This window comes from Lepidothrix coronata, unplaced genomic scaffold (assembly GCF_001604755.1).
Source record: "Lepidothrix coronata isolate B3197 unplaced genomic scaffold, Lepidothrix_coronata-1.0 Scaffold65, whole genome shotgun sequence".
NCBI classification, from domain to species: Eukaryota; Metazoa; Chordata; class Aves; order Passeriformes; family Pipridae; genus Lepidothrix; species Lepidothrix coronata.
In genome coordinates, this window is record NW_016690245.1 from 2,606,519 (window position 1) to 2,728,946 (window position 122,428).

Genomic DNA, 122,428 nt, shown 5'->3' on the forward strand with positions numbered 1-122,428 from the left:
AAGCAAGCTTGGACAGTGGCAGTGAGGTCTCAGGACGCAGGTTTGTTTAGAGTGACCTTCTCTTAGATGGATTGCCACACAGGGCTGACGAGCTCCATCTGCCCGGGGGGCTGGGAATCGAACCCGAGTCGCAGCGGTGAGAGTCCTGCACCCTAACCACTAGACCACCAGAGGAAAGGTCTCCTTAGCTTGATGGCAAATGACATATGGTGCAGCTTTTGTCAGCAGAGATGCAGAGCTTTTCAAGTAATTCTTCCAAGCTCGTACATCACCAGTTTTATACTATCCAAAAACATGCACTGCTTTGAAATCTGTGCCTATACACAAGTGCCAAGTGTAAAGAAGCTGCTGCTGGGTGCTGAAATAACTTAAACTTTAAAACCCCTGCTCTGACGACACTGTATCACTATCAGAGCCTCGCTAAAACTCAGAGGACTGCTTTTCCTGCCGTCTTACATCCAAATAAATTAATCTGGACTGACATTAATGGTTCTTGACAAACTCCATGCTACTCCCTCTTATCAGCTCCCAAGTGTTTAAAGCAAGTAGATGGTATTAATCAAAGTGCAGTCCCCAAAGCTCAGGCCAGAAACTGCTCAGGGAAGCCTCTGTCCCTTGGCCACAGAGCAGCTGAGACAATCATTTTCCTCTGACTCTTCCAAGGAAAGAGCTGCTCATCCCTGGAACGTGCAGCAGAAGGAAAAACCACCCCAGAACACATCCCAAGTGGTCTCATCTTTATTCTCCCACAGACTAAGAGAAGGTGACACAGAAGAACATTGATGGGGCCTCCCCCGTACACCGTTCCCTGAGGACACAGTTTGCAGGACACTGCTGGATAACAGGCTGGCTGTGTCTGGCGTGGCTGCCTTAGCTCCTCACTGCAGGGGATCTCACAGCAGACTGGCCTCGGGGTTTGTGTGGTCCACGTCACGCCAGTAAGGAAGCAGGGAAGGAAGTGCAGACACTTTGTTTTCCAGGCGTGACCAAAGCTGAGCTGCCAGAAAGCTGTTGCCTTTTGGTGATAAATGAAGACCATCAGACAAATAGGAAGAGAAATCCTACAAGGGAGGTCAAAGACATGTATTAGTGTATTTGCTAGTTGCAAAGAGAAGGTTTGGAGTAATTCTTCAAAGCCAGTTGGTGTATATATATATATACTGGTTTTATTTTTCACCATTTGTGCTAAAATAGTAAGAGAATGTTCTGATGGCTGAAGTCCCTGCTACCCATCAGGAAAAGACTGAGTGATGCTCAATCTATTCCATGATTCCAGTCCAAGGAAAAGCTTATTTACAGGGGACATCTGCTAACCAAGTATCATGGCCAGGCCATATTAAGCTTTATTTCTCATTGCCCACTATGAAGCACTGTGGTTTACTCTTTTCCTTCCCCAAAGTGTAACTTGGATATATTTTGTATCATGTCAGTGTTAATGCAGCACCACCAGTTCCTCTATGCTAAATAATGCATTTCACAATTCATGACAGTGTCGAATCTTTTCTCATTACATCATACCTGATTCTTTTGCATCAGTGTCCAGAGGTCGAGCACGTCTGTCCCGCAGTCCTTGGCGACCTGGACACAGGCCTGGGCGTACTGCCCAGTGGTGGCATTGCAGCGGTTTAGTTTGTCACCTACCAACCAGAAACAAAGAGAACATCTCGCAACCGCGACTGATACAGTTTGATTTCAGCCTTCTGTGCCACTATTTGTTAAACCAGCAGACATAACCAATTACAAACTAAATCCAAAGCACTGCAAGTAAGTGGCCAGAAGTAAAGCCTGGGTGGTGCCTTTCAGGGCACCTTTTGGTTTTGAGTAATTTCAAAAAGACTCTTGTTAAGAAAAGTGCAACAGGTGTGAGGCAACTGCATGACAAGCACACAGCATGACTCTTACATCTGTACTGTTCACAGATTTCACCTACTGGCACTCTAGGTGAAATCAGTGCATAGATTTAAAACTCTTCATATACCTGCTAAAAGCAGGCAGAAGAGTAAACTAAATGTAAATCTATTTAAAAGTTCAGCTCCTACTTTTTGGCTGACTTCCCACATTTAACAGCTCCTTGCAGCAGCTGCAATATGCTGGTGAGAGCGGGGCACGTTTGGGTCCAAAGCTTCACCAGCACTCACAGCTGCTGCATCTGTGCACTCAGTGACACCAGAGCTGGACCTTCAGTATGTCCTCAGTGCCAGCTGCTCTAAGCCAGCAGTTCTGCACGGACCACAGGGAAGCTCTGGGGCAGGGTATCACCAAGTTATGTTGGGGAGTTTCTTAATGGGACCTGAAGTGCAATTCATCAACTCCGACTCTACTCTCTCCTTGCGTCTGATGAATCAGGCATTGGAATGGGCTGCCCAGGGAAGTGGTGGATTCTCCATCCCTGGAGGTTTTTAAGATGAGACTGGATGTGGCACTCAGTGCCATGGTCTGGTAACCACGGTGGTACAGGATCAAGGGTTGGACCTGACGATCTCAGAGGTCCCTTCCAACCTGGCTGATTCTGATTCTATGATTTTCACTTCTTCATACTGACACCTCTTTCTTCCCATCATTTCTTTTCATGGTAAAAATATCTCTAGCAGCCTCACTGGTCCTTTGGTTCCTAACTCTGGCATTGCTCAGCTTTCTTCCTGGCTCACCTTTCCAACAGACTGAGAGGCCTTTCAGCTCATTCAGCCTCCACCACAGAGAGCTCCCTTTGCTGCCAAATTGTATTGCTCACAACCTCACCTCCCAGGTGAGGCCTTGCAGTCCCACCTCTCTCTCTCTCTCTCTCTCTCTGACTTGTAATCTAACAGAGTTGATAATTTCTTATTCTCCCTTTGCCTTTTCTTTCATCATTAGGATTATTTCTCAACAGTTTCATCTTCTCTTTCCTTCTGGAAGCACACAAATGCACACCTGCTCTCAATGTGCAGCTCTGCAGGAGCACATGTTGGGTCTATAAGCAAAGAGCAGCAGCCAAAGAAAACTCAGGGAATATGGGCATCTCCTGAGGGACCAAGGAGGCAACCCAGTGGTCTACCCTGACCTGCACTACTCACCCAGCTTGGAAAGGAGGACTGTCAGCAATGGGAAGCAATGATACCCAGAGGCAATGGGATACCCAGAGACACCAGATCCATCTGGGTGTGTGGGACTGACCTGAGGGAGCTGCTTGTTGTACTGGTGAGGTCACTGTGTACCACCTACAAAAATTCATGGCTAACAGGAGACCCATGGTGATTGGATGAAGGTTAACACTTCACCCATTTTTAAGAAAGGCAAGAAAAAATACATGGGAAATTGTTAATCACTCAGCCTCACCCCAGTGCTGGGAAGGATGTTGGGGTTACCTCCTCTTGGAATTAATTTCCAAGCACATAAAGGACAAGAAGGAACAATCAACACAAATTTAGCAAAGCTAGACCAACCCACTTGCCTTCTGCAATGAAATGATGGCTACACAGCTGACAAAGAGCAGCCCTGACTTCAGCAGGGGCTCTGACTCTGTCTCCCACAGCACTCACGTTTGGAAGCCGAGTTTCCTTCCGTGCTTCTTCTTACACAAGGACGAATGCTCCTGTGTACATCACCATCCTCCTCCTTCCCATCTCTCCTTTGCTCTGATATCTATCTGACAAAACTAGAAACAGGCAGAACATTTCTCCTGGATACTGGAGGGCAGGTGGTCTGCTACTGCTGCTCACTGTGCCCACAATAGTCCACCTGTGGTCCACAGGCTGAGATCACCCTGTCTTCTGTTCATCCCTAGACAGCAATCTCCTTTAGACAGATGCTGGGAGATTCAATGCTGTAAATGAGTTTCCTCCCTCCCTACCCCATAAAAAGAACAGCTTTAAGATAAAAATGGATTAACATTTTACAAGTGCTCCTTGATAGTTGGGAGCCAGAGAAGCAGCATTTGAGGTGTGCTCACATGATATCACATCAAAGCCTTCTAGCACAAAGTCAGACAAGTATATTGTCTAAGTTAATGCAGTTTAAACATGAGGTCATCTTCAGTGTTACTGCTTTGACTGAAAGCACAACTCAGGATATGCAACACTACCTAAATTAGAGAAAATCCTGCCACTAAGGTGACAGCTCTGTATTTGCCTGACCTAACTCAAAAGTCTTTTATAAATGTGCAAGAACTGGAAGAGCTGTCCCAACAGAGCAGACAACACTGTCAGTGAGCCAGTGGGATTATGGCAATTTCCTCCAGCTCAGTAACACAAAGTAAGCAATGCTGTTATGTCTCTAATTTTAGAGTTAGCTTGAACAATGCAACAGGAAATCATTGAAGCACCTTTTTCTTCTTTTTCAGGTACTTTTATTAGCATCCTTAGAATTATCTGGTTTTGGTTTTTAGCAATTCAAAATAAACCTGGCTAGGATATTACTGCTTATCCAAATAGATATGAAATCTGCTGTGACTAGTATAAAACTTTCTAAGGCATAAAATGCCAAAATATCTTCCATTATTTATATTATTTTGGAAGCTGCTGGGACACAATGTAATGTGCCTAGGACATCCTGTCAAAACTCATGTTCTTAGAGGACAGCCACCTCTGTCAGTTCTATGCATGAACAGATCAATCGACACTTCAGAAAGGATGCTAATAATTAGCTGGTAGTTACTCCACAAGCTTATCCAAAAGTTGTTTAGCAGAACAGCCAGCAGTCCTTTCCATCACTGCTGAGAACATGGCTGCAATCTGGCACAAGCACAAAGGAAATCATCTGCTAACCTGGGATCAGTAACTGACACTGTGCTGGTAAAAAGCAGAAATTCTGCCCATCCACATCATTCATTTACCTTTGGCAAGACACGCCTTTTCCCAAGCTGATTCCTGAAGAGGTGGTGGTGTTATCAAAATAATCCTGTCTTCAGTAATGTCTACTGACTTCAGAAACTGTATCATGCTCTTTAGGTTGGCAGCATATTCCTCCAAAGGAACGTGTTGCTTAGGGTTCAGATCTGTGAGGGTGGAGCACGTGCATGAGTGATGTTGAGATGGTTACAGGTTTATTTATTATGTGTAACAGGTTCGTTACACAACACAACAGGATTTTTACACAGCATATGACTGTGGACACTCATTCCCAGTATGCAGCCCATCTCAGCCATGGATTCAGGAGGTGTGGTAGGAAAATGCTGTTTCTCAATATCCAAAGGAGACAAAACAAAACTTTAAACACAGAACTCCAACTAACAAAATAAGGCAAAGGGGAAAAAACCCACCGGTTTTTTTCCAAGATGCTTTTTCTTACAACTCCATAACTTAGATCACATAATCACCTCAAACCTCATCTGAACCAAGACCTAAAATTTTTAACTCTTTTGAACACAGAGAAAATTTTGGAACGTCCCACAGACATGCAGCCAGTCCTCTGTGCACTGATGTTATCATTTTGATTAGACTAGCTGTGCATGCTGCTATGCTTATCTGAAAGAGAATCCAGATGCTACTTTCCCTCATTTCCTCAGCTCATCTACCAAGGACTCAAACTCCTTTAAAGACAGAAAAAACAGCTAAACACCCAACTCCTGTTTTAGGTGATCACTATACTACTAATTCTTGAGCACCTTGAAATTTACTTTTTTAATACTAAAAGTTGGAAAAAAAAAAAAAGGACTGAAAATCATCCACTGTATAAATGAAAAGAGAGAAACCAGTTCCCAGAGAAGTGGTAGGAAAAGCCTATGAAATGTTCTGCCTTTTCTGCTAAACTGTAAAACTGTCTTAAGAGACCAGGTGATGGAAAAAAAAGGACAAAAAGCAAGCTACCCTACCTTTCAAAGCACTGTCATTAGCTCCAAAGAAAATAGTAATGGCAATAATACTTTCAGCACCAGTACTTTCAGTGATCAATCTTGGAAGAATCAATTTAGCCCATCTGGTGTTGTACCCTGAGATCCCACGGTTCACAACATCACATTTTCTGAAATAGAGAAACATATAAAAAAAAACACCTCTCCTCTGTCCACCAGAACAAAACTTGGGAAGTTCTGAACCATTCTTTCAGGATATCTGCCTCCATCCCTCTCAGGAAAAATGAAATGTCACAGGAATTTTCAATGGGATCATGTATTGAAAGTGCATGCACAGACTGCACATTTAGTATTTACCTGTCACACTATGGTACCAGAAAAACAATCCTGATAATCACTAAGGAGTTTTTTCTTTCCACTTAAGCTTTGAGTAGAAACACCCAATGATTATTTCCACCAGTACTTGGTATGCTGCCACCAAAGCAGTTCCACTTTGCTGAATAAATAAATGTTAATGAATAAATAAATGTTAATAAATAAATATACATTAAATATTAACTTGTGTTGGTTTTCATTTAGAAAAGTCACATGACTCTCTGCATACTAGAAATTACTTTTGAAATTTAAGCTCTCACCTGACCAGTCTGTCAGCAAGGTATGTCCCCCAGCCGTTTTCCTGGAAGGAGTACTGAAAGCAAGGAAAATGGTTAGAACTTGCTCCCCCAGAGGTCAGCCCCACCACTGGCACCTTCCCTCCTCAAAAGCCTTTTTTGTGCATGTCCTCTGGCACTGCTGCAGCAGCGCTCACTCCTTCCCTGCCCGGTCCCTCCGAGGTGACACAGCGCCGGTCTCACCCACACACATCACTGGCATCCGAGGCAACACGGGGCTGTACCTACAGACCCCGCAGACTCTTCAAAATCAAAAATCAAAACTGACCGCTGCCAGACTGTAGTTTCATTTTGGCCACTGAGGGTTGGTTTTGTTTTGTTTGTAATATTTCTCTACTTTATTTCTAAGATCCTTTCACTGCGCTTTCATTCAAAAGAGCATCTCTCAAAACTCCTCTCTCTGCATGCTGCTTCAGAGTGCAGTGTGATGCCTACCTCTTACAGCAGTGGAAAAATGAACCCCTTCTCCTTTTTCCCACTGCTGCACCACCCTCCCTCCTACAATTCTGCACAGTGAGTCGGTTTAGACACCGATCTCCCATTAAAGACAACTTTTGCCGCTGGCCAAGTCTTTTTTCAGAGCAGGCCAGTGAACCACTCCACCATGCAGAAGGCAGGGACCCAAAATCCAACACTAAAAAGCTGGTGTTGCCTCAAAGGAGATGTTCACCAGGCCGTCGTTCAGTCACATCAGCACAGAACATGTCTCCGTGCTGGGCGAGCTGGACACAGAGAGCCGCAGAGCCGGGATGCACCGGGAGCCTGGGCAGGGCGGGCAGCGGCTGTACAGACACCACGCGGGGCTCCCGGTCTGGAAAACGCCCCTGGCACCGAGATGCCACAAGCTACACCTTCACCACATCTCTCTTCTAACGCAGGGACCTCGAGAATGTCTGCGTATTGGCTCTAAATCTCATAAACGCCCACCAGGCGTGACGACTCCCCGAACACCCTCACGGCAGGTCTAACAGGGATGTGACCGCAGTCCCAAGGGACCATGTCCCGCTTTCCCTTACAAACGAATCCAAGCCCCGCGCTTGGCACCGGCGCTCCGGGTAATGCCGGGACGCTTCCGGGCTGCCGGCCCCGGTACGAGGAACAGGGATGGCCACGGAACTCCACCCGGGAATTGCGGAGCCAGGCCCAGGGGGAGCCGCTACCTCAGTGATGGAGTCTCCGAAGAGGAGGACGCGGGGCCAGCGCAGGAGCCGCCCGCGGGCTCCCGCCTCCGCCAGCGCCATGGCCGCGCCCGGACATCCGCCGGGAGCGGGGAAGGGGAGGCGGCCTCGCCGCTTCCTGAGGCGGGAAATGGGGCGGCAGCGCCGGGGGGAGGCCTCGGTTCAGCTTCAAAACCGGGTTCAGCTCCAAAACCGGGTTCAGCTCCCAGCTCCCCCTCGAAGGTTTCCTCGCCCCCCTCCCCACGTCAAAAGGCTCATCCATGGAGGTGCGCGAAGAGGGGCAGCCGGAGACAGATCCCTCGCCCTTTGTGCTGGCTGAAAGCGCGTTCAGAACATCTGTAATTTTAAGATTTTTATCTGCTCCAAAGAGACACTTCCTTTTAAAGAAAATGCAATTATCTCATTTAAAAGACTTCATAGTCTTAGTTACCCAAGGACACAAATGAAGGGGGGGAAAAGCTGCTGATAATTCTGCTAGTACTAATACACTAATTCTGGGAATACTAGTACTGCTATGAAGATTATTAGGTGCCATTTTAATAAACTGAGAAAAGGAGGGGGAAAAAAAGCTGTGTGTACAAGAGAAACATTTAATCTCTTTTGACTCAAAAGTTACTTTCTTTGGGCATTTTTCAGTATGACTTACTGTTTGTCCACAACCCCAGCTACCTCAGGAATATCACACTGTATTTGGAATTCTCCTCTCCATCCTGCAGTTTCTGATACCCCATGTCACTCTTCCCAGGAACACCGTTTCTGATTGTCACAGACAGAGGGATAGGAGCACTTGGGGCACGAGAGGCTGTCACAGCTCATGAGCACCCACTTCACTTGAGGCTGGTTCTGTTCCTCTTGTCCACTTAATGGCAATGCCAGCACACAAAGTTTTAGATCTCCAGTTAACCCCAATATGCAAATATGGATTCCATTTTAAATGTGTTCAAGACCCCTTTGACTTCAAGCAGATACAAGCATGCAGGCAATTGCTTCCTTGATAGGAACAAAATTATATACAAGCTTGATTCTGAGCATATGGAAACCCAATACATCCAATTTATCTTCCAGCTGGTTGTTAATATTCAGAAATATAAAACTCCATTTGATTTTTTTTCTAGTTTCTTGTATGTGCACATAAGAAAAAAGAACATAAGCACACTTTGCCTGATTTAATTAGATCTATATGCACAAATACAGTTGGTAGGAGTTGCTGATCCATTATTTGAAATAACTCAGCCATTTCATATTCACAGAGCTGATACGTTTGACTAAACGAAGAAAAAAATTTTTTATTTACTCTTAAAAAATAGTCCAATTAAATTGAACACTTAAAAGATTTTTTTTTAGGCATCCTAGGTATCTACAGAGGTCAGCACACTGGGCTGAGGGCATCATAAAGCCTCTGTGCAGCCAGTTCCACCATTTCACGAAGAGATTCATCATCTTCACTTCCTGGCTCACAGTCAACTGTCTAGGAGCAAAAAAAGAACAATGTTAGAACAATGGGCACTTCATGCTCCTTTGCAGCACTTGAAGAGTGCTCACAAGGAGAAAGGAAAAAGTAGTCATGAAAATTATCAAAAGCGGCACTGTATGTTTTTCAATGGTCTGCCAGTATGTAAAGCAGTCCAGAGAAGGCAAATTCTGCTGAGGAACAAGAAGCTTAATCTTGAGTCTTATGTCTGATTAATAATTTGTTTCAAAACCACTATGTAAAATGCATTAAGTTCTGCAGATTACATTAATTCAAAGTTAAATAAAATCACACAAGATTCAGTCCATGGAGATTTCATTTTATCTGGGAATTCACTCACACCGTATGAGGTTGATACTGCAAAACACACACATTGCTTGCAGAGGTACAGGCACCTGTACTCAGGAGTCTCCACACTGATGTTCACACACCCATGATGACACTTAACAACAAAGTAAAACTCCGAACGCCTTAACTTATTACTAAAACAAATCTTCCTCGAGAAAGAGGCTCACCCCAAACATGCAAGTTAATCAACATTCAAAATGAGAAAAAAAATTTATTAACATCATTTCTACTCTGTGATTGTTCAATTATTCAGACCAGAGCCTATGCTTTAAAAGCATTTTCTAAAAAATTGTGAGTTAACTCAGTTTCTCCTCTACAATCTTTCTTTATTCATTTATTCATACAATTAGAGAGCTGCTCAGAAATACTGGGTTTTCTTCCAAATTTACTGCATTTGCTGCATAAACATTGCTAGCATTTTTTTAATTAAGAACACTCTGTTTTGATACCAAATACAAAAACATCTCCTTACCGAATGGGTGCGTGATATTCTGGGCAGCACTGTGTGCTAGGCAGGAGGCTCATCTCTGCCAAACACAGTGCACACAAAAGCAAGTGCTTTGCTCTACATACCCGAGTCTCCAGTGAAATGTTTGCAGTCTTTCCATCAACTGTGATGCACAGGACAGAGCCATCTTTGGAACTCACACAATCCTCTCCAAACATATCCCTAAAGCAAAGATCCACGAGTGTAAGATGTGGCCAAACAGCAAACTTAGGTTTTTCCATTAACCCTGGGGTTCCAAAGGCACTTTATCAGCTGAGTTCCTTTCAGCAACTATTATTTAATGCACTCAGATGTAATTAACAAATACCAATCTAAATTATGACAGTGGGTGTCATGTAACAGTAAGTATTTTAGCAAAACAATCTTGTCATAAAGAAAGGAAGGATTCCTTTGACTTCAAAAGAGGCAGAATTTCTACATAAATAATAGAATACACATCAGAGTAAGTTTTACAAGAGAGTTTAAAAGTTATTTTTCTTAACCATTTGTAGCATAGTTTTGGGAGACAGCTTAAAAATCTGCTTCTGGAGGAAATAACTGGGCCCTGTATTCAAAATTTTAATGGTGCCGTGTTTTTACTGTACTTCTTTTTTCACTTAATTCCTGGCCTTCGTGTAAATTAAGCTGAAGTAAATTTGCATAAAGTATTTTAAAATAACTATCTTTAAATGCTATTATACTAAAATTATCTTATTTATGTGATTAACACTTATGATTGTCCTTTAGAAAAGTATATATCAACTTACTGAAGCATGATCTCCATTCTCTTCCTATACACATCCATATCTATTTTTTTGGAAATTTTGTTTACTGCAGCTGAAAAGAAAAAATAATTTTACTTTCACAGAGATTTGCTGGGAGGGAAAAACGACTAATTGATGCATTCTGGTTCCTAACTGACTTACATGAAAAGCAATCCAAAGGCTATCTAAAATATGTATGCTTAAACATTTATAAAGAAAACATATTAAAAAAAGATGAATCAAATAAATGCACATATTTTAATTATGTTCCCTGTACTTATCACATTTTAAAATAGAAAACTTTGCAAGTCACATTCTCACTTTTTAATTCTGCTTTTTGTTGTAAACACTCACTACTTCTCGCATTTCCCTTACTTTAAAGAGAAAGTAATCCACTTTCACCATTTGTTTATAAACACTGCATTTTCTCTCATTACAGGAAAACACCACATCGTGGAGGCGAGGAGCATGCAGAGAATACATAAAATAAAACTGGACAGCGAATGTGAGCAGTCATAAGCACAGACATTCCTGGAAGATGTTTCAGCATAGAGAGGTTGAAATAAAAATTATGAGGTAGCTCAAAACAAGTAATTTGCTTTTGAACATAATTATTTACCTATCTGATTGTTAAAGGAGTCAGAAGTCTGTAGAAAGAGCTAATTGTGAAAATTAGTACCTTTTTCACTGATGGATACAAAAAACTTTAGATTTAAAGTTCTTCTGAAAAACTAGTTTTCAGTACTTCTAAATCAGCTGAAGAATTCAGGGAACTGAACACAGTGATAGTTAGAATTTCTTAGAAATTCTTTGAAGAACTTTATAATTGCAAAAGATCAAGCAAGTATATCTTAAAAATTTACTATTCCTTAGATAAGATGCAGTAACTGAATGTACTATGCAAGATATAACTTTATACTGGAAATGAGGTAAAAGCAGGCACATGGTCAGCTCAGCAACAATAACTTAAGATATTCTGATTCAGTCTCTTGTGATTCTGTGAACACACTCTAAAATACACAAGCTCAAGAACTCTTTGGAATGCTTTTACCCTAAATAAGGACTATCCAATATTATTACTGATTAAAGGGTCTGTGTAAGTGTAACTGTGAAGTTAGTCTCACTTTTTTCAGCATTGTTTACCTTACTCTGAAGTAAAGTAGTCACAGAAATACCACTCATGAATGGCAATCACTATTTTCAAACAAGAAATGGAAATATTTAAATATCATAGATTGCTTATACACAGAAGTCTAAAGTGATTAAGAATTAACTTATTTTAAATAAGGTCATGTTTTCCACAGTCAGCTAGCAGTTGTTCTGTAAGAGAAGATTTCGACAAATGAACATGTCATAATAAAGACCAAGTTGTAATTCTGTTTTTAAGTAGCAAATCTTACTCCCTAATAAGTTTCATAAGGAGATGAGTACAATAAGGGGATTGCAGTCTATTGCTAGGCATTATATCCCTCTAAGCTTGATGCAAAAATAAAAAGAAGAAATGCCTCAGTGAAATAGGCATACACTAAACTTAGTACCTTTCTGTATTTTGGGATTTGACTGAACTTCCAATATCACTGTTGTCACGGTGTCTGCATACATATCATTTGCAGGATTTGCCACCCACTGGAAGAGGGAAAAAAATAATTTGGACTGAATGAATAATGCAGCATAAAGACAATGTAACATTCATTGCATTCTCCTATTTGCCTTTCTCTGAATTCCAGCTTCAAATGACTGTCATACATTTTACACCAAATTATTAATTACTTTTAACTTGGTATATTCCAATGAAAAAATTCCAACTGTTGAATGTTTCTGAGCACATTTACAAAACGATTATTAATTACCGTAACTATTTTGGGGAGGAAGGAACACCATTTGACATTATTTCCAATTACTATTTGCCAAATAAAAAAAGGGCACTGACTCTGCCATTATACTCATGAGTTATGGCAAGAAAAGAAACTGGCAGTGGCTAAACCAGAAGACATACACCCACACAGGACCACAGCTCAAAGGGACTTCATTCTAGCTGTGACTCTACTTAACACATTTCATTCTGCATGGCATCTATGTGGTATTATTTTGCAGAAACTAGAGAACAAAATACTTCTTTCTCCTTCACAAATGCCCACCTCAAGGACTACCATGCCTGGTTCCTGGATCACAGTAATACTTTTGAAAACCTTCAGGGCTGGTTTTTGTTGGATTTCTATTTCTTCTACATCACCTAAGAAGTGACAACAAATGTTAGCAATAATAAAACTGTACTAAAATCAAAATTAACATTAAATAGGTAATTTTAAGAATAAGAGGTGTTGTCTGTTATTACCACAACTGCTCAGAGCAGCTCACATAATGGAAGCACATACTCTCTTTCCTTACCTGACAATATTATTTTCTTTGTTCTGGATTGTTGGGGGTTTTTGAGTAGCTAATATTGGCCATTTTACTTGTTTTGAATTCTCACATTTGACTAGCTTAGTACACTGATGTGAGCACACCAATGAAAGAGAAAACAAATGAGAAATTTAGTGCTCCATTTGCAGAATTAACCAGCTCTTCTTACCACCCCCCCAAAAAGATAACCCATTGCTCACATAAGCATAGAACTTAAACCAAAAGCATTTGTGTGCCAGGTAGCACTTGGGTTATGAGACCTGAACACCAACTGAATATGGGTTTTCTCTTCACCAGTGACATGAACTAGGTTCTGACACTAGAGAAAAAAAAAATAGAATTCTAAGCTTTAAATCTGGGAAGGGAACCTGCAAAGTGCCTGTGGCTTTAATGGACCAGGACATGAGCTGCCCCTAACTTTTAAGAAAGCTGGACAGGGGCATGAGGGATCATCCTAGTGGCAGGTTTCAATGGCTTTTGTTTTTTTTAATCGGATGGCATTACCCATTCTAGTTGTGGCTAGAGAGAAAAAAATCAATTAATAAAGTTTCCATCAGAGCACTCACTTGGGGGCTGACAGGAGACAAAAACAAGCCTATGCTCTATCCTGCCATATGCTCATCGTTTTGCAGTATGATTACAGTAGAATCCCCAAAAAGATGTGTCATACTTATGTACTGGATCTGGCAGAAGCTGGATGATCTAATGAAAGTTGTAAAATATGAGACAGTTACTGGCAAAGAAACTTCTGCCCAGAAGACCTCTGAAGACTGGAAGTTGTTTCAAAAGTTGCCAACTATAAATCATGACCATGTCTTTCCAAACACATACCAGTAAGTTTTTGTAGCTGGTAATAAAGCAGATTAAAAGGGCCCGTGTATGGAATGGCTTGTGTCTGTGTTACAGTGCTCATGGCCAAGTCTGTATAATCTGAAAGAAATTTTAAAAGTACGTATTAAAAATCATCCCTTTGAATTTACTTCCTAAAAAAAATAAATTGCCACTATAGATAAATAATGGCATTGATATATTTAAGGCAAGACAGTTGAAAAGGATAATTGCAGCATTTACTATAAGATAAATAATACATTTGTGGTTAGGAAAACAGCAAGAGCTTGTTATATTAGAGGCAAACAATGAACTAGGACAGCAGAACTGCTTCTCCCAGAGCTCTTCTGACCTTACATTTAATTCTTCTTCTATTCTGAGAATAGATCAATTTTTTGAGTAATAAACAGCACAGGAGGACTACACAAATATTTTCACTGTTCTGTAGCTTTTTACACTAAAAACTAATGACATTTTAGAAACTGGCAGGACTATTGATTGAGGTGCTCTTTGGTTCTCACTGGCATGTTTTATGCATATTCTTGCAGAGGAAGAAGTTTTAAGTAACCAGAAGGCAAATGGAATTTTGCTTCTTTTCTATTACGGAAAAAATAGAAAAGATTTCAACCTTGAGTGAAAAATGAGTTGAATGCCTTTCTACTCACTACAACAGTTCAGAACTTCAGGCAAAACTAAAATGAAATAAAATCAAAATGTTCACTAATGGCTTATCAAATACAAAATTACAGAAAAAAAACCCTCAGAATTTTAAGAGTTTTAATGACAAAGGAAGGACACAGTAAGTTTCAATTATCTACTGATCACATCACTGTCTTTACTTACTGGAGAGGTCACATGGAGAAAGGATGTGATAGTTAAAATTCCTTTTAACTAGGATTCCAGAAATTCTCTGTCCTTGCTCTGGTTTCTTATCTGCTAAAGATCCCATTACCTGGACAGAAAAAACACATACAGTCCAACAAGGTAGTCTGAAGTATTCACAGCTTAAATGTAACTATGGAGATGAAAGATGGTCTTCTCAGAAAAATCAGAGTATAAAATTAACTCTGAAAATAAGAGAAGGTCAGAGTAACCTACAAACATTCCACGATGTAACACAAGAAAAGTTTGAAGAACCAAAAAAAAATCCCAACCAAAACCAAAACCCCCAAACCAAAGCCCAAATACAACTAAACAAAACATTCATATACTTTGAGTCCCTGGAAAACATACATAATTTGACATCAATTAAAAACAGAGGCTTAGAAAATACATGTAGTTTTTATCTCAGAAGAAAATACTGTTGTACAGATAAGAAAACATTGATTTCATACCTTGGCAAGTTTTTCTCCTCTGAAGTTTAATGTCACAGCTTCAGTATTCCTAGGATTATGAACTTCTATATGAACTTCATCATTATCCTCATATTCCCGTATCAATGCTGCTTTCAATCTGGCCATTTCATTCTGCTCACCATGAACTAAAATCTACAGAAAAAACAGTTTTCCTTTTAGCAGAAGTTATTTGTTCAAACAGACATGTTTAGTAAAGAAATTATCCAAGAAAACTGCCATATTCTGTCTCATCTTTATAAAAATGCAATTTCATGAGGTCACAGTGTACGAAACATGGGCTCAATTATAGTTCTGTGTGTCTCTGAATTCTCTGCATTATTCAAAGGCTAAGATTTCATGACCTTGAGTATTAGTTGAATTTTTGAAGAATACAAGCAAACAAGCAGAGTGCATTACAGAGATCCCATTTAAGTTTTCATACATTGTTATATTATCAAAGGGAAGTATTAAGTTCACCAATAAAAGTTAGTTAGCTTTACATTTTTGTGTCTGAGTGTAGATAATATTAATAAACATGCAATTTAGAGAGGATGCTTCATAGTTCACAAGTCACACTTTTCATTGCCTAGTTAAATCCTCTTTTCTTCTGTTATGATTTGTTTTCTTTCTTATCTGTACTTGCATACTGTTTCTCCTCCAGTTGCAGATCAGATCCCAGTCCCCATTTCCACATTCTGGTCCTTCACACCTCCAGCTATCCATGATTTGCTCCCTGCAAGTGCTGCCTTTGTCTTTCACTTTCTGCTATATACCTTCAATCAATGTTTTCTTATTTATTTTGGGCCAAATTCCACTGAACTATTCCAATACCAGCGGCCCCAACTTAACATTGTCCTATACTGTATCTTACTTGCATAAAACACTGCTGAAACAGATTATGGACTATAGCACTGTCTGGAAAGTCATCCCCAGCTATCTCACAAGCAGACACTCAAGAACAAGTTCATTTTTACTTTGGTATGGTAACAGGAGGAAAAATGGTTAAAATCTCCACCTTTTATTATCCAAAGCACAGAAATGCTGGCTACTGCTACACACCAATCCCTGCCTTGACTCAAGGCTGTAAATTGGTTTGGTGAATCCCACCCTGGAGAAATGGGCAGCATGTATACTTAACCACATGTGGAGGCTTCAGGGCCCGGATAAATTCACTAGTTTGTTGATAATCTGTGTGAGCAGAGAAAGAAATGTAATCCACAGACATCTTCAGTGGGAGTTTTTGTCCTGACATAGTTGTGATCTCTTCAGGTTCAGACATGATGTGCTAGGGGAAAATAAAGTACTTTAAATAAAAAAATGAAAACCTTCTATAGTCGCCATATAACATTTCAAAAATCAATGAAATAATACTGGCAGCCATGTTAAATGTGAGAAAGTGAAAAAAATTTTCTTTGTGAAAAGAATTTCACAAACGAGAAAAGCATGCACAATACATGCCATTTCATCCTGTGCATTCTCAGCAGATCTGAGAGTTCATCCTTCTTCCAGATACGTCTCTCTCTAATTTTACATCTAAATGATAACAAGTGTGTGACTTCTACCTCTAAAGGCAAAACTAGATGCTGTGGTTCCCCTTAGCTGCTGGAATTTGGAAGGAAGGATTTCATTCTCTGCAACCAGATAGTGCCACAACATGAGCCTGATCTCTGACACACAAATAGTGTTTTAATATTGACTTAGTGATTTAATATTGACTCCTAGAATTAGGATTAGGGCTTGCCTCTCAGAAATTCAAATGGTGGGGTGGTCTAAAGATGGAGAAATTGTTCTTTCTGATGACAAGATAACTGCTCCTAGAAAAGGTTATTCTGTAGAACATACCTGGAAATGACCATATGCAGATTTTCTGTACTTTTCATTAATAGTAGCCAAAAGCAATCAATTTTGACTACGTAATTATGTGTACCTGACAACAATCTTCTCAGCAAATCCAAGTAAAGACACTTGCTATTGACCAGTTCTTTTTAAACATAACATGAAAACTGCCTCTTATTAAGAAGTGGCGCATTAGCAACTCACCTTGGCGAGCGTTCCTTCAACGCAGTACCCTGCAATAATGACTCCATTTCTCTTGTCTGTGCACCAGCTCTCAAACAACTCCCTGGATAAGCCACTTTGCATCATACCTGGGGAAGCCATCACAACACTTGGGCCAATATCATCGAAGTGATCCATACTCTGAGTGGACACACAGTGAGAACATCAGTTACCACAGCTCAAATGAAGGATGGCCCAGCTGCACCCAACATACAAGAAGGGCCCTGTGTTCACATATTATACCCCATCCTCATAAAAAGTCCCTTTTGCAGGAAAGTTCCTCTTGCTGATGCCCATAAGGAGTAAAATGCAAGCACAGGGGCCTATAGTGAAAGAAATGTTGGGGCATAAGCTCCTCTCAACCAGCCCCTGGGATAGCAGATAACTCAGATATCAACCTGTACCTAATCAATCTATTAGGATATTAAACATGCAAACTGTATAGCAAATATGAACTCTTCTATCACCCTTCTTCTTCTTCTTCTGTAAGACAACCTTATCTCAAGCTTACCTTCAAATTACTAATATGCTTGAAAACAAATGGATTGTTGATGTTAATTTGCTTGCGGATTTTGTCATTCATGGCATTGACGTACGTCTGATAAACAGCCATACACTTCTTTGCCAAGGAGGAGGCATAGTAGATAGGGATATCATGGAGTTCAGGATGATTCTGCCAGTATTCATCTAGAAAAAACAAAAACAATGAAAAAGAACAACAACAAAAAAATCCCCAAACAAAAAAACCCACACAATCCCATCCACAGTATTATCTCCAAAATCTGTGCTTCTATTTTAATAATTCTTGTAAAACAGATTTAGCAATGTGGTTTTTTTTTTTCATTTTTATTACAGAAAATCACAATCACAGACTTTTTTTTTCCCACCTGCTCTTCTAAAGAAGAAAAAGCAGTCACCAGCTAAAACTGTATACAACTAGTTTAAACAAACAGGCAAACATGCATGACAAAAATGAACTTCAGATGTTTTTGGCAGCTCAAAAGCCAACCAAACACCAATTTCGGCTACAAGGTATAAAGTATACATGATATTACAGAGCAATAAATCTACATTTATGACAATGGAAGTTTTACCACACCACTGAAATGAAGCTAAAATGTCCCTGTCAAATGTAATTACACATCTAAGAGCCAGGGACATCTACACAGAGACATGTTGGTGAGAATTCACAATATCAGTGTCCTGTAAAACAAAACCATGGAGTTCAAGGTAAGAAGGAATCACCCAATTATCAAGCCTGTCTTCCTGTATATCCCCAACATTTATATTTTAGAAGCCTAACTGGAACTAAAACAAGAAAAGAGCCTCCACCGACCACAACTTGTTTTTTCTTTGATGACAGTAGACATGACCTTTCCTAAACACAAAGAACAGATCTGAATGCAGCTATACAAACATAACTTACCTATTTTTCCATTTAGATGCAGTCTGCTAGTCTAAAAGATATTTACATTGCATGATTGAGGCCAAATCACGCAAAAACAGAGGCTTTTACACAACATTTTTGATTTGCAGGCAAAGCTTTTCAAAACCTGTCAGAGAGGCTCACTGCCATGAATATCTTAATAAGCTCAGGTGTAAGGTGGAAACAGCCAGTAAAAGATAACCAATTGCAGGACCTCTGAGTGACATTATAAGACTGCCACAGCATCACAATTGGATGTGATACACTTATGGAAAGAAGAAAAACAAATACAGAAGCCTGCAGGCTCAACTGTGTAGGCATGTGAGATGCAATTGCATTTTCTAGCTAATTAAGCATCCAATTGCATGTCTAGCTTTACTAGATGCATTTTCAAGCTTAATCTTTAGAAACTCATTTTGATATCTGCACACAGCAAAGAGAGGCCAACAAATTACAACATAATGGCTACGCTGAAAATGTAATGGCTAAGATTGAAAATGTTCAGGTTTTATGTTCTCTGTAAAACAAAATAAAAAAATCCCTCAATCAATGAGAAGTACTAAATAATCCTACAGCATCAAATACTACCCTATGCCTAGATCCAAATTTCTTGTTAACATTCTAAAAACCAGTAACACATTTTGAAAACAAACTAGTTTCTAATATTAAGCTAAACTGAAATGGAAAGTGAAAAGACTTTCAAGTATTTTTAGGTAACTCTTTAGATTCAACACCCTTAAATGTAAGTATTTTAAGTTTGAGGTAGTTATGCTTTATCTTGCCAGCATTTGCATGACCAAAAAGACTAGTGAAAAAATAATGTGGCATAGTACGAATAAATGTGCTAAAAGGAAGCAAAGAAGCCTGGAAATAATTTATTTTAAAACTGTTTTATCTGAAGTACCTTGTAACAACTATCTTTACATTTTAAGTGAAATACCTTGTTATGTTCATGTATGATTCTCACCCATTTTTGCTCAAAAGCCTAATTTGTTTTCCTATTATCATTAGGACTTCAGAAGTGTTAGAAGTGTCCCTTATGGTCTTTCCAGCTTTTCCTATAAAGATTTTTTCATATAGGTTTGTGAATTAAAGGGCAAAGATAGTGGAACTTTGGAAGAAAACACACTCCTTTTTTTGACAGTACAGTTTAAACAGAACAGCTGTCATCAGCTGTCATTGTGACTGATAACTTTTCAATCTGTAATAATAGTCCTTGATTGCTGAAATCCTGGTTCAATGAAATTCAAAAGTCAACTACATAGTACCACACCATCACCCTTTCATTTCTAGGTCTCCATCCTACCTCACAAAGCAGAACTGCTGGTTGGTTTACTGGATTTTTTGCATTTGAACAGACATGCATTATACATTCTCAGATAATTAACATGCTGGAAAACGGCTGAAGAGTTGTTGAAGGAATTACATATCTGAAAGACTGCACATGAAAACATTCTCATTTAACTTTATATGCTTTTCATGAAGAGGAGCTGAGAAGGCACATACCTAAAATTAGAAGTAGTTCTTGAGCTCGACCCAGGGCAAACACAGGAATAAGACCTCTGCCTCCTCTGTTCACAATGTCGTGAACGGTGTTACAGAATCGCGCCTCTCGCTCCTCCCTTTTCTCGTGGATGTGAGTGCCATATGTGGACTCCTACATACAGAAAAACAGAATGTTCAAAGTACTGACACAAAAAGTAATTTTTGATCTTCTCTGAATCCATCAAGAAAATGCAGAAAAACATACTGGTGTTAACATGTTGGGGAGGGGAGGGAGAGGGGTGAGGTGAAGGGCAAAGTCGAAACCACTCCCAAATTCCCATAACCACTCCCATCAAGGTAAATAAACAAAATTTCCCCTCTCCCAAACCCTTCCAAGCAATTTAGACAGGCAGATCCTGTTGGCACAAAGAAATTAGAGTTATTAATTTTGATGCTTGAGAGGTTTCAAATTTAACATACTTATTTTCCTAAGTGGAAATATTGCCCTGCTTGGATGGAGGGGTGATCACCAGTGATTGACATGGCTCACCAGTGGTACATGTTTAACCACTAGCTTAAAACACAGGATTTACACAAAATACACAATTTTGATGTGACTTAAAATGAAATTATCAGTTACAGAGAGCAGCTAGAAGGGACACAATAAATGAAAGAATTTTAAGTCTTACTCTGAAAGATCCCAATGTTTGTTCCAGTTAAAACTGTTACTTTTAAAGATTCCCCTGAGCCACTGACTTTCCAAACATAGATTCAGAATAAAATCATTTCACACAGAAAACAAAATAAAACAAAAGTATAGGGGGCATCTCCATCCAGGACCAATTCTTAACATAGTTGGAAGAAGGTTAGGATCTACTAAAGAAAGATACCTGGCTAAACTGGGCTTTGTACCATGCAAGACAAAACCTAATAAATCTCCCATTCAGAAAAGGTTTGTCTAGAGGCTTAAGGAACTTCATCAGAAGAATTAGAAAATGAAAATTAGGCTTTTTAATACAGTGAAAAGCAATGTCAGAGCGTTCCGAACACCCAAGTGTTTGGATATTTAACACAAGTCACATACTACCATTAAATCTCCACTGTCTTTGTCATTCCAGTTTAGCTTTAATTAAGACATATCTCTATACATATTTAATTACTAATATAAAGAAATAATTCTGTAAAACTTACAATTATAAGAATATCAGGTTTAATATTGGGAATCTCAGCTGCCATCAGATGTCTGTCTTCCTGCCTTGAGAAATCACCTGTATATAAAAGCTGTTGGAGACAAAGAGGAGCAGGTATTCTGATTACAGGTTCTTCCAGGACAACAGCCTTTAAAAAGCTGTTCTAGAGGACAATTTTTTTAAGCAAAGATGGTTTTAAGGAATTTATGATAAAAAAGATCAGCTGTCTTTAAATAAGACTCTTCTGATGTGCTTACAAAATTAGATCAAGAGTACTACAATACAAATATTTAAACTCCAGTAGTAAAGGTATTTCAAGTAGAACCGTAATTCCAACATTTGGAATATAAAGATGCAATTTCCACCCTTTCCATACATGCACTGACTCTTAAGAAGTAAAAATTGACATAAGATACAATACAGCAGGTCCTAAGTGGAAGTAAAAAGAAAACTACACTTACATATAGAAGACAAATATAATGAATAATCTAATAAAATTACTTATTAAAAATTCTTCTAAGATTTTCTGATACTAAAAAAATCTAGATTTTTTCCAAATGGAACAATCATGTACCCTGTTACACCAAGAAGAAATTTTCAGTGTTATTTTTAATGGATAACATTAAAAATAATGGATTCCACCATGCAACTCTCTGTGGAATGCAACTCTCTGTGCCCAAACTGATGGTTTAAAAACTCTCTGTGCCTAAAATTAGTAATAATCTTATTTCTTTAGGTACTTTAGCATAAGAGTGTTATGAGAAAAACAAAACTCACATACTTTGACAAATGCCATTTTAGGCACTTGAGACAGGCAGACAAGGCAAATCAGAATTACAGAAACAAACATCTGCTCATAGATTTTACTAAAATGCAGTCTTAGTAAAGACTGACTCAGCTAACAACTACCTCTGAGCAGACCAGCAAGGAAAACTACATGTTTACTGATTCCAAGTCTGAGTCATATCTCAGACTCCCATACAATCCAAACATCTCACCTGATTCAATGTGTGTCATTTGCTAGTTCTAATCAAAGAGAAAATCAAGGCTTCTCACCCTGACTTGAGTCCAAGTCTATTTGACAGCTCCAGCCACAGTGGTGGGACTTAGCAGACAATAATAAATAATTAACAACTACATTAGAATTGAGGCTTAATATCAACCTTTGTAATGAAAAGAAAATACCTTCACACCAGCTATTTCAATCATAAACATGGCTGCTCCCAGGACGTGGCCTGCGTGGTAACACCAGAATTTGATTCCTGCCACCTCTTTCACTTCATGGAAGTTGATGGTCTCGATCTTGTCCATGCTCTCTTCGAGGTCTGTTTCTGTGTACAGCATGTCATCCGCTGATATGTTACTGGACAGAAGTGAAGGGGCTGAATATCAGCTCATCCTAACAGCTGGAAAAAACACTTCCTGGATTTTTCCCCACTGACAGTAAGACTTCCATTCCAATAACCACATCTCCTATGTTAGAAATCAAGTCCAGATACTCTGATGTAGCTCACCTAAGGAGAGTTAAAGCTGCTTTCTTTTGAAAGGCCATGCTAGGATAGCATGCTCAGTTCAGAATCTGCTCTGCGTTTCTCTAAAAGTACCAAGAGATCCCCAGTCCTGACCAGAGATCTGCCATTTAGCTTGTAACAGTCCTGAAAAACCAAACTGATCCACACTTTTCCCATCGGCCCAGAGCAAGCAAGCTAAAAAAGGACTGTTTATCAGGTTTCTCACTCGGGCTCGAATCTGCTGAGTTGAGACATACCCTGAACCATTGCAGTCACATAGAAATGATGTGTCAAGAGATGTAACACAAGGGAAAAAGAGCTAAAAAAAAAAAAGGAAGAGAAAAATTCCCAACATGTAAGTGACACTTTTTCATATTTAATCTGCCCTTGTCCTGAAGAGTTACTTGTATCTTTAGAGGCTTAAAATTAACTACTTCTGTGAAGCTTTAGAAAAAACATATATTAAAAAGCATGAGAACAAAAGTGTGTCTTAAGAGAGATGGGGGGGAAAAAAGGGATACCATTAAAGGTGCAAATAAGGCAAATGAAAAGAATAAGAGGAAAGAAGGGAATATTTTTTTTTAATTGATAGGAAATTACTTGAGAGACACATGAGGCAATAATATGATTCATTACCTCTAACCTGGTTATATATAATATTGCTACTTGTGACAACATCTACATTGATCCAGCCACCTTTGGTGGCTTCATCTTAAATTTCCTATTGGATATATAGGTAAAATAATCCAGGAACTGAAGAGACAACCCACAGCTTAGCTTACCTGACTTTAACATAGTCTGAAAGAAGCCATCTGTAAATAGCTTTTGTGGCATGAGTCATAAACGTCCTTCCTTTAAAACTTGTTTTCTGCAAAAACCATGGTAAAGCCCCACAGTGATCTAAATGGAAACTTAAAATAGACACACACATCCAATTAATACATTCATATCACACAGCACTAATATATATCATATATAATTAACTACTTCACTGAATTAACGCAGTGTCATGAAAATCCAGAAACAGAATTTTCAACCTTGCTGCTAACTGTGCTGGTCTATATTCTGCACAACAGTGACTACAAACACAACTAAGAAAAGGGCAGAATAATACAGGAAATTCTCCACTAATTGCCAAAGTTTTACCTGCATAATATCAAAATTAACTTTTTCTTGTAATTGACATATAAATTTAGAGGGAGAAAAATAAGAGGAACCAGCAACACAAATCAACATCAACGATATAAGATAGCTGACAAATATGATCCTAATTTTCCATGTTGCACGCTAAAAACATGATCTACTAAAATTAAATTATTTGTTCACAATTCTAGTTTGACATATCTTAGGAAAGTACTTTTGAAATACAGATAGAACAAGCACATACCACAAAAACTCAGGATTTTACAGAGACCTGTTTATGACTGGTTAAATCTCCTCATCTCTCAGTCACTAGGCAATACTTAAACCACATTCAAGACTCGTGTAAGTCTCCAAGAAACTTTTTCATTCAAAGCCAATAGAGCAAAACCACATCCAATGCTTTTCAGCAGCCTTTGTGTAGAAAACTCACTCTAGAAGCCATCACAATGATGTTAAAGCAGGTCAGGTTATTAAAAAGAGGCAAAAATCCAAGCAAACTCAGAAGAGAGTTGTAATGTTAAAAGTGAATGAACATCCTCAACGTTCAGTCCTTAATCCTAAGTGAAGATCCTTCAGACTTTTTTTAAAATAAGCTGGAAACTAACATTTTGCAATACCATCTATACAACACCTATTTTCAGCCTCTCTTAATAACCTAGAAGTGAACACAGCTCAGACCATGACCTCAGTTATTTGGTTTTCTAGGTGCAACTTACTGACTAATGAGGAGCAGATCGATCTCAGCAGGATCTATCAAATCAATGTAAGGAAGAGCATCCATTCCTTCCAGCCCAGGATGGATTCCACAATCAAGCTGAAAAATGAAAGTAAGTTATAGCTTCTAACAGAACATATAAAAAGCCCTCTTCCATTTTGGTCTAAGATATATTTATTAGGGACTGGTAACTTTTAGCATCATGCAAAAAAGAGTGTTTTTTTTTAATTAAACACTGCTTTTAGCATTGAATTTCATATAGAATGGTTTGGCTTGTGAGGGACCTCAAAGATCATCTCATTCCAACCTCCCTGCCATGGACAGGGATACCCTCCACCAGACCAGGTTGCTCCATCCAACCTGGCCTTGAACACTTCCAGGGATGGCGCATCCACAGCTTTTCTGGACAACCTGTTCCCATGCCTCACCACCCTCACAGTGAAGAACTTCTTCCCAACATCGAGTCTAAATCTCTCCTCTTTTACATTAAAACCACCCCCCCTTACCCTGTCACTACACGCCCTTGTAATAAGTCTCTCCCCAGCTTTCTGTAGGCTCCTCTAAGGTCTCCCCAGAGCGCTCCCTTCTCCAGGAGAACAGTCCCAACTCCCAGCGTTCCCCCCAAAGGAGAGGTGCTCCAGCCCTCTGACCATCTTCATGGCCTACTCTGGACTGGCTCAGCAGGTCCACATCATCACGCTGGGCTTCTGTCTAAATGACTTCTCTCCACCGGGAAGCTTTGTTCACAATTTTGTACCCATGCAAACCTTCATCCACACTTCAACAGCATCTGACTACACGGAACTTATTTCAGTCACCACCTGAGAATATCACTGGAAATGGTGAAGAGAAACACCTATGTGTTTATATGTGAGTGTTTACACATAACTGTTGGTAAACATTATGTTCCACTAATCCCTGGAATGTGAAAACTTTAGAATCTCACTTCAGACATATAGGTTCTGTTTGGGGATATGGATTTATTTTACAGGACAGCCTCTGTGATCTGATTTCAGTGTGGAGAATTAAACCTGTAACATCTTTTTGTGATCTGAAGTACCGTAATGAGAAGTCATACAAATACATTCATGCAATAATTACCATTATTTTTCTTCCTTTAAACTCCAGAATAATGCATGACCTTCCTACTTCTTGGCCAGCACCTCTGCAAAAGGATATCAAAGTCAATGAGGATTAAAACAACCCACAGCAGATATACGTAACTTGCACACCGGATGCCTTCACTGGGATTATTTTTCTGTTTAGAAATAACAACTGCACAGTCCTTTTAAGCTCAGATATTTAAAGTAACTGAAATTACATTTATCTTATAGTCATATTCTGGATATGAGACCCTATTGTTGTATTTATGGGTATGAAACACTGTGCAACGCAGCAGAAATAAAAAGAATCTGTTTGAGGAAATTATTTTGGTCTCTTCGGGGTCTTTACCGCAGGTCTGAGCACTCGGGTCTCAAACTACTGACACGTACAACGCATGGAAAGCTTATCTGAATAACAAACCACCTCGGGCTGAATAAGCCTGAAGTAGCATCTTAGCTGTTCAGAAGACAACAGAAACACCCTCAGACTGCAGTGACATTTTACCGGGGAAAGAAAAGCAACTTCCAACGCTACTGCATCCCCAGACCCCCCGGCCTCCGGTCCCCCCCGGCCCCCCGGTCCCAGGCGCGGGTCCCGGCGCTCACAGGGGCCGGATGAGCAGCTGGTCGCTCTCCTCGGCCGGGATCAGCGCCTCGGCTTTGCGCTTGGCCGACATGGTGCCGATCCCCGCCCGCCTTCCGCTTCCCGCTTCCCCGCCCGCGCCTGCGCCCGCCCCGCGCGACCCGGAACGGGATCGGGAGCGGGCGGTGAGCGGGGCCCGGCGCTCCCGGGGAGCAGCGGCGTCGGGACGGGGGCTGAGGGAGCGGGGTGAGCGCTCCGTCGGTATCGGGGGATCGCCAGGAACAGAGGGAGAAGCGGGGGGAACAGCAGGGGCGGGATGCGGTGCTGCCCTGCCCGGATGCTCCGGGCTGCTTCCTGCACCCGCAGTGGCGAAGATGCACCGCGGGAGACCCGCGTGCTCAGCCGGGAGCTGCTGAGAGATCCCTCATCGCCTGATGCCTTAACACCGCTTGTGAAGAAGGGCATGTTAAGCTTTTGTGCCTTTGAGTTGTGTCTTTCGCGGGGAGTGCAGACAGAGTCGGCAGATGTGCTTTTGTGGCGGCAGCAGCTGCTGTGAAGGAGGGGCTACCACATCCTCGCTGGAGGCTGGAGCAGCCCGGGGGGATGCGGGCGTGCCGGGTACCGCGGGGAATTGCGCGCCACTTGTTGCTGAGAGCGGCTTTTAGTCTGCCAGGGACGAAATGTTCGCTTAAAGAGGGACACAGGAGCGGTCTGGGGACTGTAATCCATCACTGCACCGCACATCTAAGCTCTCCCTCTTGTGCGTCTTTCATTATTTTCCGCAGTGTGAGCTGTCTTCCTTTGTCCTCTTCCGCCTGCTCAAAGTTTTTGAAGTTTTGTAATTAAAATATTCGTCCCTGAAGCTGAGAAATAGGGTTTCAGCAGTCCCTGACTGGGAGCAACCATCCTGCTGCTTGACCCTGGTCGGCCGAATGTTAAGTGGAGCAGTTGAAGTAGTAGAGCAGATACAGGGAAAATGCTTCTGGAATGCTCACAGAACGCCCAGCAACTCATTTCGAAGGCAGTAAATGTAATATGCATTTTGCTTTAATTTTCAGGAATATGTTAAGTAGTAATGGCAGCTCCTACAAGTATTCAATCAGTAGTTCTTCGGAAATAGGTTTGGGTTGCGGTTTTTTAGGAGCTTTCTGGGGAGGGTTGTTTTTTGTTTGGCTGGTTTTGGAGGGTTTTTGTTTCTTTATTTTAGATGAAAGCACTCATTGGATACACTTTGTAGGGCACTTAGATGGTAGTCACAAAATCATCTAATGCATTTAGGTGGGAATATAAATTTTAAATTTTGTCTTGTTTCTCAGACTAAATCTATATATGCATTAGAAACTGACCTTTGCAACAGTCTTTAAACTAGGTAGTAGCATTTTCTTGATGATTGAAAAGGTTAGGGAAGTTTAGCAGAGAGCTTGAGGAATTTTCTCCAGCCACACATGAAGAGTACCAGAGGAACATTCCTACACCCGTTCCAAGAGTCCTTTACAAGTGTCCATTTTTTGTCCCTTTGGACACAGCCACTGGTGTTTGCCAGGAACTCCTTCCCTAGATGATATGACAATCTTAATTTTTATTTTTCCTACCTAGAAGATCTTCCTTGATCCAGTTATGAAAAGATGTTTAGAAAAGGAAAAAAGCGACACAGCAGCAGCAGCTCACAAAGCAGTGAAATCAGCACCAAAAGCAAGGTGAGCTGAATGTGGTGTATTCTCTCTTTGTGAAGCACCTTTGTTTGTTACAAGTTGACAGTTCAATGGTTCACACGGATGGTAGGATGTGATTTCCATAAAATGCCAGGTTCCACAAGGAGAACTTTCTACTTCTGGTCCTCAGATTGTGTTATGAGAGTTAAAAATACCTGTCCATTATAAAGCCCGTATATTCTGAGATGAACGCTCAGTTGCTTCCATGGTGAAACACACAAGCACAAGATTATCTGGCAGCACATAGTAAGGTTTGGAGGAAAATTTTCTTCTTAAATCTTTAAAGTCTTTAAAGAAGGTGCATGGTGCTAGGTACTAAGAATGAGTTTATTCTTCAATACTAGTTGGTTTCTTAGTAACTCTAAAAAGGATTATTTTTGAATAATGTGTCTATTTTGTCTGGTATGTTTTGCAATGATCAGTAGAATATTCTGGATTTTCCAAGGTGCTGTTTTACTTCCCTTGCACTGCAATGTTATTTCAAACGTTGTAACAAACATGTAATTGTTAATTTCTTAAAGTTAAGATGCAGTACCAGAAAACTGTGGACATAACCTTTTCCTCCTCCTTTCAAAATATCTGTGGACTTTTTAAGGGTTCCTGCTGAATTTATATCAGTCTAATCTGCATTGAGGGAGAAAGGTAACTTCAGGAAAGAAACAGGTGGTATTGTTTTTTCCTCCCCATTTTACAGTGCTTCTGAAGTAATTAGAGCATAAACACAAGTTTATTTTAAAAAAAAAGAGTTTAGGAAGGACATCTAGAAGTGAATTGCTAATACATTCTCAGTAACTTTCTAATGATGATGGTTATTTTTCTTAGTCTGTAGATTCCAGTCTCGGGGGACTTTCCAGGTCTAGTACTGTGGCCAGTCTAGATACAGACTCCACAAAAAGTTCAGGTATGTTATCAGAGCTTGAGCAGATATGGATGGAGCGGGATTAACTTTATGTGCGTTCATATAAAACAGCAGAAAACGGAAAAGGTGAAAAATAGGTATTTTCAGTAATAGTAAGTGAATCTGTTAGATAGCCTGGTGACTAATGCATGTGTAGCCCTAGGCCTCTAAAGTATTATTAATGATTCATCTAGGATTAAGTCACTGTTTTTGAAATAAAGAGTCTGAGTGAGAAAAACTTAATCGTGTTACTGGTCTATTACCAGCATAAATCGGGTATAGCTTTTTGGATGCTGTTCCCTGCCTTTCCAAGTTTACATTTGCACTGAGATAATGGAAATAAGATTTCGTTTTACTTATTCTTGCTCACCAGATCACAGTGTATCACTGTTGGGCCACACAGTTAATTTAAAACAAATAGATATAGAAAAATAGAACCATCTTTTCTATGTTTTCTGATTCAAGGTTGTTAACTCCAAATTTGAATTGGTATAAACAATGATGTATCTTGGATTCATATGAAACTGCTGCTTTTACCAGGGGCTGTTCTGAATCAGCCTAAGGCAGTTTATTAAAGAGGAGTGATAAGTGTTTGATGAAAGTCTGAAAAATTAGGGAGTATAATAAGATAGCTCTGTTAACACCACTTAAAACAGCATTATGATTCTGGAAGTCTCCAGAATGTCTTTGTTTTATTTTGTTGCAGGACAAAGCAATAGTAATTCTGATACGTGTGCAGAATTCAGAGTTAAATATGTTGGTGCCATTGAAAAATTGAAATATAATGAGAGCAAAAGTCTTGAGGGGCCACTGGACTTGATAAATTACATAGATGTTGCACAGGTGAGTTACAATGACATCAGAACATCTTAAGCTTAGGTGTGTTCCTTTCATATTATCACATAGTCTGTCTTTCTTTGTAAATTTTAGACTTATTGAATAAAGTAGCACATTTTAAAAAAAAGCATTAAGCTACAAATCTCAAAAGCCATCACACTTAGTTCCGTCGTGTTGAGTAACTGGAAAGATGCACCCAAAAAAATCATGAGTCCTTACTGAAAAGTATCCCAGCTGAAAGTTGTTACATTGCCTCCAGCACTGTGAGAATTAGTATCCGGGAAAAAATATCTCCTCCAGATTTCCTCAGAACTGTATAAGTTTTCCCACAGAGGAAAACATCAAGTTTCTGCTTAGAATCACTCAAAAACCTGTGACCAAAGAACCTGAATAATATTTGGGTCATCCTTGCCAAACTGTGGTTGCTTGCACTTACTTTTTGTGCTAAAAGCCATAACTGGTTGTTCTCATTAGGTAGCTGATTGTTTGTGTCTTTAAAAGCACAGAATATCTGTTCATCATACAGCAACTTGACATTTCAAGAATCTGAATACATGCTAAAACTATTTTTACAGCCAAGTAGTGAAAGTGCTGCCAGTGTGGAACATGGATCACCTCGGGTCACTGCAGCGTGACAGATTGTGCATGATTTTTCAGCCGATCTGATTTGACCACAGGGCCAAACTCTCCCCTGAGATGATAAATTACTTTCTTGAAGCATGTAATATTTAGAGTAGAACAGAACAGAACAGAATAGAGTCTTTCAGTTGGAAGGGACCCACAGTGATCATCAGCCCAACTGCCTGACCACTTCAGGGCTGACCAACAGTTAAACATATTGTTAAGAGCATTGTCCAAATGCCTCTTAAACACTGACAGGCTTGGGGCATCAACCACCTCTCTAGGCCTGTTCCAGTGTTTGGTCACCCTCTCAATAAAGAAATGCTTCCTAATGTTCAGTCTCCCCTGAATATATTTCACGTGCTGTTAAGAGACCGAATGAGGCCGTGAGTGGCAGGCAGACCCCACACAGCAGAATCTGAGCAGGGTTCGTGGTGTTGCTGTCTCAGTGGACCCAAGTACACATAAACACATTTTCTGTTATGTATCTTCATTGTTCATGTTCTTCTGTCTGCACTAAAGGCTTTTGTTTGTTTCCCTCCAAAGCAAGATGGAAAGTTACCTTTTGTTCCAGGTGAAGAGGAGTTTATTATGGGAGTTTCCAAATACGGCATTAAAGTTTCAACATCTGATCAGTATGTAAGTGCTTCGCACTAACTTGTCTTTCTGATGAGAGTTGAAAAGTGCTTTCATTTATTTCTCTGATGGATGATCTGTGTGGTTAAAATGTCATTTCTGGCTTTAAGCAAAAGTCAGACAAACAAGCTCTCACGGCAGCACTGCTTCATGTCATATCTCCACAGGGCTCTGTGTTTTCCTGGTTGGATTTATGACAAAAAGCCATTCCTTTTGAGATAGAGCACCAGAAGAAAGGCAAGCAAGCCTATACACACTTTGGGCACATCTTCCTTTTCCTGTGGCTTTCTTGCCATTCTCTAATGGGGAAAAGTAGTGTGACCGTGGTGGCCAAGACCAATGGTTCCTCAGCCTGCAGTTCCTGTTGGTGTTACTGTGGAGATGGGGTTTTTTTAATTGAATTGCTCACCTTTTCAAAGTTCCAGCCTTGCATTCCTGATCCAAGAGTGTGAGTTCACTCCAGCATTAAAGCCTCATGATTCCACTTTATTGATCAAGCCTACTTTTTGTTTGCATCATTTTCTACTTCTAGTGCACTTCAAGTAGCTTTTTGCTAAAAATAAAAATCCGGTCTCTTCCCCAGGGCCCTCCAGTTGCCTTTGTGTAGCTTTGTATTGCAGCCATGTGGTTTCCTTCTGGTTGCCCTCAGAGCCCCAGATACCATAAATACTTGGCTTTATGAAGTCATGACCCATCAACAACCCAGCAGTGCCTGTTCATAAAAGCCTCGAGTATGAGGACAGAGAATAGCATTGCTCAAAGCTGAATGCTCTGAAGGGAGCCAAAAAGTTTACTCTGGTCCCTTCAGAAAAAAGCACTTGTTTCTAATGCCTGGGAGGAAGGGTAGTAGTTGTTACTCAGACTTTGAATTTTTTTGTGTTGCTGTCCTTCTAAAATCTTAATTCTCATTAAAACATAGGTTACACTATTGCTTAAATTCCTTTGTGCTTTGATAAAGATCAAGTAGGTAATTTTAAGACTGTGATCCATCATTTTTCTGTCTTCAGGCTGAAAGCATGGACATGCTGATAAAGCCTGTGATTAAGCTAGCTTGCACTGGAGTTTTAGTGCATTGCATTCTGTGTCCCAAATTCTGGCTTTTTGCATCTGTGTCACTGTTGACATTTAATTTGTCCTTTACTTTAAGAGCTCTGGTAGAGGGCTCTCCCTGGAAGGTTTCGTGGCAGGCAGCAGCTCACTATCCATTTTTACAGCTTCTGTATCAAGGACCCTTCAGCTACTGACAGGGCCAAGGTGTCCAATGCCTTGAACATGGAAACAGAGCTGTCTTGAATTCCTAAGGCCCTGGAGATGGTATGACTGGAATAAACCAGATGAGTATGATCAGAGGGTAGGATGGCTGGAGAAGAAAGGCTTGGTGTAGGGTAGGTCTGCAGAGACCTTGTACTGGATGACTTAAACCAACCCCTTTTTGAAAGGGCCAAAATAAGAAGTGTTGGGACTATAGTGAAACCCTGCAGCTATGGTGGAGAGTGGAATTGTCCCAGACAAGGTCTGTGGAACAATCAGGACATACCCTGTGGCTCAGGCCACAAACAGCCTGGCTACAGCCACATGGCTACTACCTCCCAAAGCAACTGGCCTTGTCTATACCCTCTTCTGGGAAAAGTTTCTTGTGTGTACGGAACTGAGACAAGGGATTGTCTGGAAAAATACTGAAAAAGAAAGAAGTTGTTTTAATTTACATCTGTGCCAGAGGTACAGAGTGTCCCCCCTGTCCCAGAGGGCAAATGAGGGTAGGTGGGAAGTGAATGTGTGCTTTCATAGTATGGACAGGAACGTAGTCATAGAATCATAGGATCATAGGATGGGTTGGGTTGGGAGGGGTCTTTAAGATCATGTAGTACCAACTCCCTGCTATGGGCAGGGACACCTCCCACTAAACCAAGCTGCCATCCAACCTGACTTTGAAAAGCCCCATCCAACCTGACTTTGAACGCTCCAGGGATAGGGTATCCACCACTTCTCTCAGCAACCTGTGCCAGTTCAATCTAAACCTACACTCTTTCAGCTTAAAGCCATTCCCTTTTGTTCTGTCACTCCATGCCCTGTAAAAAGACCCTCTCCAGCTTTCTTGTAGCTCTTTTGGGTACTGGAAGGTGCTTTAAGGTCTTCCCAAGAGCCTTCTCTTCTCTAGGCTGAACAACTGAAACTCTCTTAGCTTGTCTTCACAGTCCATATAGGAATGCAATTCTAAAACAGAAGCAAAAATATAAGCTAAAGTTATGTTAAGCTGCCACTTTTTAAAATCTTTAAACTCTCAATTTAAAAAAAAAAAATTACTAAGGAATATTTTTCTCCTGTAAGTAAATCTGAAGTATTCTTTTGGAAGGAAGATAAAAAGAGGTGGAAAACTGAAATAGCTGTTGCATTCTTCCAGAGTAACTTTTATTTGCTACGTGGTTTCAGGACGTGTTACACAGGCATGCTCTCTATCTAATTGTACGGATGGTCTGCTATGATGATGGTCTGGGAGCAGGAAAAAGTTTACTGGCTTTGAAGACAACAGATGCAGCCTCTGAAGAATGTAGCCTCTGGGTATATCAGTGCAATAGTCTGGTAAGAGTTTATGCTTACAGTTTTTAATTTTGATTGTAAAGGGAGATTCTAAAACGTAAGGCCTTTGTGAAGGCTTTTAGCAGAAGGAGGATTGCTCAATTGAAAAAAAAAAGAGTATAAATGCACTGGCTGAGGAGGGAGAACAGCCCTGCATTTGATCAGCTTTGAGGAAAACACCTACATTCCCTAAAATTGCCAATGAATGTACACACCCGAGAAAGCTCTTTTCAGTCTAAATTTGCAATGTAAAGAGTGCTATGGTAGCTGCTGAGGACAGTCCTCCACTTGTATTTTCAAAGAGAAATATCTCTTAAGATGGGACAGAGCAGGGAGGGATCAAGCAATAATTTTGGTAGTAGAGCATGCAGTCATATTTGTAAGCAAGGGAGGTGATCCCTTCTTAAGAGCAGGAGAACCCATTGTCAGGATGCTCCAATGACACAGACCCTTAGCTGGTAGCACTAGGGGAACACAAGAAGTGATGTTCTGAACGCTGGTTGGTGCTGTGCTCTGATGACAGCCAAAAACTTTGTTTCAAAGGAGCTCGTTTAAAGCAGCTTTCCCGTGTCAGTGCAGGCCACAGAAATGCAATCAGGTCTCACTTGTGCTACTCCATTTTGCATGTCTGCCAAAAGAAGGGTAAAGGTCACATTCTGCTTTAAATGAGTTCTGAGAAGTTCTTCAGAAAGCATTAACACGTGTGTTTGGGTGTTTTAGGAACAAGCACAAGCCATTTGCAAAGTGTTATCTACAGCCTTCGATTCAGTTTTAATGTCGGAGAAGTCCTGATTTTCTGGGGCAGCACGTGAGTGTGTAGTACAAGAGGCCTTTGTGATACCACAGACTGGCTGCAGCCACACAATCCTAAGACAGACTTGCTGTGCAAAGAGCCACACAACCTTGCACATGGTACTCTGTCATTCCTCAAACATGACTTGAAGAAATTATTCCATCTTCAGGTTTCAGGACAAGAATTTTATATTTAACATGATTTTTTTTTTCCTAAACTGTATTTTGTATATTAATGTCAATATTGTAGAAATGTAAAATAAAACTGACACTTACTTCTGTCTCCTTGTCCGAGAAACAATTTATTAATACAGGCTTGGGTTCTGCTTAACCCAGATATTAGAACAAAACAAAAGCGAAGTGTAAAAGGGAGTCATCTGGTGCTTTACACCTTTAATCAGAGGTGAGTCATCTACACAGTTTCTATGTTCAGCTAAAGTCCACAAGATGTACTTTTTTTTTCCTCATGTGCTAGTTATTAGTATTTATCATTTTTACACATTAAAAAGAACAGTATTGCCTAAGCAATGCAAAGGAACAGAAGAGAAGCAGACAAAGATTTTAAAAGTAGTTTTATTTTTCCAGACATTTGACTGGTTGACAAGAGTAAAATTTATTAATCATGCTCTAATTATAAATCACTGCATCCAGGACATTGAAAATAAGAGTTGATTTTAGGTTATACAATATATACAGTTGCTCTGCAACTAAACAAAATAAAAACAACAGAATTGAATATTATACATCTCGTAGCATTCTAAGCTGCATTTTAAGTGTCACTTGCTCCTTTTTAAACAGTTAACACAGCAACCTAATAGTCTGTCTATTAACAGGTTTTTTGAGTCATTATTTTAATCAGATTTGAAAAGTTGTATGAAATATGCCAAAATTTTGGACTTAAAATTCTTGATTTTATATTATAAATAGATATCTACAGGCTCTAGAATTTCTTTTTTCTCTGCCAGAGGAGAAAACTTTGAGAAACGTGGGAAATCAAGGGATAAATTTTGCTTAGCTGCTCTTTATTGGTCCTCAGGATTTTATCTGTCTGCACTGGTAGTGCTATTAAGTTTAGTCTAAAAGTTTCCTAGTTTCTAAGTGACCAGCTGTGACATTTTCGTGTATTCCTCTTCTAGCAGAACTCAAGGAAAATTTGCATAATTTTTTAACTTTACGAATTGTTACATACACTATAAGATTCTGTGTTAAAAATACTGTACATTAGGAGATCTGTGCAAAATAATATGCCCATTTACTCTCTAGACTCTATCAGGGATAGAAACATACAAAATAGTGTTGCAAACTGAACATATCAGTAAGTGAATAAAACTGTAGTGCTAAACTATTACTCTATCATTTTACTGGGAACTTTGAAAATACGGACTAATTTGCTTTGACTTGCAATAAAAATATCTTGAAACATTCCAGTTTGTTCCCCATTTATACTGCAGCAACAGCATCTAGGAAGTGAAAGTTAAACATCTACGTGGCTGTACCCACACGCCTGAGAGGCATCAAGCCACGGTACCATTCAGGAAGGGTGGCACAAGGTGAGATCAGTGTTGCTCTTCCAGCACCTTTGCAATGTGATTTTTCTCCAAATAAGCATATATGGTGGTGGTGGCCTGTTTTCCATTGCATATGAAGGGGCCAATTTAAGCACCATTTGCCAGAAATTCAAAGTTCTCTTGATAAATCTAGAGATACAATATTCACGAAACGTGATCAAAGCCAATGTGACCTAGACATTGATTTTTTGTATCCTATGCCTCAGTTTCCTGTAGCATAAGCAAAACCTGGTACAATTTCACAATATACAAACATCAAAATGACGTCAGATTTGCATTGGTGTTTTATATTCCATCAACCAACTGGGAACTATCCATGGCCTAGCCTTTGTTCACGAATCAGTAAAACAAATTTAACAACAGTGTAGCTACCATATATGTGGGTATACTATATAAATACAGAGTGAGTTGCAAACTATCATTGTTTGCAAGGTAGTGGCACACAAATTTTATAAACCAGAACATAACGTAGTGTACTTGTGAGGTGTCAGATACCTCATTGACCAAGGATAATTACCTAATTGTTCCACCAAATCTGTTCTCCCTGTGAACACATTGCTGGATGACTTAAGGAAAATTCAAGAATTTAAAAACAAAGTCTAGACGCTACAACGAGACAAGTGTAAGAAATGCTCTGCAATCCATCATCATAGTTAAGTACATTTCAGGAAATGCAGTTTTCAAATCCTTGAGTTAATGTAGTAACTCATTAATATTGCCATAGTTTAGTTAACCAGCAGTAGTCACATTAAATGACCAAAAAGGATGAAACATACATAAAGAACATTCAAAAAACAGGTTCTACACACGTGCAGCATAGAAAAACGAAACAGTCTCAAGCTCACAAAATTAGAACTAGAAAGTTCAACGACTAACAGATTTCAGATAACTTTAAGCAAATATCTACATCCATTCTGAAAGAAAGAAGTTTCTCCTGTGGTAAACTGAAATACTTTTTCACTTTTACCTGGCCAAAGACACACGATTAAAATAATTTCTTCTGCAACTGTTGACATCCTGGATGACAGCCAGTATGGCAAGATGCTGAATGAGTCCAATTCAGAACTACACAGCAGCTTGCATGTTTTGATTCCAAACACTTCAAATGGTGTTTGAAGAATTGGATAAATTCACTGCCCTGTTAGATGCACACACAATTTCTTTGACTGGGGAAGCAACACTGAACTGTAGTACTGTCATGTTACAAAAGGTAGAATAAAATTACAGTAATTGATTGATAAGAACATTCATAATGTTGTGATATTCAGACACGTGGACTTTGATTGTTAAAGCTTTTCAGTTCACCTTGAAAAATACAGGAAGAGTTGGTTTTTTTTTTAAAAGTGTAAACTGCTTATGAGAAGTTTTCACATAGAAAAAAGTTTTAAAAGTCCCCAAATCAGAATGATGGCAATAAAAAAGTAAACTACAGTACCTAGAACTTGGGCAGTGCTCTGGCAAGGTGTCTGCAGATAGGTAGGTGAAATGAAATAGAACAAAACTTATTTCTGTGACTGCTGGAAATGAGAAATGTCTCCGCTTATCAGTAGCAATTTAGTCAACAATAAAGTGCACAAATGATACAGGGAAAGCTCCTTTCCGACTGGGATCTCCATCAATATGACCAATCTGAAAGAGTCCAGATATTTTTCAAGTTAAATCTCAAAATGATATTTCAGTATTATCAAAATAAGTATCAGTGAACTTCCTGCCTGTAACACAACAAGCCTCTCCCTACGTCTTTTCTGTACTAGTGGTATTTTTGAGAATAGGAAAATTCAGTCCTCCACTGCTGCATCATTTCAGTGCAATCTGTAATGCCTGGCAGCTCATATTCAGCCTCTGTTAAGCTGCTTCTTTAATCACTGTGAGGTAAAGGGATGTATCAAACTTCGGCAGTTTTGGGTCTCACATGAATCTATTTTTGTTTTTACAGCATTATTGTCAATCTAGATGCAATTTGAAGCTCTGTTCTTTGCTAGCTAACAGATATGGGCAAGTGTTTTCATGCACAATAATTTTCCAAGATTTTGCTTTAGCCGATGAGACTCTGGAATGTAAACAGCTGAGATTGTTTCCCTGCTCAAATAGACTCAGTCTCATTCAGCTGAAGAATTAGGACAATACAAAGCTCTCTTCTGAGGCCCACCATACAGCATCTGTAATAGCAGCAGATTCTTAAATTGCTGACACCACTCCAAAAATTTTCTAGATCACGCAGACCATGTCCCCCATATATTGTGTACCCTATTAATTAGATTTTTTTTTTTTCTGAATGAGGAAAGCTAGAAGCTTGTCTGAAGTTTGACTTTTTTGAACTAAATTACTTTCTGCAATCAGGTTTCCATGAGATGAAGCGTTTCTTTCTATTTTGAAACCCAGCATGTGGTCTTCTGAAGTCACTGTCAACCTCTAGATTTCATTTCTTTCTTTCAAAGTGTGTTGACATAAAATGCAAAATACTCACCCACCACTCCTGATCTTCTTCACCATCAACTACAATAATATCTCCCTCTGAAAAAGTTAGCTCATCTGGGTTATCTGCTACACAGTTGTAAATTGCTTTTACTCTCTTGGGTTTAGTTTTTGACTGAAATGAAAAAAATAAATTTAAATAATACAGCAGAGAAGAGACATAGCAGACGTGGAGTTGATTTAAAGTTTCACAACTGCTTCCAACCATTATTTTTCACAGCTTAGAGTTCAGCTACATCTTTTATGCTGAGTGCTCATGCTTCAGGCTGAATTTAGCAACCCAAAGCTTTTTGAAACCACTGTGCCAACAACATGGGCCAGGTTTCCCTTAGAAATCTTCCATTTTGGCTCACCCAAACCTGTCTTCAGAGCTCTACATCACTGCAGTGAGCACAGTTTTGTTCAGAAGATGGGGTGATCAGGACTGAGTTCTGTGCAGCAAGGGTAGCAGCAGCAGCATTATCAGGGGGAGGCCTCAGCCACCTGCCAATACACCCCTTCTTTATTTGCTAAACCCACTTCAGTAGTGTACAAACCCTCCAAAACATCCTCTGCCTCTCAGCAGTGCTCTGAAGACTGCCAGCCACAAGAGTCGTTTGGCAACTCTTTCAAAGGGAAAGTTTAGTAAGGAGTTGCAATTCCAGTGTGGCAGTGGGACTCCAAGCCTAGCTTGGTGTTCTGTGTTAAATGATACCAAAATTGTTTTGCTCTGGTTTCACGGAATCCACCATCCTAATCTCACACCTCTCCCAGTGTAACCCAGTTGGCTGTTGTGTTTGTTTTCAGCCTCCTCATCCTTTGTTGCAGACCAACAATAATGCTGCCCACACAGTGTTTCCATGCAAAACAACCCAGCACAGGTGAAGAGACACAGGACCTGGAAGCAGGCCGTAAGCTTTCTACCACGAGCCTACCCTTTTCCCAGGCATAGGGAGAAAAAATTGCTCCTTTCCACTCTAAGATGCCAGAGCAGAGCTGTAAGTGCCATTTAGGTCACAGATGGCTGTTAATACAGTGAGTGTTTGGGACAGGAACTCCAGATGGGATAAGGAGAAGATGGTTTCATCACCATCGTGGAGCCCCCCAGGGACTGGTCCCACACTCTAGTTAGGTCAGCCATGGAGCAGGAAGCTTGTAGAGGGAGAAGAGATTCCATTCACAATTCTCTACCAGCAAAATTCTCTGCTGTGGACAGTACTGCCCAACAGGCTCTTAATGTGCTACTTTGTTAGAGCTGAGCACCATGCAAAAAAAAAAATGGGGAATGTGGATGGGGAAGGAGGGAGGCAGAATGATGGTTATGCTGTTCTGTAAGTATCCATTTGTATTCTAAAGCCTGGCCTGCCCAGGGCAGGCACACCCTGAGGCTCTCTCACCCCTGCGAACTGTCAGTCTGGCACGGCAGCACAGCAATTTTGGAGACATTCCCTCTCAGACAAGCGACAGTCTGAGCCACAACCACCTTTTAAGTCAAAAGGAAAAAGCTTCACATCAGTACAAGGGTGATAAAATGGCAACTTCAAAGTGCAGTAACTACAGGTATTTCTTGTTCTTTAGAAGGCAAGGAAATGAAAACAGATCTCATTCCCAGAGGAATAAAATCTTTCAGGGAAGTTTCCCATGTATCTACAGTCTGATTTCAAAAATCTAAATAACATATTGGGAAAAAAAAGAAACAAAAAAGATGAATCAAAAATTTCCATCTGTTAAACAGGTTATTGGGTAAATGCACTATATAGCAGATAAGCCACTGGTTACATCTGCATAAACAGCTAGACTCGTCTTTTCTTTACTCACGTTTCCACAACCATTTTTTAAATCTGGGCTGACCTCTGGATTTTCTGGCAGGGTAAAGACTTAGCAAAAAGTGCTGGAGTATAAGGCTAAATGGAGCAATTTAACCAAAGAACTTTAGCTAGGCTGATCTAGCTAAAGCTCTTTAGCTGAGGGGCCCTTGACTAAATCTCAGCTAAGATGCTTTAGCTACATTGATTAAGCTAAAGCACCTTAACTAGCACACGCTCCCTGAGCCAGGTTTTCCCTTACTTCTCTGTCCTGTGACAGAAGAAAGTCACCCAGGTGATTTTCTCAGTCACAAAATTCACCCCACTGAAGCTCTAGAGACATCTGGAAAGTCATATTTGTTCTTCATACTATGTAATTAATATTAAACAGTGAAGATGCTGACCCTAGAAACTAGTCAGAACAGCCCATTCACTCATAATTAAAGCATTTTGTCCCATAAAATAAAAAAAAATAAAAAGGAAAGAACAATACAGAAACTACAACAACATCAATTTATACAGAAAATCAGGTAAGCAGCTGTTTCAGAACCAACAGATGTGTACACACTGCTCACACCTGAATCCCAGCACACGTGGGAGAAATTGTGATTAGGATACAACAGCTTCACAAAGTAAATAAGATAATGTAAGCAAAAGGGATAGATTTTCCACTTTACACTACTTAGACCATTTAATTTTGTTATGGCCTAAAACATGAAAGTTATTTTAATGCATGACAGACAGTAACTTGGTTGAACAAGTGGGGGAGGCAAGAAACCAGAAAATTTTGTACTCCCAACTAATGCAAGATTAAGAATGAAGTTAAATGTTACTTACAAGTGACTCATTCACCAAGCTCACCTACGAGTGACTAACTCATAAAGCTTATTTATCTTCAGTAAGTCAAACCATACATTCGGTGGATTGGACACATTTGAACACCACAAGGAATCCATACTTCTTTTCTTTGGTTTCTCTTTGTTTTTTGGGGGTTTGGTTTGGTTTTTTAAATTTAAAAATCATATACTATCTTAGAGGAAGTTCAAGAAAAACAAAATTTTCATAAATACTTAGTACAAGTCACACATATACTTAAACACAGGATACAGGCTCTGTATGTTTCATGATTCTCACACTTTCTCCATAATAGGATACATAATCACGTCCAGTGTGTTTAACAGAATGCAGATTTAATTAAATCAAATGCCAGATTTTGTACTTACTATTTGTGATTTCCTTGGCATTGGTGCTGGTGGCTGGATTTGTGCCAAAGTATTTGTTGTAGAACCAGCCTGTGTTCCTGGAATGTCACATACAGAAGAAGATTCTCCTGCTAAGGTAAGTAAACCAAGTAAATATTAGGCATGCTTCAAAAAAAAAAGTAACAGTATCATTTGAAGCCAAATGAATTATTCTTTAAAGGACACAAAAATTTTTATATTCCATAAGTATTTAATTTTTAATGGTTCTTTCTAAGTAACTGAATAGAATTTTCTATTCTTTTCCTTACCAAAAAGATAAACCTATATAATAGATGAGGGCAAAACCAAATATATCATCTCCCCATTCCTTCAGTACAGACTGTGTACTGTTAGAACCTTTCTTTCTGACTAAAGACCATAATTATCAAGATGCTGTATTCTTTACAGGAGACTCCTGACACAGATGACAAGCATTAGCAAATTCCCCTTAGACATGTCAAGAGGGAATAAAAAAGAATCACAGTAAAAATAAATGAACATAAAATATATAGTGGGAAGGAAAACTGGGCAGGAGGAATTCCACTACAACCACCACAGAATCTACACAAGCTTTACCGTAGAGATTTTATGGAGATTACATTGCTGTAAAGTCCCAAAGTAGTAGTTACTTTGGACAATGAAAAGCACAGAATGAATAAGGAACTCTGAATAACAAACTCTGTTTATTACCATGAAAAGAGCAATATCGATTTGCAATTTAATTAAAAGTGAAACTTGTATAAGCTTTAAATTTTCAAACCAGAAACACATCTTTCTGTTCTAAAATGTGTATCTGATACCTTGTTTATGACACATGTAAACCACAGGGCAAACTAAATTTTTTATAATGTTACTGTGAGAGTGACCCAGTACTGGCACAGGTTGCCTGGAGAGGTTGTGGAGTCTCTATCCTTGGAGACACACAAAAGCTCTCTGGGCATGGTCCTGAGTGATCCACTCTTGCCGTCCTGCTTGAGGAGAGGGATTAGACCAGATAACCTGTGGAGGTCCCTCCCAGCCTCAACCATTCTGTGATTCTGCTTATTACATGGCCCCATTATTTACATTAACTGGCCCATAACTCTGTTCATGAAGAAGAACTTGTGTATCAAGAACTTGTGTAGGCATCAGGGCCGACATCAAGAAGAATGTTGGTACTGACTGTAGTTAAACGTGCAAGGTAAATTAGAAAAACAAACACCACAAACCCACACTCTCCCTTAGATTGTTATAATGATAGTTTAATTACAATAGAACTAATTTCTAAACCACAATTACCAGGTTGTTGTAGAGACCCAGGTCCTCTGGTCTGCCCTTTGTTAGTTAAGCCAGATGACTTCTCAGTCCTGTGCAGAAAGTGAGAAATTGATCCATTTCAGAAAAGCAACAATACAAAGTTCTTTCCAAATTATAAAAGTCTTGGCACGTCTTCAGTATATTCTGGTGACAGCTATTTTGCTTTTAAAAATACTACTTTTCTTCTGTATTTTTGATTATGCCAATTGAAAGTTGCACTTAATTTAAAAAAGGGAGAAGAATAATATAGGTGCAATTAATGCAATTTGTGGCTTTTCCCAAGTTTTGAAGTTGCTTTCACTGGTTTTTTCAATTTGTTTTTGGTTAAAATTATGTATCCATATTAGCCTGTGCATTATAGCAAGCCTCAACAAGTTGTGTCTTCCTTCTACTTAGTATGGTATATGCAATAAAAAGGCTAGAAAAGGAACTTAAAGGCCCAAGATTGCTAACGTCTTTCAGTCCCATTTTGTGAATGAAACATTATTTCTTCCACACTTTTCTCAAAGATCCTATTTTCTAGACTTCTCATTACCTTATTGATGTCCCCTGGTTTCTGCCTCACTATTCTGTATCTTTCTTTTGCTGTAATGCCCCAAACTGAACACAGCAGTCCCACTGAGGCACTACTGAAGTTGAGTCAATTGGGAGGATTAATTCCTATAGTTTTCAGGCTATAGTGAAATAATACCATTTCTCTTTAACTCTTCCACAACAGCACAAGTTGTCTGACTTGCTTTTATTTATGATTCACTGTGTCCTTATAGATCCTTCTTCTAAGGACTTTTGCTTACCCATACTCTGCTGCTCTCCATGCTTCATTTCTGTAGTTGATTGTTCTTAATTACTAAGTGTTGCTTAATGAATGACACCCCTCTTCTCCCTTGACTACCACTCCAGTTTGTCAAGGATGCTTTGGATATGATCCTGTTTTCCAGTACACTTCTCCTTCCTAACTTAGTTTTTTGCAAATTTAAAAATTACTTTTTCTGTTCCAGGTCTCTCTACTTCTCTACTTTCACTCTACAAGTGAAAAGATTGAAAGCAACAGAACTTACATAAAGCATGTGAGCAAAAAATAGCTTACAGATGAGAATTAGGAATCGATTATTCTTTGTGGCTTGTTATTTCCATCGCAGCTAAGCATTCTAGAGATATTCTGCAAGTCATACAATCTTAAATCACTAGGCTGTCTTGTTTTTACCATAGAAATCCCTGTCATCTGCTTCCTTAGAGTCTGCCTTTATTCATTCTCATACTCTAGAACATGACTGGCAGAAGTATGCATGCTTTATAGATGACTTGTATGCTATATATCATACAATTGATAAGTTGCTAACAATGATGAAGCATATTAAATACTAAAAGGACATCAGTTACCCAGGAATAGGCTTTCTTTGAGAGATTCTACTCGGAGGTTGTGGGGGCAATGGTGGTGGGGTTGGCTTAGTTTGTGGAGGAGCTGGTTGCTGCTTTGATTGCTGGTTCAGAGCTTCTATAATGCTGGCTGTCTTTGCCACTGGAGGTGGTGGTGCTGGAGAAAGTACATCTATAGAGGAAAGTTCAACAACAAAATGGAATTAAACTTCTATTTACCATTTTGTTTCTCGGGTTCTCATCACAGGTTCTCCCTGTTCCAGGACTTACCCCCATTCAAGAAAAATGCTTTACAACATGCAGTCAATACCTTTAACAGAATGCAATCCTTCCATTGGAAGGAGGACCTCTTTGGAAAGAGGTTTACCTTTTTTTTCCACCTAGTCAAACTCAGAGAGCTCACAAGAACTTAAATTCAATCACCATTAAAGTACAAGCAAAGAAAATTCTTACCAAAGTCAGTCATATTCTTGAAAACAGCAGATCAGAATATATTTAAAGTGCTAATATTATTTGCTCAGTCAAGGCTTCAGTTTGTGTTTTATGAAAAAGTAACTGAATGAATAATATCAGAGAAATTTTATTTAGGGGAACATCTTTTCTTAAAATCCTGTTAACAACTAACTTCACATTAGGTTTAGCAATTAATTAAAATTTCTATTGAAACCACCACAACAGCAGCTGGCAATGCATTAAAACAACTTTTTGCACTCCAACAGTCTGCAAGAATCAAGCACAACGTGGAGACATAGCCCCAGGTCTACATGTAACACTCACCTTTACAACTAGTGAGAAATGCAACACTGAAACTATAAAGTGATGAGTTCTTTAGATCTAGTAATAGATGGTATTTCCTGCTGACCCTGCACTACACCATACAGTCCTCACTGGAACATCAGAGAAGACAGTTTGTTACTGGATGGGAATGACAGGCCAAAGCTACAGTCACCAAAAGAGGAAGTATGAGTTGTGGAAATGGAAAAATAAGCCAACTATGATTAGATACAGCAGAAGGGAAAACAGGGGAAAGTGGAAACATACTTGTAGATGTTACACGCAATGGCGGCACAGGGGGATGAATAGCTGGTGGATCAGATGAAGACCTCTGCCTGCTTATACTTTCCACTCCTAAAGAATTTGTCTTCCACATTGCATTAGATGAAGAAATTGTCTGAATACCACTGCCAAGAACTGAAGGCTGAACTAAAAAGAGAGGAAAATACTGTATTATTATTATTGCTTACCCTAAGCACACAGTGTTAATATTCACACCCGTGCTTTTAGAAATGGTGCAGCCAGACCACTATAATCAGCAATAGGAACCACTGCATCCTGCTGGAAAGCCAGAGCAGAAATCAGTCTGGTGTAAAATTTACTCAGCAAGACTTCAACCAGAAACTTCTAACATTTTACCTAAGTGACATTTGTCTCCAGTCATTATTTTAGAATATGTCAACACTTAAAAAAAGCAGAGGTTTCTCAACAAGAAGACACAAGGCAAGTCTTGCTACCTTCTTTAATCTCTGACTGATACCTGTAATTTTCTCAGGTACTGCAAGAAAAGGACCTCACGCCCGCACGAGCATTAGTACACATTGCTCACTCAAAGCAAAACATCAGTTTTGACTTGGAAACAATGTAAAACTGTAATTCTGAATTTCACCCAAGCAAGAAGCTATAGTAACTAGTTGTGAAACAGTTACAAAGTATGACTTCTTCAGGGCCTTCTTAATGACTCCATTCTTAGGCTGAAGAGCTGCCTCCTCATTTCATAAAAACACGCTACAGGTTTTCTTCATAAGGCCAATATTTTGCACATAAAGGCCAATATTTTGCACATATTATGCCACTTCTCCCTACTCTGCACATGAGCATCATATTAAGAAAAGATGAAACAGAGTAAGGTATGAATAAATATTAGGTTGCAGGGAAAAGCATAAAAGGCTCAGAAGACTTGGAGAACTGCCTAAAGCTATGAGGATAAAAGGAGTAATAATACACCGTAAGTATAATATAAACAACATCACCAATCAACAACAAGCTGAGATTGATGATACTAGTATAGCTTTTAACTAAGAATATAAATTAATAGGCTAATACATCGCTAGAGTAAAGAATATGAGTTAATAATCTAAGGCAGGCAGCATGTCTTCCTGGCATGAGTTGTATTATAGCGGTGCCAAGAAGTCTGGGGTTGGGAATGAAATTAAAACGACACTCTTTGAAAAGTGCCATTTAATCAAGGGCAAACAGTGGGTAAAATAGTATGGTTGGCCATGATTAAAACAATATCAAAAGGTAAAAGTCTTTTTAACTATCCAATTGTATTACTAATTCAGAAATAGACTCTAACAGTTAAACAAAGTGTTTGTTTAACAGCTCCTTCTGTTAATTTTCCTGTTTGGTGGGGGAAACATTGCTTTCCATCAAATAAAAAAAACGTTATTGAGATGTTAAGTTTAGAGTTCATGTGAAAGTGCTAGAGGAAAGGAATCCCACCTTGTTAAAGTTTTATATGCTACTAAACTTCCCCCAGTCTCATGCTATCCTTTTAAAGTAACCCATGCTGTTCTGTTGTTCTCTGTTTTTCTACTCCCAAAATAATATATTTTAATCCAACTTCTATGCTGAAGCCATTCCTGTGAGAGCAGTAACTGACTTTTCATACTACACAGATGATCAATCTGCCATCTTAAACACAATCACTGGTGTATGGAGACTTGCATTCTGACTTCTGCACAGTGCTCCCAAAGGCAGAAGCCCATGTGTGCCCGGAACATTCCCTGATCATATCTCCTCTTATGGATTCTGATTTACAGCACCATAGAAAACCATGTGTTTGATGGTAATTTTTCTTTAATTGAACTTTACATAAATTTAGCATCCATGAAACCTGGTGGATTAATAAAGGTATTAAAACAATGGAACACCAAGCATGACCTGTACAAAGAGGACCAGTAGACATTTCTCTATGCTTCTTTACTATGGTCAAACAGATTACATACGAAGATAAGAATGAAATTCACAGCATCAGCATTAATGGTAGATTTTGCAAGCACACAATCCTTTTGAATCAGGACAAGACACGTACATTTTACATTGTTCTAATGATCTGAGTGTCACCAGTAATTGGTAGTTAAATTTTCAGCCATCCAGTTAGGGCTGTCTCCACATCATGACACTTATACTTCTATTTCAACAACCTTGAAGCATATATTAAGAGAAGACTTTGCAATGTTATAATCTCATGTTCTGTATACATTCTTCATTCTTCGAGGTCTTAAGCAAATTTTCACAGCAGACAAATGCTATTGAAATTGTATCTTTAAACTGAACTCTGACAACAACATCTTCAAGCATGAAAAAATGAAATATAACAAAAAAAACTGTTGAACTAAATTAATTGCAGGCCTCCATTTAACAAATGACTTAGCTCTAGTGAGATTATTTAGGTATTGTTGTCTCAAACACTGTTGTGCACTTTCTCATAGGTACACTAAAATCACTCAGAACGGGTTGAGCAAATTTCACTTCAAGTACATAAAATGAAGTCATCGGTAAACTGTTCCAATACTTACCTGTGCAAAACAACTGTAAAAGAAAGCCTAAAAATATAAACTTTTTTAAAAAAAGTTATGATCCCATTCCTCTAATATACAATGGTATTTTCCGCTGTTAGTACCTTTGCCAATATTCCTTGGAGGTAGAGGAGGTGCACTACTTGTAACAGGTACTGCAGGCTGAACGGGAGGTGGACTGCCACTCAGTATTGCTCCATATGTTTCATTCTGTAATATACTTGGCATAAACCCTCTTTGCTTATCCTTAGCAATATTCGCTGCATCTCTTGCCAAGGATGCTACATTAGGCTGAAGTTGGTTTGACCCAAGTTGGTAGAAGCTTACAGGCCTGTCCTCTCTCCGATTGGGACTGGGTTGCTTAAACACAATAACAAAAGAATTCATAATTACCACATTAGTAGTACTCACTTTATTTATTAGTTGATAGAAAGTTATTAGTTTCTATAAAGAAAAAATGCCTTCTAAAATGCATTTTCGTTGCTTTTAATACGTAATCTAAAACCTACTTTCTGTCCTCTTCAAGACAAAGTAACTGTGCACATAAACAGAAGAAGATTAAATGTGAACTGCATTTCAAAACAATTAACATATTCTCATTTCTCCTCTAGTATACTCCTGTAGGATAATATTGTATCCTTATATGCACAGGACTATACTTCTATAGATAATCAAATCGGATGAAATAAAGATTCTCTGCATCAAAATGCCTGGCAATATTTTCAAAACCAAATAAACAACTGAAGATCATAAGCTTCATCTGAAATTCAGCAGTGCTAAATCCCAAATAGATGATCATGATCTCAAAACCCAGACTCAGCTGCATCCAGGTATTATACCTGTAGCTCAGCCTAGAGCAAATTAAGAGCAAAAAGTTCTCATGAACTCTTTTTAGCTCACTAGTATTGCTGGACAAGTTCAGGAGATTACTTCAATTGGCAGCTTGGATGGATCATTGCTCATCCCATGTACATTATTAAATGAGATCTAATTAGTTGTCTTTGAGATTTACAGCAATCATCTGCACTTAGCATTATTCTTCCTGTTTCAAGAGCAAGCATAGTAATTATTGCTATCAAATCATAATTAAAATAACTGGAGTTACAAATTCATGTAGCTACAACAGGAATGGGCTGTAACAATCCACAGCCCAGAGAACATAAATGTGCTTTCAGAAATAGTACTAGATAAACACATCGCTAACGTGCCGTCCGTATGAAATTAAAATAACCATTTATAGTAATAGCATTTAGGCAGAATAGATTTACACCAAGAGTATCACTAACAAGCAATCAATTTTCCTCTGAATATATTCAATGCTTACTCTGGGTTGATCATGCAGGGCCTTTAGACATGCTACAGCACAGCATTATAGTTCAAAGATTTATCAGAATGCTGTATGTGACAGCCAGACACATTAATCCCTACCCTTTACTTTGGCTTAGCAGCCTCACTCACTGGCTGACACTCTCCATTCCCTGACCTCTCCATTGTCCTGTCCTTGTTTAAGCCCACACTTCTGCTTTCTAAACCACTAGAAAATTCTGGTTTTGCGTTGTTGATTCAGCTTTTCACTGGTTCACCAGACCGAAGCAGTTCAATACAGGGACAAACGTGTGTCAGAGTGGAGGCAAAACTGAGGTAGGACCAGGCAGCCAGGTTGTGCAACAGCAGCAGAAACCAGTTGAATTGTCTTAACCTTCTTTTAGGTTAAACTTTCTTTTACATTAAATACTCTGAACTAAACCAACTCAAATTTCAGACAGGATCTTTTCTGGCAAAGATTACAAAATCTATTCAATTGCTTTACCAGCAAGACAAGCCCAACAGCTTGACAGTTATAAACAAAACTCTAATGTGATCCTAAGCAACAGCAGTATTCACCCATGCATTCAATGTAGTCACAGACTACAGTCTGTGATTAATGGCCCTTAATCTCCTTTCAGAAGTCCCTGCAGTATAAACCTATTAATAATGGGCAGCGAAGTAGGATCTTCATTACTTTAGCCTCACTGCTGAGTAGCAGATACCTTCCTATATCAGATGGAGCTCAGTGATTCAAAAAGAGGACACTCAACTGCAGAAGGCAACTGGCAACAATGAAGGAAGTGAAGAAAAAGAAGGAAGTGAAGGAAAAGAATAGATCAAATATACAAATTTACAGCATGCCAGAAAGGGATTTCTAATTGTAAATTACTAAAAATTTTTACAGCTGGAAAAAAATTGAATCTCTAAAAGTTTCAAGCTGCCTTATCAAAAAGGTCATCATCAGTGCTGTTATTATCTGAATGGTGATACAATATATAGGAATACATAAATACTGTGATAGAAATATAAAACATCGTGCAGAAGTAAAAAGCACCATAGTAAAAAGCAACGTTACTGAAATAATTATGAGCGTCATACTTACACATGTACATGTTCAGAAAAATAATGCTGATACAAACCTGCAGCTTTTCATCCACATCGTCATCACTTTCATCCAGATCTTCATGGAGTAACCGCCACTCGTATTCTACATGAACATGAGAATTAAATCTTCCAGACAGTGCTTGAGTAAGCTAAGGAAAAACGAGATGACTGTTAACACCTATGTTATGTGCAGTACTTCTTTTTAAACAGCATGTTTAAAAACAAAAAGCCCACATATAGAAGGAATCTTGATTTCAGTAATGTGGAAAGTTACTGCACTCAGGTAAATTTGAAGAATTAAGCTGTGGTACCAAATACAACACAAATAAATACAGCCTGTCCAGATCCCCCTGCAGAGCCTTCTTACCCTCCAGCAGATCAACACCGGTGTCATCTGAAAACTTACTGAGGCAATCTTACTTGTGGATCTCTGACTAATAGCTCAAACAGAATCGTCCCCTGGCCCCAAGAATTTTAGCATTTCTGATGCATTTAAAGAGAAATATAGTTTTCTTCTTAAAAGCCTATAACTACTTCTAAGGATATAACTATTTCTAGCATTGCATATTATTGCGTCTAGAATATATTAACTGATTATTCAATTGTAAACTGTTAAATGTTCAGACATGATTTTGCTTATAAATGCAGACATGGAAAGACAATACTCACCAACTCTTCACAGTGAGTATGTTTTAAACGTTTAGCTATATCTAGTGGTGTCTCTCCTGCTTCATTTGCTATATTACAGTAAGAAAAGAAATATATGATGAGCAGTGTCACTATTAACATGTACATTACTAAAGACAAACCTGCAGATACATAGTGAAGGACTAGATCAACACTCTAAAACTCATCTCTTTCCTTCATATGTAGGTTCAAATCATATCAACCCTCTGACCATGACAAGCAGTAGTAATTCAACCTGCCATATGTATATATGAATGATAGCCATGAAATGGCAGTATATAACTAGACATAAAAGACAGCAATTAAAAATCTAAATCTGTTTAAATATAAGAGCAATGTATAAGTGAATTTTAAACTTGAAATAAACAGTGAATGTTGATTCTTCTTATAATGAAGATTATGTTTACAGATTGATGATAAACAATTGAGGAGAAAATGCACTTATTCTGACTTCACTGTTTCTTATCTGAAGCAGCGACAAAAAGGAAATCGAAGTACACATTACCCTTTTACCTATTTCAATAGAAGCCTTCCCTCTCAGCAGCAGTTTGAGGCACTCAACGTTGTCTGTTAGACAGCAGTAATGCAGGGCTGTGCTACCTTTACAGGTTTGCTTATCTAGATTGCCACTGTTGGAGAACAAGAAAGAAGAAGAAAGCTGATTAAACTTAAGTTTCCTACCCTATATTATTAAATTGCTCTCATTCGAAGATTTTTAAAGAATAAAATTACGTTTGCAAATACAGTTTTAGTGTTTGTATTCATTCAGTATTTGTACTACTTGACATAAAAGCAATGTCAATATATAGTTTCCATACACTAACCTGTTCTGCACTAAAAAGTCAACTATATGAAGTGATGTTCGATCGACTGACCTAACAGCAAGGTGCAGTGCTGTTTCATCTTGCTCCTAAGAATAAAATGAAAAAGCACATTTATTTCTTCTGATCAACAGAGAAGCAGAAATTCTATTAAGACATAAATTAGATCAACTAAAATGTGTAATTTCAAAATATGCAGACATGCTACCATTAAAAACACCTCTGAAGACTTACTGTATCCCTTCTGTTCCTTTAAAGCAAACAAACAAATGGGTTGAAAACAGATTATTGAATGATTTTATGTTTAGCATTTTAATACATTTAAAATACAAGAGTATTTGGAACCAATCTTAGCTTAAACTATTTAGTATCTTCTTTTGTTATTGCTAAAGTAAATCATGAAAAGGACAAGCATTTAGAACAGTGTTTCACATGTTATTTTCAAATAATTTTTAATTAAAGAATGCATATTGCATTTAAAACAATTTGACTAATAAAATTTACAACACTTACATGGCCATTGGCCAGTGGTATTTTTTCTGTGAGATCCACGCCGTCAGCATATACTTGAACTAAACCAAGAATGTCTCTTGATTTGACTGCTTCACAAAGAGCATGCAATTTAGCTGCATTGTCAGCGTGCTTTTTCCTTGCATATTTTCTCTCAATATACTTGGCAGTAATATAATCTTTCCTTGCATTCCTGAAATGGAATATGAATTACTTCTATAACTTTCATCAGAAGATACACATTAGCATTTCCATAAATACATGCAAGTCATTTGAAATAAGATCTGGGAAAGACTAGTTCTCATTCATTATGATAATTTTCTTTTTAAATATGCATGTAACCATGCAGTCTCATATATCAAGTATGAAATATAGTTATAGAAGATGAATCAAATATCCAATACAAAGCCAGACCACGAATTTTCCCCTCCAAACTCTAGTGTGTGGTTGAGGTCAAGACTACCCAGTTCTATGTACAGAAGATACATCAGAGCTTCACAATGCTGGTTTTATGTTGTCTTGCAGGTTTACGTTTACCTGACTTGTACTGCTGTACACATGCTGGAAAGAGATGGAAAGCATGAGATACAAAAAAAAAAAAAAATCTTTCTTATACCTCTGTACAGACTATCCAGGCCTTGAATTTGAATTTGCAGTAGTGAAAGTACATCCTTTAAAGCAAGTTTTCACCGCAACCGTAAAAGGGAGGATGTAGTAGAGCTCTTAGTTACATTTCTAAAAAAGGTGAAAACTTAGCACACCTGAATCCATAAGAGTTATCACTTTTGCTGTTGATACCAATAACACATATCTACTCCTCTTCCCATCACAGCTGGACAGGAGTTTGCATGCCTCCCAAAGGCATAACTCCTTACCAGCTCTTGGAATGTACACAATATTACAAAGAAGACATTTAACAACGTCATACCTTATCACCTAGATACTATGCAATAGGCAGAAAGAAAAGAACCTAACAAATAATAACAAATTTAATCAATGTTCTTGTTCATAAAGCATTTGATAGTATTCCTTTGGAGTTTTTAAAAAGTGTGTCTTCAGATTCTCATTTCAATAAAAAAGCCCCAAATTTTATATGTAGAGGTATCTAACTCAATGATTTTTAAATGTAAATTTTAGAAGTGTTCTTATTTTATTGCTTTACTAATCAGAAAAATTATAAGTAATTTTATTTATTAATATTAATAATCTGCACTATTCTTGATAGCGGTAGTCAAAAATTATTTAAACTGCACTGTTTAACAGTGGTTTTGTCAGAATGCTTAAAAGTCCACATAATGTAAAATCAGCTTCATCCAAAGCCAATTCTTCTGCATTTGTTTCTGCATTGTTTCCTAGCTCTTTTATGATGGAGTAGTATCCAGCCAAGCAGGCAGCTGTCCTTGCTGTATCTCTGCCATCGCTGTTCAGTGTTTTCGAGGAATTCAGTTAAATGTTCTGTCTTTATCCCACACAGTTACAGACTTCAGTCCTAGGTGTGGCTCCTAAACACTACGTGTTCAGTATCTTACAGGTAAATGTGCAACTTATTACAATTTCTATTTTGTGTTTAAATAGGATAAAATTATTTGCTTTGGTTTTTTTAATCCCTATCCTTGTGTGTCTTTAAAGTTCCCAACAAGTCATGGCTAATTTGTTTCTGTCCCACAAACCATGATTCAGAGAGTTGGTAAAATAATCCTTACTATTAGGGAAGGTACAGTCAGACAAAACTCAATAAAACAGACAAGCATCACAAAAAAGGTTTCCTCCTTGGCTATAAGACAATAAATAAGACATTACACATCTTCCATGGCCTCCCAGTCCAGACCATAATGGCACAACCTCTTAGCAATATTAAATTAAACGTTTGCCTTTCTCAGAAGTAGTGGCTCTTTACTTACATATCACTGCTTGGGTTAGGTTTGACCGTCTCATCAACTGGCAGACAGAACTCCATAATCTCATTAAACCCAGCATTACCAATATTCTTTGCAAGCTGTAAAAAAAAAAAAATAAATCCACAGCTCACTTAATAAATATGTTCAGCTACTGACCACACACATATTAGCCACATCAAGGGGAGGACAAGGGAAAACGAGAGTTGGGATCTCTTATTTCTGATTCCTTGTTCTGCTACTATGTCAGTAATAATGAATAGACTAGGTACCTTCTTGGATGTTAATTTTCAGCTGGGATTTAGTACCTGAACCAGTAACTGCAGAATAATCCATGAAGACACCAGTTCATATGATAAAGGCAAATACTTTGTGCTGGGTAAGAACACACATATGAACTGTCACACAGAGCAGCTGATAAGTGGTAACTTCTTTGTGTAGCAAAGCTGAATACATTTTCTTTCTTTGGGGATTAAAGTTCTCTTCTAAAAATAATGCTAAATAATTAATGGGATAAGTATTTGCAAGTCCTTCAATTTTTAATCTTAGGCACATTTATATGTCAAACAGCTGTGTTCTTATAAAGAGCAACCAAGGGTAAAAAGACCTGAAAACACAAAAAATATGAAGCCTCTACTAATTTGAATTCTAAGATAAGCAAATTTTACTGTAGGACACTATGTTCCAGGAGGATCCATTAAACTTGAATTAAGCTTTCTTAAATTATGTTTATCCAGAGGCAACTTTCAGGATTGGAATGACATATTGTTAAAGTGTTAAAAATATACTTGTGTTAGAAGTATTTTACAGTACTATTTTTAAGTTAATAAAAGCAATTTGATTACCAAAAGTTCAGATGTTCCCAGCACATCTAATGTAAGTGATTGCATCCTGGAATAGTGAACACCGAGTTCTCTATGGATTCCTGAGCATTCAATGCAAGTTAGAATTCCCAAATTTGTTGAAAGCCAGGTAGGATCTGAAACAGAAAACACCCACACAATTAAAATTTATTCAGACGATTATTTCACTCTAGAAAATGTAGCATACAGAAGTGAAATAGTTTTGGGATTGGACAGACCATATTATAAAATTGTAGAATCACTGTCTGGGGTGCACGTCGTGTGTATTCCCCTGGGCCTGAGGGCCTCATGAAACGACCTGCTCTTTTTATCTCATCTTATACACTAAATTGGCCTGGAGTTTCTTTTCTCCACAATCTCTTTAGGTTACAGTTTGGCTTACTTACAGTTTTGAACATACTATTAAGTAAAATAAGATTTTTGCACATTAATTATATATTTTATAATTTATGTCTTTACCTTTACTTTACTGGGAAACAAAAACAGTGGGTTTTTTAATGATAAAAGAAGATTAAAATATTTATTTTATTTTTGTGAAGGACATCTCTCTCCGAGGGAGCTACTCAACCAGTCTAGTTTGTCATTCTTCACACACCTTTCAAAAATTGCATTTTTCTACCACTAATATAAGAGTGTCACATTCTCAACTGTGACTACAGGTGCAGTTTAAAGTGAAATAACAATGCTTACGGGGTTGGAGTTTTTTTGTACTTCAAGTATGGATTTCAGACTAAGTGAAGCAGAAGAGATTCTGAAGTACACAAACAGCACACACTACAATGGATTCTCACTCAATTATTTCAAAGATACTAAAGCTCATCCCTCTCCTTTAGTAACCCTTGCTTGTCTCTTCTCCTGGTATTTTGAATTTTATTATAACATTCCCTCATCTTCCAGATAAATAATTAATTTCTGAAGTTTCAGGCAGCTTAGTAACTTATTTATTTGATAAAGGTTTGGTAGTTGTTATTTAGACTCTTCTCCTTTTAAGAGAGCAGGATTGACTCTTCCCATAGTCTTCTACAATATCTATTGCTGGAAGTAACTATCGATTTATAAAGTGCAGACAGCATCAGATCTGATATTTTCAGCTACAGTTTCGCATCAAAAAACCCTAAACCCCGCAGTGCCTCTCTAACATAAAAGAACACAGGAAACAGCAGGATTTAAAAAATAAATTAAAGAGGATTAAAGTAGAAATTCATTGATCAACAAAACCAACACTGCAAACCATAGTCAGTGCAGGTGTATTTTCTTCCAAATGAGCACAGCCTTAGACATATTCCCTGGCTCACTTAGTCAAACATTACTAAAAAAACCCAAGAAAAAAGGTGTATTAAGAAAATGCTTCATGATTCTGATGGCTGCTCAGTTTTACCTATTATTAGGTAAATTAGGTAAATAATAAAATAATCTTATATTATTAAACCATATTTTATGTAAGTTCACTTATTTTTGTAACCAAAAGCTACAATTAGCAAAATATATGGGACAAAAATAAGCTTCTTAGTAACTTTTCTCCCCACTGACAATAAGCATAGAGCAAATCAATCTTACTAAAGTAGTTCCATTAAACTGTAGCATATTCTACTATGTGTATAATTTTTGTGAAATAAGGAGTAAAAGTGAAAGCATAAAACATAAGCTTAAATATTCTCATGAGACAAAGAATTTTTACCAATTAGAAATATGCTTAATTGAGTCACCTTGTGCTCCACAGTCACAACAAACATCATTTCCAGTCATCCTCTGGACTTCAGATATAATTTCTTTTGTCAGTTCCTGGACAATATTATTTTCTCCTGTGTTATCATCTCCTTTGAATGCATTATTTAAAGCTTCCTCTTTGCTGTTTTGTAGCACAGATGTCCATCTAAAATGGTAGTAATATTTTGCTATTAAATGTTTTGGCACTTCTAAAATTCAAGGTAAGTCTCAGCAGAACACGAGTATCAAGAATAAAATCAGCAAAGAAACTCACATTTGACATTCCTGTTCATCCTCTGCTTGAAAATGGTATGTTCTGTCATCTGCACAATAAATAATTCACATACTGATTAAAAAAAGTTATTGAAAAACTGATTTTGCAGAAATCTCTTCAAAAAATCTAAAATTAATTGATGTATGACTCCTAAGCTCTCTAGTCTCATCACTGCAGTGCTGACAGACAAAAAGTCTATTTAGCAAGTTACACTCTTATTACCTACATTTCATCTATCATTAGACCCATGTTTACACAAGGTGGCTTGTTGCATTTTAAACAGAAGCTTTTTTCTTCACTGCTGTGCTTCTATCACATAAGCAGCAGGAGAGCATAGGAAATTTTCCATGTTCTAGATATAACCTTAGTAATCACAAGTCTAATGTTCTGATGAGAGGGAGAGAAGTAAAACATAGTTTATCTGTGTATATAAGATAGAAAGATTTAAAGAGTCCAAGTGAGCTCTTAAAACCACAGTAAACAAATATGGAAAAATAAATTTGCCAGACGTAAAGTCCAAACTACAACCAGCATAAGCTGCAAGCTGTTTCAATTAAATCAAGCTCACAGTTTTCAATTTACTACTACTTTTGTAATTCTAAGCATTGCTATCATAGTGTACTACTAAAGAAAAAAGCATAATACATTTTAAGTCTATAAAGCAAATGAGATATGACACAGTTTAATGGCTAAGCTGGAGTTAAAATTAGAATTGTCAATGAGAAGAACAGAGGTAAAGCTACTGGCAAAAAGATATTCTAAAATTAATATTTCTTAAGTTTGAAAAATATTCAGGCAAAAATGTATTAAAAGATAGCTTCAAACGTGGAAAATATTAAGACAGTGAAGCTATATGAAAGAATAGAAAGGAAAGTGCTACACAAAGAGGTTTTATCTTGCCATGATACAGCAGTTTGCATTTTGTAAAAAACAAGGAATATTTTTAAACTCTACAGTAAAACGAAGAGAAACACTCATCTGGAGAGGGACAAGAGGCCTGTTGTGCCTCTTCAAGTGTGTGATAACGTTGTGACAAGCTGCTATTGGGCAAAACATGACATGGTCATCAACAAAGAAAGAAAGGGTAGAAGTAAACAGGGAAGCCCAGTTACTTGTGCAAAAATGAAGAAACTGTATTGCACACATGCATTCTAGTCTACTAACATAAGCAGCACAGTTTACATTTACAAATGCGAAAGAGCTTTATGCATTGTTAAAGGAACAAATGAGGAACACATTTATATTCTTCTCCCCAAATAATTTGAGATATATATTTCAGTAAAATGTCCTAGTGAGAAAACAAAGGAAACATTCTACTACATAATTTTGCATCATCCCATTCCGATCCCAAAATTATTCAGTTTTGGTGGGTTTAACACATAGACTCTTTATCTCACCTTTTTATCTCTAATGAGATCACAAAACCAAAAAATGCTTTCATTGTTTTCTTCACTGTTACATTGCAATCACCAGAATTAAATTTTTTAAAGTTTTAAAAACATCTTTTGATCTTGTGCAAAAATCATAACTTTGCAAGATGATCAGCTATGACATTTTCAAAATAAAGAGGGATGTCACGGCAAAAATAGTCACTCTATTGTAAGACAGCACAAAAGGATATATAAAAAAGGAATTAAGACATCTTTTAAAACAAGCGGTTTTCCAAAGAAACGGGTACAGTTAGTTGCATTATGCTAAAATAAGTGAAATGTCAAAGTGTCGTAGGAAGGGCATTTTATAAAGTGAAGAATTCTACAACTGTAAAAATGTTCAAGTGGATTATTGACACATCTACAGAAATAATGCAAAACTCTCCTATGAGCTGCAAGTAGAAAGACCTAAACAACAAACCTACGTGATATGAGGTCAAAACATTTTTTCTCCTCTGGGTTTGTTTTCACTTGGCAGGTTAAGAGATTGAGCTTTGCTGGAGGTCGGTTAGCCTATTTGAAGATAAAACGCACACATTTTAGTACATTGATACTGACTGAGCCCTGCAGTTTGAAAACATAGGACAACATCCCACTGGCCAAGAAGACTTGACAAATGGCTCTTTAATTTTTAAGGTACCCAGGTTTTGATTCATGTTTTCATCTGCATCATGGTTTTTAAACTACTTATATTTGAACATTTTATTCACTAGTAACTGGATAGACACTAGAATTTTGAAAGGGGAAGAGGGTAAAATCACTTCAATTATCATTAACCGGTAACACTTGTCTGAAGGAATCAGGCATGGAAAAGAGACAGGTTCATCCTACATTTAATCCCTTAACACTCAGACATTTACTTTAAAAAACTCAGTTGTTTAGTTTTCAGTAATGAAATAGTTTGACTCCTGCTAATGTCTTTGAAGGGTCCTAGGTAACCAGTTTAGAACAAATGCTCAATTTTAAAATCAGTAAAGGTACCCATTGAAGAAACAGGAAGCTTGCACAGAGAAGTCTTGAAGCAAGAATATGTAAAACTAAACTGAGCTAGCCGATTACTAAAAAATCTAGTAAAACAAAATGTATTTTATAATGATATATGTTTTCTAGTCAAGTTTCTAGTCAAGTTCCTCTCAGTGATCTTGTTAATAGAAAGTGGCAATATTTTCCTAAAACACAGCAAACTGCATAAGCAACCTGCATTTTGAAATAGACTCATAAAGTCTACAAAGACTTTTCAAATAGCACCTCTGCACTAACCTCTTCTTTCCCTTAACCCACCTGCTCGGTGGTCCCACCGAGGGTAGAACCTAGAAAGACATGTTTGTAAACTTGACTTGAGGAATGGTTTGCACTTCCTACAATGGATAACCAGTTTCACTCTTCTTTTAGAGTAATTAAATCATGAAAACAGATTTAACTAGTGAGCCTTTGCTCTAGGCAATCATGGCTAGGCTTCGCGAACGACAATTTGGGGATAGGCAATAATATCTGAAAAACAGTCATTTAAACGATTAGGAAAGTACTATCATAAAGAGAGCAATATTCATAAACACATTATCAAATGAAGCTGAACTATCACATAATGTAATTAACTCGCAATGAATCATAACAAACATAGATATTCTCATAATCTCTTCTAAATTTACTGATGAAAACATTTAATTCAAAAAAAGAAGGGACAACAAGTCCAAAGAGTACAGATTCCCCTGAAACAATCTGATAAAACAACGTAGCTGGCCAAAAAAGAACAACATAATTTTATCTGAACACCAGTTTAAAAAAAATCAAACCCACAGAGAAACATAAGAAGGGAAAAAATTATGGGTTTTTTTCCTGTTTGAAAAAAAAAAAAAAGAAGCATGGTGTCCTTGAAAAACAGCAGGCTCATGCTTTGCCCAGCATAAGCAGCAGACAAAACAAAGTCATGCAAGCTTTGAAACAATAAACCTGCAGGTCACTTGCTGGTCAATGTAAAATGAATTATACCCAAGAGAGGTTTCAGAGGCAGCAAGACGACAATTGATTGACAACCACATTGTATTCTCTGCCTAATAAATAGTTTTTTGAATTCCAGACATTCCTTTTAGTAGTAAAAGTGCATACAGATTTAATTATTTAGTTATAAATTATACAGAAATATACAATTACATATATTTACATACAAATATTTATAAATTATTAATTAGATAGACACTGGGCAACTCATATATACTTTTCTCACAGCCTCTGTGAGAATGTAAAAATGCAAGTACATTTAGATTAAGAGAGAATCCCCTTGTCCCAGGACTTTGGATCTGAAGCACATTCGGGACCTAATTAGTTTTCTTTTAACTTATGAAATATGAAGCTGTAAATGAATGCATTAAAATACTTCAGAGAGGTCTGTAAGACCAATGCACACAGAACTCATCTCTCTGGACAAGAGAATGCAGCATAAATAATTCTGTATCGGGATCTGAGAACCCAAAGAAATGGCTGCAACAACCTGGAACACATCCTGGGCCACACATATTCTATACACATATTCTAAAGCTTTTATCTGAGGATCTCCTAACCTGAAATCAGCATTAACAAGGGTATTAAAAACCCTTAGCATGTGGTTGATACCACCTCATTCATGCTTCTACCCTGCAGCAAACAACAGTCTATCTCCACCCACCACCCTGACACTTGCCTGTTACTTGGTGGACAACGTGTATACATCACATGGCAGATGGTGCTTGGGGAGAAGTTGGAGGTAAAAGACAAAGAGAGGTAAGGCTGTACAAATTCTTTAGCCACACGAAGCTACTGTAGGTGGATCTGGACATTTGGCAGGATTAGGAGACACTGGATGTAGAAAATGATAACAAACGTGTAACTGCTATTATGCTAATTTGAATCCTCTGAGCTTCGTTTTCCTGCTCAAGTCTCTGTTCAGAAAACTGCTGAATTTCTGGACACCTTGTTAACAAGCATGTTAACAACCCTCAAAAGATGTGCTGCTCTTAACATGCCATACACAGACCTAAGCATCAACTCATGCTACTTCCTGAAGAAATGGCAATCCCCTATCCTGTAAGACTGACTGGATCTGTTCCAGCAACAAACAGTAAGTGTAGGAATCAAAAGGTTAGGCATCTGAAACAGTACAGGAGTGCCATGATACAGAGCTGACTTTTACAAAAGGCACAAGCTAACGTGTCCACTTAACAGATTGGTTGGCTGATTTCATCGTGCATATTTCTCTGGATATCACAGTGATTAACTTCAGAAAAAAAAAAAATCCGATTGTTTTGTCTTCAGATTGTCCATCATGGTAGATTAAACTTCCCAGTAGTAAAGAAAGAATAACAAAGAAAGACTCCTCAACAATGAGGCTATTTTATATTCCTTTTTTTGCAGACAACCAGCAAATTTCATTTAAGTTCTTTAAACACAAATCAACTTTGAGGAATCTGACATTTCTGAAATCTAAGTTTCTTCCTTGTGACTTCTTGATCTGAAAAGCACTTAGGAATTCCTAATTACATGGTTCAATCTGCTTCTGTCATTGTTTCTTCATCCATGTACGTTAAATTGCAGTCAGATAGATGTCAGGAAATTTCCGACTACTAATAATTACACAAAGGACCAGTGTCTGTTTTTCCATCAGCCATTACTTTGCACGTTGCTCTATGAATGCTAATTTCTTTGAAGCTTTTAGCTGTCTAAAAGTACAACTTCTGCAATGCAGGCAGGTACATTCAGGACCACAGCTGGGCGACTGAGAACCAACCATATTCTCCCCATGAGTCAGGAGAGCACTTGGCAGGCAAGTTTAACTCAGAATACAGCATCTGCAACTGCCTGAGGATAGCTGTTCTAGAAACTAACTGAAAAAATAGTCCCTCAAAGAGAGGCTACATGACCAAAGAAGAGAAGTCCATGAAGAATACTTAGCCTTTAAGGGAAAAGCATTTACAAATTTGTATTTCATAAAGAAAACAAAACTGTCAACTGAATTTGTGAGAGATGGTTCATTTTAATGAACTGCTGGGACAAGAGAACAGCACATCATATTTCAGAGACCAGGAGATATCAACCCTGAGAAAGCTTGGACATCAATGTTGTTCCTTCAGTATTCTCAGAAGGTATTAAAAAAATTCTTAATAAACAGAAATCACTTCTACTCGTTTCAGTGTCTATGAAATATTCATTAACTTTTTACATAAAACTGCCATCAATACATAAGGGGGAAGTGAGTAAATAAGTAAAAATACTTTTTAGGAGCATATTTTAAAACAAGAAGGGACTCTTTTAATGTTGTAATATGGGAAAATCAAGACCAAACCTGTGAAACTCACATATCTGAACTCACATTAAACTCTCTACGAACTGATTTCCAGCTACAGCTCCACTGTTTTCAGTGGGAACTTACTGCTTCTAAAAATGTCAGACCATCTGGTAGACAGCTTATAAAAAGAGAAGAAAGCAGTATCTTGATAGACTCAATAACTGTACTCGCATGTGAAAGTTTTCAAATTCCGCTCCACAGGTGGATTCTGTGGCCCCTGCCAGCTCTGAGCTGCCCCAGCTACCCTCCGACTGGTACCAGCACAGCATGTCCAGCACCAGGTGCAATCACAGCACTCACAGCCACCAGCACAGAATACACTAACAGACTTTTCTCTGACAAAGACAACTCATACACACTCAAATGACAAGAGGGATAAACTGGTGGACAATTCCAAAGCCATAGCAATGACTCTGCTTTGCAGGTCTGGCTTTACACTCCTCCTTAACTCCTGGTTATCAATTCTGAAGGCAACAGCTTATGGTTAGATGCACAAATGAGAGATTGATTCATTTATGCTGCCAGGGTCAACTTGTAGTCATAGCAACAGGCATAACAGGATGAAGAACAGAAAAGTTCATAACAGGATCAAGAAACAGGACTGTTTATTAGAGCAAGAATGGGAAATAGTCACTGAGTTATTTTTTGCCTTAAGAAAGATTCTCAAATTTTTTGAGAAAACAGTATAAAAAGAAAAAAGTTACAGGAAAGCAAGATCAAGTTGAGAGCCAAGTGCAAAAGGTCCAAAACATGGAAGTATAAATTTTTAGAATTTCAACAAACTTTAAATATTTATACCTAATGTGTTTCAAATATTGGTAGCAGTAAAAGAGAGGGACTTGTAACTCTCTATTTCCTGTCATTCTGGCAGAAGTTGTTTTCAGAGTTGGCTTTCACCAACAGCTACTTCTCAGGAGCTACCTTCCTAACAGACTACAACATAGCAGCAAATCTGGGGGAGAGAAGAGATTCAGTATACTCTCAGTTTATTTGCAAATCTACTCTCAGTTTATCTGGCAAATATAAAAAGTTGTTTAACTCCTATGTAAAAGATGGCTTAATGCCCAATTATATCTTTGGAAAAAAAAAAGTTCGAATTTGTATTTTTAGATAGACTGGTAAAATATGAACATTTACATGTACTGAGTCACTAAAAAAGCCCTTTTTTCCCATTAATAGTCATAAGCATTAGAATAGCTGTATTTTTAGATGCTGTGTACGTCTTGATATATTTCTGAAAAGTTGCCTTAAAAAAATAATATCACTCATATTCAAAACACTGAATCAGGAATTTAGCTAATTCCAAATTACAAATATAGACCAGCAGATCTTGCCTTTTTGTATTAGCAACCATGTACATAAAATACTGAAAACAAATACTTACTGTACCATGGGAAATTGTAAGAAAACCATTTTTAACTGAGCACTTCCTTTTCTGCCACACTTTTCTGATTCTAGTTTAAAGGGGGAAAAAAAAAGGTAACTCAGTTTTAAATATATTTTGTATGACAGTGCTTCAGTTCTTAAGACCTGATATTTTTTCCAGTAGACTCCAGCAGTACTTACCCATCACTTTTCTTATACAGACTGCCATTCCGTTCAGTGCCATGTTCCTTGTTTCCCTGAGGCTGATGTAAACTGTAAGCTGTACTCTGGCGAATCTGAGAATCCTGAAATAATCAACAGCAATTTATAATGCATTCCACACTTTCAACCAAACTAACCCCCCATTAATGAGTTTCAGAGCTTCTCCTTCTGCTCTAATCCAACAGGCCAAATGAAGCATATTTTTCCCCCTCAATGAGAAAGAACCAGATCCATTTCTTTCTTCAGAGGGCACAAAAACCATTTGATAAGTAGTCATTATCAGCAACTGCCAAAATCCTTTTATTTGCTTTATTTAGATTTATTATTGGCCTTAATATATTGGGGTTTTAGCTCAAAATTTAATTAAGCAGTGGGTTTTCCAGCTCATGCAAACACTACAGGGTACAAACATTAAAGATTATTATTACCTGCAATTGCTAGTCTACCCTTCCATCGTAACAAAAAGAATTACATACATCAATCTGAAGAAGTGATTTTCCTTGTGGAAACTGAGTCAAGTTATTGTCTGAAAAGTACAAGAGACCTCCTGGTAATATAGTTCAGGAGTCATATAGGAAAACTGAAAAATCATTTCCAGAAGAAGAATAATTTAAAGCAAAATATCTTGAACAAAGTAGAATTCTGGCCCTGGAAGAGACAAGAATTAACTAAACCCTTCTCACTGCTCTCAGAACTACCCAGAGGCAGGACCCACTGCTGCAAGAGTCCACCTTCTTAAAAAATAAGAACCTAAAAATGAGGAATCTGGTGTGTCATGCTATATTAGCAGCAGAAACATGACAGGATGGACTTTTAAATGCCTACAGTAACAATGATTAATACCTGTAATTGCTTTTTTTTCTACTATCATTGCTTTATGGACATAATTACACTTCTGTTATATAAGGCAGATAATACAAGTATAGCAAGGGAAAAACCCACAAAGCAGCTCGCTTACATGACTATGAGCTATTCTAAACCTGATGGTAGGGACAGAGCTACCACCTACACCCCTGTTCAGAGCACTGAGGACTCCACACCTCCAAGCTGTAGGATTTCAGGTTCATCCTGAACACAGTGCTGGAGCTCAGTGGTCCTGAGAACCATGAGCTGAGCTCAACACAGGCTGCAACCCTCCTTGCTGCTCCTTCTCAGCAGAAGCAACCTGTGCCCACTTCCCTGACTCTCAGCTAGCGATCTAGGAAGCTGTATTAGGTAGCTACAACATGCATCTGAGGCTTTTAAAGGCACTACAAAACCACTACTTAAATGTTTGTGCCTGACAAAGCATGCCTTCAGATTTAAACCAGTCTGTTTATCGTTCCTCTCCAGTTTGTTTACACAGAATTATTTGGTTTTGCGCTCTGTCTGCACAACGTAGAGCCACAACATTTATAAAAAATTCCTGTCTCTCATTAAGAAGCACTGCACGTGTACATTTACTGACTTCTGAAGAAAATCTGATCTGACACTGCCAGTTGTGCCCTACCAATGCCTTGATCTCTGCCTCCCATTAGTCAGTAAAGGAACTCCATTTCCGGGAAGATTAGAGGCCATAGAGGAAATTAATTTCAGTTCTCCCCATCCTCAATTATGTAAAGATTTCAGGTGACCTCCAACACCTGCTCATAGCACCGCTCCCATTACTTAAGTCTGAGCTGCTCCTTTTTGTGCATTATTTTCTGCTGCATTTCAGATCCCTCCCTTCAGCTTTTTACACTCAGCTGCTGTGTTTGGCCAAAGTGGCAAACCAATAATACAAGCTTCCTGCCTTATTTCAGCAGGAGAGGAAGCTGCTGTAGCTGACGTGTATTTCCACACATTCATTACTATGAACAGTATCTTTAAAAAATTTAATACTATTTAATGAAAAGAACCTAAGGGCAAACATATTTGCCATTTTAAATCCTCAGTTCAGGTCATGTCCAGATCAGTAATGCCCAAGGTGATTGCCAGATGATGGTTTTCCACAGCTCTCTGATGAGTAGTGCATGATTTTGATCTATCTCCTAACAGACAGGATGCCATCCCACAAATCACCATCACAATTAACATCCTTCCAGACAATTTCAGCATGCCTTTTCCATATGCAGGCTCTCCAAAGGATCTTCCCTTATTTCTGGTTTGCATATTGCACATACCAGAGATACAAATCACAGATAACAGAGTCAGACCCAATGGCCTCATCCAAGGAGCAGCAACAATGTACATTACCTATGGGAGGAAATGGATCACCACAGGATAGAGGACATACCTAGCACAGAGTATTGTCATTTTAAATATCTCTTGAACATAATAAGATCAGAACAGGCTGAGGTACACAAGCCTAAGAAACTGAACTTTGACCACTTTATCAGCTTCGAAATGCAGATAGGCACAAAAAAAATAAGGTGAGTCATTTAACTGCAGCATGTTTTTAGTGAACCACTTCCCTGACCATAAAGAGGTTGGAAATTATTTGTTCTGAAGTTATAAAGACAGACTGACTTCGAGCTGAACAGCATAGCTAAAAATGAAATAAATCTGAAAACAGTATTCTCTGTGACTACTGGTAAGAGATATTCCAAAATCCAATTTATCAGCCCCACTATGTGAACACAATAGACCTTTCCAATACAAGGTGCTTCAAATTATACACCACAAATTTTTTGCTAGTCATTCCACAGCTCCTATGGAGCAGGATTTTTAGACTGTTCAGATCACTCCTGTGTATAAAGCTGCCAAAAAAGTCCTTACAGCTCTTCCGGAGCTGAACTTCTCTGGCATTTGCAGGATGTTTCAGAGATCCATCCCTTACTTATTACAGTCCCACAGAGCCCCTAAAAGACATATCTACCAGAACCCCCTGCAGGCAGCCTCTCCTATAGCACAGCTACTATAATTTTTGTCAAGAAACACAAAATTTGTCATATTTTACAGAGGCCTAAATAGATTACAGGTTCTACCAAAGAAGTAGAAGCGAATCTAAAGACTACAGTCACAGGAGACGACCTCACCCAAGGTCACGGAAACGAGAACAGTTTAGGCAATACGACTCTAAGGGTGACTCCAAAACTTGCAAGACCTTTATAGTTTGAAAACTGAAAGTTTAAAAATTAAAAATTACGAAGATGTACATGAAATGACATTTCAAAAAGAAGTTTCAATACAAACCAGGTTTGAGGAAGTTCTGTGCAGGAAGAAACTACATTTACAGGCACAACAAAAGAAAGTTCACTATGAGTGCTTGTGTGTTTTCTTTTTTTAAACACAACAGAAACAATATTTGTCAACATTCCATCATTTCTTACATGAAGTCCATTTTAATTAAAAGTACATATATTTTCAAAATCTTGCAAGAACATCAAATCAAGCAACTGGATTTAATTTTCCAAAAGAAAGCGTCACAGAAATCACCAATTTGTCTTACAGCAATTTTCTTTCCCAAGAAGAATATGGTAACTTTTTTTTTTTTTCCTTTTTGGTAATAAAACAAACCAAAGTGAAAAAAGAAAGAACCAGTCTTTTCATGGCAACAGACAAGAGCTCAAAGGAAAAATCCAGTTTCTTGAAATCTGAATGGAAATCATGCCAACTATTTTCATTAAAACATGGTAACACTTACTCTCCTAGACTTCGGTCACAAAATGTAAATGCATTTTAGGAAGGAAAAAGAAATCAGTTATAGTAAAGGAAATTACAGTGCAACAAGACTAATATTAGTGAGTTGAACAGTAAATTATATCACAGCTCTTTGGCATCCCACTGATTAACTGATGTTTTCAAAAAAACTTCAAAAATAATTATATTTCTCGTGCTCTGCAGGTAAGCATCTATATCTAGATTTGCAGAATTAATAAATAATAGCTATAGCACAAAGTACTTTTTATGCTTGCATTTTTAAATGTCACAAACCCAGCAGAAATAATAAATTTATGTGTATTATTAATTTATGAGTCTATGAACAGATGTGTACTCATCACGGCTTCCATATACATTTAATATCAGTATCACTGATAAAGAGGTAAACAGAGAACCAATATTTGCAGCAACCACGACACCCAACTGCTTCTGGTATCTGCCTTGAGCAATGACCCAATTAAAATAAGAAGCCTGCTAACACCCCCCAAACAGTAATGACTTCTTATTGAAAGTGGGCAGTCAATGGTGAACCCAAAGCAGTCACCATTTCCATGAGGATCACTAGTCTCTAATTCTGCAGAGCTCAAATTTGGAAGTTTTTGGCAAATCAGTGAGCCCTGAATGCCAGGCAGAATCTAAGAAAGGGCCTGTAGCCTGTATGGAGCTTCGTACATAATGGTCATCATCACAAACTTCAAAAGGTAACAAACAGCATCTCGAAGTGAAGAGCGTTCCAGGCTGTTCCAAATGCCTGTCAGCAGGTCACACAATCACATGGATTTGGGTTGGAAGGGACCTTTAAAGGTCATCCAGTCCAACCCCCGGCTGTGGGCAGGGACATCTTTCCCTCATTTACATTGCTCACAACCATCATCTGTCACCAGTAAAAGCCAGGAGTCACCGTAACTTTTATGGGAAGATCAAAGCAAGACCGGAAAAGATCAAGGAAGTCTGAGCTCTACAGACTAAACTATTTCATCATGATCCCTTCAGAAAGAGAATCTGAAAAGGGGGAGGGGGCTCATTCATCACTTCTCATGGCCCAGCAGCCACACAAAGGAAGCTGGCAAGCATTTATTTATATGAAGAGGAAGCACTAGCAATCTGAAACAAAAGTAGACCCAATATTTAGGATTACAGTATACAAAAGATGCTTACTTCCAGATCAGAGTCCACAAATGAAACTACTCTAGAACTCATTAAATCTAATGGCAATCATAATCAAAACTCAAAAAATACTTATTTGTTGGATTGCCAAACTGACCCAGCCCTTGCACATTTGAACCCTGGCATCTTGCAGCAGAGTAGCAAACTTAATTGTTACTTTTGCAGATGACAGAGGTGATTTGGGATTTGAAGTTCAGTTTCACATAATCTTTACACAGTTTGGATTAGTATTGTGAGATAAGGTTTCAAGAATAGGGTCTCCTTGATACTGCCAAAGTTCTTTCATTCTCAGTCTGCAACAGTGCACCATCTGAATTATTTTGCAATACTGGTAACACAAAGAAATTACTTTTCAGTAAGTCTTGTATTTTTAGTGAGCATTAATTTAAAAATTTTTGTCACACACTTCAATATCAACATCAAAACAAAGATGAATGAACAAAAGAAATTAGATGGTTGATAAATGTTAAAATAACTGTTTTGAATACCAACATTACATTAGAAGTAATCAAAATAGGTATTACAAAGTTAAACCACCTTATATGCTCACCTCTTTCTGATCAACTTGGAGTGCTGATTTTAAAATATCCCTAAGCTGTGTTAATTGTCTTCTTTCTTCATCTTGTGCTTGTTTAATCTTGAATGAATAAAAACACAGGTTAAAAATAACATTATTTTCTATTTTCAACGCAGGTCTTTCAAAATTGCTGCTTAATTGGTTCATTTTTCTAAAAAATGTTCATCAAGAATGAAAACAAAGAGAAAAGATAATGTGATCAATTTCTTTTCCTTTATATCTTCAGAAAACTTGATAATGGCAAGGATGTTGCTGGGTTAAGACTCTGATATTGCCTCACAATATTCTTGCTTCCTTGTGTTCCATTTGAAACCACATGTTCTTTTCCACTTAGTCGGTAAACACTTTAGAGCAAAGGCTGTTTTCCTAACACTTTACACAGTGGGGTCTTGAACTAAAACTAAGGCTTCTAAATGCTATATTGGAACAAGATTTTTCTCAACAATCTACTGAAAACCTTAAAATGCTGACTACTAAAACAGTCAGCCAATCTGAACCAAAATGTTCAGAAAAAACTAAAAAACTGCAAAAAAACTAAATTTACAACACAAATGTGAAAGGTTGCCACTCACTGTATAAAGATCTGTCGAGAGCGTCTCAATTGAAGGCTTGAGGCTTTCAACTGCTTTTAACCCATCCTGAAAGAAACTTAAAAAGAAAAGCAAAAAGCAAGCTGTTATTAAACTTTACTTTGTATTTTCTGCTTAAAAAGTTGCCGAAGGAAGACATGCATATTATTATGCCATGCCATAAACTTCAAAACATTAAACTCTTTTTTTAATGCATCTTTGGCTGATCCACCTCTTTATTTCCATCATAGCTTATTCTAACATGCAAAATCCCCAATTAGATTCAGAACTGCCACAATCCACTGCCACATAAATTTTCCTCATTCTCACCTCAAATACAGGTTCTCATCCCATTTTGTGAAGGCCCAGAACAAGCAAGATTCATTTGTAGAACAGCAAAAGCTCTAGTAGATATAAAATAATTATGACTTCTTGAAGCCAAATAATTTCACGTCTGATGCAATCTTTCTACTAAAGGAAATCCCCTTTGTTTCCCAAGCATTAACTACAGTCTACATGTAAACTGAATATGCTACATCTTACTGTATTATATGTATTTTTATATTGGCAGAGTAACATTATCTATGCCCAGCATTCCAGTCCTTAAAAAACTCAGTAATTCTGATTTTAAAAATAAATTTTAAGAAACCACAATTACATGCATATTTGATTAAAAATTGCTGCATTGTTTGCAACACAAAATATTTTCATTCTGTGAAGCAGACATGAAAGTATCAACACAGCACAGCATTGCTGTGTTGAATTGCTATTAAATGGACAGAGCAGATAAGTGACATACCACAAGTAAAACTGATTTTAAAAGCAACACAGGGAAAAAAATACATAGATGCAAACTGGTGTTTGAAGAAGAAAACTTACTGATTTCAACAGGTTAGCAGCAGCTCTTTCAAGGTTATAGCTGTGACTTCATTGCTACATTACTGATTTGTAAGACTATCATAAAAAAGTACATAATTCTAATGAGAACTATATGTTTTATTACTGGGTCCTCCAATTAACTAGAAAAAGAGTGATTCTTTTAATATAGTTTAAACCCACTGCTTATGCAATTTATTTTTCTTTAGCAGAGAATTAATTTAGATCATTGCCAGATACACTCAAAAAAGTCCATCAAAACTAATGGACTGCTAAGTAATAGACCAAACAAATAGCTCTGTTGCAGGAGTGATTTATAAACATGGCAAATTATTGTTTGGCACTCCTTTCAACCAACAAGTTCAACCTCATTACATGTTCCAGAAAATAGTGACAAAAGGAATGACTTGTCTATGACAAAAGTAATCTGTCAAGAGACATCAGCAAGAACAGCTGAATCTTAATATTTATTTTGAAAATTCTAGAAAAGCGTTATGATGATGTCAGAAGTTGAAAACAAAACATTGCTTCAGTTATTGTGTAGATATAAAGAAAACTAAAACATACTTGCACTGAGCATGAAAGTACTTGATCAAGTTCTGAAGCAAGTCCACTCCTTTTTTAATCTTGATCTCATTGACTTTCAGTAGATACTGTTAAAACAGTAATTCACAAAAGAAATCAATTATTACTGCTACAGTGGTTTTTTTTAACATTTATTTTCAGTTATACTTCAATAAGCTTGAACAGTTACAGATTTACAGGACCTAAAAGAGAATGCATCAAAAAGTGGCATCAAGGGTTAAATCACACAAATGGAATTTTGTCACTGCCGATTTTTGATATCCTGTGAGGATATTTCACTATGATTTGTTCAAATTGTTAAAACATCCTTTATGGCTCCTAGGGAAAGCCTCTATTAAAGAAAGCATGGAAGTGTTTGTGAGGTAGATTTAGAAAACCATTCATAAACCTAGCAGCACATCTAAGAATGTGTCTCACTAGTTGTTAAATTCATTGCTAAACAGATGTCATTAAGGAGGAAACCAGTTTACTGAAAAAAAAAGTGAGGGATTATTTTAACAATTTTTAAAATGTACCTGTTGATTTTATAGTTTTCGTTATCAAAAAGTCCCCTTTTATGACTATTCAGAGGTAACCAACTAAAAACTTTTTTTCTTCAAAATCAGAAGAAATACAGGATACACTTTAGCTATTCTACATTTGAGGTACCCTGATCCAATTTCACAGACTTCACCCTGCATTACCACTACAACTGACTCACGTGAACTTCGCCTTCACTGTGACACAGCAAGAGAGAAGCATCTGTTCCTGGTTGTTTCTTAGGAGGGATACAGATGGGCAATTAGCTGACAACATCCATATGTTTATCGGGTACTCAAATCCCTTTAGGGGTTTTGAAAACTTTAGTCTGACTCCGTATAGGAATGTGAAGCTTTTCTATTAGGTATGAGTGCATGCAGTTACTAGAAGTGGTATTCAGGACAGCTGCAGTTATGCTATGCTGGCATATGAGTCAAATTAGCTATATTCATCACAGTAAAATCACCCATGGTATATTTTTGAGTTAATGCACAGAAAAAATGAACACAGTAACTTGAATTCCCAACCACGGAACCAGATGTGTCCTTAAACAAATCGAACCAAAAATATTCACATGAGATTTAACACACTGCAAAATCACAAAGACTTCCAAATAGAAACATTCTGAAACATCTTGAAAGACAACTGGATTCCATCCTTAGCAGTTTTTCTCTGCACCAGCCCAGCACTGTGCTAGACTAGAGTCTCTCCTCATAATAACGCAACAGCTGTCAGCACAGGGAACAATTCAGAGAATGATAGAGGGCTTAAAATAACTTACAGTGAATTAGTAGTGTAAAGGCTTATTTATTATAATCTCTTAGTGTTTTATTGAGCTTTGCATTAATTTACTTGTTAAGTGAAATTAGAACATACCTAAATTCCCTCCAAAGTTTGCACATCTGGATGATTAAAAAAATGTGTTTTCACAAATGGAGGCCACTAATAACTTGGCATTTCCCTTTAGTGTCACAACTGCCATTAAACAATTGCGTTTTTCAAATCTTTCCTAAAAACAGCAGCAGAACAATATGAATTTCATGTTGCATCTTACCTCACACATTTGTAACTGGAAGAACCTTCTTTCTTTCTCCATCTCTTCTGCAATTTCAGCTCCACTTATTTCTGTACGGATCATTCCATGTAGCTTAGCATGCTCTTTTTTCTCCTTCTCTATTTTTGTACTATAAGGCAAAAAGCATCAGTCAATGAAGTGAGAAACCCACAGCCTCTCAGGAAATCTGATTATTCACAAAGTCTCCTGACAGATGCAGAGCCAAACTCCTGTAGCTTTGCATATGACTTACTTCCAGATGACATTTCATTTGAAATTTGACAATGACTAAAGATCGGCAATGACATACAGTAGCTGAAATCTAATTCAATCATCTCTTAAAATAATGTTCTGACAGATATTCCAAAGGAAGACACTAAATGAGAAGATACTAAATTCTTACTCTGAAGAAAGGAGATACAGAAAAAAATAATGAGTTTTAATTGATAACACAGGGTGTTGTTTAATCCCAACAGAGCAAACACTGGTTAACAGAGTTCAATTATGTCACCAGATTTATTGAGTCTTGCCTGTCATCAAGTCATCTTCTATATATACAGGGTTTCCTAAGCCAAAATCACAGTTGCTGTCTCTACTTGCTGCTGAGCCAGTTGGCACTGGGAATGCCGGCCAGCCGGCTGTGTTGCAGACTTCAAAGTCTGCTAGACCAGCTGTCCTAATTCCCTAAAAGTTTCCATGAACATTTTCCAAGAGCTCTGAATGAAGCAGGTTCTCCTGTAGAATATAAATGGATAACCAGTGCCTGCCATACTCCCACAAACACACTTGTGCATTTGTAACAGCTATTCTCCGTATTGTTCCTAAAGGCAGTAGCATAATTAGACAATCTAGTTAGACAAGTTTGATATGGAACAAAAAGATAATAAGAAAATACATGAGGGTGTTTGCTTTTTGGAGAAAGACTATTAGTTTGCCACTCATACTGTTTAGAATTTGAAAATTCAAAAAAAGCTTCCTGAGGAAATGCTATACTGCTTGTGAACAAGAGGAAGCATTACACAGGAATACAGGAAGGAGATCAGAGGAACAAATAACACACACAACTGTCCTACCTCCTCTTGGGTAGTCAAGTGTCTCTCAGTTCTCCCTCTAAAAAGATGACATGTCTCAAGTACTCTCTTAACCTGATGTTAACATTACCCTAACCACTTATGGGAAAATGTCCTAGATAGTCTAAGGACTTCCAGTCAACAAAGTATTCTGAACTTACACTTCTCAAGAATGAGGAACTGCCTCCTATTACACCTCGAGCAGCAAGGAAAAACAGGAATTAATCCCATTAATCCCACCCCATAACATACCCACTGGGAAACATTTCGAGCAGCAATTTGAAAAGCCCCACTGCGCTCTCACCACTGGCAGGCACAGCAGAGCCATCCCTGTGCAATATTCCAGCAGCCAGCACATCCAGCCAGCACTGCACTCCTCCTCAGCCCATCACATCTTGCCAGAAGCACATGTTTAGAGAGAAGCTATTCTCCTTTGAAATAAATATTCTGAAAAACTCCAATCACCTGAATAAAACCTCAATTCCACACTGTTCTGTTTTCATGAAAAATAAGTCTGTACTCTTACTGCCAATTACGTCATTTTGTAGGCACAGAAAAGTCCAAACACAAGAATTAACCAAACCTGAACAAGGAAGATAAACCACTGCAAAAAAGACTAACAGAAAATGACAAACATGCAGTTCCCTTCTAGCACACACTCTAGGAGAGTTTACATTATATCATTTTTGATTGTTCTAAAACAGTCAAACCGCAGAGCAAAGATCCAGGATGTTTCAGGTCTCTCAATTTCCACATATAACTTAACAATTCTTGAGGTCAGAGAATTCTCTGAAATGTATGTGAAGGCTAATAACTATCAATTGCTACTGTATGGTATTTTCATTGTTTACACAGAACAATACTCGAACACAGGATGACAAAGCCATCTCCAAAATCATATGAGCTTACTAGCATGTCATAAAGTGTCTCTAAATGCTAGTTAAACCAAAGGACAGTTCATACCGCCAAAAAGTCAAACATTATGCACAATATCACAGCATGCATTGTATTCCCCGTAAAGAAAGCTAGATTTTGGTGAAAGAGTCTTTTCTACTCTTTAAAGAATAAATCATATTCCACAGGTAAAAAAATAGTTAAACCAAGATGAAAGCATACCAGCCTCTACCAAGTAATTCAGAGAAAGACATCCTTGAACCCATTTGTTGGAGCTTCAGGCTATATTGCTTCAAAACCTCAAAAAGATGCTTTACCAAAAGCCCCAATGCCCAATACCCAAAAGCCCAAATACCAGAGACACATGACAATGCGTTTCACATTTGCATTTCCTTATTATTTGTGCTTTTAATCTCTAACTACATCCTCAACTTTGCAATCCAAAATTTATCCTGCTATTTTGTTACAGTAATATGCTACCTCCTATCTGACTGATACCACAGGACACTTTGTTTCTAGGGAAACAAAGAAATTCCATACAGCAGTGTTGCATGCAAATCTTCTGAGTGCAAAAGTTTGGCTGGGTTTCCCATCCAAATGCAAGGATCAATTCAGCTTCAAGTATCGTTCTATTGTGACATTAACCAAATCCTGTTGCCAGAACTGTCAAAGACAGTTCAGTGACATAACACTGTGGAATTTCAAATATTGCAAGGTATTAAGGTTTTCCAGGTAGATCAATTACGCAAAATTAATAAGAAAACTGTGAAAACTCTAAAAAATACTCCAGAAGCAGTAGGAAAGCAGCAAATGTTTTGTTATGCTGCTGTTCTTGAAGCTCGTGCAGCACATAACACATGTATCACATAGACTTTGCTGACTCTGAGCACACATTAGTCCATTTACAATGCAGCTGCACATAACTAATACACAGTGAGCTCAGATGTGTGTAGCAGACAAGCAAGGCTGAAACACAGGATGAAGAACAACAGAAAAGTCAAACAAAGTGAATGGTCTCACCCATTCAGTTTCCAATGTAAGACTATTTTTACAGCTCTAAATTGAAAAGCAATTGTTTTTCAATATAAATTATAATTTGCATTTCAAATAAATCAATTTTGCCATACAGATCATCGTGTAAATAAATACCAAATACTGGTATTTATTTTCAGCCAGTCAATAAGGGTAAACAACCAGAGCACCCTGTGCACACACAGTAGTAGTGAACTGGCTGGATGGGAAGCAACTCTTGCTCTTCCTCTCCTTCTCCCTACAGCAGTAAGCCAGGCTGAGTCTGGGTAGAAGCTGCAGAGTCTGGGAACAGCACCTGGAAGGAACACATTTGAATTGGGAGCACTCTGGATAATGGAGTGCTTCTGAAGGCTATTTTGTTTGACAAAATAATATTAGACATTTTAATGTCAAATATCCTTTCTTTGTTTAGTCTTCCTTTTCAGCCTGACTCTCCAGGCTCTGGCATTCCAGCCTTTCGGTGAAAGAGCCTCTATTTTATTTTATCCTACTGCCTGTCAATGCTGACAACAAAGCATGTCTCTCCTATCTCTCAAGTCCTCAATGGAGAAGCCATCTTTTCCTTTTGGAGATGCAGGAAAGCTTTTCGCTTTCACTCATCCTGCTTTGAATAATGGGGGAGAAGAGGGCATAATGAGCAAAATGGGCTCAAATCTTTCCAGCATTTCATCCATAACATCTGCAGATTCATTCAAAGACTCTTCCATTTAATTTGCAGGTAATCTCCTTCAAAATAAAAATAATTAATATGAAATCTCAGGCTGAAACAGTATCACATGAATGTGGTTTACCTGGACTTCAGTAAAGATTTTGACACCATTTCCCACAGCATTCTGGAGAAACTGCCTGCTCACTGCTTGGATGGATACACTGTTCACTGGGTAGAAAAACTGGCTGGATGGCTGGGCCCAAGGAGTGCTGGTGAAGGGAGCTGCTCCAGCTGATGCCTGGTCACTAGTGGTTTTCCCCAGGGCTCAGTACTGGGGCCAGCCCCATTTAATATATTTACTCAGTCATCTGGACAAGGGGACCGAGTTCACTCTCACTAAGTTTTCAGAGAACACTAAGTTGGGTGGGAGTGTGGGTCTGCTGGAGTGTAGGAAGGCTCTGCAGAGGGATCTGGACAGCCTGGATTGATGGGCCAAGGCCAATGGTATCAAATTCAATAAGGCAAAGGGCTGAGTCCTGCACTTGGGTCACAACAACCCCAGGCAGCATTACAGGCTGGGGAAAGACCGGCTGGAAAGTTGCTCACTGGAAAAGGACGTGGGGGTGCTGGTTGACAGCAGCTGAACGTGAGCCAGCAGTGTGCCCAGGTGGCCAAGAAGGCCAATGGTATCCTGGCCTGTATCAGCAATAGTGTGGCCAGCAGGACCAGGGCAGTGGTTGTCCTCCTGTACTCAGAACTGGTGAAGGCCCACCTCAAGTACTGGGCTCAGTTCTGGGTCCCTCATTACAAGAAAGACACTGAGGTGCTGGAGCGTGTCCAGAGAAGGGCAATGGAGCTGGTGAAGGGTCTGGAACACAGGTCTGATGAGGAATAGCTGAGGGACCTGGGATTGTTTAGCCTGGAGAAAAGGAGGCTCAGGGGAGACCTTATCACTTTGTAGAACTACCTGAAAGGAGGTTGTAATGAGGTGGAGGTCAGTCTCTTCTCCCAGGTAACAAGCAATAGAACAAGAGCAAAGAGCCTCAAGTTGAGCCAGGGGAGGTTTAGATTGGATATTAGAAAAAATTTCTCCCAGAAAGGGTTGTCAAGCATTGGAACAGGCTGCCCAGGGGAGTACTTGAGTCACCATCCTTGGAGGTATTTAGGAGATGTGTAGATACAGCACGTAGGAACATGGTTTAGCAGTAGACTTAGCAGTGTTAGGTTTATGGCTGAACTTGATGATCTTAAAGTATTTCCCAACTTAAATGATTGTATTATTCTATTCTGTGATTCTATATTAAAGCTACCTTGCTTAGCATTTTCATTCTATGTCACTGTTTTCAAGCTGTGACTCCCATTTTGTCTTATGCAGTTGCTTTAAAAGGAAATGTGACAGAAATATCTACTGTCTACGAATATCAATGATATACTGAGTCAAGTTAGAGTTCTGAAGAAGTAATTTGATAAAAGCTTTTTTTTAATATTGTTTACAACATGAGTTTACCAAACTGGAAACATCATCATTTAAACAAGTAGCTGTAGAGACATCTTTACAGAAGACTGTATTTAGACTTTGCTCATTTTTCCATTGACTTCAAATGAGTCACAAACAAACCACTAACAACAGAGTTATATCTAGATACGAGCACCTGTATTTCTTCACAGTAATGTAATGCTACTGCCTTCATCTTATAATGCCATAAGCACATTTAAACAACTTGTTCTCTTCAGGCATGCCCAGTTTTTAAAAGGAGAATGGCAAAGGAGGAGAGGCAGCCAGCCTTCCCAGGAATAGCTTATTAGTTTTCATTAAACCTTTACATTTCACAGCATTAGCACAACACTTATTAAAGAGGACTTCTGAAGATAATATATATTTACAGGCCCCAACATAGATATTTATTTTAAAAAAAATAACATTTCTTTCTTTTCAGGAAAGTCAGGTTTGTGTCTGGAATACAGACATATTCAGCTAAAAAATCAGTAAATAGTATCCTTCAGTAAGTTTCTGCTTTGATTTCCCCGCAAAATTGATACAAAGTCTTTACCTCAGAATCTACCCCAGCAGGACTGATTAAACTGAAGCACGTGGGTGAAATCTGGCTCAGCGCCTTCCTGACTCTGATCTGTCTGCTGGGAGAATGAGCAGTTTTTAGGACATGTGTACTCCTTCCCCGTACGCTCCCCTGGCACGTCTGCCATTAGTGTTTCAGTACATGTGGGACAGCAACTGCCTCGTAGCAAGAAGAGCCCAGTCTGCAACAACTCTCCCCGGGGGACACAGCCCAGTCCCGCTGTGCCGCTGCTGTGGCCGGCAGCATCTCCCAGCTCTTGTGTGGGAAACAATGGCTGTAACTGAGGTCCCAAGAGAAATGCACTGCTTTAAAGCTTTAAAAACATTTTTAAATCTTTATGGCTCCAACTGAATCGTGTTAATGACTGATGGTGAGATGAATTATTCATTAATGTTACCTGAGGATAGTCCCAATTTTTGCCTGAGGTAGGCTTACATGAAGCTATAGGTTACTTGCTCCTCACACTCCCTTATTCAAGAGCAGCCCCAGGGAATAACGAAAAATGGATCCAGTCTCCCTCAGTTACTTCAGCTAAGGTGATCCTCAGGAAAACAGTCTGAGAAGTGAGGTGGCTACAGGGCAAAGAAGATTATTATTGCATAATAATTAACAATGGTGAATGGTGATCCAAGAGCATAAGAATGGATCTTAACATCCCTCTCCCAAACAAGAATTAAATATATAGTAATTTTAAGTACACTTAATTACATACCGAGTTTGAAGTAGCAGCTTAGAAGTCGTTATGCAGATGAAGCAAAACAGATGCCATTTTTTAATTAAATTTGCTTCTTTTCAAATAGGTCACACTTGGGTGTATTTGCATTTGAGAGGTCATCACAGAGATGCAAGTAAGTGAGATGAGCCAGTGTGACAAATAAGCTCTAATTCTTCTTTATAAAGACAGCAATCAGGATGAAGACTGTCACTTCCCCACAGACTACAAAAATACCACTTTGCTATTTGGCACATAGCTTCACAGGTCTGTACTTTTGAGTAGGAAATGCAGATGAACGATATGATGTTAAGCATATGATACAGAGGGATGTGCAGAAAAAGAGCAGCCTAGTAGCCTTGAATGGTTTGTTAACCCAAAGGGAAAAGAGAGAAGAATAAAGAGGAAAAAAAAAGAATAAAGAGTTATTCACATATTTGAAGAAGAATCACTGGAAAAGACAGCTAGCTAAGAACAAATCTAGGACTGGTTTTTGGCACAATCCAAACAAGGAGTCATCTAAAGTAACAGACTGAAGAAGGCTGAACAAACCACTGGCTATCAGCAACTACATCCACCATTCCGCTCTGGCAACCCAAGCCATAGGTGAGACTGAGGTTACCTCTACCAGTCCTTTTTGTTAAAACACAGACCATCAAAATACAACAACAAAAACATCAAAATATGCACTAAAGAATTCTTAAAATAACTCTGCATCCACCTACTGTTACAGATGACCAAAATGCACAGCTGTAAGGAAGTTCAGATCCACTTGGAACAGCCACAGAACGAAGACAGTTACATTCTCAAGAAACCTCAGCAGCATATATAATAGCAACCCAGAGAAACCTCATTGTACTCCTACGTCCAAAATTTAGTATGTGATAAAAGTTGACCTGAACAAGGTCAAATTAATATTCTCATCCTAGTTTCAAAAATCACATCATTAAACTTCCCATCTCTGACTTGTAAAGACCAGTGCTCAATAATGACAGCTGGTGACATCTCAACTTATCTGAGAAGTGATCCTATGCACAAGAGGTCTGACAAATCACACAATCCTACTGAATTTAACTCAACAAAACCATGGAAAATTGGTCTGCTCCTTGGCACAAGCAACACAGCTTGCAGTGAAAAACAGTATTCCCTGACTGCCAACCTTAAGTAACTTCTGCTGTTGTAAAACAACCCCAGACACAAAAAAAAGGCAGAAAAAGCAGCCCACTGTTTTAAAGAATTTTCTTGAACACAGAATTCCCAGGCTCCCTATCCCAAGCCTCAAGCAGACAATTCTTTGGTCTTCATCAAAGTCAAGGAGTTCAACAGGCTGGACTAGCAGCTTTAAACTCTGCAATATTGATGTGGAGCTTTCATCTAACCACTTAAAAAAAAATAAAATAGACCACTCAGCAATTGTACCAGCCCACCACTCAGACATATCAAAAGAAATGGTTCATGGATCTGAAAGAATTTCCTGATTAACATGTGCTACCTTGAGTTTTTGCATGTAGAATAACCTGACATGTAAATAACTTAGAAATGAGCATTGTCAAGGACGTCTGTTTCATTTGTTAAGATTTTGCAGAAACTACAGAAGTAACTTGAAAAGAAGTATATTCTTACAGTGGAAAAAGAAACGTGTTTCAGATCAAAACACAAGCGTCTTTTACTTGAAAGCAAAGTCATAAAACAAGCTTTCTAGAGAACTGCTGGTTAAAACAAAAAAATCTCATTATATCATGCAAGCAGCAATGGATTCGATCCCACAGACAGAAAACACAACATCACATTTTTAGGTCCTGAATGACACAGCATAAGCAGCAACATTCCAACATGTTCATAACCTAAAATGAGAATCCCCAAATATACAGATTCTAAATATACATTTTCTAAGAGGATTTTTTAATTTTCAAGTACTTGACTAAATTAAATATCAACTGAAAATATTTCTGGAGTACCTGATTCTGAAACAGGCTACCAGCTCTGAGCAAACTGTGGATCAAGTACAGATCTTTACATCACTTCAGCACACCCTAGTGAATATTATATCAGAAATCCTAAAAGCACCAGACATGACAGGTCCAGTAGTAACAGGGCTCTTGGTGTATGTCCCAGCAGCAAGCAGATTTATTTTAAATTCTGCACATAAACTTTGTGGGATGTCACTAGAATAGTTATACACAAGTAAACAAGCTTTCAGATCCAACAACCAAGTACTGGTAGACAACAGCAGGCTACATTGTACGACTATTCCTTATGGCCTGTCCTCAGAGACCAACTACTGACATGGACAATGATTAGAAATGTTAATTACTTCAACAGTCAATAACTAGTATGGCACCAAATGAGATTGCTCACTGGTATCAAGAACATGAAACACTGGAGCCATCACAATCTTCCAAGGATTCCAACGGTCAGACTGGAGGTTTATCTCAGTGTTTCAAAATGTCTTGTTATAAAATCCAGCTACAGCTAGGCAGGAATAATTTTTGAAGACTTCAGATGGACTAATTCAGTGGGCACCAGAGGATCATTATAACTTTGTGCAACTGAAAAAAAAAAATATAAATGGTGCCAGATACTCAGCCAGTCCAGCTGGCTGTGGATCTGCAAGCTATTTATGTTAAACAGTGTCATCAGATGTGATTCTTCTCAACCTGTATCATCAGAAAAGGCCTGATACATGCAGCATTATTTCAGAATAAAGATACTGGACATGTGACACAAAAATTTAACTGATAGTCACAATCCAGGTAAAAGTGTAATGCAGAATAAAACTCACTACAAAATTCTATTTCAGAGGCCATCAGCTGTGCTGACACAATTGACCCAGCCAACCCAGGAAACAACTGTTCCTGATGTAGGGCACTGAACCACTTAAGATTTACAAGGTACCAGAATCAATTGTGTTTGATATTAGGTGTTGAGCTTTATTGACTCAATTCAGTTATTTATAAACTCATTTTATAGCTGTTTATACAGTGTATCAGGTACCTTCAAACAAGTGGCTTATGGTAAGCTGGGCTAGACACATGACATAAGAGACAACTTACAAGCCTCAGATAGGTGTACATCCACTTCTGGTACACAAAACACCTGACCTTTACAGATTTCAGTTACACTTCCCTTTTAAATAAAAGTTTAAAAGATACATACACTTTCGTTTCATAGTCCTTCCAAGCTTTATCAAAGGGTTTTTTCAGGTCCTGTCCAAAAAAAAAAAAAAAAGAAAAAAATACAGCCAGTTATTTAAATGAAAAATACTGTGGCTCTAACAATGAACACACACCTTGGCCACTTGCAGTGCCTACTAGAATAAGGGACTTCACTCCTTCTTGAATGGTTCACCTAAGGGTTGTGCAAAAGCAATCTTGCACATAGGAAAACAATCTTGTAAAGAGCATTAATACATGCATATTTTTAAAAGCATCTCTAGGATGTTTTTTGCTATGTTTTTTACAGCTCCATTTTACTCCTTAAAAGGTAAAACATGGTATCCCAAGAGCATATTATGCAATTAATCCAAGCAGCTATTTTCTCATCAATCTCTGGCTCTACTGGAAAGAAGCACCTATCCCGAGGCTGCAGCATAGTCTTGGCTAAGGACTTGATTCATCCCACTCAAGTTTAAGAAATCAATTTCCCATTGACTTAATGGGACCAGTATAGGCCATACGGCTCAACACAACTAATTCCATGAGAATTTTAAATTACTTATGTTCCAAATTCCCTGATTTTCTTCCCTCTGGAGAAGGTAATTTGTATAAAATGATCTTAACAAGTTGTAAAGTTATTTCACTGACATCTAAAAATGGAACGGCTGAAATTCTGCTGAAGTTCAAGAGATCAGACAACTACAAAAAAATACTGTTAACTGTCAGACACTAGAAAAACTTTTCAATTACAGATTAGGAACTAATTCTAACATGTCAGCTAGTTATTTTGACAATTATTAAAATAACTAAAGCAGCATTTCATTACATTCTCAAGTCAGTGGGGCAACACTGTATTGTAATAGATGTATTTATTCTGACATAGAAAAAGCAAAGAACAAGAGGAGTGAAATGTGGTAAGCAAACAATACAAAGATAACAAGCCTATCTGACTAAATAATCTATTTAAGCTCCAGTAATTTACAGAAACATTTTTAGTTTATGTACATATTTTTCCCTTCCTTCAGTGTCCTAGAACAATAGCTGCCAGTCGCTTCCTGTTTGCTCACCAGTAAACAAAGCATAAGCCAAATAAGTTTGTTGGCTATAGGTTCTGAAATTTATTACAAACATATCATCATTTGAGTCTTAAGTTATTGTTATTTCAAATAGGAAATGTCCTCAGGGCACAAACAGATTTCAGCTTCATTAAGAAAAATCCTATGCTTATACAGTCTAATGTGTCTTTCTTAAAAATCCATATAGTTACAGGTAAGTTTAGAATGCTAAATAAACATACTACTACTAATCCTTTTAAATATAGTACTACCCACTCCTCAGCTAAGCTTCTAAATCTTACACCTCTTTCTCTGCTTATCTTCTGTATCTCAGGCCTGTTTTTAAAGCTTCTCAAATATTGCTTTGTGTACATAGTCAAGAACATGTGGTAGGCAAAACCACAAACTGAAAGGATGACTCAATTCACATACACACACACAAAACCCAAACAAAAACCCTGAAGCCTTGTTTATTAAGCTAATAGGTTACTTTAATATCCCATGCCTTCCATCACATAAGATTAATACACTAGCTAAATGTATCCATCGCACCAACAACAATCTTACATATAAACAGGAAGATCAACATACCCCTTTTACTCCTTTCAGATCTCCCTTCAGCAAACTGTCCAATGGAAAAGTGATTATGTTGTTCATATTCTGAATCTGTAACAAGAAAATTACACCAAATCATTTAATACATTTAGACACAGAACATAAACTGTCTTAATACACACATTTCAGAAAGTTTCACAAGGAAATCGTACATATTATTTCCCTATCCCTGATGTATAACAGCACAGCCAGTAATCAAAAATGGAAGCAACATGAGTTAATTAAACTTACTGTGGAAACATTATAACCCAAGCCAGCAGGAAACTTCCAGAATTACTGCTGATTATAAATATCTCATCCAACAGTGACTGCAAAATAAGACCACTAATTTTTACATTGCCTGATTTCACTGTTTAAATTATGTGAAAACAATCATACCATTTTTCAGCACTAATAATTTTAAGTTCATGAACGTATTTTAAATTAACCTTGTTTACTTTCCAGTCTCTTCAGACCTATTCCATAAATGTATCTGCTACTCTCCCAATACCTGGTATTTTATTCTGACAGAAGTTATAAAGACAAAAGAATACTGGCCTGTAAAAAAGCCACTATTCCAATATTTTCCATGTGTTTCTAAAAAGTAATACATCTGCCTTATTTATCTCATGTGAACTTTGAAATAAGGATTTTATGAGGTCTTCAGTATGTAAGTTTAGTATAATTCAAGAGAAAACAAGTACTTCAAGAAGACAAAAATCATTTCAAATGAAGACATAAATGAAGACAGTAAAATAATCATGGTTTTAAGTAAGTATCTGTAGGATAATATTTTCATAAGGAAAAACAGTGAAGAAAGACTGTAGGAATAAGACAGCCAGGAAAAGAAAGACTGCACGTCCACTGCTTTATGATTCAGGGGAAACATTCAAGGTATGGACCATAATGTCTAGTCAGAAAGTTTAAACCATAACAATTCAAATGGATCGCTCTGAAAAGCAAAGCCCAGACTACTTCAGAACAATATGATGGGACGAAAAATCAGAATAACTTTTGCAGCAGTTTGGTGAAGGTTGCCCTTTGATGAGTTTCTTTTTTTGGCATTGTAACCTGTTCTTTTAAAATGTGACTTTTTTCAAGAAGCACTGAAATCCATATATGAAGATGCATTTCATATGTTCAAATTACAGAAAGAACTTTGCATCATGTAGCAATAAATGCTTGTATTTCTTCAGGAATAATGTCAGGGACATCCAAGTCCCTTTTAGCGCAACCCATCCAGAAAAGAAAGGATACTAACACAAACGTCAAGAAAAAAATATTTGCAATTATTAGTCTCCCCAGAATTGAAAAATACAAAATATTATCACCCTGTAGTTACTTGGTGGCCTCAGTAGAACAGACTCAGGGGTCCCATCCCCCTTGGTACTCACCAGCTGCTATTAAAACAAACAAGCAAAGGTCCCAAGCCTCCACTCTTCCTCCCCAAAGAAACCACCTTACTGCATTTGCTTGAAATTTCAGCCAGCAATGGAAGAGAAAACAAACCTTCCTCAATTGTAAAGGTTACATGCATTGGCTCTGCATGGGGAGGCTAAAGAAACACAGAATATCTGGTCTTTTGAACTCTTAACACAAATCACATTTCCACTCCTCCACTCTACATTTCCTCCTCCCCAACAAGCTGCAGGACTCAGCCATAACCCTTCAGAATTAACAAGTTACATTTCAACTCCATGTTGTTTGTTTTTTTTAAATACTTCCTACAAAAACTGAATGAGCAACATCTACACATGCTTAGCTGGCAGTGCTGGGAACCATCCACCTCTTAAGTTCTCAGCAGTACTACAACATGTGCATATCAACGTAACCATTCTCAAAGGTAATAAAATTATATGTTGTAGAAACAGGAGATAAGTGAAAAGGTTGAAACTACACAAAACCTAGGTAAAAAAACAACAAATTTCTAGAAGAAGTTGCACATCCAGAATGGCTATTCAGGTGGAGAAGCAGAAGAGGTCCCTTTTAAGATATAATCCCATGCAGCTTCCCACTTTGTTATTCTATTTAATGAGTATGATGCAGTCAAATGTCTAATCTAAGGATCAATACTTTCACAGCCTCCATTTAATTATTCTTCAAATTCAGTAAACAGACAAAAAGGAAGAACAAAGTATTTCACAACAGCAGAACTCAAGACAACTTTTTTTCTTCAGTAAGAAAAAATATCAGACCCTTAAGTATCACCCCAGTCACAGTGATGTAAACATCAATCAGCCTCCAAAACAGTTATGTTTTCTAGAATTTCAAGTCATGAGGCCTGAAGCCTAAAGTAATTTTAAGAAAAAAGAATGGGAGAAAAAACTCTACATTCTTTTTAAAAGTTTGGAGAATGTTTGCCTATTCAAAATAAATCCTTCTGTGTGCTATCACCTGTACATTACTATCAGTCTATTGTATTCCCTATGCTCCTATTTTATTTGCAACAAAAGTAAATATACATAATGCATGAACTTGTCATTATTAGCCTAGTTAGATGAATCATATTCACTCATATTTATAAATCAGCAAGCAATATACAGACAAAAGATCTTACATGTTTTTCTCCTCTTTCTTGAGAAGCTTAAGCTGAACTATCTAAAAATATAGACCCATTTTTGGCATAGAGAGAAGCATTAATATGCTGCAGCTCCTAGTGTGTGTACAAGGAGTTAGAAGGTACATAACAGCCTCCACATTTTGACTATTTTATGTTTTAAAATATTCCTTTAGAAAAAATACTCGGAGGTGCAGGAAAGCTTCACAGAAATTAAAGTCATCCTGTCTCAGAGGAACACTAGCAAGTTCCATGTGTAAAAAAAAAAAAAAAAGAAAAAGAAAAAAAAGCAGTTGACCTCATTTTCACTTCCAATACTGCTGCTTTGGCACTTGCAGTTTTCCTCTGACAGTTTCCAAGAAGATTACAGGGTAAAAAATTAAAACTTCCTAAGTTGGAGAAGGCTCAGAGAAGAAGAAAAAATGGCAGGAGGGAGAATGAATAAACAAAACGTAGCTGCCAGAAGTGCTGGTAGAGGCAACAAGCAAGCCAACATTTGCAAAGGGGAAAGATGTTCAAGTGGTTTAAGAGCCTATGGCTAAACATATAAGTTTGTTGTTTGCCAGCCCTCCTGATTACTTTAAAGAGTCTTTTCCATAAGAGCTTTGGATACTGGTGCCTGCAGGACTTTTATAGATTTTGTTTTCTAAATCCAAGCAAAAAAAAAAAAAAAAAGCTTTGTCAGTACTTCTGAAGTTAAATACTTTAAACCTTAAAGCTTTTTCAATTTAAACTAAAATTCAGGCAGTCACAGTACAATACAACTCCTACTGCCATTACTAAACTTAAGATGCAGTCCACGCACTTGGCTGTGGCTTCTCAACCACCAGTGAAGTCGGGTGTGCACAGGTGATGGTAGTACTGTCTGCTGACAAATCAGTGTTTAAGTTATTTTCTTTTTTTATAGCGAGTGCTATTGGATTTAATAGTTTCCAATAATTTTCCCAGTGATGTGACCTTTAGCAGGACATGGCAAATCAACACAGCAGGGAGCAAGGGGAAACCAGAACATCCGCTATAGATGAGACGCAGTTTGTTTTTCTGAATTTTAAGCTTTAGCACACAAGCCCAAGGCTTCACAAAATTGTGTAGCACGAAGAAATGCAGCACATACTTTCATCTGTGCACTGTGTCTTCCCCTTGCACACAAGGACACAATGCTGCCTTTCCTGTGCTCAGTCCCTGCCCCACCAGCAGCACAGGTGTGTGGCTGAGCTGGGACATCACCCACCACCCATCATGCCACAGGAAAAGTCACTCCAGTGAAACAGGAGCCGAACACCACTAAGTGCCCACACGGAGCTGCTGGCTCAGCTGCCTAGAAAAATACCTTCACACAGGATACCACGTGTTGCCATCATGTACTACTTCGAACCAGCCCTGTGACTACCACCAATAAACAAACTACAGGCTGGCAACTTCTCTATTAGGAAGTATTTTATGGGAAATCTTAAAAGCATAAAGTGAAGAGTCGCAAAAGCAAAGGAAGGAAGAGACTTGCAGTTATTTTAGCCCTTCTTCCTTACCAGTGGAGGAGAATTCCAGATTGCACATTTTCTAACCTATGTGAAAAGAACTAAGTGGTAAGCATCTATTGCTTTCTCTGGGGTACTTCACCTAATACTTTCAGAGTGAGGACCTGTTTATATGCAATTTAGTATTTTCCTCTTCCACAATCACAGTTATCTGGAGGCAAACCATATATTTAAAATTCTTCTAAGCTTTATTCATAAATCAACCTATTCAAGCCCTGATCATTTTTTGTAACTGTCCACTGAATTTCTTCCAGTTGGATCAATATCTTTTTGGCAAAGAAATACAGATGTGATTCCAGGTGGAGCTGAGCCCATGCCACTAAGGAGGAATAATTAATTACATCTTGGTTTATATCTTTACAAGCATAAATCAAACGTTTTTCCTCTCACCATTAGCCAAGTTTTCCTCCAGTGTACCAGTGAAAAACAGAAACAACACAACTTAAATCATTAAGCTTCACATATAATACTTCAGTCTCAAATACATATATCTGTAGGGTTTTTCACAGACTTAACTAAGATGAGTGAAGGTTCAGGTAGCAAACATTTTTTTAAAAACCTTAGTCTGAACTACTACCCTTGAAAGAAAATTCTGGATATAGATTTCTTAAGTTCATTACATAAAACAGAAAAGATATTTCCTTCAGTTTTGTTGTTACCTTTTGCATTTAAGCACATCTCCTTTCTTCTTACATTTTAAAAAGTAAGTAAAACAGGAGCATATGGTCAGGAAAATATTATTAGTATTCTTCCATTTTTTATGGCTAAAAGTCTTAGAATTATTAATAGAAAATAAAATCTCTTCCTCCCAGCTACCTTCCACAGAGTGGAAATACCAGATCCAGTCCTCTCAATCCAGCCTGTCTCATTAGCTTTAAATTTAAATAAATGAAAAAGAAAGGACAACAGTATGTAGAACAACAACAAATACAGAAAATGGAATTTGTTAAATAGCTACTTCATTTTCACAGATCAAATCCCTTCTCAAGGAGTGCTGACAAAGATGACGTGCAACTACATATTTTATTTTTTCTCAGTGCAGCAATCTAACAGGATATAAAGAAGAAAATATTTAAAGTGCAAACATACTGCAATCAGTCTTCCCTTGTCCTAACATTTTTCATATTAAGCTTCACACCTTTATTACTTGGCACTGTATTTATTAAGAAGACAGAGTAATTAACACTGTAAGCAAGTGCCATCCTGATCTAGCCTACCTGGGAACTGCGGGCGCTACCATTCAATTAGGATTTAGAAACAAGGTTGCCATTAAAAAGCAACACTGTACCTCCACAAAAGGTACTATGTTTCCTCTGAAAATGGCTCTAGTATTTTCTGATTGTTTACTATCAAAAAGACAAACTGATTGCTCAATCTTCTTAAAAAACAGAAGTTAAAGAAAAATTTGTAGCTTGATATTGGAGCTATGGCAAGAGAAAAAAAGGTACAGTATATACCACAAACTGATCCAAATAACGCGTTAAAATGGCTAAAGCGAATGGTTACAAGGACGTGATACAAAGTAAATGCCAATTTTTTTTTTTTTGAGTTTTAAGCACTATTTGAAAGTGCACTCATAAAAGCATAAAATACATATAAAAACTTCAAGACCTGAACTTTTAACTTGAATAGTTTACATTTTTTTGGGATTAAAAAAGAAAACACCTGCAGCTGTTAATGAAATATTTAAAACACGGACGCATTGATCAGTCCACAGAAACTTCAGGTTTTTGGGAAACTTTTAAAATTATTAAAGAAAACAAGCATCTAATATCCCTGTCAAAGCAGAACAGCCTTATAATAGCTTTTCTGTACCTTACTAAAGATAAGTTTAAGAAAAGTCTTTTTGCAGAAGCACTTTAGAGCTACAGCTCTAAATACCACCCAGGCCAAGAGCTGACAAAACACATCAGCTTCTGGAAACAAAAGCAAAATATATGACAAAGCAAAACTTGACAGTAGCCCTAAAGCTTTGCCAGTGTTAACATCTTTGGCATCTGTTCCAGTCTGAACATGTCCTCTCACTTCCTTGCACATTCCTCGTTCACTTCAGCTAAAATGTTCTGTGGAAATTCAGTGCCCTATGGAACTCCAGAGACAGGTCTATTTAAAGAGTACCTTTCAGAATGTTTTTTTTAACAGCAGCAGGTTGCATGGCCCTGGCTACATTTTTGATGCAAATATTTACAACTAAAACATGTGGAGTGCTACAAGGAAATGCCAGAGGAGAGGGATGTTTTTTACTGCCAACATGCTGAAAGCAGAGTTGGATACATCACTTCACTGAGAGAAAGCATGGGGCTTGTTTCACATATGGCTATGCCTTTAACAAAACAGCACTCTGATTTATTTCCACCTACTGTAGAGGACTTTATACACTCATCATTTTTTACACTCTTTTAACCTCTTAGAAACCTAAATCTCCATCTATGAACTTAGGAACAGATTTTCAAAATGACTGGTTACCAACAGTTTACTCTAGTGGCATTAACTTTTAATAAGCAAAGTTACACACATCTATAATTTTTTTATAGTTCTAAATTTCTTGTTTATGAATATGGCATTTTCAAGCAATAATGAAGTTCACGTCTCTTTTTCATATGTTTTTCTTTCTGAATGAAACTATCTTCCTACTGACACACCAAATTCAAGGACCATTAGATTTCCTTTGCTAGTCAAGAGAAAACAAAGAACTTTGAACTTCAACAATATGAAGTATATTTGGAAGGAGCAGAACTTTACTGAGACTCACTCTTCACCAGATAGTATTAAAGAGAGAAGGTGCTTATACTATTGCAATGTAAAACAAACAAAAAACCCCACCATTACATTCAAGTCCACGGAAAATTATTATTCACTTCAAAAATAGAGAAAATCAGAACCACAAACTGAGAAAAACTAAAGACTTAGCTACTCTTTCATGACATATCCCCTTCTTATACATACAAACTGAAGCAAAAATACATAGGTGCTACTGAAAAAACAGTACACAGCAAAAAGAGCTAGAAATGTTCCTTGAAGAAGACATACAAAATGCTTATGTGGATAAGAAAAGGTAACAAAAACATGCATTACATGTCCTACAGATATTTATTTCGATTTTTTTCCTTTCCAGTTTATGGAAGAAAAGTTATTCTTGCCAGAAATATTTTTGCTAAGATAGTAATTTCTGGTTTTAAGAGAACAAATAGGTATGATTTTTTGGTAAAACAGGAACATCTTTTAGCTTTTAGAAGTATTCTTGAAAAAATAATACATTAAAAAGATTTTCTGGGGAGGGGGTGGAGCTTTTAATAGATTGCTTTTTAAAACCACCTAAACATCACATTTCCCAGATCCATTTGCCTAATGAAGTCATCATATTGCAATTAATATATGATAGAGAGGGGTTTTTAGTCAACAGACGGTATCAATTAGAAGACCCATTCCATTTTCCCTTCCATAGGAGCAGCCTGCCTCTGTGTGGGAGACTCAGGATAACTGACTCACACTGAATCAGGATGCCTCTTCCAATTCATAATCCCAGATAATATTTGTACATCCAGAGAAGTTCAAATCAATATGACCAATATGAAATACATTTCACTGTTGATAAATACATTTGGGGCGAGATTCTCTCTCATCAATATCAGCACTGGGTAAAAAGAGAGGACAGCATCAGGGAGTGAATGGGACTGCCCTAAATCCCATCAGCTGGAAACATTCCCCAAAGAAATGATTATGACCAGCTGGCTGCAAACTACAGACATTTGGTCTAGACTCACAAAAGCATTTGATGTGTCTCCATGTCATTGATTTCAGCAGACACAGACTTTTAAATGCTCATAGGAATCTGGGTCATTTTCCCTTCATAGACCCAGGTTTAAGAGTTATGTGAATTCAAGAAAATCTGGGACTTAGACATGGGAAAGCTCTACCTAGTAGACTGTAATCAGAATCTGCCCTTTTTGTACCCTCTGATTAACGTGAAACTGAGGCTGAAAATTCTCCATTCATAATTAAAACTCCTGTTCTTCCATTTGGCTCCATCCCCTTTGGCTCACCAAAGAGTGCTTATTGGCTTCAGTTGCAGGATTAGTCCCCAGTGGACACTACTGTCATTACAGCATTTTGTTTGATTTTGCTTCCCTGACTTTCTTCCCTGAGAAGCAAGAACTCTCTCTTCCAGGGACACTAAAATCTCCTTTCATAAATACAAATGGAAAGTGGGAAAAAGTAAAGCAGAAGCAACACAATCATACACAGTAAATCAAGCTGGGTTTTGCTGGTTTCACAATTTTAAAGCAAATGGATATGTGTCTTTTATAACACATGTTACAACTACTTTATTGTGGGAAGCTTTTAGACGTGAGAAGTGTTGGAAGAGGGGTTTTTGTTGCGCTTGTTTGGGGTTTGTAGTAATTTGTTTTTTCGTTTGTTGTTTTGGGTTTAGTTTTGAGTTTTGTAAGGGGAAAGGCTAGGGCATGAGATATTTTCACACACTGAGAATTTTTTAAGAATAGTGGTTGCCAAAACACAAACTGTCTTCAATATGAAGAGCTGTTGTAATTCATAAATACAGCTTTTGTAATGGCTTTAAAATGTCAATGTTTTTCTTAAGTAATTCTTACCAAATTTTTGAAGAGTGCAGTTAATTCCTTTGTAAACACAGAAAATTTTAAAAACGCTGTTCCCAAATCTGGGTCATCCCTGCAAACACAGTTGCCTCCAAACTTCTCCAGTGCTTGTGTATACTGTTCTTCATTTTCCACGTGAGCTTCAAAAAGAGCAAAACATGAAAATATCATCAGTAGATAAAAGGCTATTGAAATTACAATTGAGAGTTTTTTTAAAGAAAAACTTCTCAGATTTCTTGCTAAAAATGTTTACTTGATACATCAAACATATATTATTTATATTTTAACACTGATAAGACAGAAGTACGACATATCTCACTAATTCTGGTTTATGGATATCTATCCACATGCTGTACAAAGGACAATGAGCCACAAACACAAGACAAACATCTGGCACTCTAGAAAGACCCACAATATTTCTGCACCACAGCAGAGACTGTATAACAACTCCCAAATCCTATAATGAACTTCTATATTTTAGAGTTTTTTATTAACATTTTCTATTTTCAGCTGTGTGCTGAACAAAGAAACAGAAGAGACTGAGTGTGTTGGCAGAGTCTTGGTTCTCTACAACAGAAGGCAACAGATCAAACAGGACTCTTGAGTCACCTTAATACTACAGATTACACTACAGATGAGGACAAACCCCGTATCTATGTTAGCTCTCTGATTCAGAGCAGGGTCTGAAGCAAATCCTTGCAGTCTGCATTTACCACGGGCCAGTTCAGTTCTCAAAGCAACTCTGGTTCACGACAACCAGATTCCTTTCTGAGACAACAAAACCAGACCAGTGCAAGTCATCCAGCACACACCCAATGCTTCTGCTCTTCAGAAAGCTTTGAGCTGCACGTGTTGGGGTACTCAGCCCAGGGAACGAGAGGAAATCTAGGCCTAAGATAAGCTTCCCTGATTCAAATATTAAGGAAACCTGAGGGGCCCTCAGTCTTAAATAATTTGATCAAGGGATTCACTCCTAGGACACCAGCTTACTTGCTTGTGTAGACAAGCATAAAAAGTCCCTTTGTCAAAAGTCAATTTGATCTGTGGAATAAAATAGAAAGTCTTACTGAACACAAGTTTAGTGACCATGTCAACTTGAGAACACAGACAAAGCACACCAAGTTGGCACCTGAGAAAGTTAATGTTGCCTATTTCTTATTCTAACTGTGGCCAACTTCTAAAGCTTCAAAGGAAGTCAGAGAAAAAAACCCCACGCCCTAGAAAACAAATTATGCATTAACAAGAACAAAGACTGTCTCGGTCATTACATGAGACCTGCATAAACCCTGAAGATTATTTTAGAGAGGATTAATCTGTTCAAACAAGTAATGATCCAGTTTCATTTCAAGCCCATTTGTACACATCAACACATTTAATATCCAAAGGATTCTTTATGTAATATCCTTTTGCCAAATTTCTATGAATTAGTTATACAACCTGTTCAATAAACGTAGCATGCTCCAAACTAAAAATAAGCCTATCTGTCCACATGCCCTATCTGGACAACCATTCAAGAACTTTATTTCTCAAATAACTACAAATTTCCTCTAATTTCTAATATATGAAACTAAAATCCTGTGCAGCAGTGGAATAACACCATGTAATTAAAGAACTGGCATAACGCACATGCAAAACTGAAGTTACACAGAAAGCATTCATTCTACAAGTTTTTACCTTGACAGCTTAAATTTGCAGCCTGTAAGAGATAGTTTGCCAACAGCTACTAAATTTAAAAACTAAGTGCTAGCACTGAACTGTACTTATTTTTCCTCAGCATCAACAGCAAGGGCTAAGCACTTCACAAACTTTTTGCTGCAGGATGAAGTAAGGATGTTCAACATACACCTGAACAAGCTTTAAATGGACTGGCACAGACAGCCCAAACCAGGATATGGCAGGTCACAACTCCTCTAGATCTCACATCTACCCCGTAAGGTGAACTATTCCCATATTGCTTTCTACATTCTTACTGCTTCCTGCATCCCACTTAGCTTAGGAAGAGTAGAGATGAGGCTGCAATTCATAGAGCAAAAGGAGAAAGCTGCCTCTCCATGAGAACAAGGTGAAAAGGCTCCTACCACTAATTGTTATGGTGAGCTGTGTATTCAGCAGCTGAGCCAGGCTGACTTTTTACCTTAGGAAACAAGCACAGCAACCATTCCACACAGCATTCCCAGGAGTTTTCTGTTCTCCAGCATCGTAGGGACTGTTCCTCTGGATTACAAGACATTCCCCAGAATGCTAAAGGTCGTTATTGCAGCAATATATATTCACTGAGCTGGTGCTCCACAAGTGCTTCTGAAGAACGCAAAGTTCTATTTTTCTCATGGAACCCTCCAAAATACTGTCCCTGCCCTATGGTTTCTTCCTAATGGATTTTAAAAGTTTCTCTACAAAGGAAAGGTATGAAATCTATTAAAAATAGATGTAAAAATAAGATTCAGGTACGTTTGAGATTTAGAGGCTTTCTTTAAGTAAGAAACAAAACTCTGTACAAATTGGAGTCACTACGTAATCCTTCATAAACGTTTGTAAATTGTCAAATTACAGAAGAAAGCAAAAACATGCATATTTAGTATTCAGGGAACCTATATTAAAAATCCAGTAACTGTGTTCTTATGAGTGTAGGGCCATGGTTTTTATTTTTTCAAGAGAAACCCCAAGGGCTGGCAATTGGCTGGGTTAGTAGTATTTCTGCTGGTGGAAGAGAAATGCCTCCAAAACTTTCTTGTCAAGATTGGGTGGGCAGCATGAATTTAGAACGTGGGCAGGGTACTGATCTTATGCAAAGACTAGTGATTTGCTACAATGCTCTAACAACTACTCTGATTATGAGGCACAGCCAAGCACTCTAGAATAAAATAAAATTAAAGAAAAACCAAAAACCAACAACCAAACAAGAAAAAAAAAAAAAAAAAAAAAAAAAAAAAAAAAGGGTGCCAAATCAATATGTAACAGATGAAACAACTCTAGATGAATCTTAAACTGGACCCTCCACAATACAAAGATAACAGCTATAACAGCTTCATTACATTAGACAAGAAGGAACTTCCTTTCAGTTAGCTGACAAGAATTACACCACAACAGCAGTTCTTGTTCCAGCCTTGAGTCTGAACACCAACATGACCACCAGTTCTCTCAGATATTGGTGGCTCTCCAAGGTTGCCAGGCCTATCTGTTTTGCATGTAATATTGGTTTTCTTAGCTCTAATTGCTATGAACTGCACAGTGAGAACAAAAGCCAACCAAATGCTGTTTCTTATCCACAAAAACAAATGCTGTTTCTTGTTCACAAAATGCTGCTGATGCACAAAAACAAAAGCTTCGGCTATTTTTTTCAAAGAAGATAAACACACACAACTCCAAGAGATTGGCACACATTTAAAAACACATGAAGCAATAGTTCTTTGTATTTTATCAGCATTGGAAGAGAAATATCTGACTTTGTACAACCTGACAACAAAAAACTGTAGCCCATCAGATCTCTCGTCATGAAATTCCCAACATACATAAGTGGAAGCCACCAGGAAGGGTGAGGTTTCACAAAGCAGTAGAGCAAATGTAGACTCTTATTGCTGCCAAAGAGTAATTTCACCCCTCCCATGCCCTCAGCTCTTGATGATACACTTGCCTTGCCATTTCAGGTGCCCATCTAATCCCAGTTAACTTGATTTCACTGCATATGCTGCTTTACACGAGCTAAAAATCTCACTTAGGGATCTGCCGAGCGGCAGGGGTGGCAGAAGGAGCAGGTAGCCCAGACCTGGTGGAAAGGGGAGAGCACAACTTCCCCACTTTGTACCCCAACACCAGCAAGAGACATTCAGCTACCTCACCACATCTCATCCTTACTGAGCTCAGGATCAAGCAGCTAGTTCAAAACTGTTATTTAAAATGTACATATTTCTCAGAGTTACCCATATAACTCTTTCTGATTCAGTACAACATCTGGCTGTTTGAATCCTACAATTTCACCAATATAAACTAACAGGAGTTATGTACTTACCCAGACCAGATAAGTTTATGGCTTTGACAGATTTCTTCATTTTATAGAGAACAGTTCGGTCAACATCTAGAGCCTAAAAAAAAAGAGAAAAATTAAACGTGGAATAGTGGATTGCCCTCTGGCAAACCTCTGCTCTGGGAACCTGCTGTAATTATAACACTACTATGTTGGTTAACTTTATTTCTGTAATTAATAAATTACTTGCCATTTGCTTTCACTCCCCTATAAACAATCTACTCTGTCCCCCTGCCCACAAAAATACATCCTTCCTCTTTTGCTGGTGGCCAGCATCATGTACACTCATCAGGAAATGATTTACACAGTATCTTCTTTCCATGTTAAATTATTAAAGCGGCTTAAAACAGTTTTGACCCATCATATGTTCTGTTCTGACACTGCTAGAGAAACAAACAATATCACTTCCCCAGGCAGAATATTAAAAATGGAATTTAATTTCAGTTTTCCTGGATAATTTAGTTAATTGCCCTCCCAACTATATGAACTTTCTCACTGCTATGCTGAACAAAATAAATTACATATCTCTCAAATAACTTTCACACATTTTAACACTAGGCAAAGCTTTCACCAACACTATATAAAATTCGAGTTTAAATCTTGTTAAGAATTCTCAAGCACTAATAAACAATTTGTTTCAAAGAAAGAAGTGAAAGCAGGCAACCATTTTGCTTACTGAAAGTGAAATACAGGCACTCTCAAAAACGTAAAATTGTTCCAGAACAGAGAGGCAGAATTATGGTTATACAAATTAAAAAAAAAAAAAAAAAAGCTGTTAATCTTCAAGAAAATTTAAGTATGTGTTCCGAGATGGTGGTGGTTTTGGACCCCACCGAAAAACAGTATCAACCACTACAAATTGTATTATGTCAAGAGCTGCTTAGCATGATGCATGATAAAAAAAAAAGCAAAGAAAACCCACCAAATTAATTCCAGTTTTCATTCATAAGATTTCAGTGAATCGCAGCAGCTACACATTTGACCTACCATTGTTTTATTGTTACTCATGATGTAAGAGAAATGATGCAAAAGTCACTTCCTAGGACTCTATCCAATTATTTTAACATATTGAACGCAAAAAGAAACATTATACCCCATATTTTAGGAGTATTCTTATACTGAATCTATTTAGACCACAAATAGCTGGCAAAAATCTTTGCAGCATTCCATGGAAACCAAACAATTTAGATGATGCCTTACTATTAACATTACAGTGTCATGGTACTGCTGTATTCATTGGAGGTTTTACCTCCAGCATCTTTATAGTTCACATCTGAAACATATCAGCAAAAGAAGTCCAGAGGTCTTATCACCTGGAATTCTGAAGTACCCCTTCTGAAGAGGAAGGGGGAAATAAAACAGTATAAGAAAGCCACGCCAGCTCTGTTCAACCTCTTCAGCAATTTAAATTGCATCCACTATAACAAACCTGTATCCAGTGTGATCTCAAAGGTTAGATTAGTCACCTGTTTGGATATGAGTACATTAAGTGAACTCCCTCATTGTGTATTTGGTGATTTCCAAAAATAACCTCAGAAAAGCACCATCTGATCAGCTGACTGCAGAGGAATTTGCCATTGATGACTGTCAAAGGGCAAATACCCTGCTGGAGACAAAGCAAAAGTACTGTCTCCAACTACAGGCATTACAAGTAACAGCCCAAAGAGAAGGCTCAGAGCCAGAGACTTAAAACTTACAGATTCCATTCCCAGCTAATCTTAGATTTGTGTGTGGAGATGATAAAATATTTAATCTCAGCACTTTAGTTTGGGGGAGATACTTCTTAAGAAAGAGAACAGTTGGAAGGATAAGCACATGGGATGAATTATGAACTACTTCTACTACTGTGGTCAGGGATCCAGACAGATCTATGCATTCATAAAGTCTTCTGGCCCGTGACTGCCTCAATCAGAAAGCATAAACTCCCAGTAAGGAAAAAAACCTCATGTCCTCTTCCTCAACTGAAGTCATCATTTTGGTTTGCAATTTCTCTCAACCAACTCCCACTTTCACTGGGATTAGGCAGTAGAGGAGCAAACTCGCAAGGCACAGCACAACCAGGACCCAAGAGAAATGACAGCTGATGTCCCCAAACACACCAGTGAGGACTCAAGCACCAACCCATCTCAGACAGCTGGTCCACATAAAAATTCACAACAAGGATAATGGGGAAAAAAATCCACTGACAGCACTGAGTGCAACAGAACAAGCAAAACATAAAGCCCTAATGTACTGAAAATGTACAGGACTGCCAGATCAGGCTTCCTTGGATCCTCCCTTCATCCCCTGCCTGCCTTTTCAGCTGTGCCAGTGCAAGTGCTTGTGAGGCCATGTCATAAACCACAGGAGAGAAGCAAACCATGTTTAAAAATTAATAATTTTTTTTCAAAAATCTGTTTTTCAGTTAAGTCAACTTTTCAACTCTGACAATCAGGTAGACACTTGATACAACACAGTCCAATTCAAAAGACAATAGCAAACCCAGGAATGAGTAAGAGGATATACTCAGATGGTCCTGCTGAAGAATCCTGCAGGGACATTTCTGAACAAGAATTCAGCAGCTGTATGACTGTAAGGAGCACTTTTATTACACTGCTACCTCTACCAGCTACTTTTTTTTTTAAGCCTTAGCATTACATTAGCTTCAAAATTTCTTCTTATGTTCATTCACCACAATAGAACAGGCCTTGTAAGTTCAGTTTGTCTGGTAATTGGTAGCACATTTTTACAGTGAGTAGCTGACAAGGAGTCTGTAGAATGATGCTGAAACATTCAAGGAACCAACAGGATTTAAGTAGGCTAAATACCACCTTGACTAACACTGACTTTGTTACCTGAGGACTCAGCTCAGCTTCTGTTCAGGTAGATGATACACACTCCAAAGCCATGAAAAACAGACAAAAATTATCCCAGTAGAAAAGTCTCCCACCTTTCTATCAATGCATCGTGGACTCAATGTGCTATTTCTTCCCTCTCCCAGTTAAAAAAGAAAAAAAGTAAGGAACTGAAGTCAGTACTCAATGTAATGGTATTTTCACATAAAACTTAAAAGAATATTGTAACTAGTAAAATGAAAAAACTGTCACAAAAATTAACCATGTTTCACTCTTTAAAATATGGGTGGTTTATTGTTGATACAATTCACTGATGTGATTATTGAGAATGGGATGAAATTCAAGAGTGAAGACTGCAAAGTTGTGTATCCAAGGGAAAAATACATATATAAAATGGGAGATTTGTTGGGAAGCTATCAGGAGAACACAAGGCTTTGGCTTACCACACACTCACAGAGCCACCACAGGATGACAAAGTGATATAGGCATCAAAACTAAAACCACAAAGATATAGGAGATCTCCTTCCACCAAAGACAACAAAACAAAAAAATTTAAAAAGTCACTGAATACTACATATCATTGAAATGCAAAAAAAAAGGTCTATTTCCAAAACGTTGGACTTGACAACTTGCATGTCTCTCTGAACCACTGGATTTTTGACTCTGATAACACTTACAGAAAAACTATACACACAAAATGGGAGGCAATGTAGGTGTTGCTTTCATCCAGCAGTATGCAAAGTATGGAATGGAATAAAAATATCTTGAACTGCTCTGATTTTGTAATTAGATTACTGGGAATAAGCTGTAGCAAACTTTGAATCAGCTAGCTCAAGCAGATAGCTGGAGGGAACTGGAAGGTACCCATTACACAAATGTAAATAAATTACAAGCACAAAATGCTTAAATATATAAATAATTAAATAAACCCAAACGAAACAAACAAAAAGACCCACAACCAAAAAATGCAAGAAGCACAGGCTGCCTTCCTGAAATGATTCCCAGTCAGCCAAGGGTGTCTGGGCATATATTATGCAGGCAACTAATGATCAGTGCAATTTTGTTCAGATAATATGGCACTGATCCTCCACACCTTGTGCTTGTTCAGTTACCCTGACAGACAGGCTGTAGGCAGCCTCCTCTCTCCTGAATGGAAAGGGTCATAGCTAAATTCCCTACTGGTAGCAACAAAGAGGAAAAAGGGATAAACACCAAGAAACATTTAAGCTAAAAACGTCATTTAAGCTAAATGACGTTAGCCTAAGAACAGCTGAGTTAGCTGTACATGAACATGAACAAACTGTAACTACAAATTGGGGAGTAAAGTCAATTCTGGAAAGCTTTCCAAACAGGAAAAAAGAGATAGAAAATATCTAGCCATTTTAAGAGAGATCTGGATACATTTAGGAAATATTATTTTGTTGTTTCCTACTGTAGTAAGATACTAGACTTGCTCCTGTAGGAGGCTTTGTCTGTTCCTCCCCTCCTTGGTGAAATCTTTTGACAGTGCTGCATTTAAGAGTGGCTCTGTATGCCTACAACTAATGGGGAAAACACTGAAAAGCTTTGCATCTGTAATACTGTATTTTAGTCTTGCTTACAGACCAAAAAATAGAGGAGGGGACTTCGCCTTGTTTAATTGAACAACACTGGTGCTTATTCACAACTAGTGTTCCAAAGGAATAATTTCAGCGTAAAACTTGTCTTTAGTACTGTTCTTCACATTTTCGCATCCTTTTCTTCATCCACATCTTAGCACTAGGATATCACTTTAAATACAGCTGTAGCTTTCTTATACTTTAAGTTTCTAACTCTGTATTAGTTTCATAAATATACACACACTACACCAATGCACACACATGCACACTGCCTTCCCCTCACTCGATTGCTTTGTGCACTGTCAGCAGTGCCAGAAGCAGGGAACTTTAAAATGGCTTCAGGTGTTACATATTGCAGTGTTATTTTTTACTCACTTGAAGTGCTCAGGGAACTTCTCAACCAGAAGAAAAGTGACCAAGTAATGCACACGGTGGTATCATTTTATTCTCTTATCTAATGCTTCTAGTTTTGACCCAAAAAACTCTATTGTAAGACTGTTTATTTTAACACCTGTTTATTTCAGCACAACTAAGTCTGAGAAGCCATATAAATAGTTTTCATAGTCCCACTCAGTTTCTGCCGATGGGCATTCAGACTCTTCTGTTAAAAACGTTAAATATAGCTTTGAATTAGGGGAAAAAAAGTAAAAAATTCTGTAGGGCACATAAGAAGTTACAATACTACAGAAGTGGTGTTATGCAGTGTGAACTGAAACAGAAACTCAAAAGTGACCTTCTTGAGCGTGCCCTTGGCAGTGCAATCTTTTCCCAAACACAGTATTTATGTCTTCTGTTCATTTACTTTTATGTGATTTCTGATGTTAATCTTGTGAAACTGTTTTTAAGGTAAATTAATTCTTACATCAGAATTTATGCAGCAAATCTAGAGATGGTAGAGATCACTCGTTTGACAAGTCTTCAAAAATGCATAGCTGTTCTCTCTTAAATGGCATAGAAACACCATTTAGTTTGAAAACTGTTTACCTTACAACCTAGGGCTACACAGTGAAAATGATTCAAAGTATGTTTACTTGCCACACTTGAAAAATCTGTAACTTTTTTCTTGCTGTATCTTCAATTATCTCTCTGTGAAGTTACCACACTTGACCACACACACCACAAAAAACCAACACTAAAATTACCTGCAATATGAGAGTATTTTTAAATTTTAATTCACATTTGTTTCTTCCTAGCAAGTTAAGGCTAACATTTTGGCACCCATCACAAATACACTTTTGACACATTGCTAAAGTATTTTCACAAGGTATTCGGTAATACAAGAATCAAGTATTTGACATGCCACAGGCTGAAAATGTCAAAATTAAAATAATTAAGTAAATGCATTTCTGAGGCAAAGACGGTGTGTAAAAGAAGCAATTCAAATCCTTACATGACATATTTTAAAGTTCTATATGCCTGATGAGAATTTAGCAACAAATATGCCTGTAGAAAGTATACTAGGAAGGGGAAGAAGCATAGCAAAACAAACAGAAGAAAACAGAGATTTTCAAAGGAACACAAGAGAGAGGACTCAAGCTACCAGTGATCAGTAGCAAAGCTTTTTTCCACATGTAGGAACAAGGTCCAGTTTCACTTGCCAAAGGCCAATTTCCATTTTCACTGCTTCAAAGGTTTCTACTTTGAACAATAAAATGTGCCAACTAATTAGAACCAAACCTATATTACCAGGAAGAAATCAGTCTGAGATTACTGAAACTTCCTGAAATGTTATTCTACATCCTACTCTGTATGCCACAATCTTTAAAAAATCTGACTCAAAACATCAATCCCCAAATCTATATTGCCTAAATAGATCTGTGCAATATATAGGCTGGCACAAAAGATAAACGTATTATTTGTTCTTTTCAGTGCAGGGAGGGGAAACAAACTGTTCTATTTTTAGCATATTTTAATGGAGGAGGAAAACAAGCAGGAAGGCAGAAACTGGGAAACTGAACATCCCAAAGATTATTTTGGCACCTTTTACAGAATCAAAGGATATGGGGAAAACCAGGGCAGTTGCAGCATAAATGGAGAGTCCCCAGGCTCTAGTGTTTTAGATGTTCATTAAACATCTTTTGTGCCAAACTTACATCAGAACTCTGGGTCTTTATCTTATGCAAGTGTCCTTACACCAGTGCCTTTCTCCTTTGTGGCCCAGAAAATAATTATTTATCTGTAAAGTAGCAGAAAAATAGCCACTGGATCAGATCAACACTCCATTTAACCTGATATCCTCTATCAGTAGCAGCCAACAGCAGATGTTCAGGGCAGCAAGCAAAGAAAAGCACGTATACATCCTACCCCAGGATAATCTCCCAGTTTCCAGCAATGAGTTTAAAAACAAAAGACAGAGAGACTCTCAACCAGAAACACTACACAGCCCAACAGACTATTCTCAAGAGAGAAGCAAGAAGCCCAAGTTTTCTAAATCCAGACAAGGGAAAGAAAAAAACTAAACCTGACTTCTCGCAGGTCAGTGCAAGTGCCTTCCCGACTGCACAACAGCCTACTGTGGGAAGTAGTGAAGGGGAGAAGAGGAAGGAGTCAGGCATCACCTTTGCTCTATTTTTCATTTAAAACAGTTCTAAGACTCTAACATTCGTTCCTTCTTACTCTCAACAGTTTCCTTTTAGAAAGGGTAAAATTAACTATTTCACATTTTCAGCTGTTTGGATGGGGTTTTGCTGAAAGCTGTGATCTGAATTTGAGAAAATCTTAAGGTGACCATTTTTTTTTAAATAAAGAGCCCATTGGAACAAAACCAACAAATGCTTAGAGGTACTGCTAAAGCAGGAACAAAATTTGGGGAAATAAATCCTCAAGTCATTTGAAATACAATCCCAGAGACAGGAGCCTGTGTTCTTCCCCATACTGCACATCTAACTGACAGTGATATCAATAAAATATTAACACATTGACATTAGATTCACTATAAACAATTCTTAACCATTATTTCTTTAAATCAAAATCTAATCTCACTCTCCATTTTGGCCATTTGCTTTAAAACATGGGGCTACTCAACAGCCATAAATCCTTCTGTACTTCACCCATTCTAGTATTTCAGAATAAGTAATAATGCCAGAGGCTGCTGCAGATGCTGAACACATATAAGAACGTCCTTCCCAAAAACAACAGGGCACAGGAAAAAACTGGCTCAGTTAAGAAAGAGAGAGGTGATCAAATACAATAGTTTGCCTTTGTTGGTGTATGTTACAGGCAATCTGATACTTGCTGTAATTAATCCTCGCTGACTCAAAGATCAGAGATATCCACAGACATCCTATCTCTGTTTATTATTTTTCTACTAGAAATGAACTGTCTACACTGCTGGGCTCAATCCACTTTTCTGTTACAGAGGGCGGTAAAAAAACTTCCTAAATTATGTTATCCCCCTCCAAAATCCCCTTTCCATTCTCCTACTGTTATGTCATTTCCTCTCTCCACGTATCAGTTTCTTTCTCCAGTTTCCTTCCACTGATCACCTGGCACATTCACAGCGGGACTGATCCAAAAGGTGGAAAAAAACCTGACAGGGATAGCCTAGGGCAAGTCATTGCAGCTTCTGAATATATTCTAGAAAAACAATAATAATTTAAAAAACTTTAATTTAGGGCAATTACTGTACTTGGAGTGTGCAAGTGAAAAAATATTCCAGAACATTATATTCTACAGAAGCTATGACAGTGAATTTGTATAAATGAGCTCTTTGGCATGAGACCTGTCAACTTAAGAGACTGTGAGGGTACAGAGACAGACATGCTATAAAAAGGACAGGGTTTATGGCAGAATTGTCTCTGAAAGGTCCCTTTCCACAAAAGCATTATTTCTTCAGCATCTGGGTTTGTGGTTCTTGTGGGCCCAAAGCCAAGGCAATCTGTTTGAACAAGCACTGCTCTACTTGGCAGAAAAAATGTAGTAAACTACTGTGCACAGAGCTAAAGGTATGCATGGTGGGAAAAGGTAATGCCACTGCTTTGGGAAATTAATACTTGAAAGTGCAAGGTAATTCTGCTGCAAAGGTAAAAGATGGGAGAATTTGACACTGCCCTATGTTGTTTACAAAACCACACCTGAGCGTGATGAGTTTGTACAATGAATTTATTAAAACAAAGAAGTGATGGCTAAAAAAACAGAACTCTATAATAAACTACCTCAAATCCGAGGTTCAGAGCTACAAAATGTTATATCATTAATCCAAGTCACTACATGTTATCGTTTCCCACCGGACAAAACAGGTGCTGTATCTCTGTATGAACTGCTGGATTTTCACATGCTTCCCTCACAACAGAGTCAGAAATGAAACGTACTTAACTGGAAGACAGACATCAAGCATTTTTGTGTAATAAAATCTTTTGCCCAAGAGAAGAAAATGGAAGCTCCTTATGCCAACTATTTCTCCAGAACACATCCATCTCCTGCATTAATCAATTCTGATACAGAGAAATAAATTTTCCTTCTCTTTTCATACTTTCACCACCAACACGTAGCTATCTGCTTTCAAACACAAGGTGACTGGACTTTAAATACAAATCTCATAAGCAATGTAACAAAAAAATGCACTTACTCTTTACAGTGGCTCATTTTTAAACAAAGAGTGTGTAAATAAAACTCCCTTATTTATTATTTAATTGTTGTTTAATTTTTCAGTTGCACTAACCATTCCATTTCCAATTATTTAATATTACACACTTCAACATCCTAGGATATATCACTATGGAAAACAAAGTAATATAGATAACAGGATAAATGTTCCAGTGACAACCATCTTGAACAGCCAAGTAAACTTTACCATCCCTTTCCCCAGGTCAAAATTCTCTAGTCCTCACCCTGCAAGAGACCTTTTTCTACCTTCATGTTTTTGCATTTCTGTCTGCTGTCAGTATCCATCAAAGCCCTTCTTGGTTCAGAGCCCAGCTGTTGGAAGAGGCTGATCCTCACCCTGCATCAGTCAACATTACAAAGAGCTGGGCTGATGGGATTTTCCTTTTGCAGATTTCTCAATTCAGTAACTCTTTTGCCTAGTATTAAATCCTTTTATACACCATCAGAGCCAACAAAAATTAATCTTTGCAGAACATAATGCCCTTTCATTCTGAATATGACAAGCTTTTTGAATAGAGAGTTTTTAGTCATTTATGGGAGCAATTAACAAATTAAAACACTTTCCAGATACTCAGAAGTTCCCATATCAATGGTCTAATTTGGTATTAGTGGTCTTCAAATCCTCTGCTTGAACTAGGCAGACATCCCTGTTGCAGTACCTATATAACAATGAAAAACTAAGTAGTTAAGTTTCCCCCAATGTGTAGTGCACTTACTCTATCCTAAAAATAAAAACCTTGGGCTGTGTGCACAGATCAACTACATACCATAAACTGACCTATCCCTGCCCATCCAGCACTCCTCTGACTAAGATCTTCTTTACGTATCCAATAATTCTAGGGAATAAGAAATAAGTCAAGAAAAGAAAAGAGTCTATAACAACACAGCACAATCAAACCTCAGTCTTACCAGGCCTCTGAGAACTTCTTAACAGAAAAAAATAATAAATCCATATTACAAACATCTTTGGCACACATATATATAAGGTGACCATTCTGAAAGGGAATAAAAGGCACATAAACTTTATCTAGTTCATGATACACCTGGAATTTTTAGGACACTGTATTCCCACAACAAAGAATGGCAGGAAACTAGAGGGGAGCTCAGGAGAGACAGTCAAATCACCTCAAATGAACCAACTATTCCCAGGGAAACACTGAACCAGCTGTCAAAATAAGGCTCATCAGAGGTAAAGCACCACATCAGATATCACCTCTCTATTATTAGGGTAGAAATTTATGAATGGCATCTAGCTATAATACTGATGGTATATTAATTACACATGAAACCCACTGTCAGATGATAAAACTCACTTTCTCTCGAAACATTATAAAATTATTTCTGTTCTATAGTGGCTTCCAGACTTCTGCCCATGGTTTGCACTACAATCTCTCTGTAATTCACCATACCACCTTTGAAAATCTCTGCATAGTCTCTCAGTATCAATACATTTTTCCCCATTAAATAGTGTCTGCATGATGACATAATTAACAGCAGTTAATGCAAATATAAGATTTGCAACTTATGGCAACCAAACATTTGATAACATCAGTATCTTCCGCTTTTGTTTGTTAAATGGAACAAAGAAACTGCATTTATTTCATTTTGTTGACATTTTGTCATGCTGTAGTTCTCAGTAAAGAGCTTGAATTCTTCTTGTGTAAATGCATAAACATAATATTCTATGAATTTCCATCTGGGAATTTGTTTCTAAATGAAAGAATGAATCTGAACTGTCATATCCTGTCATTCATTTTAGGTGCCCAACATAGAAATCACAGCACACTATTACAATCTTGAAAACAATGATTGTAAATTCTACTGGAATTTCAGCAGCTTTAAGTATAACCAAAATTAACAATTCAGACACCTCTGTCACTAAAAGCACAGCTTCCTTGAGGTGTGGGTGAATTTTAAGTCACACAATTATTAGTGTACCAAACAGTAGATATAAAACACTCATTTACATCATACTGATGTAAAAATAAAAGCTTTATCCTCAGAATTTACTTTTCCAAAATAATTAGGGAGTTCATGTACATGGAAGGTATCTATAAAGTGGAACAGGCAGTACTTCCTTGTACCATGGAGCAGTATGAAGGTTAAATTCATACACAGCTGCTACCTAAAGACAAAACAGTGAACAACTTCTGCATTTAAAATTGAAGCAATTTAGAAGAGAGAAGCGTGTCCAGGTCTATCAGAACTTCTGCTGTGTTCTTAAATGAAATAGGAAACAGCTACTGGATCAACTGCCTGAAGCCGAAGAGATAAGCACTCAAACCTATATGTAACCAAGCACCGTGTCCTTGCACCATCACCACATCAACGTGGCCTGGGGCACAGGGAAGGCAGTGGCAAACACTCCATCCCTCAAACAGAGAAGACTGACTGGAAATACTTAAAAGCTTGTCATCTACAACCAGATCATTTAAGCACAAAACAGAGTGAACTAAACAGAGGAATGAATGAAACCAAACAGAAAGCAGCTTACAAAAGATTTACTACTTCATTGCTTCTTCAGTGCTACTTTCTTCAGCACAGTTAGCATCCAGTCTACATGGAGCTCAAAGTGTAGGAGCACTCTGCCGGTACTTTTTGTGTTGTGTAACATACACCTACAGTGCTGGGAAATAAACAAATGACTAAAAGCATGTGCTTTGCAAGACTCTATTCCGCGTGTTTTGCATGTGGCAACAGAGCAGTGGCTCTATGTTTGCAAGTGCTAAGGAAATTTCCACTCCTATTGCAATAGCCAAACAGTAATCCTGTTTGATTGAAAGGGCTTAAAATGATTAGTAAATGCATTTGCTTCTAAGTTTACTTCCCTAGAATCCAGCCTAAGTTTTCTTGAAATTGCATATTCTAGGAAAAAAATCTTCCACTAACAAGGAACAGAAATCATAAAATATGAGAAAATAATCCATATGAATGTTCATAACCCTTCTCTACTATCTTCCCTTCCTGTATGCCTTCTAAATGTAGAACAAAGCTTTCAGGAATGTGAAAGTAATTTGTTCAGCTCTAATCACTTCAGCTGTTTTGATGTATCTACACACATACTTAACATAATGCCTAGACAGAATTATAGATTTCAGACTAGAACTACATTGATAATCTGATCTTTAATCAGGGATAGCTGAGGGGTCCACAAACAGCAGATGGTTCTACACACCATAACTGCTCCAAGACAACAAGGAGTAGAGTTTCAGCCTTCCCTCTCAGTTCTCTATTTCTTCGTTTAACAAATCAGATGCTAGAATTTATACCATAGCTTCTTTCACGTTAACTTTTACAGCCACCTCTTAAGGAATATACTCCAAAGAAATACACTTCACTGCACAATATGCGACTTCCATAGTAAATATTTTTGTGAAACAGAGTTCACATATACAAAGAAGAAAATTTTTCAAATTCTGTCCAACACCTACTCACTTGAAAACAAAGCCTGCTACTAGAGATGAAAAGTACTGAATCACACCATCCAAGCTAATTTCCTGCAAAGCAGCATTGAAAAAGCCTATTCAGTTACAATGATGTATCTCAGTTCCTCCATCAATAAATTCTCCCCCATAAGGTAAATTATTTTCTCTTTCCAAATAAAATTGAGATATATACCACAGCTAAAAATGTCTGAATAATACTTAGTACTACATTCAATTTTCTGGATATATAACATGCAGAACTCTTCTTCCACTCTCCTAAAGTACACACCAGGACGTAGCTATAAGATCACCATTATTCACTGTCCTCCATCACTATCCCTTTCCTATATTCCTGCTCACCTCCTTACTATACTGATTCTTTTCACATTAGCCCTCCCTCCACATTCTCAGCCTGGTGTTTTCATACTACTTCCTGCATGAACACTGCCACACTCCCCCTTCCTTTGCAGTTCCCGTCAATTCCAATTCTTCTGAACTTCCTTGGACTTTTGATGTATTTTCTTATCCCCTCTCTAATGCTTCTGTCCACATGCCAATTCCTGACCCTCCACCTCCTTATACACCATCACAGTACTTCTGCCTCTGGGTAACTCTCTCGACTCTCAGCTTGTTTTTAAATCAAATTCCCTTTTCTTGCTCTTCACATTTGACTGATCCTCACATTACCTCTTAGACATTTCAGCTGCCCATTACTTCATGAGTCTTCCTTTCCTTGTGTTCCCATTTTTTATTGCTTCCTAGCCAAACACACTCCTCCACTTAATCCCTATATTGCAGTAAACTTCAGGAAAGAAGTCTAGATTTAGTCCAAATAAAAGAAGATAGTGGTCACTGTAATCACAGAAAATCTCATATCCAACACCCAAACTCTTTGAGCTTATGTCTCTGTCCCCACTAAGAGCAGCTACCTACAGGAAGCACTTTGAACACAGAGGAGCTTGAGCAAGATGCCAACAACGGTGAGACTGTGTGAGGAAAAGGCTATGAAAGAAAGAGAAACAGTCCTACCATCAGCTTGCAATAAAGTCAGTAGTTACAAACATCAATCTTCTGTTTGTCCCATAACTAGACCTACGTTTTCTAGCTGGGTTAAGGGAAAAAAAATAAAATCTCTCAGTTAAAACGGACCAAAGCAGAGATTTTAACTTTACATGAAACCTGTGTGTAATCACCATGTACAGCTTTACAACCATGATTCTCAGTAATTCTGTTTTCCCATAAGAAACTTCCAGCACCAACGAAAGAGTAAATAAGGTGACACACAATTTCTCCTGATGTGAAGTTCTTGCACATTTGACTATGCTACAAATGTGAAAGCACTGCCTTCTTGCATAGCAGTGGTAGTTGCTGTAAATGCATGTTTACAGTATTTTTCTGGAAGCAGGAAGGGAACTGGTTACTTTGCAGGTTTGCCACTCATCCAGGGATACTTGCAATCTCTGAGTAAGAACACCTCTCTTCCTCAATTTAAGTTATGGTCAGCATTTCTGTATCCATTGCAACCATTGTTTTTCTAGATTTTTTTCACTTCTTTCCATCCCTGTCTTCTTAACACTCTGTGCTTACATCAGATATCATCCTAGTCTTTAGAGGATTTGTCAGAAGTATTTGCTAGTTACCATCCTAGTTCTTTCAGAATCCTGGAAAATAAGTCAACCAGCCCCAACAAACTGAGTGTTTTAAGCTGACAATTTTGTTTGGTTTTGCCTTGCTTACTTGCTTCTCTATTCCTGATATCCATTCTACCTTCTCCCACACTTTGAGCTCAAAAACTGCAGCAGAGCACTCGTTTAGATTTGGCAATACCTACATCATCTTTAATATTACTACATTCTGTATATTAGCTTTTTCTCCTCACAACTCCATGTGCCTAAAGAGCATTTTTGTTTTCTTTACTGCCTCCTGTCATTCCTAAAGAAACTTGACCTTTGCAAATTTGTCTTTTATCTTTACACACTCTTGAATAAAAAACTTTCCTCTGAACATCTGTTTTCTTTTTTGCATTTCTGACAGGCTCAGCTCATTTGTGACACTCTTCTCAGAGTATTTCAAGTCTGTAGTTTTTCCCATAATTTTCCCCTTTCTTGGGATACTCAATGAACATTCTTCAGGCTTTAGTACATACTCTTCAGTTCTATTGACCTCACCAGCTCTCAGTTTAATGACTTTTTTCCTAAATAATTTTTTTAATTGTTTTGTCTTGCTTTTAATTTCTTTGTTTTGCTTTTAGTACAAAATGAATTGAGTCCCAACTATTCAACAAACAGTTCACTTGTTTCCACAACATCCACTTTATTCCTGTCTTTAAATCGGCCATTTTCATATCAGCCTCTCCCTCTTCTGTTTCCTCCTCTAAAAGGCAGTGTCTTGGCTTGCCAGAGGCCTGACCATAACATGGCTTCTTCCCTATCTTAGCAACTTCACAGAGAAGAGAACATTTATTTGGAGACAGTGAGGACTGAGAACAATAGAAGACTTGCCTGTGGCCTATCCATGAGAGACAGTCCAGCTTAGCATGAAGCCCACCTGAGCTCCAGCCATGGCTCCAGTACCTTGGACAGGGCTGGGCCAAGGCAGGGACCTCCCTGGAGGTAGGACAAAGCACCAGTAACCTCTGTAGCACAGGAGTTTCAAGAAATTAAGAGAAACAAAGAACCCGTAAACATTGAGAAAGTATAGACAAGCTTGATACCCAAGACAATTGAGGGAAGAGTTAACCTAAACAGGGCTAGGCCCAACTTTTCTGGAGCTTCAGGTGGAAAGGTCATTTCTGGGCAAGTGGGGCAGACAGATCACGTGGACTGACAAGAGTGAGACTCAGAAGCCACAGTGCAGGAGTTTAGACAGGAAATGGTTGTATGTAATATATATGCATAAATATACACACACATATGGAGGTGTAAATTATAAAAAAAAAATAATAGCTTAAAGAGTTGAACTAAAGTGTTTAAGAACCACTACCCTAATACATATGAATAAAAAGAAACCACAGTGGTTCGGCTACAAACACACTACACTAGTCAGGTACACCAAGTTTTCTGGGATTCCTCACTTGTATTCACCAGCCATGTCCACTTGACAGAAGGACTGTAAGAACTTTGGAGCACAGATTAGGCTTTTGTCCCGTGACTTGGCAAGGCCTGAACAAAGGCCTCACCTTTACCTATCACTGCTGCACAATATGGTACACAGAGAACAACACGAAGACGAGAAAAGGAAGTGAAGGTGGGTTAAACCTAAGGAGAATTTTTTACTCTATTCTAGCATCAGTATGAAGTACACTAGCTCCAGATAGACAGTTCTGAGAAATGCAGCAACACCACGGCAAAATCAAAACACAAAAAACCCAGTTAGTAAAATACTTCAGAAATGTAGATATTTTTCATCGCTCTTCCTATGAGGAATGGGGGTATTTAGTAATATGAAGCAGAGGCATCACCGAATGCACCAGGATAAGGTGCACAGAAATGTACTTACATGGCTTCACACTGCTTTAACTGACTGCACATTGTCTGTATTTTAAAGCTTTAAGGTTTAAACTCTCTATTTTAAAATATGGATGAGCTCCAGCTGAAAAGCTACAGTTTAGCTCCTGTATTTCTGCAACTTCCATCCTCCAAATTCCTCTCAAAAAGAAAATAATTCCCACACTCCTTTTGAAATCATCATGCCATTTGTGTCGTAATGACTTTTCCAGAAACCTCTCTGGATGCTGATGGCAGAGGATCATAGTTCCAGAAAGGAAGCAGAAGTGGAACACAAAAAAAGTTGTAAACAATGTGCATTTATGGGACTATATTTAATAATGAGGTAAGAAAAGTGTGCAAGTATGTTCTACTAAAGAGCACATTGTAGTGGGCACGAAGATATATTTTATTAAAAAGAATTATATAAATAACAGTAGCAAATATCCCAAAATGCACTACAAAATGTGGCATATCCTACTGCCTCTCAAAGTATACAGAAACATCCTCTTCACATAACTTTTAAATGCAAGTCACAATCACAAACTAAAGGAAAACAATACTCCAGACCTATAAACCTAATGAGCAAAACATAAGCACCTACGTGTAACCACCTGTATTCCCCCACCCTACCAAGCTGTTATTACCTCTTGCTCTCATTATCTTTGCAGAACTAAAAGGGAGCAGAGAGAATTAAAGAATTTCACCATACAAGAGGGAGTCAAATTCAATAAGCATCGATCCCTTACGCCTCTCCAAGCCAGCTGAAAACTGTGGGATTGCCTTAGGTGGCAAGAAGTTGTTGTCATTTCTGACAGAAAATACTTGTGTTATAAATGACAGTGAGGAAGAAAAGGATTTGACACTGAAATGAAATGCAGCATTCCTAGGAATGGTAATTAAAAAAAAGTCAAAGTCTTTTAAAGTCAAAGTCTTTAAAATAACAGAATTATTGAATTTCTATTTATAGGAATGGAACCTATAAAACAAAGGCAAGCAGAGATCTGAAATTACAAGTTAAGCCTTTAACATTAATTTCTCAGCTTTTATAAAGATTCCTGGAGAATGGCTTTTAAATAGACTATAACAATTGAAATTTATTTCTATCCAGAAAACTAAGATCATCTTTGGTACCACTATACTGTTTCTTTAGGTTGTATATTTTACATCTTTCCACCACATCTTTGTCCTGTCTACTTCTTAGAACAAGTTCACCCCAGTGGCAAGCGTTACTATGTTGGGGAGGGTGTTCCATTTACCATTAAACTTCTATCAATGTTTCCTTTCTCCTCCCTTCATAGGGAAATCTGTGCATGCAGCGAAGTTTAAGGCAGGTAAACTTTGCAACCCAAGTCCTGACTTACATGGAAATATCTTCAGCACATGAGCAGCCTGCTACACTCTGTTCTCCTCTTGGATTCTAATCATTAAATTACTCTTTAAACTAATTCCTAAATATCTTTAATGATCACAGCTATTAGGACACTTTGGAGGCTTCATTAGTGTTTAGGTACTATTTTATTTAACTTACAGCATATAAAACAGAGAAGTGTGTGTTCTAAGCAACAGCAGTACTAAACCAAGATTTTTAAGTGTTCATAGCTTAAAAATGGTCACCACACATTTCTAGATCCTGGGACCTTTAACAGAAACAGCCAACTAAAAAGACTGCAGTTGTCAGACCAGATTACCGATTTCAAGCAACCCCTCCCCCAGTCACGTGACCATGCTCTGCACTCTCTCAATTAAAACTTGTTTAATCTTAGTCATTATCACACATGTAAAGATTAAACAGTAACCTGTAAGAGCCTATGACATATATTGCTCACTTGTACTTTTGTTTTAGCAGAAGCTAAAGATTCCCAACATTTTGCTAAGCAACATCCTAATCTGAGAACAATGCAGAAATTATGTGATTCCTTTTCCTTTGAAATCACTTTGTGTTCCACAAGCATGCCTTTCCTAATCCCTTTTCCACTACTGAGAGCAAAGAATCAGATTCAGCAAAGAACCATATTCTCTTTCTCTAAGTGTTTGAACAGGCACCAGTTCCCAAACTGCAATGCAGGTGCTTCTGGTGATCTCAAAGGCCATGATCCAGGGTCTGTAATCAGTCTATATGACCACGTAAAACAGTAAAACTAAAAGTATTTTCAACTGATACTAAGAATCAACCATATCGTGAAACCAACAGAGGTCAGTTAATCCAAACTCAGATTTACAGGAATACCATTGCTGACAGAGACATAGTGGTAAATTATACACTTTTAATGGTGCAGCACCTTATTGATTTCCTCATTTAACAAGCCTCTTCCACTCCACCACTGAAAGCCAGGCCTCATTAACTAAACTTTTGAGACAGTATTAAGATACCTGCTAATTAACTAAGACAGACTTAGAAAACTGGTAGCCAGCAATGTTAAGTGCAAAAGACATTCTAGTGGGATGTGGAAACAGATATCTGTGTTTGCATAGAGTTGGAGTCCAGGCTATCAAGCTACAGTAGCATCCCCATCCTGTGCTTCTGCACTGCCTCCCCAGCTCCCAGGGGAGCACCAGGCCTGGGAGACTAGAGCTGGCTTCATGCAGGCACTTGTATACTCTATTCCAGAACCAGATTTTCTGGGAAAAACACTAAAGAGACATTCTCTAAGTATCAGTATTAACCAGTTAATTTATTGATTTAATAAATGTATACAATATTCTGGGAAACGAAACCTTAACTGTCTTGTTAATAAACCAGCTCTTACAGTTGCTTGTTAAAATCAATGCATACACAAAGTCAGCAGCCAGCCAGTTTCAACTTACCTATTAACTGCTTTAAGTAACACATTCCCTCGATCATACACAGCCAGACCTCCTAGTTTCCAGGAGAGTGCTGTCTGCTTCAAGAGAGCAGCATGAACTGGAAACCAGTGCTTCACAGTACCGGTGCCACTGGAAATGCACAGCTTCTTTGTATTCCCTGTACATTTTTACATGCATTCTTTACTAAGTCTTAGTTCATAACAAGCTGACGATCTACTTCTTGCCCAGCCTTTCAGAAAAAAAAGTGCTGAGCCCTGACTTCTCTATTACACAATTTATAGATGGCTTTTTATCCAAGGATCAGATTTAACCTGAAAAATCAGGCACGAAATGCTAAAGGACCTGAGTATTTCCAAACCAAAGAATTCTAAGTCTGAAAAAAGATTTCAACATTCTGAAACCATGAAAATGTCTTTGTTGCTCTTGATAAATCACAAAGAAAAGGATTCAGTACTCATTTCAACACATGCTTTAGGACAGCAGCACAAACAGGCAGCAATTGCTGATATTTTGCCAAAAGTGCCAGACAGATCAATACTTTTAACAACTACTGCCACTGCAATCTCTCATCTCCTGCCTTGCAAACTTTACTTAGATCTGTAAGACACTAGCCCCATTCTTTATCATCATTATTATAAAATATAATTTTTGTACCTAAGCTAGCAGATAGCATCTAATAAAAGAAATATGTAGAGATACAAAGAAAGATTTAACATATCAACTGAGTTCCATTAAAAACCAAATACCAATCCACTAAATTCAAATATTTAAATGCATATCATTCCCCTAACGGAAAAAAAACTGTTTTCAAGCCACAACATAGTAAGTTGAATCTTTAAAAAACCTTAAGATATGTTACAAATTTCATGCCATCACATATAAATTTTGTATAATCAGACATGAAAAAGAACTTTTTTGCATGTTTTTTTCTGAGAAATTATATGACATTTTTGCAACCATACAGCTTCAGAAATTGGAACTTAGAGAAAGACCAATTTTTTTTGAGAACTGTAATAAAAATCTCTCAATCTAGCAAAACTGCTTTTGACCCAAATGCTTATACCAACTTCGATTTTGTGTTAATCAATTATTAAGCAACTCTACCTTTCAATTAAAATGATTCATTATTCTAAATATTCAAGAAGAAGTTGTCTGTTACAGAACTGTTGATCTTAAGAGTATCGGGTTAATAATGCATAATTAAATCCAGGCATTTAAGTGCAAGCTTGCAGGGCAGAAAATTACCTCAGGAACAAGATTATTTTCAATTCAATTCCTTGCTTTAGTGGTTTTGGGAACTGGCAAAACAGGAAAATCCTGAAAAGGGTGTTTAAAGACCTAACCTGGGTTTTGTTCACTTGAAACACATTAATAATCCATTGCTAGTGGTAGTTCTTTTGTAAGAGGGGACATCAACTACTGACACGATTCTTTTTGCTGAAGAGGCTCTTTTTAAAATATATGCTTACTGCAAAACAAATCAACTAAACATACACTGTAAGAACTGATGTAACAGGTAGATGGAGCAAATTAATCTGCAGCACAAGTAAGATTCCCCCCCTCCCACAAGTTACTTCAGAGAAGCTGCTAGAGGAGTCAAGATACACAGACGCTTCTCATTTCATTGTGCGTGTATGACTGGGATGTGGAATGTGCTCTCACTGTGTTCAGACCTGTCCCAGATTTCCCTCTGATTTGAAACAGGAGGGAAAATAGTCTCCCTCTCTCGAGTGCTCGCAGCTACTCTCCGCGGGAGGGAAGAAGGTGGGCTCTCGCCATCAGGTTCAACGGCACGTTCCGAGTATCTTTAAAGACAGAAAACAACCGGCTCTTGGCGAGACAAAAGCGGCTCACGCCAGGCACCCGCAGCCCGGCTGTCCCGGAGGAGGCAGGGAACAGCGAGCTCGGGATCCCGCGCACCGAGGGGCGGGCACGGCCCTGGGGGATCGGATCCGCAGGGAAGGCTGCCTTAAACCGTGTGCCCGGGGGGAGTACGTTTGCATTTCTGTGTGTGCGGGAACTGGGAAGCGGATTAAATCCCACCTGTGCCGGGAGGCAGGCAGACACACGCCGGGAAAGGACACACAGGGAAAGCCCGAGTCCCCCTCGGCAGCTGGCGAGGCCGAGGTGGTTCAGGTGTCGCTGCGAAGGAAGGGGCTCTGGGGGGGGAGGCTGCAGAGTTCAAGTTCCCCCCCACGTAGGACGAAGACGGACGGAACCGCCCGGATCGGGGTTCCTCGGCACCAGGAGAGAGAAGCGCCGGCTCAGGCTCCCGCGGCTGAGGGCGGGGGGCGCCCCTGCCCCGCCGTGCGCTGAGGGGAGGGCGGAGCGGGAGCCCCGCGCCGGGGGAGCGGCGCCCCAGCCCTTCCCCCGCTCCTTTTCTTTCCCCTCTCCACCCGGGCGAGCCCCATTTCCTCCGAGCGGCAGCCGAGGGCGCTGCTCGGGGCCGGGCGGGAGAGGGAGCGGCAGGAGCCAGCGCCGGTAGCGCCTTGTTCTCCGCAGCCAGGCCGGAGGGGGCTGCGCGCCCCGCGCCCCCCGCCCGGGCTCACCTCCTCGATGGCCGCCACCGTGTTCCTGCACTGGGCCATCCGGGTGGTGAAGTTGGAGGCGGTGGGCGACTTGTAATCCTCATTGGTCTCGGACACGAATTCCGACACGGAGATCTGGTCCGGCATGGCGGGGCGGGGATGAGCGAGGGGAGGGAGGGGGAAAGCAGGCGGCTCCGGGGGCAGGGAGGGGAGGGCGCAGGGGGGGCTCCCCCTTACATCGCTCGGCAACCGGCGGCGGCGGCGGCAGCGCCCTCCTCGCAGCCCCGCCGTCTGGAGCGGTGTTGTTCCTCCGCCGCCACACAAGGAAATTCCCCGCACCCACACTCCTCCTCCTGCTCCTCCCGCGCGGTCACGCAGCACCGGGGGCCGGGCACACGCCCAGCGGCAGGAGCTGCCTCCACACCCCGCCCTCCCGCTCGCTTTCTCCCTCTCGCTTTCCCCCTCCTTCCCTCACACACACACGGGGCGGGGGCGCGGCCACACGACCCAGCTGCCTTCCCCGCACGCCCGGAGCGGACCCGCCGCCGCGCACTCGCCCCCGGCCCTCGCCCGGAGAAGATGGCGGCCCCCTCCCTCACCCCCTCCCTCCCGCCCGCCGTCCTTCCCGAGCCCCGAGGGGACAGGAGATGGCAGGCGCCGTCTGGGTGATCCCAGCGACAGGCAGGACAAATCCAGCCGTGTGGTTCAGATCGTGTTTAACAACAAAAACCCAAGGGCAGGGCAAGGTGAGGCGCGGTGCCTGTTTGATGCGAGGGGGAACAGGTAGAAGCCCCCAGGACGGGTCTCCGCACTGTGCCCTCCGGGGCTGCCCGCAGGTACATGAACAGTCGCTTCCCCCACAGCTCATAATCTGTATTTCAACAGTTTAATCTGTGTTACGAGTTCGCTGTCTAGTTTCGAAGGAGCGAAAGCTCAGAAATGCTGTCGTTCCCAAGAGGTCCGTGTAAAAATACTTTTAGGCTAAGTAACGTTTATATCTAAATTCTTAGAACGCTTTTTCTGTACTCGATGAGGAAGAGCTAATATCAGAGGAGAAGCTTTGTTCTTCAGTATAAAGCCATAAGGATTAATCGAGGCAGGAAGGGCAAAACTCAGCCCAAGTGGTGGCGTGAGTGATGCGGCAGAAGGGACATTGACAGGGTGTCACCGAGCGGGAATGGTGCTGCTTGCATTGGGAACACAGGGACGTGATCCATGACAGTACTTTCTCTTGGCCCCCAAACCCTTAGGACTTCCAGCCTGTTCACGCAGAAAGCTCTGGGAGTCCATATTCTGGCACGAAAACTCTCCCATGGTTCTTTCACTCCCCTCTGTTGATACAGTTATTAGCTTTCTATATGTGTGATTCTTTCTTACTGTGTTTTAAAACTTTCCAGGGAATTTAGATGAGTAAGCAGGTACTCTTTTGCTGCAGTTTGTAAAATGTCCAAATAAATAACCACAGGCCTACCCAGACGTTACTGCTCTTTGCCATCCTTGCTAGGTCCTGTAGCATAAATAATGAAGCTTGTCAACCATATTTATTTAACTGGTTGTAGTAAATCAGATGAATGAACAGTGACTATCTGCATGTTCTTTCCTTTTTTTAACTCTTACTAGTTTTTCCATTCTAATTGTTCTTATTTTCTTCAATAAAAATCGCCACTGTTGTTCTGCTTTTAACTTCTGGCCCCATATAACTTTGCCACTCTTCTTGTTAAGACTTGTGCATGTTTCAGTTAGTAGGGCATGTACAGGTATAAATTGTTCTGCTGTTAATGCATTAAAACTTCTTATTTGTATTTGTATGTCACATCATTAATAAGTATATTTGTGACCAGATTGAGTATAAATATTCATTCTTTCTAAAAGTATATGTGATCTTACATTATGTGATCTTCATTTTTGCACCAGCTGATGGTGATACCTTTAGAGCAACAGTTATCACACTACTACCCAACTTGTAAACATTAGCATTCTTAATCTGCCTACCAAATCTTCCAGTGTGGAATATTTATTTAGATATTTTGAAGGGGATGAAAAACTTGGGGCGTGAAAGGCAAATACTATTAGATTTTAGCTTTTTGCACCAGCTCTTCTATCAGGTATAGTCCAAATCTGTAGCATATCAATGCAGCTTCTGGTGGTTGCATCTTCAGTTTGATATTGGAGTCTATAAAACTGAGACTGTGTCATGGTTTAACTCCAGTCAGCAACTAAGTACCATGCAGTCACTCACTCACTGCTGCTCTGCACAGTGGGGAGGAGAACAAAAAAATAAAGAAAAAACTCGTGGGTTGAGCTAAATACAGTTTGTTACTGAAAACAAAATAAAATATTGTTCTAATAATTATTATTATAATAACAATAATTTTATTGAAAAGGAGAGAGAGAAAGGACTAAAACCCAAGATAAACAAACAATATACAGTACAATTGCTCACCACCTGCTGGCTGATACCTGTCCCACCCCCAGGCAGCAGTTGGTTCCCTTGGCTAACCCCAGTTTATACACTGAACATAATGTTTAATGGTATAGAATATCAGTTTGGCCTGTTCAGGTCGGCTATCCTAGCTATGCATCTTCCTGGCTTCTTGTGCACCTTCTTGTAGGCAGAGCATGGGAAACTGAAAAGACCTTGATTTAGAGTAAGCACTATTTAGCAACAAGTAGATCAGTGTGGTATCAACATTATTCTCATACTAAATTCAAAACACAGAATTGTGCCAACTACTAAGAAGAAAATTAACTCTATCCTAGCTGAAAAAAAGGACAGACAGCATCATCATACAATGAATCTTTGAGTTCTACATATTCTGTTAATACAGAGGACTAGGTTAGATGATTGCAGTGATATCTGATCTTCTGATCTTTAACTGAATAGATCAAAAAATTTGCCATCCCAAAGAAACTGCTAGGCCTTTTTGCTTGACATTGCATTTGACTGTGCATTTGACTCAGCTCTTCTCTTTCTGAGGCGAAAGACATGTGAACTTCTTAGAAGTTATCTAGACTTGATATCAAGACTCAATGGTTTGGATAATGCACTGCTTCTGTTGGTGTTTTAGGCCATCGGCTAATGACAAATATTGTGTCTTCCAGCTATTGCTTATTATTACAATTTTTCAGTGGTTAAGGAGGTATTTGGTACTCAGGATTTTCTCCCCATGAGCATTCTTCTACATAATAATGAAATAATTTCCCAGTTTTGTTTCTTGATAAACCAAGCTCATAAACTCCCCTTTTTTAAAGAGGGCAGAATTAATCTGAATTGCTTGGCCACAAACCAAAATTGAGTACACAGACTGTGGGTCAACTGACATGTTGCAACTCACTACAGTAACACTCTTATTAGTGTATTAGTGTGTGTGAGTCCTGTGTCTGTCACGGAAAGGATTTTTTTCTCAGCCCATTGTTTTTATAATTCTAACACCTCAGTAAGTTATTATCCTGATTCTTTCCTCCCTCACTGTTACATTCAAGAGTATCATTAGACATTCTGGTCCCAGTATCATACTCAGAATCATCTACCTGTCCACTCTGGCCTCTAGGTATCTATGAGTGACACTTAATTTCAGCACCCAGCCCCATTCTTTGAATTTGTGAACAGGATTCTGTTGAAGTGGAATGACTTGATTACAAGAAAGCTGTGAATGAGGCTTGCTTGTGCAGGGTCTGGTATTTTGTCTCTAGGTTTTTTTTACTTGTCTGCTCACCATGGCTCCTCCTCTTCTGGTTTTCCTCTCTTTCTTTTCTTCCTTTTCTTCCTTTCTTTTCCTTTCTTTTCTTTTCTTTTCTTTCTTTTCTTTTCTTTTCTTTTCTTTTCTTTTCTTTTCTTTTCTTTTCTT

General features: G+C 38.4%; 4 protein-coding genes across 15 annotated transcripts; 1 reads left to right on the forward strand and 3 right to left on the reverse strand.

The window, feature by feature from the left end:
* Positions 1 to 720: 720 nt before the first annotated feature.
* IAH1 (isoamyl acetate-hydrolyzing esterase 1 homolog) lies at positions 721 to 7,702 on the reverse strand. 2 transcript variants are annotated; one of them, XM_017818109.1, is made up of 6 exons: positions 7,599 to 7,702; positions 6,403 to 6,455; positions 5,789 to 5,937; positions 4,811 to 4,972; positions 1,519 to 1,637; positions 721 to 1,061 (listed from the first exon to the last, which is right to left on the reverse strand). In XM_017818109.1, exons 1-6 carry the CDS (start codon positions 7,677 to 7,679, stop codon positions 894 to 896), a joined length of 732 nt encoding a protein of 243 aa, XP_017673598.1. In that variant the 5' UTR covers positions 7,680 to 7,702; the 3' UTR covers positions 721 to 893. The 2 variants fall into 2 exon arrangements, with proteins under 2 accessions (XP_017673598.1, XP_017673599.1); XM_017818110.1 differs by lacking the exon at positions 7,599 to 7,702 and adding an exon at positions 7,366 to 7,474.
* Positions 7,703 to 8,872: 1,170 nt separating this feature from the next.
* CPSF3 (cleavage and polyadenylation specific factor 3) lies at positions 8,873 to 26,615 on the reverse strand. Of its 2 annotated transcripts, XM_017818107.1 has the most exons (18): positions 26,489 to 26,615; positions 25,881 to 25,944; positions 24,781 to 24,878; positions 23,704 to 23,832; positions 22,596 to 22,773; positions 21,412 to 21,501; positions 20,242 to 20,392; positions 17,821 to 17,996; positions 17,292 to 17,450; positions 16,390 to 16,536; positions 15,252 to 15,404; positions 14,761 to 14,869; positions 13,921 to 14,019; positions 12,825 to 12,919; positions 12,225 to 12,312; positions 10,690 to 10,759; positions 10,009 to 10,105; positions 8,873 to 9,084 (listed from the first exon to the last, which is right to left on the reverse strand). In XM_017818107.1, exons 1-18 carry the CDS (start codon positions 26,557 to 26,559, stop codon positions 8,983 to 8,985), a joined length of 2,076 nt encoding a protein of 691 aa, XP_017673596.1. In that variant the 5' UTR covers positions 26,560 to 26,615; the 3' UTR covers positions 8,873 to 8,982. The 2 variants fall into 2 exon arrangements, with proteins under 2 accessions (XP_017673596.1, XP_017673597.1); XM_017818108.1 differs by lacking the exons at positions 24,781 to 24,878; positions 25,881 to 25,944; positions 26,489 to 26,615 and having other exon boundaries at positions 22,596 to 22,645; positions 23,704 to 23,755.
* A 20-nt stretch (positions 26,616 to 26,635) lies between these two features.
* Positions 26,636 to 35,962, forward strand: ITGB1BP1 (integrin subunit beta 1 binding protein 1). Of its 5 annotated transcripts, none has more exons than XM_017818111.1 (7): positions 26,636 to 26,711; positions 28,062 to 28,162; positions 29,000 to 29,078; positions 29,782 to 29,918; positions 31,080 to 31,172; positions 33,600 to 33,749; positions 34,467 to 35,962. In XM_017818111.1, the coding sequence occupies exons 2-7, from the start codon at positions 28,091 to 28,093 to the stop codon at positions 34,536 to 34,538; spliced, it is 603 nt and encodes a 200-aa protein (XP_017673600.1). In that variant the 5' UTR covers positions 26,636 to 26,711; positions 28,062 to 28,090; the 3' UTR covers positions 34,539 to 35,962. The 5 variants fall into 5 exon arrangements, with proteins under 5 accessions (XP_017673600.1, XP_017673601.1, XP_017673603.1 ...); XM_017818112.1 differs by having other exon boundaries at positions 26,640 to 26,711; positions 28,065 to 28,162; XM_017818114.1 differs by lacking the exon at positions 26,636 to 26,711 and adding an exon at positions 27,186 to 27,495.
* Positions 35,963 to 37,446: 1,484 nt separating this feature from the next.
* On the reverse strand, positions 37,447 to 118,771 carry ASAP2 (ArfGAP with SH3 domain, ankyrin repeat and PH domain 2). 6 transcript variants are annotated; one of them, XM_017818102.1, is made up of 29 exons: positions 118,602 to 118,771; positions 97,283 to 97,355; positions 93,271 to 93,416; positions 84,566 to 84,640; positions 82,921 to 82,970; positions 73,330 to 73,459; positions 71,739 to 71,824; positions 70,299 to 70,374; positions 69,700 to 69,786; positions 67,966 to 67,974; positions 64,341 to 64,444; positions 64,159 to 64,228; positions 58,882 to 58,969; positions 57,027 to 57,075; positions 56,752 to 56,918; positions 55,028 to 55,161; positions 54,189 to 54,283; positions 52,291 to 52,480; positions 51,781 to 51,866; positions 51,470 to 51,585; positions 50,939 to 51,006; positions 50,305 to 50,418; positions 47,962 to 48,217; positions 45,321 to 45,482; positions 44,283 to 44,451; positions 42,885 to 42,952; positions 41,589 to 41,695; positions 38,574 to 38,696; positions 37,447 to 37,735 (listed from the first exon to the last, which is right to left on the reverse strand). In XM_017818102.1, exons 1-29 carry the CDS (start codon positions 118,725 to 118,727, stop codon positions 37,661 to 37,663), a joined length of 3,099 nt encoding a protein of 1,032 aa, XP_017673591.1. In that variant the 5' UTR covers positions 118,728 to 118,771; the 3' UTR covers positions 37,447 to 37,660. The 6 variants fall into 6 exon arrangements, 5 of the variants coding, with proteins under 5 accessions (XP_017673591.1, XP_017673590.1, XP_017673592.1 ...); XM_017818101.1 differs by having other exon boundaries at positions 41,589 to 41,698; XM_017818103.1 differs by lacking the exon at positions 67,966 to 67,974 and having other exon boundaries at positions 41,589 to 41,698.
* Positions 118,772 to 122,428: the final 3,657 nt, after the last annotated feature.

Bases quoted from the DNA above. Each gene is read 5' to 3' on its own strand.
- IAH1 (XM_017818109.1), bottom strand. From the start codon at position 7,679: ATGGCGCTGGCGGAGGCGGGAGCCCGCGGGCGGCTCCTGCGCTGGCCC. The intron at 4,973-5,788 runs GTAGGGTAGCTT...CCACCCTCACAG, and splicing joins TAATGACAGTGCTTTGAAAG to ATCTGAACCCTAAGCAACAC. The intron at 1,062-1,518 runs GTATGATGTAAT...CCTCCCTTGTAG, and splicing joins CACTGATGCAAAAGAATCAG to GATTTCTCTTCCTATTTGTC.
- CPSF3 (XM_017818107.1), bottom strand. From the start codon at position 26,559: ATGTCGGCCAAGCGCAAAGCCGAGGCGCTGATCCCGGCCGAGGAGAGC. The intron at 23,833-24,780 runs GTAAGTTGCACC...GTCTATTTTAAG, and splicing joins GATCTGCTCCTCATTAGTCA to TTTCCATTTAGATCACTGTG. The intron at 22,774-23,703 runs GTAAGCTAAGCT...ACTTCTGTCCAG, and splicing joins TCAGACTATGTTAAAGTCAG to TAACATATCAGCGGATGACA.
- ASAP2 (XM_017818101.1), bottom strand. From the start codon at position 118,727: ATGCCGGACCAGATCTCCGTGTCGGAATTCGTGTCCGAGACCAATGAG. The intron at 51,586-51,780 runs GTTAGTGTATGG...GTTCTCCAACAG, and splicing joins GACTTTTTAGTGCAGAACAG to TGGCAATCTAGATAAGCAAA. The intron at 45,483-47,961 runs GTACTAACAGCG...CTCTCTTTTTAG, and splicing joins TCCAAGGAATATTGGCAAAG to TTCAGCCTTCAGTTCTTGGC.
- ITGB1BP1 (XM_017818111.1), top strand. From the start codon at position 28,091: ATGTTTAGAAAAGGAAAAAAGCGACACAGCAGCAGCAGCTCACAAAGC. The intron at 29,079-29,781 runs GTATGTTATCAG...ATTTTGTTGCAG, and splicing joins AGACTCCACAAAAAGTTCAG to GACAAAGCAATAGTAATTCT. The intron at 31,173-33,599 runs GTAAGTGCTTCG...ACGTGGTTTCAG, and splicing joins TTTCAACATCTGATCAGTAT to GACGTGTTACACAGGCATGC.